Here is a 134,485-nt window from a genome sequence, read left to right as displayed (position 1 = left end):
GTTACTATGCACTCCCATTATAAAGCTTGGAAGAGCCAGGATTTTTTTAGATATAACTCCGATTATGTTTGGCTGAAAGTCATATAGCCTACCTAGGATGGCTTGAAGTTGAGTAAATTATGGGATAATTTTCATTTTTGTGTGAACTAACCCTTTAAATTATGAGAATAATCTTGATTAAATCCTTGTGGATTGACAGGTTAAATTTGAACACAAACAATGTAATTTATTTCATTCAAATGTATTTATACTGAAGACAAATGACAGGCTCGCAATACGAAAATGTTTCCTCGTGTAGCATAAATAAAGAACAAGTGTGCTTTAATGTATAGTAATCCTGTGTTTAAAAACCACTCATGTGATCTAAATGTCTATTTCTGTCACTCATAATCTCGGATTGCATGTGTTCTGGTCACAGTGTGCATGCGCCTTCGTGAAACAACAGGCCATTAGCAGGCTGAGTGGGAGGTTTACAATATATCCAGCAGGGAATCACATCTAAACTCAGCTCTCAACACTTCACAGGGGCCAGTCCCTGATCTCCCAACCCGCAGATGGTGTGGGTCATTGAAAGCTCACCTTTAGTGAGAAAAAAAACCTGACCAATGCTTGTTTAACGATTTCAATTCACACCACTGCAAGTTTGTGAACCACTGACTTCTTTACAGTGCAAAGGTCTAAAGCATATGTTGTTTGTCTTAATCTTAAGTGACCATAGACTTTAAAGTCTAGTAATTCAAGGACAAGCCCCTCGGAGCGAGTCGAGCGACCTCGGGTCAAGTGCATTACTGGTAACCATGGTGATAGACCATGATAGTGATCTCAGTAACTCTCCAGTTCCTGGCTCGTAGCAACTTGGAAATGAACCAGCAACCTTTGGGATGCCAGTGCTGAACTTTAACCATTAGGTTGCCGCTACACTTCAGTGTGTTACAGTACACACAAATTAAACTGGCTTGTAGGAAAGAGCAAGGACTTTCTTTTCAACAGCAAACTAAACCAGAATCTGATGAGATGCACTTGAATTAGAATCTTAAAGGTTAGGCCCATCCATCCATGCCAGCATCTTACGAATGTGACACCGCAGCCTATTAAACTATCAGAGCTAGCTGTTGGACCATGGACTGTAATTACTATGCATGAAAAATGCATAACTCACACTGTGATAGCTATCAAGTTCCTTAAAATGCTCCCATGAATACATCTGGCTGCTAATAAACCTAATTGCTACGTTAAGGGAATATAATGCGTGAGGATTCGCTCGTTCGCTTTTATGATTTGTACTGCATTGTTTTGCTACCGACTTTATTAGTAGTGCTCCTCACCCAATGTGGGACTTTCTGCACAAGTGGAAGACAGATGGTTAAGTAAGAATGGAGATATGCATTCCAAGTGCAAAAGCAACAAAAACCAAACACAAGACTTGCCATGAGAAACCCCAGACACTCAGAAAGAGTTAAACCCGTCATGGTCTCTGTCCTCCCTCTTTCTTTCCCTCTCTGTCTGCTTTTTTTAAAAATCCTCATTAAAAAGACACTGTTCAAACTCCACTTAATACTGGCAAAGCATAAATGAGCATATTTGTATGCTTGTAACTCAACGAAATCCTCACACTTACCCAAGCAGCGGAGTTAACATAGCAACAGCTGTACGAGTTTCTAGGGAACATGACAGAGAGGAGTAAGGTAAAAAAGAAAAGAAAAAGAAAAGTGTCTTTCATTTCAAAAATATCCATAGGGTGTTTCTTCAACTAGGCACTTCAGGTCTTGTGGAGTTTGGTAAAACTTTGCAAACTCTCACTAGTTTATTTGTCTATTAACCATGTCCAAAAGTTGATATCACGAGGTTCACCACAATGTCATTTCCCATTGTGTTTAATAGCAATAGCATTCTATGGTGTAAAAGACTAATTTAAACATTTAAACAAAACATATTATGTATCCTAAATAAAATATCTTTTTCACACTTCATTTGACAAAATTACAGCTTGCCTGGAAATTACGCAAAAAAAAAAAAATCTGTCCACAATTACCTTAGATTTACTTTGCTTTCATATTTCATCCAGGGTAATTATAGTTAAGTTATTAAAGGGTTATTAGAGGTTATTACAAATAAAATTCAGTTCAATTTAATTCACATTTATTTGTATTTTCACAATACACATCGTTTCAAAGCAGCTTTACAGAAAATGAGTCCACATTACAACTTAGAGTGATCTGTTTTCAGAGTGTAAGTTATGTATTTAAGAAATGTACATATACAATCACAGTTAGCTAAAAATGTACTAATTTAAACAATGTAATAATTTAAGGCAGAAACAATGAGCTCATTACAAGTAATGAATACTTGTTTGTTAACAAAAGATTATGACATATAGAAAAAAAAACATGAAAATTGTTAACTGAAACTAAAATAATAAAAAAAAAACTTTATTTCCAGCTAGTTGCTAGTTTAAAGGCACAATATGTAACTTTTTTTGCTTTAAAAATAGCAAAAATCACTATATCTATGTTATATATTTTTTTTTTTAGTTGTGTACTTACATTATCCCGACTGTCTCCAACAACTTTCAAACCAGGAGAAATTTGTAATTTAATTCGAGAAACGTCCCGTTTCTTTATTTCCGTTTTGTCGCCGCCAATGGCGTCATATCCGCGTTGTCCCTGGTTTCCGCTCGTGCTGCCATGGCAACCAGAGCTATGAACCAGAGCCGTCTGATAGTAACCAAAGCGACTGACGCGGACAACTTTGTAGTTCGCAATGTCTATCTGCACGCTGTTGTTGTTTCGTTCAAACATTATGGACCATGGCAAGCAGACTTTGGATAAAAAAAGGAGAACTAAAACGAGAATCAATACCAGCGCGGTGTTTTCGAGATGCCGAGAGCTCCCATGGACAGTAAACGAGAGCTCCACGTCCGAGACTTCGACTGCTCCTACATGTACTTTATTAAACAGGTGAGCACATTTACATAAAACTAATCAATGTTTTATAGTTCAACAATGATAAAATGTCAGAATATGATCTGTATATTATTCTAATGTTGATCTAGTTTACTGCTAGTCTCATACAGACAGACTAACACATACATTTAAACACATTCAAATGCAGTTTAGTGTGCTAGTGTAATGTTAGACCAAGTGAAACAGCGCTGCGTTACCTCACAAGTTTAATTTGTCTAATAAACTGACCTGTGAGTAGTAATTCTGCATGTAGTTCGGTAGAATGAAATGTCCATATTCCTTTTACAGGGTTCTTGCAGGTTTCAGTAAGTCAAATTTAAGACCATTTTAAGACATTTTAAGACCATAAAGATTGAAATTTAAGACCTACACGACGTATTACCAAATAAATATTCAAATCAAAGAATACATTTTATTTCAATGAATTCAGTAATTGAAAAAGCATTAATTTAATTTACAGATAAATCACATTAGTAACCTTCCACACCCAACAACGCGTGTCAGAGAAAAGAACAGAATCAGATATATTTTTTTATAGAAAATTGTACTTTGCATATTATACTGTAAAAAACACATAATTAGTTGATTTTAGTTGATCATAACTAGAGATGAAATGGCATGAACATTTCATTTCATGATTATAGTGACAAAAATGATCATGGTTATCACAGAATCCTGTTCAAAAAGTATTAATACTACACAATGATATCAATTCACCAAGTTTTATGTCGAAAACCAGCAAATAACAAATAAATTTAGCATTAATATGCACTTTGTTTACATAAACATTAAAATAATACCAAAGTGTCTTGCATGTTATATACTAACAAGTTAAAATAAAGGTTTGACAAAAAAGGTTTTATAAAAAGATAAACCTCACATATTTCAGACTTTAAATATTTTTTTTATAAAAAGAATGAGTCCAAAAAGATAAATTACTGACATTTACAATGCACTTTAGCTTATCTTTTACTATTAATAGTAAAATTCGGTCCGATTTTCCCGTGGCGTCTGTCGTTGCTATGCAACAAAGCACTGCGCTCTCCACAACGACAAAGAAGTTTTAGTGGCTAATAGATTTCCACCACCGAGAAACGCTTGCTGTAGCTCTGCCACAAGATTTATTCACGGAGAAGAGAAAAACACCCGTAGTGTTTGGGTGCACCCCCATCATTCCTGTTGACTGAGCTTTCAGACAGCGCCTGGAAAAAACGAGCGCGTCGCTTATATTATCGCCTACATTTGAACGAACTTGAGCGCGCAAAAGACGCGATATGTGAACGGCCTCTTGGCGAGCGACCTCCAATAAGGCCGTGAGCGACGTGTTGGAGACCCTGCACTAGAGCGCCGCTTCGTAGGCTACGACTCGATACTTTTTTGCTACTTTGTAATAACTTTCTGCGGCCAGCGTTCCTGGAAATAAACGAGGGTAAACCCTTTTTAAGACCTGACTAAATGAAATTTAAGACCGCGGATGAAAATCTGGCCGTTTTTAAGACTTTTTAAGGCCTTAAATTTAAAGTTCAGAATTTTAGACTTTTTAAGACTTTTTAAGACCCCGCGGGAACCCTGCTTTTATATCCGAGGGACTCGCGTCGCATGTGGAGCTGATAGCTGTCTCTTAGCAATCCCGAACTGCTTTATATCACAGTCATGATAAAAACATCGATGTATTCAGTCATCCATAAACATTATTAGATCGGTCGGCTTGACGTTGACGACAAGATCCATAATTCTTAGCAAATGTTGCGTCATCAATCTACGCCTTTGTTATTGTAAATAGATTAGCGACCCCTAGTGGCGAAAAATGCTATACTGTACCTTTAATTTGATGTACAAAAATTATTAAAATTAAGGTAAAACATTATAAAAACTATACAGATATTTAAAACAAAACTTAAAAAAATACCAAAACTTTAACTAAAACTAAAATGGAAAATTCTAAATATCAAAAAAACTAAATAATATCTCAATGATACTAAAATAACACTGGTTAATCATTATTTGACTTTTTATAGTTATATAAAATTATCATATTTTATGATATGAAAAGAAAATCTAGGTCTTGGATCGAGAAAAACAAAATCTATGCGGGGGGGGGGAGTAGCAAAACTAAATGAATGCCTGGTGAAAAGTTTCCAAGACACTTTTAATTGACCTTAATATAAGAAAGAAAAAAAGTGGAAATCTGTAAGTTTAAATAACAATCAACCTCTGGGACATAAGTGCCAATAGATGAAGAAACACCCCTATATTGGATGTCTTCAGAGTGTGTGTGTTCGTTGGCCTGCTGCACATGACACTGTGAACAGCAGTGAGACACCTGCAGCCTTGCTTTGATGACAGCAAATGGAACACACACACACACACATACACACACGCATGCACATACACACAGTCAGGCTTCTGCACGATAATATATTCACCCTCCTGTTTTGAGTCTGTTAGATCTGCTGTTGGAGTGATCTTCTCATGTCCTTTTCAAGTCTTCAGATCTCTTTTAAAATGGCCACTTTGATATGTGTTTGACCATAGATCCCATGGACAATCACATCACACAGTTAAAGCATGTGCTCTTATTTCAAACAAATCAACAAAAGAAAGAAAATGAAAGAGTTCATCAATGTCAGACAAAAACAAAACAAAAAAACAACAACAACAACAGCTGTCATCCATTCTATTTTATGCCATCATTGGACTGGATTGGTGTCCTATTCATAGTATTTGAGTATATATATATATATATATGTGTGTGTGTGTGTGTGTGTGTATATATATATGTATAAAGGCAGAAAGTATATTTCTTATGATAGAGATCGTGCAGGTATGTGATAAATGCGCAGGGGTGTGCCTGTGTTACTGTAAGGCACTTCACTGGATTCACAGCATTACACATAAACACGACTCATCGCAAAATTTAATCTGCACCTTCCATGTAGATAATCGCAGATAGAAATATTTTCAAAGTAAAACACCAGCTGTGGATGCCAGCTGGCCACGCGGTGTCTGATGAGTGAAGCTGATTAAAGCACAATGGCTTTTAATACATTTTACCTCTACAACTACAACCTTCACATCCACTATTCAGTTTAGACCATAAACCAAACTGTAATGTAAATGGTAGTCAAATGAACAAAAATTTTAAACAACCTCCACAGCAAGAATGGGCATATTTGGAAAAAAAATTGAAAGCATCAAAACTATTTGTTTGGACAGAAAAGTATAAATAATAACAGTTACAGTTTCCTCACCACAAAACATCTGAATAAAAAATCATCTGAAAATATTCAAATGACTGACAAAAACTGCACTCATCTGGTAAAGTACAAAAAATATAGGTTTATGTCCCATCCGGCACAACTTCAAATGGTTGTAGAGTGGGCATCACTCCAACTACAAACTAGACATTTTGCTGAACTAATCGCATTTGTGGTTAAACTGACATCTGCAACCGTCAAAAATCACAATCAAAGAGCCATAAAACACACACAGACTGTCATATACACAGCAGCCAGATGGTGTGTTATATTAGCACCGAATTAACATCTTGTGTGTTCTGTCGACGTATGTGTCTCCGAGGTAAAATTCCACCACAAACAAGAGTGTTAGTAAGTTTAAAGCTGAATTACATTTGGAGTTACACTATTGCTGCTATTTCTAGCAACAATCCCAAACACATTCTCACTTGAGTGATGTTAACTCACACAAAGCTAATTCCTAGTCTCAACGTGGCTTTCGATAAGCCTGCTTTCTGTAATGTGGGACACAAGCTACCTGCTATTGTATTGGTCTTCAATTACACAGGAGAAGAGTGGGATCATGGTAAGTTTCCCTTTTAAGCTGCGACCACAAAGGTTACGACAGAATCCTGTCCAGATGTTACCGTCTGCTTCCGCTAAGAGACAAACTCAATGGACCGCAGACGCACACACACAAACATTATGAGGTAAGTATTTAAGAAGCAGCTAAGTTACATATCTTGCCTACACAAACCTCATATTTGTCACAAATAAAACTCATTATAAACTACACAGGTACACCATTACTTGTTTGCAGTGAAGCGTACAGCAACTCTTTTAAAAACAGATCACATGCTTATTTAGTATTCCACACATATCCACCCCATGCTGTATACATTTTTAACAGTGATCCAAGGTGAGAGAGCTCAAAATGTCACGGTCGGAGCAGACATTAGTGTTTCCCGAATCTGCATGTATCGCATATCAGCTGACTTTTCCAAACCTCTGTGATCTCACCTGTTCAGCCATAATCATACAGGTTTCAGTGAGTCAGATTCTGACATTGAAATACAGATGGTAGTATAGCCATTGCCAGCATTTGTAACCTGTGTGGCGGCGCAGACAGAATCGGATGTTAATAGTGATGTATTAGTCACACTCCAAACACTTGTGATTGGACACTAACGGATGTGCTTTTCGGCAACAATCACTGGTTCAATCATATGAATGCTAAGAGGGGCCGAAGTGTCTGTAATAAATAAATCACAATAAGATGTCAGACCTTTCGAGAAGGCTCTCGTTTTCTCTTGAGACAAAACCACACACACCAACAGATGATACTTGAGTGATAAATGACTCATGATACTTTGACTCTATCTTTCACTTTCTATCACTTCTAATCTATTTTGCATTATGACGACAAATTGAAATATATGAATAAATAAATACACACATATACTGTACATATGTCAACGGTAAGCCTCATTTTCTCACCGTCATACACACACTTTACAGGACGTCACATTCCATTTGTGAGGAAAATAAATCATAAGAAAAACATCAAGACAGCCAGAAAATCAATTTCCCTCCTTTGACCTTGGCCAATCTCCTGTCTCCAATATGTATATTTGGTAACACGTTAGAATACTGTTTCATTATTAATGAATAACTATACAGGAACAACTGAGTAACGCAATATTAACATTCTAGAAACCACTATTAACTAACAAGAAACTCTGATTAATGAAATAGTAAGTAATAGCGCTCAGTTGAATGAGGTAGTTCACTATTATCTAATCAATAACTACTATTTTTTTTCATACCTCCCAGAAGACTACTAAGAACTACTATATACAGCTTCATAATTAACATGAATAATGCATAATATATAAATAACTCTAAAGTAAAGATCATGGTAACCCACTAACAATGATTGATGTCATTGTAAGCTTTTGTAAAGTATTGGATAGTAATTTATTCTGATAGATTTGGTAACACTTTACATTACTAGTGGGTTACCATGATCTTCACTTTAGAATCTTATCCAAATAATTAGTCATTCCAGTAGAAGGATGTAACAACATTTGAGTCATTACTAGAGGGTTACCATGATCTTCATGTATGATGGAACATAGTTACTGTATGTTTATATCTATAATATGTAAACATGATTACTGAGTTTTAAAAAAGCCTTCGACTCACCTTTGCTATAATTTTACTACAGATGTAAAGAGTTTAAGATTAAAAACCCATTTTGCAATGAATGACCCAGTTTCTCCCATGTTAACTGTGTGTAAATAAGTCCAACGTCACTGACACAGACTGCAAGCTGATATATGCACGCCTCTGACATTCCCAATTGCCAGTGCAGGTATGGGTGTCAGAAAGCATCCAGTTCTCCAGAGCCTCATTCACTCTCCCGGTTACGCTTTCGAGGACTGTTTCTGCACTCCGCGAGCGAGCAGCCACAAGAAAGAGCGGCGCTCCACCTGTTAACTATGGCAGATTTAGCCCCGCAGGCATTCCCCCTGCTACGCACACAAGACCCAGAGACGGAAAGCCGCTCTTCATGCACAAAGGTCGAGCGAAGCCGTACACTAGCTGTCAACAGTGGACTGAATAAAAGGGAGTTTCCTTACCTGTGCCGTCCGGATGCATCCGAGCCCGACCCCAAGCTGTACATTCTTCAGCTGTGCGTCTCCGCCTCCTCTTGTTTCCTCTTCTCGCCTTTGCTTCCTCTCACCTCCTTTTGGCCTTTTCTATCTTTCGCACTGTCTCTCTCTCCTTCTCTCAACACTTGTGTGAGTCTACTTGTGTGGCAGCTGAAGACCCTGCTGTGGTGATGGCATTTCTCTCCCTCTCCCTCGCTTTTCCTGGCAAAGAGGGTCAAACTGAAGATGGTGTCAGTGACACGGTGAGGAAAGAGATGGAGAGAATTAGCGAGAAATAGAGAGACAAGTGTCCAAAAAAAGAGTAGAAACAGCTGTTGGCAGCTTCGCCGGCTCGTGACGCAGATGAGAGACAGCTGGAGAGTTGCAGTTGTGATCTCTGACTGAGGAAAGGTGTGAGAGCAGGTGGGGAGCCGCGTGGCGGTGACTCCCTGTGCTCACGGATTGGCGTGCGAACGCGAGAGGTGGTGTCTTACTATATAAATCTTGAATAAATCTCACGTGGATCTTGTTTACCTATGCCTAAAGTTGTGATGTGCCTGTAGCACGCGAACTGGAAGCTGAAAAGTACATTTAAAAGTGCGTCAGTCAAAAAAAATGAGAGTTTTTGGCATGGACTAACCCTTCATCCTCAATCAAACCGCTCATCCATAGCTTCAGTCCGCTCCATTGCGACCAACCTAGTTCTCCAACCTTGGGGAATAATCATGATGAAATGAGAAGGATGCTGGGAAGAGAGCACAGCTGATTAAAATAGATCGAAACGAGAGATTGGAGCTGTGTATGTGACCTTTTCCGTCTCTGGAGTTGTAGTCTGCTGATTTTGAGAAGGAAGTCCATGAAGATGCTTCTTAATTAGTCGAAATGTGTCGCTTATCTTCAGAATCTTTTACATCCGCAGGTGCCGCTTTTGGTTTTAGTCCGGTTTCCAGAAAGTTTGCAGCTCTTGTAGTGCTAGCTGAGAAAAGCACGAAAGCATTCCAGAATAAATACGAGAATAAATACGAATTCACAAATGATGTTTGTCCAGTTTGTAGAGCAGATGTGCTGAGCGTCTCATCTGTTTGATGTGATCTGCCTTCTGCTCTCCAGACCACAGAACAAGCTTCTGATACCTAATCATGATGCTGTACAGATTTATCCTGCCTCCCCCCTCCTCATTCTCTCATGCTTTTATTCTCTCTCTCTCTCTCTCTCTCCATCCTGAGTCCCTTTTCGCCATGTCTGTTCTTTACTTCCCTGTCCTGTTTGTTCCCTCTACCTCTATTACTCCTGCTTTTGTCTGTCTTTGCCACTATCCTCCTGCCGCAATCTAAATGCTCTTTCATTTCAAGCTTTCCTGCTTTTCTGTCGCTCAGAGATGGAGCAGGTCCAACAGGCAAGTTTCCTGTTGATTCTCGCTCTCTGTCTCTGTCTCTGACACTTACAGTTGTCCCTCCACATCCTTCAACCTTGCCTGTCCTTCAGATCTGGATTACTGTGAATGCAGTTTTATTGTCAGACAGCTATTGCCAAATCTATCCACGTTCTCCACACAAATGTTTGTTTTACCATATCATTTGTTTTAATACTAAGCAAATTACATTTTCTATCCCCTAATCCTAAACCTAAACCTTTCTAGATTTTTATAAAGACATTATTTATTTGTTTATCAAGCTGTTTTTCTCATGATGACAATGTGGATTTTATATTAACTATTTCCCCGCCAGCATTTTTTTTTTTTTTTTTTTAAGTTGCCAGCCAGCGCCAGCATTTTTGATCATTTTCACATAAATTTCATGGCCCCCAGAATATTTAGTTGTAGGAATACCTGTGAACATAAAATATATCAAAAGAAAGAATAGCACCCCTGCTTTAAAAAAAAGATGTCTATTGCTTTATAGCTTCATGCATTTTTTTTCTCAACACTTGAATGTGGGTGCGTTTCATAAAAAAGCTACATTTTTGAGCAAAAAGCTGAGAAAATCTAATTTTTGTTAAAGACTACGCCTGGATCAGATTCAGAACGATGATCAAAACATAGATGGAGCAGATCGAGTCCATAAACACCTGGGTCGACATTTCATTCTGTAATGTTAGGCGGTATTGATTTACATGCCGTTTAACGTTGATAATTGTGTTATTTTACATATGCATCTGCTTACATATGCTATTGCTCATTTCTGCTTCTTTTTTGCCTGTGTTTTGAGATTCTGTACTCTTTTAAAAGATGTGTAATAGCGCCCCTACCGTATAAGGGTGAAAACACGGATAGCCGGAAAATTCCGTCAATGGCAGGGAAAGAGTTAAAATATAAGTTTATTCATAAACACACTACCATTCAAAAGTTTGCCGTCAATACGATTTTTTTGTTATTTATTTAATTAATACTTTTATTCAGCAAGGATGCATTGAATTTATCAAGTGACAGTAAAAATATTACATTGTTATAAAAATGTCTATTTTAAATACATGCTGTTATTTCGAACTTTTTATTAATCAAAGAATCCCCCAAAATTGTATCACCATTTCCATGAAAATATTAAGCAGCACAGCTGTTTCTAAACATTGCAAATAATAAGAAATGTTTCTTGAGCAGCAAATCAGAATATTAGAATGATTTCTGAAGGATCATGTGACACTAAACACTTGCGTAATAGCTGTTTTTTCCTTTACTTATGTTTAGAGAGAGATGCGTGTGTGAATTACCTGTGTCTGTGCAGTGTTTCACTCTCTTTACTAACAATGAAGCTGTGAGTTTAATTACTTCAAAAACAGTGCTGCTATACCGCCTTGTTGCTGATAAATATAATGTATTGATTCAGTAGCGGTTAATGCACACCTTCCAGCCAATCAGAATCAAGTATTCAGACAGACCATGGTATAAAAAGAAATGTTTCTTGAGCACCAAATCTGCATATTAGAATGGTTTCTGTAGAATCACGTGACACTGAAGACTGGAGTAATGATGCTGAAATTTTCAACTTTGCCTTCACAGTAAATTACATTTTATAATATATAAAAATAGAAAACAGTTATTTTAAACTGCAATAATATTTAACAATTTTTTTAAATCAAATAAAATGCAGCTTTAGTGAGCATAAGAAACTTTTTAAAAAATGTTTAAAAACGTACCGGTGTCACGATACACACACAGGGAAAAGGTAAGATCCAAAAGCAGTGTTTTATTAAAGGGTGATCCGTACTCACAACCAGTCCAGGCAAAGGTCATAATCCAAAAGGCAATCCAAAAACATAAAAGATAAACACAAGAAACAGGCTCGAACTAACAACAGAAGTGTGGGGACAATATACAAGGACTCCGTGACAAACACTGAAACAGACAGGGTATATATACACAAGTGCTAACAAGGTGACGAGAAACAGCTGTAAGGCAATGAACAATCAGTGACAGACAGGATCATGGGAATTGTAGTGAGAATGCATAGACACCGTGAAAACTGAGGACCTCTAGTGTTTAACCCAGGGAACCACCAGACACTGTGACATAACCCCCCCCCCTCTACGGAGCGGCTACCAGACGCTCCATGACAGAAAACAAAACTCGACAAAAGTCCAGGAGGGAGGTGGAACTGTGGGGGATTAGGGGGAGGGACGGAGGGCCAGGACCATGGGAGGGAATGGACACAGGGGATGACAGTTCATCGGGCGGTCTGGGCGGAGACGACCCTTCAGGTGGCCAGGGTGGAGCAGGTAGTCCATTGGGCGGCCAGGGCGGAGACTTCCCCTCGAGCGACCACGGCGAAGACGACCCATCGGGCGGCCAGGGCGGAGACTCTCCCTCGGGCGGCCAGGGCGGAGACTCTCCCTCGGGCGGCCAGGGCGGAGACTCTCCCTCGGGCGGCCAGGGCGGAGACTCTCCCTCGGGCGGCCAGGGCACAGGAACAGACACCGGCTCAGGAACTGGAACAGACACCACCGGCTCAGGAACAGACACCGGCTCAGGAACAGGAACAGACACCGGTTCAGGGACAGGAACCACCGGCTCAGGAACTGGAACAGACACCACCGGCTCAGGAACAGACACCGGTTCAGGGACAGGAACCACCGGCTCAGGAACTGGAACAGACACCACCGGCTCAGGAACAGACTCCGGTTCAGGGACAGGAACCACCGGCTCAGGAACTGGAACAGACACCACCGGCTCAGGAACTGGCACAGACACCACCGGCTCAGGAACTGGCACAGACACCACCGGCTCAGGAACAGACACCACCGGCTCGGAGGCGGCCATCTTGTCTGAAGACACAGGTTCGGCGTCGGTCATCTTCTCCAAAGACACAGGCTCGGCAGACGTGACGTAAACAGGCTCTGCTGCGGCCATCTTGTCCGAAGACACAGGCTCGGCAGGCGTGACGTGAACAGGCTCGGTGGCGGCCATCTTGTCCGAAGACGCAGGCATGACATGAACAGGCTCGGCGGCGGCCATCTTGTCGGAAGACACAGGCTCGGCAGACGTGACGTGAACACTCTCGGCGGCGGCCATCTTGTCCGAAGACCCAGGCTCGGCAGGCGTGATGTGAACAGGCTCGGCGGCGGCCATCTTGTCCGAAGACACAGGCTCGGCAGGCGTGATGTGAACAGGCTCGGCGGCGGCCATCTTGTCCGAAGACACAGGCTCGGCAGACGTTTCCTCCACGCATGCAGTACCGCCACTGCATAAAAGAGGAAGACCGCTCTCTTGGCCGTGGCAGGACTGATGGTGGGCGGCTCCGAGACGATCTCAGGGATGACAGCGGGCTGCTCGGAGGGGACGGCCTCCGGGACGACAGCGGGCCGTTCGGGGACGACCTCCAGGGAGACAGCGGACCGTTCGGGGACGTCAGGAGTGCAGGAAGCTCTCCCTCTCCTTCTCCTCTGCCGCCTCTGATAGCGACAGGCAGGCTCTGGACTGGATGGGATCGGTGGCGGATGGAAGTCTGGGCTGGATCTCACCACCTCAGGTTCCATGAAGGATCGAGATGGAGAGTGATACCTGGACTCCCCTCTAGTACCTCCTCTCCTATGACCTCCGCGGGTCCCAGAAAATTTTGCCAGCCGGGTTCCCTCGAACGACTCTCTGGGATGATCTGAAGGGGGTGTGGAAGCTTTCTTCAAATCAGCTTCCTCAGTCAATTGGCCCCACAGTGCAAAACACTCGAAGATGTTCATACGAGGAGGAATCTCTTTAGGTTGAGAATTCCCCCTCTGCTGTTTCCTCCCCTTCTCAGTGGCTGGAGATTTTGGAGACCACATACCGCTGGATCTCTGCATGACGGAGTCCTTCTGTCACGATACACACACAGGGAAAAGGTAAGATCCAAAAGCAGTGTTTTATTAAAGGGTAATCCGTACTCACAACCAGTCCAGGCAAAGGTCATAATCCAAAAGGCAATCCAAAAACATAAACGATAAACACAAGAAACAGGCTCAAACTAACAACGGAAGTGTGGGGACAATATACAAGGACTCCGTGACAAACACTGAAACAGACAGGGTATATATACACAAGTGCTAACAAGGTGACGAGAAACAGCTGTAAGGCAATGAACAATCAGTGACAGACAGGATCATGGGAATTGTAGTGAGAATGCATAGACACTGTGAAAACTGAGGACCTCTAGTGTTTAACCCAGGGAACCACCAGACACTGTGACAACCGGCCCCTAATGTGTGTGTGTGTCTGTGTGTGTGTGTGTGTGTCTGTGTGTGTGTGTGGTCCTGGTAAACCCTCCGTTGTGGTGAAAGATGGTAATACCAGTCATTTTTGACCCTGTGGGGACATTTTTGTAGCCTAGAAATCTAGATGCACCCTAGCGGCAGCAAAATGTATTTTGCAGCCAGGGTAGTCTAGCAACTCTCCATTGACTTTCGGAGCTGCAAAAACCTAAATTGGGTCAGGCCAATCACATCGTGTATAGAGTAGGCGGGGCGGGCTTAACATAATGACGACAGAGTTGCGACGGTTTGTTGAAAACAAAGAATGGCGGCTGCTGGTGAACAGTCTTTCAAATCGGCTTTGGCCGCGACTCTGGAGGACTTGGAGTTACGTTTTTCTTTGAGAAAAGAGCATAGAACAGCACTTAAGTCATTCTTTAAAAAAAGGAAGATGTGTTCGTAGTTTTGCCGGCCAGATATGGCAAAAGTTGAATCTATCAACTAGCTCTGCTGTTGGGAAAACGCTTTGGTTGGTTGAATCGCTGTCCTATTGCGTGCAGAGGGATTTTGAAAGACAGCCGTTTATCCCGCCCCTCGGATTGAGCCGTGTCTATGGTGAGTTGCCAGACCCAACATCTTGATGAAGGTCTGGCTTGCCAGGCTAACATTTTTGGTCCCAATGAGGAAAACAGCTTATAAATCATACAGAATGATGTTTTTTGAAAATATTAAAAAGCAGAAAGTTTTCTGTGATGGCTAGATTTATGGGTATATGGTTAGGATGAGGTGATAAAATATACAGTTTGTACAGTATAAAAATATTTATGTATATGTGGAAATTTTGTATAGTATAAAAATCATTATGTCTATGAATGTCCCCATAAAACATGGACATGTTTTCCATGTGTGTGTGTGTGTGTGTGTGTGGATACATGTATGTGGATATTTACAGTGTTTCTTTAGCAGACACTTTTACAAAAGACTTATAGATGATGAATAAAACATAAGCGATTCACCCTGAGGAGAAAAGAACAGAGATGAAAATGAGAAATAGTTAAATAAACTTTTTCTTTCTTTCTTAAGAGTTAGTATATTAAAAGATTCAATCTATTGGTCACGGAAGAGATATATCTTTAGAAATTTAACTGCAAGGGACTTGCTGCTTGGGTAGGTATCAAGGAAAGATCACATATTATGTGTGAACATAATGTCTAAACGGAAATGGATCATTTTAAACTTTAAATTAGTTGAAAGATGAAAGCGGAAAGTTAATTTTAAGATTTGTTTTGGTTTCATTTCATTAGTTAAAAAATAGTTTTGCTCACCTGACACTGCAAATTAAACTTTCCACCCATCAGGATACAGAACGATTCCACATATCTCATCTCTACTGTAATTAATAATCCAGGATAAAACCATACTGGTTTTCCCTTTTATGAGAGCCTTAAATGGCAGAACCCTGGTGTTTCAGTTGAAGTAGACTACTAATAATATATATTATAAAACAGTGCTATAAACTACTCTCGTTCTTTGATTGCTGACATATTTTAAACATGAAACTAAAAATATACTACTCTGTTTATAAAAGATCACCAGGGATGCTGTCATGTAACACAAATGTGTTTTTTTTTCACCACTAGAATGTGTTTTTTCCCGCTCCCTTTTTGTCCCAGCTTTAAAGATCTCCTGTCTCCTCTCATTTTCCATCTGCTCAAAAGGAACTCTCTAAATTTTCTAAATCACTTTGTGCACATGGCAGCTTTTAAGAAACTATAAATACCGTGGTGCTATTTTAGACCAGGCCAGGTGTTGAGATATACTGACAGGAGGAGAAACCAGTGTGACTCTTTAGATATTCTCCAGCTGAACTGTGCAAACTTTTTGTGCATTTGACACATTGGAATTTGGAAGTCACTTACAATGCATGATGAACTGTCTTTAAGGTGAGCAAATGGGTTTAAAAAAAGAGAGAACTTTTTAGTTAAAAATAGTTCCTGATGCATAATGTTTTCTGACAATGAATGACAGCAGTAGATCTTTTGGAAGCCGTTCTTTTGGATGCCTGAGAATAAAAAGGAATAAAATAGAAATTGTTAGATAGTTTAAGAAATAAAGTTACATTGTGACAAAGTTACTCTGTAAGATTTACAGTAAAGTCACAATCTGAGTAATAAAATTGCAACCCCTGAGAAATAAAATTGAAATTGCAAGATATAAAGTCCCACTGCGTGATATAAAGTCGCATTGTGAGATTTAAAGTCATATTGTGAGATATAAAGCTCCAATTAAGCTGAGGGGAGGAATGCTCTCTTTTTTTCTCATCACACAGACACATAAAACAAATAAAAACGACTTTTTTACGTGCCTTTCCTCAACTAAGCTCCTGATTGTCAATTTTAAAAAGAGAATATAAATTTGCCCTAGTTTGTCAATGTGACAACAAACGAGAGAGACATAGAATGAATGAATGAATGAGGCATTTATATAGCGCTTTCATATGTACTACTGTACACCCAAAGTGCTTTACAAACATATCAGGGGTTCTCTCCTCAACCACCACCAGTGTGTAGCATCCACTTGGATGATGAAGGTAAGGTAAGGTAAGGTAAAGTAAGCTAAGCAGGTCACAATTCTAACACAAATCAACTAAAAGAGACGAATAGCATGTCATTGGCATTTAAAAAAATCTCCAAACTTTGTTTTAAAAGGGTTTGAAAAACATCTACTTTTTCTTTAATGTGAAACATAAGATCTAATTTTCTTTACATTTTAAGACAAGGTATTCAGTCCTCTTATCAATCTTAATATCTCAAATTCGTAAATTCTGTTTATCTTTGTTGTGCTCAGATATGTATTGCCTGTCGCAATACAGTAAAGAAATATATGGATTGTGTAAGTCTGTGGCATTGAGATGTAACTGGAGAAACATACTCTGTGTTGTAAAATTCATTGCGCTTGAAAGTTTTTCTTGAATGTCAATATACGTTTGATTATTCACCTACAGTATAATGCACCCTGACAGTGTCTGAGAGAAATTAAACACAGGCGAGTTATACTGCCGCGATGTACTTATCACAATAAAGGGCTTCGGTTCAAAGCAATTTAGTCAGCTATACGAGTTAATTAAAGTAAATTGCTTCAAAGTCCCTACACTTGTAGAATAACTGCCTGAACTGTAATTGTGCTGAAATGGGTTATTGAGTTGTTTTGTGAAATACAATGGATCGTGTGTGTAACAACACAAAATCTCTTGTTCAGTCACTAGAAAAAATGTGGGTTTTTCTCTGAGCTGTAAATTGAAATGCAGATGGTTTAGGTTCCTCAGGTTCAGCTGGTAGCCGTGCCAGATCCTGGGAAGAAAATGTGCGGTCAAGTGTCCCCTTAGGGCTCAGGTGGAGGCTGCCTGTCCATCAGGTGTCTTAGCATCAGCAGCTAACGTGCCAAAGGCAGAAAACTGCCAAATTTACACTGCATCAGATGGACTGAAAGTGGAAAATAGCAACATTGTGGAAATATATAAATATTGCCTTGCATATAAATAAATCCAATCTTTCGTCTTTCATCTATGAAATGTGACATTTCAGGTTTTTTTGCTGCGCTGCTGGCTATTTTTAGACAGACTTTAGTAAGAGAAGCCGGAAAATGAGAAGGAAACGTGCAGCAGGGTTAACTTTGTTGTACTACTCCCCTGAGAAGCAACTGGAAAAAAATCAAAAGAGTCTTGATTCTGACCGTAACATAAGAGTCTAACATATGACAACGTCTTATAAACAATATTAACAGACTAGACAGGTTTTAATATGGTACACATTTGGATACAATCTCCTTTCAGTGACAACCAGAAAAGTTATTTATAGTAGGCCTATGCAAATATGCAATTGTTTATCAAGTCAAAAGTGTGATTTGACAAAAATGATACACATAGGACATAAATAGAGCTGATAAACTAAACTAGTCCTGGATTGAAATTATAAAATGTGTTTTGTATGATGGTGTACAAGGTTAGAAATGAAAGGTTGTGTTCACACAAAAATGAAAATTCTATCATCATTTACTCAACCTCATATCATTCCAAAACTATGACATTCTTTATTTTGTGGCACATATATTTTAAGAAATGTCTCAGGTGTTTTTTGTCCACACAGTGGAAGTCAATGGGCTCCAATGTTGTTTGGTTCCAATCCTCAAAATATCTTCCTTTGAGTTCCATTAGAGAAAGAAATGCACATAGGTTTGGAACAACTTAAGAGTGAGTAAACGATGACAGAATTTTTGGGTGGAGTATCGCTGTAAGCTCCAAAAAAGCACCATAAAAGTAGTCCATGCAACTGCATTTCAAGTATTTGATAATTCATTCTGTTCCCGAGATGCATGAACACATGGGGAACGTATTTTGTTTTTCAATGAAAAACAGACTAAATGCATGTGCTGTTATAACTTTCATGTCTTTTCAAAACAGTGCTATCAATCATAGGCACTGTTAGACCCTACTTAGGGGGGCTTTAACCTCCCGTTTAAATTTCAGACCCCTTAAAAAAACTGCAATTAACTTATCTATGTCAGACAAAACTCTTAAATTTGTTATGTGATCTTTCTTCATGTTTGCTGAAAATGGCATCTGTAATAGCTACTGTACTCAAAATCCTCCTTTTACCAAAACAAATCGAGCAAGATTCAAGATCACACGCAAGGCAAAATATATTCTTCTGAGCCACATGAACTCATGCTCTTGGTTGAGGCTCCCTAAAACTGAAATCCTACAAATTGTAACTGCCATCAATCAAACAACACCAGCTGATCCTCAGTGCCACCTATAGGCTTTGACAAGAAAGAAAATCATAAAGGACAAAAAAGGACAAAGACCTAAATTAAGTATTCTTGATGTGAATGCATATAGCTATAGAGCTTCATCATCACTATCCAGAGTCATGATAGTCATTTACACACACCTCTTCAGACAACAGCACTACAAACCTCTATTCCCCAGTCCTATCTGATTCTCATCATTAGGAAACAGCTTACTAATAGAGGCACTTACAGACGTGTCTTGTTCTTTGCATTTTTTGAAGGACACTCAAGATTTGTAGGGAATTTATTTTTATATCCACTCTACAAACCTCTGCTTTACACTGTATGGCAGATTTATAAAAAAGAAAAGAAAAAAAGATTTACATGTCAACACAAGTGCTCTTCTGTCTTAGAGAGAGAAATTCATTTGAGTACTCAATTCAGATTCAACCAGCTTCTTTAGAGACTAAAGCACATATTTCATAATCATCCTGTCTGAACGAATTTGCACACACTGTATTGCCAATCTGAGATGACATACAAGAGAAGAAAGAGCAGTATTCACATGGGAGATAAAAGGAAAACCGGCATCTTCAAGTGGTCAGCGCAGTGAAGATCCCCAGTGGGATAAAATAACATGTAAGGTTGATCTGAACTGGAAAAAGAAGCATGAATGAATCTTTTGTCCTTATAAATATTTCATAGTCATGACTGTTCTGCACTCTGTAGGTACACACGCACTACCTGGTGGTCTAGTTTCCAAAAATAGGTCCTTAACGTGGTTTGACAAGTCCATTAAAACACAGCTGAATTAATTGCAAATGAATTATTAACAGCCAACTGTAACAGAGATGATGCTCTGACTTTAACAAAGACAGAGGTTTTCACAGGGATTGGAAGGACAGAGGGATGGACAACTGAATAAGCTAACGTTTGAAGTAGATCTGTCTGTGCTGGCCAGATGGCTGTCTGCAAGGTGGGATGAGTTTGACTCCATATGCGCAGCCACACCTGTGGACTGTCTGTTTTTTGGCTCACCGCACTCTCAGCTAGATATATAGCATCCAAACACCATGGCTTGGTGTGACATGCCTTATCTGACCGTTTGGATAATGTAGCTTGGTGTGAAGGGATATGCAAATGTGTATGAAACAATCAGCACAAGACTAGGTCTAATATTTATCAAAAGGAGGCAAATTAAGTTTTTGACACGAGCTATGCTGGAGCACTATTAAAAGTAAAGTGAGAGACGCATCATGAATATTTCATTGGGGTGCAAATATTATCTATGAAACAAAACATGTGAGAACACAGCTAATAAAATAATGGCCTGTTCCAGGTTTCATGGCAGTAACGAGATAAGGGGAAATACGTGGATGCATGGAACACTGCAGTTCATGAATAAAAAGTTAACTTAGCATTTGTGTTGTAGCCCTTGACAATATTTTGTGTAAAACTATATATTCACAAATTCAGTTGTTAGAATGAATGTCTATTTGACCAATCTTAAAGGTAAAGTATGTCATTTCTGCAGCACTATATAGTGTTTTCAAACAGGTTTCCCAATCACTCCTCCTCATCTTCCATTGGTCGGTCAAATATATAGTCCCGCCCCAAACTCATACCATTGGTTGAGCCAATTACGTAAAAAAAAAAAAAAATTACAATGTTTTTATAGCACCAGTGCTTACACTTACAAATAAACCTACGAATGGTCTCTGAATATTAAACATGAAATATTAAGTAAAGTATATTTGTAAACAATATATTTTATACTCATTCTTGTGTTAGGGCTGGGTAAAAATTTAGATTTTCTCAATAATTTCATAAAATCCCAAAAGTGACTAAAATACATAAAAATCACACACACACACACACACACACACACACACACACACACACACACACACACACACACACACACAAGCTTATATGTTTAAGCTTATAACTATGAGGCAGGACACAACTGAAGGCCAAATGACCAGTCCAGAGGGGACTTATTGTTCATGCATCAAATAAATAAATAAATACTATAACTCCTAACATAACTCCTGTCTGACAGGTCCACTAATCCAATGTGTCACTATGAGAGCATATGCATGTGCACATGCTTGTTCTCAACCTTCTATTAGCTGTACGGGTCAGCCATTTGTCTTTCAGTGACAGGGTCATTCACCCTGTGCCTTGAAGAAAGACATGTCCTTATCATTCCATATCAGAATGATGTTATATCGCCAATACATGTGCAAGCCTGACAGTGTCACCCGAAGATACCATATCCATCCCCCTCGATACTACATCTCATTTCATATGACAACATTTTGACAAATGGGTAAGAAAAATTGAAGAATATTACATTGCATCTATGTGACAATGTTCTTTAAGTTAATAAATCATTTGAAATAGGCAACACTAAATGTAAGATAACCGCAAGGCAAGACTGGAACTGGACAGACTATCCACATTTTTACAGAATTGTCGAATATTGCTGGAAGCAGACTACATTTATATTTACATTTAATTATTTAGCAGACGCTTTTAACCAAAGCGACTTACAAATGTGGAGAACAGAAGCAATCAAACCAACAATAGGGCAACAATATGTAAGTCACAGTTCTTCAACCCCTTTTGGAACCTTTACTTTTAAAAGTGTGAAAAGATAAGATCGGTCTAATTTGAAGTAATATAAAAAGACTGGCCTTATTTGAATACGAAACACACGAATAATTACCTCTTGGTTAACTGCTAGTTGGTCAAACTAATTCTAGAGACAGTCTTAACAACATAGTGGCTATGTATGTAACTGGCTCCAGGTATTCAGCAGGTTTGAAAAGCTGGTCTTTTATATTGTTCAAGCACATAGATGTGTGAAGTATGCCCTCTGCAGTACATGTTCAGATGCATTCTTTGGAAACTAAATTGAAATACATTTAGTGTTCTCTTCCAACACAATAATTTTACATAATAAGCCAAGATTATTCATAACATTAAAGTAAAAGATGTACCAATAAAGAATGAATATTTTTTAAACATATACAGTGTATACATGATGACTAGGCTATAACTTAGCTTTTTATCCTAAATATTTAAATGTTTATATATGTTGTTAGTGAGGTTTTTTTTTTTTTTACTAATTTAAACATAAAAATTTAATGTAAACATTTTAATTGATCTTTTTCTATTTTTTTATCTGATGATGGCAGGCTCAAAATACTGAGTGCACCATCAAAGTTTGGCTTTTTTTCCAAAACAAGTATACAGGTCCCAGTTGTTCAAAATAAATTTGATCAATTTCAGCAATTGGATTGGATCAAATCTTAAAATTATTTGTTAAAAAAAATTACACAAAGGATTCTAAAATCAAATTAGACCACGTAATCCAGTCTTGGTTTTGATCTGGATCAAACCTTCAGTATGTGTTGTTCAAAACTTTTTAGTAGGCTATGATTGGGATTCCTTTGATCTAAAAAAAAAAATCTGGATCATCCTTTCCTCCTGATCCCAGCAAAAGGGTGGATTCAGGTGGATTTCAGGAACAAAATGTAACAACACTTTTAAAATTCATCAAATAATATAACATTAGTATATCATGTAGTATACATTTATATTTTTGCACTTGATTTGTTTACCATTAAAATGATAGATAAATTAAAAATAGGCTTTTATTAAGCCTTACAGTATAATTAAAAAATGACCCAATAATCCCCCAAACAGCTATCAATATCAAAGAAAAATAATCTATTTTAGTTATTAATAATAACTATATATGTATTACAAGAGACAATCATCAGAGATGAACCAGTCAAAAGTAGTTTTCCAACAACTGTATCTCTAACTGTATCTTTGTTTTTATTAGTTGTGGTCAGATGAGGGGTCTGACTGTTAAAAATGGAAGATGTTTATATTGTTTTATTTAAACAACACAAAGTGACCCAAATCTGGCAGATTTGTGACCCTTATCAGTGGTAACCCAGATTTGGAAATCTGGAAAAATTTGTCTGGATCTGGACAAAGACGATAGATCAAGGTGATCTAATCCAATGTTGTTTTGAAAAACCAGAACAAAAAACAAAAAACAATTAACTAATCTTGGATAGCAAAAGATTTCCATTTCATTCTGATCCACATTAACCCTTTTTTCATACATTCAACCATTCATACACTCTTCGCTATCGAATATGCCAGGTATTAGGCCTATTTTAAGGGGGGAAAAGTGAAAAAAAGTTTCGAAAGTATTGCCACAAAACCTAAAACGTATACACGTTAACATGAGACAAGTGTCATAAAAAATGTCTTACAAACCTTCGTACAAAGTTACATCCAATTTTTCCTCCTGTTTTGCGTAATACGCGGAGGGATAACGAAGAGGGACTATTTTTCAGCCTGAAAAAACAGAAAAGTTCTACCTCCTAAAATAGTAATCCCACACTAAAATTACGATTTAGACAACTATCGCTAAAAATATTACCAAATATTTCTATGGAAGAATTTAAATAGAAGAAAAATAATTATTTAAAAAAATAAGAGCTTCGATCAAGTTCTTTCACATCTTCCGCTAACGTTACCGCTAGCCTTGCCCCTGGCACTTAAACTGTATTGCATTACACTATTTTGCTGATATATGTCACAAACATGATTTTTTTTTTTCTTCCCCAATTTAACCTCAGTAATTAAAAGCTTCATTTATTTTGGAAAAATCATTAATTTTCTTTTCACCAATTCCACTCCCGTCCACAAGTATAAATCATAGCACTAGCAAACCCAGTTGGAGACAAGACCACCTAAAAGAAAACAAACATTGCCCTCTAGTGGACATATGGTTGATAAAAGACAACATGACCTCTTGATTTTATCACTGATCTTTATTTAAAACCCGATGTAACAGCATGTTAGAAATTTCTGTTTGCTTGCAGTTTAAATCTGAAATATTAGCATTGTTTTCAACGTGACAAATGAAGCCACATATGAATCTCCCACGTCTTTGGTGTGTTTCCCATATAAACGTATTGTTTAATAACAATATTGGTAACAGATCAAGTGTATCACAATAATTAAGAATTCTAACAATGTAGTATCAAACTAAAGAAATTATATACACAATACAAAGAGCTGTGTCTCAACCTTGACTTTTCTATAGCCCCTGAAAAGTGTCTGAATAAAGTATTAAAGAAAAAATAAGCTGGTATTACATATCAGTAAAGTCCATTTAGAAAGTGATCACAAAACAGGAAAGCTGTCTGTTTCTCCTGCTGGCTTGGTCCAAGTTCAGTAGCAAAAAGAGTCCTCCACAGGAAAATGCAGTACCATCAATACATTTACAAGACAGAAGAACTTGTACATTTATTTAAACAATGCAGAGCATTATAAAGGCTTGGCAACACTTGGAAACAGATCTTCTCTTGTACTTCTCTCTGGCAATCCCAGTTAGATATAGCCAGGAGGATGTGTTGTGTTTCAAACAAACCAACATTGTGAACAAGTTTGGTCAAACACCTAATAAATCAAAGACTTCACGAGCCACAGTTCTCTATCTCGTTCTTATTTATTGTAAGACTGTGGTGGCTTTGAACACTAGCTCCTTGTTTAAATTGCATTGTGGGTGTGTATTGTAAGTACAGCAACTGCATTGATCTATGAAATCTTGCAGCTCGTCCGTGCGCAGTTCTGGGATGGGCTCAGTGGCGGATAGATGATTTTGGATTTTTTGGTTCCGTTCCTTTTTTTAGCGCTGCTGGCTATGACCGAGTAAGAACGTCCATGCATCATCCTGGCGTTGAGGCCGTTGGCCATAGAGAAGGACTTCAGGTGGCTCTTTAAGGCAACAGGAAGTGGAAGTTTGTCCACAAGGTGCACTGGAGTGCAGGAAACGATAGAACGACAGCACAGGTCCTGCAGACTCAACACTGGACAAAAGAAAACAACAGGTTTTGGTTAAAGCAAAGGACCATAAAAACATCCTCAGTTTACAGGCATGTAAAAATGCAAGGCTGAAGGATAAATGTTTGATTTTTTCTAACAAAATACTGCTCAAATTCAAAATTCATATGTAGATTAGCAAGCTATCTATCATCATATGATTTAAAACAGTTTGTTTGTCTTACAAGGATGAAGTCATGCAATGGAAACAAGAAGCTGTTTTATCATATTCCTTGGCCTTTAAATAATCTCCAGTCAAAATAAACATATGATGCTTTTATTCAGTAAATGTTTTCATATTGCTTGATCTTGTTCCTACAAGCTTTTTTTTAGCATAAAGCAAAGCTATGATTATTAAGAGAAATGTGCTGTGGGGGCGGCATGCCGTTACATTGATATTTGAACACTGGGTGTCTCTGCTGTGAGGGGTATGAAGTCTCAAAGCTTTACATACTTCAGGTTTCTTAAGCGTTCATTTGGCCTATACATAATTGCAGCATTGGTCTAAGAAAAAAAACAAAACATGTATGGCTGTTTATGTGGTCATTCTCAGAAAAGGCAGGACTAAAAGGTCTGACAGCGTTCCTTAATGCATCATCTCATGTCAAAAGCATTTATGGTGAAGCTTGTTTAATTCCCTGAGAGAACATTTCCAACCTCAGCGACATAATGAGTCATAGGGAGATGTTGATGGAAGAGGAGTGAAACAACAGAGATGGTACTGTACCATTGACTATTGTAGAGATGTATCTGTCTTTTGTCTATTTTATATGAATTAATTACTTACGTTTATGCAATTGTAAATGTAACTGACATTTATCTAAGTGACATTTTTACTACAATAATTATTACAAATGAATTTTCACTTTTTTTGGCAATAGAAATATAACATTTTAATTGAATTTTAATAATATAATATAATATAATATAATATAATATAATATAATATAATATAATATAATATAATATAATATAATATAATATTTCCTGTATCAGACATCAGAACTCCTAAGAAGACAAGACACTAGCAGGCATAAAACTGTTTTTCATTCACAAATCATCAGTATTTAAATTTGTGTTGTTGTATTTCTGTACTAAACTTCCACTAAACTATTAAATTATTTTTACTTCCTGGTTTATTACACAATATGTGCAAACATGCAAACAATGGTACTCCAATCTTATACTGTACAGTGTTTTGGGGCTAACTTGTAATGTAAAAACACTGTAATAATGAGAACAATATTGAGAACGCTAACAGTTGCATAGAAATATACTGTATTTCATAGGAATTTTGTCTTTTTAACCAATACACCTGTAGAGACTCCCCAAAATATAAAAAGTCCTGATGCCTCCTACAGAGGACATAAAAAATAATGTCTTTCTTGTAAAGGAAAATAATACTCTGTGTTGTAAACTCACTGAAATTTCTATTTACCCAAGAAACAGTTTGAAAACTATTAAATACATCTGATAATTACAAAATATTGTTACATATTTTGTAAGTGTGATATCAACAAAAGACAGGAAGGTGACAGGTCAAACATCAATATGTAAAAAAAAAATATATATATATATATATATATATATTACCCAGAATGCACCAGGTGTTATATATATACATATACATATAAATATACATATACATATACATATACCAGGACTCAACGGTGAGAAATTCACATAAAACAAATGTCATATAGTGACAAAAGTGAATTTCTGAGACACAGCTGAATAATGACCATATCATACATGACTGAATGTAAATGAAAGCCCTATAATAAACACATGACCCATTTTGTTTGTGTGAATCCTGACAATAGAGGCTTGTTACCTTTATTGGGTCTCCAAAGTCGCTCCATACCATGCCTCATAAGCACAATTCGGGCCAGCTCAGTGAAGGACTCGGTAATGTTAAAGTTACAGAGAGGGCTGACTTCGAAGAATGTGACGCCTAGTCGCTCTGCAAAGGCCTGGGCGTGCTCAGTCGTCACCTGCCGCTTATAGGCCAGGTGAAGCCTGTTTCCCACCAGGATCTTGGGAACACCTGGTGCATGCTGGGTAAAAATAAAACAGTACATCAACTGTTATAAACTATCTCTTCAAGACATTACTGGTTTCCTGATGTGTTTTATATTTATGTCAAGACAATCGCTTTATTAATAAAGCAATTTTGAAACAACTCGCACAGCCAGTGTACGCAGTGCGCATCATCAGACCCCTGCAGATTAGTTACAAAGCCTCTTATTATCATTTATAATTGCAACAATTATAATCATAAACGAGTTGCATAAAACAGCACATTTCCTGATTTATGGAGATACACATCTATCTTAGCACCTTCTCAAGATGATTAGCTTATGTTTTATTCAGATCTTCAATGTAATTCCAAAACCACTGGTATGACCTCATGTCTGTTTATACCCATATTGCACATCAGGTTTAACATGCTTATTACTCTAAATACTATAGTAGATTTCGGATCTGATAGATCTGATTTTACCTCATCAATCTCTTTAATCCATCTGTCGATGCCATCAAAAGACCACCGGTTTGTGATGTCATATACAAGGATAACACCCTGTGAGAAACAAATTGTGTTATGTTATAGATAACATACAGTTTATTAAACTTAAATGCATTCTCAATTCAAAATGTAAGAATTTTTTTTAATTTTTGCTAAGTTTTTGAGTTTGAATTAAATAACACATTCATCCTCATCTCAGATAAGGAAACGAATGTGGTACTGGAGGTGGTACTATTTATCATCTCATATTGTATGTGACTAAAATTGTTGGCAAAGAAGTTTATGATGTAATGTCAATAAAGATTGTGGCATTGCTCCAAGAGTTGCTGTTATTAGGATATCTGTGTTTGCCAGAACAAGGAAATGTCATGTCAACAATACCAGTCCACTCGGATTTATAGCATACCACACTTTCAACAGGAACTGCTGATCTTTGGGTGTGGTGTTTAACAACTGTCTGGGAACACTGGGATTTCAGAGATATTCAACAGCCCATTTCCTAAAGTCTATTTGTCTATATAATTGTACATTTATTTTAAATCATTACATTTTTAAATGAATAATTATTAATAAAATAATTTAAAAGTTTAAATTTAAAACAGACACTCACAAACTCAAAAAATGGTGACTGATGAAATGATTTCCCACTATTTTACATTTAAAAAATAATAATTATGAATAGAATATTTTTTCAATTATATATAAATTATTTCAAATATTATTTTTATTATTATTATTTACATTTTAATTATGAATAATTGAAAGTTTTTATTGTAAATAATTGTTAATTTTGTATTTACAAAGTGTTTTTATCATTTTTTTTGCTGTTATACCTGTGCTCCTCTGGAATATGAGCGGAATATGGTGCAGAATCTGCCTTGTCCTGAGGTGTCCCTGCAAAAACAACACAACACAGAGGGTCCGCATCACAAAGAACACATTCATCTTACTTCTGTTCTTCAATACGTCTGTAGCTATTGTCTTTCCCTCTGCCTGGTGACACGAGGAGCTTTCTGTGGTTGGTGCCAGGGCAGCAGACTTTGAGTAGGAGCAGTGAAATGAATCATTCACCATCCAGGGCTGAGCGCAGCACCAAGATGTGCCAGTCATGTTCCAGTGAGTAGGACTGGAGTATCACAAACACTTCGCTCTAAAATGCTTCGTCTATCAAGGCCAGATTATCAATAATTCATTCCTGATTCTTGCAAAAAGCTCAGTTCTCTTGAAATGTGCCAGAATATAACTTCTAGGCATGGCTAGCGGGATTGACTTGGCTGAATTTTTCACTGGAAGTTTATTGAGAAGCGCTGTAATTAACATAGCCAGACGTTTGGCATGTTCACTTCATATTTTGGAAACCAAAAGGACCTCATTGAGTGTACACAGGCGTGATGGAAACTTGAATCTCTCTTTATGCTCGGTTTGAGTTCAAGAAGATAACAGGAAGAAATCAAGCTGAAACTTAAAAGTGTAACGTGTATTTCAAGGAGCTGTCAGGTGCTGCAGTCATGTACTGTAAAGCTACTCACCAAAGCTGGAGCTTGACTCTGCGTCCATCGAGGAGTATGGTAGTTGTCTTGTAGTCAATGCCTACAAGTGAAAAAGAAATAACTAAATTACTTAAAGGTGAAGTGTGTAATTTATGCAGCACTTGCGTCACCATGTGTAATCGCAAAAGTGACAGTTTTCGAACAGGTTTCCTACACAAACAAAGAAAAGCAAACAAACCCCTTCAGACCCTGAGTCCATTGGAATGGACGCCACATGGTATTTGGTTTAAACCAATCTTTTTTTTTAATAATAAAAGTAATTTCTGCTCACTGATTGGGCCCTGATCAACCAATCACAATGAAGATATGACCCCTAACTTAATCTGATTGAGCTTCAGGCATCACAAAAGACAGGCATGGCTAACTGATTAGACAGGTGGAGAAGTAAAGCCTTGTTTATATACTTTCGCCTGGCTCTGTACTGCGAGCCTCCGCTGACTGCGCTCGCACCTCTCCAAACAGAGGAGGCGTTTATACTTGACGCGCTCACTGTTGTACTATTCTTTGAAATGACAGGGGGCGACTCGGAGGAATTGTCCTCTAAACCATCAGGAAGCAGCGGTGAGAAGGTACACAAGTGACAATGTTTGTTTTTATTACGCTTCACCAAACCCAGAACCAAAGAATCGTTTAAAACCCAGCAAACCTTGAGATTATTACTTGTGACATTAGGACAAAATGTATGGATATGAGAACATATGTATAAAACAACAACAGTCAAAAACAACAGTCTCTTAAATATTTTCTAATTTAATTTAATTTTATGAACATTTTTATTAAAGGTCCCGTATTATGCCCCTTTTCACAAGATGTAAAATAAGTCTCTGATGTCCCCAGAGTGTGTATGTGAAGTTTCAGCTCAAAATACCCAACAGATCATTTTTTACAGCATGTTTAAATTGTCATTTTTTGGGGCACAGAAAAACGCGCTGTTTTAGTGTGTGCCCTTTAAATGCAAATAAGCTGCTGCTGGACGACCCAGGGGGCGGAGCTTCATGAGCTCGCGCTCAGTCTCTCAGGACAATTTCATCTCACGGAATGATGATAATATCAGAAACTCTCAGTAACGGTGTTCACTTCGAGTCGGACAATAATGCCTACAGAGTCAGAGTGCTGTATAGAGATGAAACAGGTATAGTTTAGTAGTTTAATTACGGTTATTATAACGTATTTGTCATCTGCTTGTATGTATCCATTATTTATTAATAGCCTACAAGTCTGCTGTTTCGGACCAGGTCCGAATGATGATCAAACATATACTGATGAGTTTAAGTAAGGAATAATTGACGACAGGCCGTTGAATTATTAGAAAAATAATGCACACCCGAGGTGGTAATGCGGTCACGACGCGAAGCGGAGTGGCCGTTACACCTCGGTGTGCATTATTTTTCTAATAATTCAACGGCCTGAAGTCAATTATTCCGCTTATACTACAGTTGCCACACATCGAAACATTGTTCAGATTATGTATTTCAAGACGTTTGTAAAGTTGTTGTCATTAAAACGCTCTTGTATGTAGGACTAATTTCTTACGCATCTAATCCAGTGTCTCCGTTGCTAAGTCCAAAACGTCATTTTAGAGTTAGTAACGGAGGTTTGAGCCTCTGATAGCAGACTAATGCTGGAGACACACGACTAGCTGACACATTCTCTTACTGTTTTCATCGCTGCAGCAGATTTTAAACACCGACTTTGAACACAGACTGAACGCGCTGAACACGCGTTTGGTCATGATCAGTCATAAGTATCAAATTACATTCATAACCGGCCTTAAAGTGTGTCCCCGGCTTTATGCAGTTATTAATGCAGTAATTAGAGAGATATGTTGCAATAATGAGACAAGCATGTGCGTCAATATTATTATTTATTTATTAATTCAATTCGTTATAATTAATTTGTTCATTCTTTTTTCTATTATTGACAGATGTTATAAAACACATAAATAAATTAATTAATTAAACCAAATAAATTAAACACAAAGCCATTTTAACAAGTAGGCCTATCAATAACTATTTATTTGTTATATATTATCTGCAATAAAAATCCGTGCTGCAGGACTATCCATTTATTTATTTATTTAGCCTATATTCAGTTTAATTTTCTACTGATTATAGATAGCCTAGGCCTATATACTTTATTAAAATTAAACTGCATGTTTCCATTGATTGTGAAGCTAGACGTTGAAAATTGCAGATCAAGCGCATGAGGCTGCATGTTTTTTCTTGTTATGAATTGTATCCTATTTTCCGTTATTACAGTTGACTACGCGAAGTGATATGGAACTGTAATGCGGTCAAGACCTGCCTGGAACTACTTTAGCTGTGCGTTTCCCTGAAAATAATGCACACCTTAGAACGTTCTTCAACCAATCAGATTCAAGCATTCAACAGCCCTGTAGTATAATAAAGTTTATTGTACATCAAACAAAAGATGAAGCATCAGTTTTACTTCAGAAAATCACCGTAAGAGCTGAGTAGACACAGTAAGTTATAAGAAGTGCGCAAGTACATAAACGAATTTCGGTAGAGTTGAGGGAGCATTCCTGTGGGCGGAGGTTAGTCAAAAAACGGTTCTAGTGACGTCATTAAAGAAGGAAGTAGAGGGATGTAGTCCAAACGGGCCGTTCGCTGTAGGCGACTTCTGTTAAATAAAATATCTCGCTCGGCATTTAACTTTGAGCTTTATAATTTTACAGATATTATTTATGCTCTAACAACAACATTACACACTAACTAAAGTTTGAAACATGGGATCACGAAGAACAGGACCTTTAAACATTTTGGGTTTTAGCGGCAGTTAAAGGGTTCTGGGCAGTTTAGTTGTCCAAGTTAAAAGATCCCATTAAGATCCCATCTAATTGATATTCTGGTCCTTACATATTGTCCCTGCCAAACTTTATAAGCCTGAATGCGTAGTAAAGTAAAAGCATCTCTCTTAAACAAGCTGCGCAATTTGAGGTATCATTCAGGTTGATAACATTAACAGTGCAGGACGGGTTATAAAACAAAGCAGGGGTTTGTTCAAATTCCTAGTATGAGCAAAAGTATGAGTGATAGTAATGCCCTGGCAAACACTAATAATAATCTAATAACTGCAAATGGGAAAAGCAAGTGGTGAGAACAGCTGTAGAGTGGTCCACTGAGAGTTGGAATATTATGTTCTAATAAAGATTGCATTTTTAGTCTTCATCGATTTCAGTTACAATGTCCCTCTTTTGATCATGAATTTGGATGACAGCAACTATGATTAAGTGATGTCTGTTGTTATGAACATAACACTTGAGGATGCCTGGGCTGAGATTGGAAAGCTTTTAGTGTCACCTCCATGGGGGTTCCAGGTTCCACACACATACACACTGGCATTCTGAACACTCTTTCTCCTATAGGGAATTTCAGAGCTTATCACACATTCCACTGCGATGAGAAAGAAATCCAACACTGTGAAAATATACATGGAACAACTGGGAGATTCCATTAAGGTGACAGAAAGAAGATTTAAAAACACCATGGCTGTCACTAAAGAATGGAATCAAGTGAACCAAACACAATCCCAAGTCACCCTGTGAACTGTGAGGTCACTCTTAGGGAATTGCAGCATATCAAAATGGTGAGGTGTAACCCTCATGTTCTGTACATTAAAAATAAAGTATCAGGTATCAAGTCCTTCATGAAAAATGATGCATTAGTTCTGTCTGGAGTCACAAGGATTACATCTATAATACTTAATAAATGCAAAGATTTATTTATTTGTGATACAACAGGCTATTATTAATACGCTTCCATAATATCTGTCAATGGGTTTTGATTAGGTCATAGAAACATTCACTATATCATTTAAAATATGGGGTTGGTGAGATTTTTTAAATATTTAAAAAAAACGTCTCGTATGCAAACGAAGGTTGCATTTATGTGATGAAAAATACAGTAAAAATAATATTGTGAAATATGATCAAAATGTAATTTATCCCTGTGATGGCAAAGCTGAATTTCTAATAATAATTACTCCAGTCTTCAGTGTCACATGATCCTTCAGAAATCAATCTTATATGCTGATGCTCAAGAAACATTTATTATTATTATCAATGTTGAATAGAATAGAAAGTTAAAAATAACAGCATTTATTTAAAATATAATGTGTTTATGTTAAAATGTAAGTCTTCACAGTCACTTTTGATCAACTTAATGTGTCCTTACTGAATAAAAGCATTTATTTCTTTAAAAGTTGAGCAATAAATTCTTAAGATAATTAGATGATTCTTCATACTAAAGTAAAAAAAAAATCATCAAATAAACATGATCAGCGCTTGCATCATATTTTCCACCACTAAATAAATCTTTTATCAAGCTTTTGATAAAAGGCTTATTGTTAATTATTTAATTCAACGTGATGCAGTTAGACAAATATTGTATAACACCAGCTTGTACTATTTTTTTTTCTTTATAAAAATGTGTGCCTGTAGGATGCAGTCTTCCTGTTTGTGTGGGCAAGCTCTGATTCATCCTGACAGATTTTTTTCACACTAACTCTTTCTGTCTCCCCGCGCAATTACCCTGCTCTGCACCTCTCCTCACAACAACCAGCAGCGAGCCATAGACCTTTTCTGACGGGATGACACATACGCCGGATCAACGGGATGTCAGTGGATGAGGATGAAGCCTCTGTGGATAATGGTGTTCAAAATCTAGAGCTTAGAGAGAAACAGTTATGCTAACACTTACTGATCCATTCCCATGAAATTTAAAGTCATGAAATTATACACAAACCAAATATACTGCAAGCTGCTTTGTGGCCTGTGGAGATGTGGTTGACCTGAAAATAACATCAAACAGATGAGCCAGAATTTAAAACAGCTTAATTAAACTCCTATAGACCTTAGTCAGGGTAGACACCATATTTAAAGGTGCACTCAGTAAAAAAACAGTACATTTGATGTCAAAAACTGACAAATTTCACATATGTTAACAAAAAATGACATAGAGATAAATGAGATAAACACTTGAGTCATATGAGTAACATATAGGCCTAAGTGCTATCAAATCGATTAATCGCGATTAATCGCATCTAACCTAAGTTTGTGTTTACATAATATGTGTGTGTGTATATGTTACCGGCAAAGTGTGAAATCCCGGTATTGTATAGAATGCCTAGGCAATGTATAGAATTCCTGATGTTTTTTGCAAAAAATACATTACCTAATTCTATACATTACCTAGGCATCACATTATGAAATAAATGTTTTTCTCCAAAACATGTTGGCCACAATTATTCATACCCCTAGAATGTTTTATGAATAAAATATCTCTGAAGTATATTACCATTAATATTTACATTTTTTTAGCACACCAGGGAGACTAGGAACATGAAATTGTCCAGCCATGACTTCTTGTTTCACAGGATTTTAAATATGAGGAAACGCAAAGGCCAAATTCCATTAATCATCCATTACAATGTGTAAAACCAAATAATACAGTTCTGATTTGCAGCAAAAGATTGTTGAGCGTCACAAAATATAAAGTGGCTGTAAGAAAATAGCTAAATAATTGAAAATACCCATTTTGACCATCAGGGCAATAATTAAGAAGTTATAATCAAGTAAAAATGTTACAAATCTGCCAGGAAGAGGACGTGTGTCTATATTATCTTAATGCACGGTAAGGAGGATGGTTTGAGTGGCCAAAGACTCTCCAAGGATCAAAGATGGAGAATTGGAGAGATTAGTTGAGTCTTGGGGTCAGAAAGCCTATAAAAAAAAAAAATCAAACAACCCCTACAATCACCACATGTTGTTTCGGAGGGTTTCAAGAAAAATGCTCCTCGCTCCTCCAAAAACAAACTCCAGCATATTCAGTGGTCAGACACGACTGGAACTTCAAACAACACAGGGTTCTGTGGTCAGATGAAACTAAAAAAAGAGCTTTTTGGCAGCAAACACGCTAGATGGGTTTGGTGCACACAAGGATAAAAAGTACCCCATGTGTACAATTTAATATACCACTGGATCTTTAATGTTGTGGGCATATTTTTCTGCTGGAGGTCCTGGACTTCTTATTCAGATACATGGCATCGTGGATTCTATCAAATATCAATGGATAAAAAAATCCAAACCTGACGGCCTCTGCTAGAAATCTTATAATGGGCCATGGTTGGATCTTCCATCAGGACAACGATCCAAAACAAACATCAAAATCAACACAAAAATGTGTTTCGGAGCACAAAATGAAGCTTCTGCCATGACCGTCCCAGTTCCCTGACCTGATGAGTGGAGTGAACTGAAGAGAAGAAGCACCAACATGGATCTGGGAATCTGAAGGATCTGGAGAGATTCTGTGTGGAGGAATGATCTCCGATCTCTTGTCAGGTGTTCTCCAAACTCATCAGGCATTATAGGAGAAGACTCAGAGCAGTTATCTTGGCAAAAGGAGATTGCAAAAAGGTATTTACTAAAAGGGTATGAATAATTGTGGCCAACGTGTTTTGGAGAAAAACATTTATTTCATAATGTAATTTCCCCCCCAATTTGAATTCTTTTACTTCAATGAAAGGTTAGAATTTTGCCAATTTTTTGAACGAAAGATCACATTTTTTGAATGAAAGATTTATTTTTTACAGCCATTTTTTTTATCACATTTACCGGGGGTATGAATACTTTCCGTACCCACTGTATATATGTGTCTGTGTATGTACATAGACACACACACACACACACACAGAGAGAGAGCTGATGATATATATATAACATTAATAATATATACACACACATATTTTATGTCAACACATACTTTTATGTTAGATGTGATTAATCACGATTAATCAATTTGACAGCACTAGTTGTTATTTAAAATTCTATACTATTTTTTATCAATGAAAAATAAAATACTAAAAACTCATTATGAATGCTATAAATTAATTTATGCATCACAGTCGTATAATATACAGTATGAAAAATCTATGTACCTTTTCAGATTTGCTAAAGATTATAACAGTGTTATTAGTGTTTTGAAATATGAAAGTAAGTGAGTGTTGGATGACGGCAAAGGTAATCTAAATGAGCATGCAAAAATAAACATTCATTACCAAAATATTGACCAATACCAATAAATTACAAAAACCTAATGCTGGCCAATAAACAATATGGCACCCATAATTGCAAGAGTCGCTTTTGTGTGATGCTGCAAGGTGTCAGTATAAATCCAAGAAGGTAATGCAACATAAACTAAAAACATATTTGGTGATCATTTAAAATTAGATGTGATCTAAGACAATACAACATACAGAATAGACTGTTCTTCTCCCCCTCACAGCCTCATTTTCATTTGTGCAAAATCAAATATGCCGTCTACCCTGATTAAGCTCCACAGACATTACATAACCAAAAACACATTGAGCAAGACATCAGCCTGTTCGTTATTTATAAGACGGTGGGATAAATGTTTCAGTGGCGCAGAACTGATTTCTCTCTTGGTGAAGAACAGCTGCAAAGCTTCAACTGTCATTGTTTCTTTAAAACCAAGAAGTCAATGCTCCATTTTCATAGTTCAAACAAACAAATGGCTTGAGAGGTTCATGCAAGTGTTTAGATAAACATCAGAATGTTCCACTCCATTATCGCCACATTCGCCAGCAAAGCCTGGCTGCATCCTTATTCCCCTCAGCCGCATTTCGCTCAGCAGTCACAGAGCACAGTGTTGGCCAGTGGTAATAATCTCTATAAACAGAAACTCCAACAGAGACTTCTGCTGGCAAGAGTATTAGGCAAGAGCTTTCCCTGTCGAATCATAATGCAGTTTATCGACCATGTACATGTATGCACTTATAAGGAATTTTGTGAGTTGCTCTCAAGGTTATGATGCAAAATAAATACAAAAGTTATAGAATATGGAAGAATAGGATGTAGAAAATGTTCTGAATCTGGTAAGCAACCTAAACAGCAAAAAGCTCCAGTAGTAGTCTATTAATTGCTTGCATACCCAATGTCTTGGGATCTGTTTTCTAAGTATTAGCATCCTGGCAGGGCTGTTTACTGGCCCAACGGGGGCAATATTTTTTCAAGAGAGTATGTAAATGAATGTAGTATGAAGTCAATTTCACAAGCCTGCGGTGAGGTATTAAATTTTCATCACTGTTGAGCTAGAAATGAGCAACCAGAGAAGAGTTTAAAGTCAACATGAAAACTCAACCCTATTTACTTTCTTAATGCACATTCCTGATCTTATTATGATTTAGTAATCAATGCACCTTATTTTTGTAATGATTAATCAAAATGCTTATTTGTTGACATCAAATAAGATGTTCATTTTGGTTTAGAAAGTCAGCTTTTCACAATCCACAAAAAGTCCTGCATGCTCAGAAAGTCACATTACAGAGGTAAAATGGGTTGCGAATGGCAATTCATGTCGACATTAGGAATATGTAGTAATAGTCCTGTCCAGCGATTCAAAGACTATTTAAGGGCTCTTGTTCTTAAAGATTTATTTATTTTTTGTTCCTTCTATAACCTGTTGCCCCTCTTCTAAAAGTGGCTGGCACTGCATCCTCAGCTGCTTGGATAAATGAGTACACAACTGTGCAAGCCACCCAGATCTCAGTCAGCCTCTGACCCTAGAATGAACAGGTTGGCCAGTGTTGCCAAGTCCACAGTTTTCCTGCGGTACTGGGCTAGTTTAACACTGTTGCCACGGGTTGTTTTTGTAGTCCCCACTGAAGCGCGATTTTTAACCCCTGGAACACGGTTTATACCGGGAAACCGGTACCCTCGCACATCCTGATTTTGCTGAGTTAGACGTTTTCCTGGGTCAACATATTTTGTTGATCCTGGAACAACATTCCTGTCCGAAAATGTAATCCTAACCATAAGTTATATGGTTATGGTATCCTTAAAAACAGAGGGAAATGATAGGTGAATAACACTAATGTAGAAGCACCTAACCCTGGTTGTAAGCCTAATCTTGACATAAACTGTAAACTTGTCTCTCAATTCGGATTGCTTGATTGGAATGTTGTTACAGGATCAACAAAGATGTTGATCCAAGAACATGTTGCACTTGGTGAAATCAGGTTCTGCTATATCAGCAATTGGGCTGGTTTAGTTGTTCAGACCTGGTCAGTTTACTCACTAAATCACTCCAGTGTAATCTAAGCTGTTAAAATGAGACTCAAAATGTTCATCAGACCTATAACTTTGACCAAATGCTTTGACAATGAAAATCGTGCGCATGGAGCATATTGTTCCTCCTGTTCAAGCATGCATGGTGAAATAACAATAAAACCTGTGATAGCATTCTGAAGAAATAGAAATTACTAAGAATCAACAGACCTTAAGGAGTCACACTGAGAGCTGATTGGTACTTAGTTAATAAGTGATATACAAGTCATTACATAATGATGTTGTGATTTGTTAGTTATGTGATACCAGCCACTTGCTTCTGTCACATAAAGAATGTTGACGGTCTTTTAGACAAGATGCATGAAAATATGTTATTTAGCTGTGAAAGCCCAAAGGGGCGGGGAGTTCACTACAGTTGATTTTGTCCCCTGGGAAGAGTTTTCCAAAACAGGGAGAAACTCATTACAAACTACTGAGCTGCAAATAAGAGCTGAGCAAGCCAGGGCTAGAAGAGAAATGTGATCTATATGTTTCAAATATGTGGCATATATACTGTAATAATAAATGAAACATTTTAAATAAATGTACTTCAGTGGACAATCTTTTTTTTTTTTCAAATAGTTCATTATAAATTGTCTGTATCAAGATTGATCGTGACAAAACACAGTTTACAACTGTATTGATGTAGCTAGTCATGATGCTTGGCATGCTTTTTTGTAACATTTTTGCAAGTAGTCTGAACATCATGATACATGATAAAAATGTTGAAAAACCTACAATCCAATGAATCCATGATAATAGATTCACTTGAAAATGCATAGACTGTCCAACTTTAGTCTCATTTGTACAATACAAGGATCATAACTTACCCATATTGTATCCATAGGGTGATTCACTGGATCCATCCTGCAGACTGGCCAGTATTTCCCCTTTCCCCACATCACTGTCTCCAACCAGCAGGAATTTCAGGAGGAAATCATAAGCTTTTGCTGGGCTGCTCCTGTGGTTCATCTTCACATCAGCCCGATGACCCATTCTGGTGCATCATGTAACTGTCCCTTGATGGACTTGTGTTCAATTTCTCAAGCCACCAGAACTGAACAATATAGCCGTTTTTAAAAATACAAACCTGCGTTTTCTTCACTAGTCTTTTCTGTGTTTAAAATGTCATATCCAGTGCATCACTAAAGCTGTCCTATTGTTCAGAGATTCTGGTTGTAGATCCACTGATGCTGTTGCGTCACATTTGTAGGTAAATAAAGACCCTGATATGTTTACAGTATAGTAACATAAGGCAAGTGACTCTTCTTAAATTAGATGTTTATACTTGTAAAATAAATGTTAATCTTAATAAATCACACCTAATGTTTTTTTATCTTTGTATTTCGAGCAAACCTAGTCCATTGAGCTCTCTGGCACGATCCATCTCTTCCATCAGCCTCCCTTAACAGAAAAATGTAAGTTCATCCTTAGATTTTCCTTGATTGGTTCCTGTGTGGAGTTGCTAGGGCAGCTCTCCTCGTTTATTGGACATTACGCGCGTCCATTAAATCCCGTAAACGCCCATTTTGTGTTGGAGAGGGTGTGGCCAATCTGCTGTTTTGATCCTGTAAGCGCTGATGGCAGATCAGCCCCCGTAAGTTCATCCATTTAGGTTTTGTCGCGCGGACGGTGGCTCAGCTGATTCTGCGTCAGCGCTCCAGCGCGCTTCAAGCGCGTGCTCGGGTTTGTTGTTTTCCGGGGCACGAAGAATTACGTAGTGCTTTAATGACGTAATATTATTGTAGTTTCTAGACAGGTTATTGTACAGGTTATCACTTCTTCTAAAATCGCAGTACTTTATAACTATATTGAAGTGTGAGAATAAAAGGCTATCAAATCCATTAATGCGTGTTAGTTCTTTTATATATATTTTTACCATGATAGTATTTTGCATCAGGTTTTCAGCCTTTACAAACACTCCAGCCAATACTATTAACATATTTCACTATATCTAATACTATTATAATACATCCACTATCATGACTACATTTACAGATCAATATTTAGAAAAACAGAAATGAAACTATATCTTTTTTTATGTTTCATATATCCTCTCTATGAACCCCCTGCATCAACTATGATCTCATTTTGTGACTTACTTGCTTATGTAAAACATGTTTCAGCAGTGTTTTTGCTCAATATTGTTCACTGGGGCTACATTGAGAGCACATGCATTACATAACACGTATCTGTTACAGCTGTATGATATCCAAAAAATCTATAAAAATCTAGCACAGATTAATGTTTTTATGCTGCAACGTTACATGCCCTGTAATATTAATTATTCCAACATCCACTCCAATGCAATTAAGTTTCGCAAAATAAAATAAACATGCACAAACTAAAATAAACATGCACAATTGCTGCCCTCTAGCGTCCTAAATACTATATTGACACAAATTCACAAATGTTGCATATAGTTTGGTGGTTTGATATCAACGGGTTGTAGCCTGTGCAAAAATAAGAGCTTAGATTTTATTGTCTAAATCAAAACATTCACAGAAAAATGATCAGCTTTGATCACTCTTAAATTTTTGATATAACCATTTGATTCAGGCTATTCAGTCATCAGACATTATCACGTGTAGTAATCATTATCAAAATGATTAAAGAACTCAATCTCTTGAAGATAATTATGATTAAAAGTCTCTGAATAATGCATAATTAGCCATAACCAGGGATTGGTAAATGCTGTCCTTCCTTGGCTTCAAAAAAGGTGTATGAGAGTATAATATTGTCTACTCGTGCCATCCTGGGGTCTTCATCAAACTCTGGATCAATGTAGAAGAATACAGGCATGTCTACCTCCTCATGTGGGTTTAACCTCTGTTCCTCGAAACAGAAACACTGACAGAAAAACAAAGCAGTGTATTAGAATTTAGCACACTATTCAGTGAGCTAAGAGGGTAATACATGATGGATAGCCATGCATTTCTGCATACAGATGTCAACTTTAACAAATAAATTGTAACATAAATGGACAGATTATAATAGTAATGTTAGTATGGATTCATTTAAATGCATCACGTTTACCTGTATCTTATTAAAATATTGTCCAGCATCAAAAGGTACAACATTGTATGTTGAAATGCCTATCACTGGTTTGTCTGTGGGATTCCGTGCCTTATAAAAAGCCAGCGCAGTTTCCCCTGGTACGACCTGAGAAAATGATCAAACATAGAATAATCAACTTTAATAGTCTCCATCTTCAGAGAGATCATATGAAAAACATGTTGTTTATGGAATTCCCACATGAAAGTGCATTCCTGAAATATTCATTCCTATATTTCCAAATATTTAGTACTGGGAGGCAGATCGATCTATCCATCTATCTATACAGTGCCTTGCAAAAGTATTCAAACCCCTTTATTTTTTTTTGCATTTTGTTATGTTGCTGTCTTAAACTACTTTAAATTACTTTTATCACATCAATCTACACTCCATACACTATGATGACCAAGCAAAAAACATCTGTGTCAACTTTGCAAATTTATTAAGAAGGAAAAACTAAAAGTATTCAAATCCTTAACTCAGTACTTAGCTAAAGCACCTTTACAGCCACAAGTCTTTTTGGGTATGATATGATAAGCTTTGCACATCTGCATTTGTCGACTTTCTGCCATTCTTCTCCTCAGGATCTCTCAAGCTCTGTCAGGTTGGATGGGGACTGTCGGTGGACAGGCATGGTGAGGTTTCTCCCTTCGATTGGGTTCAAGCCCAGGAAATGAACCCAATCGAAGGGAGGACATTCACAGAGTTGTCCTCTAAAGGAGGACAACTAAAGTGACAACTCTGTGAATGTCCTCTAAAGGACATTCACAGAGTTGTCACTCTTGTATTGTCTTAGCTGTGTGCTTAGGGTCATTGTCCTGTTGGAAGGTGGAGGCGTTGAGCTTTACTTCTACCCTGACGAGTCCCCCAGTCCCCGCTGGTGAAAAACAACCCTACAGCATGATGCTGCTCCCACCACTCTTTACAGTTAGGAAGGTATTGTGCAGGTGATGAGCAGTGCCTGGTTTCCTCCATTGTTTTTCACAGTCCGAGAAAGTCCTTTGTCTGGCCACTCTGCCATAAAGCCCAGATAGGTGGAGTGTTGCAGTGATGTTTGTCCTTCTGTAAATTTCTTCCATCTCCATATATGATCATGGAGCTCAACCAGAGTGACCATCAGCTTCTTGGTCACGACTCTAACCAAGGCTCTTCTCCCCTGATTGCTCAGTTTGGCCAGGAGGCCAGGTCTAGGAAGAGCCCTGGTTGTTGCAAACTTCTTCCATATAGGATTATTATGGAGGCTACATGCTTCTGTGAACTTTCAATACAGCAGAATTTCTTGCAGTCTTCCACAGATCTGTGTCTTGATACAATCCTGTCTCTGAGGTCTACAGGCAGTTCTTTTGACCTCATGGCTTGGTTTTTGCTCTGATTTGCATTTTCAGCTGTTAGTCAGTTTATTTAGAGGCATGTGCCTTTCCAAATCATACCCATTCAATTGAATTTGCCACAGGTAAACTCCACTAGAAGTGTAGTAACATTTACAAGCGAAATTGGAATGCTCCTGAGCTAAATTGTCCCAGTGTCCCAGAGAAGGGTTTGAATACTTACGCAATTACTTAAATTTTTATTTCTTTTTATTTCTTAAATTTTTTATCACAAATCAGTTTTTTGCTTTGTCATTATATATATATTTGTTGTTTTTTGTATTATACACATAAATGTTTGTTGCATATAACAAAATTAAGGTGTACATTTTAAAACTGAATAAAAAGATTGTCACAAAAAATGTATAATCTTACGTAAATCTCTGATTGCTGTGGACGGAAGTTCCATTGCATGCTGGCGTGTGTGTCCGCATTAAAGGACACTTTAATAATACGCTCCCTAACTGGCTTCATAGTCTCCACTTGCTCTGCGTCATGTCCAGCTACTGCTGTGCCTCCCAGTCCTGTTGCCTGAAGTAAGAGAGGAACATGTTATTGAAATACTATAAATCCACCAAAAATGGCTTTGAGATTATCAATCTAATACTGACCTGACAGTACAGTCTGTAGAGAGGAACAGCAGCATATGACATGCCAATCATTCCCACTCCGGCGGCCGCAATGTATGTCAGGATGGTCTTGTTCCTTTTCTTCCAGTCATCTTCCTGGCTCTGATGTTTCCTCTTGTGAGTTTTAGCTCCTCGTGACTGGTTGAGGAATCGCTGTGGGGTTCTCCTGAGGAAGAGCTGGACGCTGGATGTGGCTAGTCCTCTGATGTTGCAGCAATTAACACATAACCGAGTGCTAGAAAGTGCTTGCTGTATATAGTGCTTTGCAGTGCACCCACGAAGAAGTAACGGTAATAGCATAATCCTAGAATTACTAGTGGAATCCCCTCAAGACAGGTTTGGTTCACCTAAAACATAAGACAAGGAGAGATATGATTACTAAATGATGGATTACATAACACAGACTGTGTGTCAGTCCATAACTCAAATAAAGGCATATTGCACCTAGACGTGAATAAATGGTTTATTAATGAAAATGATAACACACATTAAAAATGTAACTTATATATTTTTACAAGTACGGAAGTCCATCTATTGTTCAAAGTTTGGAATCATTAAGAAAATAATACTTTAATTCAGCAAGAATCCATTTAATTTAACAAAAGTGACAGAGGACTTGTATATTGGTTTTTCATATGAATCCTGTTTTTTGTTTTTCTATTCATTAAAGTATCCTGAAAAACATATTATGATTTAGCACAACTGTTTTCAACATTGATAATCATAATAAAAGTTTCTTGAACACCAAATCAGCATAGGAATCATAGAATGATTTCTGAAGGATCATGTGACACTGAAGACTGGAGTAATGATGCTGAAAATTCAGCCATTTCAAAATACATTAAAATATATTTTATATTAAAATATCATTTTAAATTGTAATATTTAACAATACTAAAATGCAGCCTTGGTGAGAAATCAAGAAACCAAACTTTTGAACGATAGTGTATATGAAAACAAACTGGCAGCATAATGAAATTATGAAACAATTTACAGTATAACTTAAGCTGTATTTGCTACTACGTTAATTTACAATCATTAAGCTGTACAGTCAATCTGAACAACAATTAAGTATTTTTCTTAAATTATAAGACCCTTTAAACCGATCAACAAACAATAACAGAATATAAAGACCTGTTACAGTACAACTTTAAATCATGAAGAATGTAGCATGCTAAGATCCATTCTGTTAAGCCGGTTATCAAGCCTTTCCCATTTCTGTGCATGTATGTAATGATCGCGTGAATAAACATGTAGTTAAAACGGCTTTTAACAAGTATTTTAAACAGAAGATGCTGAAGCATTACCTGATTGAAATGATGAAGGTATGTGCATATTTCTCACCCTTCAAAAACATGTTACAAAACGCCAACCTATTGGTGCAACAGATTACAGTTCCCCGGGTACAGGCCGCTACCGCTACAGTTCCGGTGGGTTCTAGATTGAGGTAGGCCTACTGTACTTGCTTGTTGCTTAGTGAAAATGTGATTATCACATTAAACATGTTATAATGACAGTTTTAAGTGCCCAGGGCGGGTGCGGTAAAGTAGGTTTTATGTTGGACATTCGTTAGACATTCGATCTTTTCTGCAGCATTAATTGATATGTAATGGCTTAATAGTCGTGGATGATGCTGTATCTCGTCTAGGTCACATTGTAAAGCATAATGTCAAAGGTGAATTTTAATATTATTCGATTATGTAATTGTTTTAAGAATTGGAAGTGAAAAAGTCCTCATAACGATCCCCACTTGGGCACTTCAAGTTAGGGAGTGTCTCAAAAGTGCCAAATCGACAAAGTTGGTTAAGTATGTGCATTATTCCACAAAAACACTAAAAACGTGATCCTTTTACATATGTAGTTGATGTTAGTAAATAGATTAAAATAGATTAAGCCAATTTTTAACTTGTATATGGTTTATATCTGTTATACTTGTAATTAAACTGAATGTTTTAAATGAAATACATCTATTTAACTTTGTGGTTGTTTTATGTAAATACCTCAAATGACCTACAATGTATTTATACACACATGCAGCATATAATACACAACTTAGATTGGTGAAAAAATGTTTTATTACATTTCTTAAGATTAAAAAAAAAAAATCTATATAACTTCGTGGTCATGTGACCTGATGATGTCACACCACATGTATTCACCAACCCATGGAGCACACCATACACGACTTGGATTTAGAAAATGTCATTTCGTCTATTTTTATTGAATTTTTGAAAAACGCAAATCTATATAACTTCCTGGTCATGTGACCTGATTATGTCACACCACCTGGGATTTATTCACCAACCCTTGGAACACACCATACATGACTTTGATTTGGAAAATGTCATTTTGTCTATTTTTAATGAATTTTTGAAATACACAAATCGTCTATTTTTAATGAATTTTTGAAATGCGCAAATCTATATAACTTCCTGGTCATGTGACCTGATGATGTCACACCACCTGGGATTTATTCACCAACCCTTGGAACACACCATACATGACTTTGATTTGGAAAATGTCATTTTGTCTATTTTTAATGAATTTTTGAAATACACGAATCGTCTATTTTTAATGCATTTTTGAAATATGCAAATCGATATAACTTCCTGGTCATGTGACCTGATGATGTCACACCACCTGGGATTTATTCACCAACCCTTGGAACACACCATACACATCTTTGATTTAGAAAATGTTATTTTGTCTATTTTTAATGAATTTTTGAAATACACAAATCGTCTAGGCCTATTTTTAATGAATTTTTGAAATACGCAAATCTATATAACTTCCTGGTCATGTGACCTGATGATGTCACACCACCTGGGATTTATTCACCAACCCTTGGAACACACCATACACGACTTTGATTTAGAAAATGTCATTTTGTCTATTTTTAATGAATTTCTGAAATACACGAATCTTCTATTTTTAATGAATTTTTGAAATACGCAAATCTATATAACTTCCTGGTCATGTGACCTGATGATGTCACACCACCTGGGATTTATTCACCAACCCTTGGAACACACCATACACGACTTTGATTTAGAAAATGTCATTTCGTCTATTTTTAATGAATTTTTGAAATACACAAATCGTCTATTTTTAATGAATTTTTGAAATGCGCAAATCTATATAACTTCCTGGTCATGTGACCTGATGATGTCACACCACCTGGGATTTATTCACCAACCCTTGGAACACACCATACATGACTTGGATTTGGAAAATGTAATTTTGTCTATTTTTAATGAATTTTTGAAATACACAAATCGTCTATTTTTAATGAATTTTTTAAATATGCAAATCTATATAACTTCCTGGTCATGTGACCTGATGATGTCACACCACTTGGAATGTATTCACCAACCTTTGGAACACACCATACACGTCTTTGATTTAGAAAATGTCATTTTGTCTATTTTTAATGAATTTTTGAAATATGCAAATCTATATAACTTCCTGGTCATGTGACCTGATGATGTCACACCACCTGGGATTTATTCACCAACCCTTGGAACATTTTTACAGGTTTTCTAAAGTTTTCTATTTTTTATTTTTCTAATTGATATTAAAAGAGGAATTTGACAAAGCTGTGAAATTAGATTGATTTCACAAGTAATGACCATTCACATTAAGAAATACATGTTTTGTCATATTTTCATAGAGGAAAAAGAAATTAAGTGCATACAGTTAGCTCATGACATCCCTTTATTGAAGAAAACATACAGAAGTTAAACAATCAAGAGTTTGATTTAATTTTCGTCTGTTTCTTTAAATATTAACAAATGTGAACTTATGGTCTTGGGATTTTGTAATATCACCGTTATCTAGGCTAGTATAACAGTGAAATTAGTAGTTACATGTCTTATAACTGTAAAACCAAATGCTATATTTCAAAAGGCACCAGAGTTTTTACTAAAATGCAGTTTTGATGTTAATAACATACCAATTACACTTATACACTCATAAATAGGTTTTACTTTGTACAGTAATAATTTCTTCCTCCACAAAGGATTAATGCACAATTTGGAATAGTAAATAAATCAAGGTTAGAAACAAAAACTTTTTTTAATGACAATTGGTTTGGGAATTTTGGTTGTGGAAATTGATTAAAGATGATGGTATCTTTAGTTTTATAGAACTTACAAATATTTAGCTAATATTTAATTGTATGCAATTCCCAGAGAACTTTTGAGGCTTATTGGATTAGAGACACTTGAAGTACTTCCCAGTTTAGGCTGAATAATAAACATTTTTTAAGTTATGGATGTAATAATTGCCTATGCTCCATTGTCTAAACAAAATATATTCTTGATGTTACAAATACATTGAACTTTCTGTTCAAGAAACATGTTTTAGATTGGAGTAAATTATAGATGACACCTCATAGATATTCTATAACAAACAAAGTTAATGAGTTTTCATATAAGATAAATAACACTGAGTAGGCCTACACTCATTAGACACTTGTGCTTTAAAGTTAATGTGGAAGACAATTGTATATTTTATGCCCATGAGCCACTCATATTGAAGCTGATATTGTTTTGAAGAAAGTGATATTAAAATGTTTTACAATTGATATAGATAAATATTTATATGTGATTTCATAACTATTATGGCTTATTACTAGGCCTATAACCAAAGTGGATTGAAAAATAAATATTTTTAAACACTTTAAAATCAATACGAACCATGCAACTGTTTAGTATAATTATGTATTTAATCAAAATAAAAAAAATTTAAAAAAAATCCATTGCCACTATACATTGTTTTGATGTTTTCTAAAAGAGAGAAAAAAAAGTCTTTGATACATCAAACAAACAAATAAAATAAATTAATATATAAATACACACACAAAAAAAAATTATGTCTAAACATACAATTTATGTATTTGAATTGCATATAAAATTTCCATCCATTTGGATTACATAGTTTTAACATAAACCAATTAATAATCTGAATGTGATTCATATTTTTAAGTCATATATAAATGAAACAGATACGATTTATGTAATTGTATTAATAAACTGAATGTGATTCATATATGTCAGTCATATGTAAATGAAACGGGTAAGATTTATGTAATTTAGTACACAGAAAAACGCCCATGTTAAATTAACACTTCTCAGTGTTCATATGTGTGCACACTACAGAGTTAAAGTACCATTGAAGCAGTGTTGAAGTTAATGAGATAATTAAGTGGTGATTGATTAATTAATTATGAACACCTGCTGTTAACAAGCAGAATCACTGAAGAACAGAGAAACGCAAGAACTACAACTGACTTCAGCCACAGCCTTAGATGAAATCAACTGAAGATAAAAGAAGACATTAAATCTGTGAAGATCTCAGCAGAGGAGGATTAAACAACTCCACAAACAGCATTACCAGACTGACTTTATTTAATTTCCGGTTTAATGAAATCAATAGTTGTATTTTAAAGTCACCATGATGGTGGTTAGCGTTTGCTTTAGTTGGACTCTTGACCCTTAACTCTTTAGTGTTAAATTTTCTCTGATGTGTTCCAAGGGTTGGTGAACAAATTCCAGGTGGTGTGACATCATCAGGTCACATGACCAGAAAGTTATATAGATTTGCGTATTTCAAAATTTCATTAAAAATTGACGAAATGACATTTTCCAAATTCAAGTCATGTATGGTGTGTTCCATGGGTTGGTGAATACATTACATGTGGTGTGACATCATCAGGTCACATGACCAGAAAGTTATATAGATTTGCGTATTTCAAAAATTCATTAAAAATTGATGAAATGACATTTTCCAAATCCAAGTCGTGTATGGTGTGTTCCAAGGGTTAGTGAACAAATTCCAGGTGGTGTGACATCATCAGGTCACATGACCAGGAAGTTATATAGATTTGCGTATTTCAAAAATTCATTAAAAATAGACAATTACATTTTCCAAATTCAAGTCGTGTATGGTGTGTTCCAAGGGTTGGTGAATAAATCCCAGGTGGTGTGACATCATCAGGTCACATGACCAGGAAGTTATACAGATTTGCGTATTTCAAAAATTCATTAAAAATAGACAAAATTACATTTTCCAAATTCAAGTCGTGTATGGTGTGTTCCAAGGGTTGGTGAATAAATCCCAGGTGGTGTGACATCATCAGGTCACATGACCAGGAAGTTATATAGATTTGTGTATTTCAAAAATTCATTAAAAATAGACAAAATTACATTTTCCAAATTCAAGTCGTGTATGGTGTGTTCCAAGGGTTGGTGAACAAATTCCAGGTGGTGTGACATCATCAGGTCACATGACCAGGAAGTTATATAGATTTGCGTATTTCAAAAATTCATTAAAAATTTACGAAATGACATTTTCCAAATTCAAGTCGTGTATGGTGTGTTCCAAGGGTTGGTGAACAAATTCCAGGTGGTGTGACATCATCAGGTCACATGACCAGGAAGTTATATAGATTTGCGCATTTCAAAAATTCATTAAAAATTGACGAAATGACATTTTCCAAATTCAAGTCGTGTATGGTGTGTTCCAAGGGTTGGTGAACAAATTCCAGGTGGTGTGACATCATCAGGTCACATGACCAGGAAGTTATATAGATTTGCGTATTTCAAAAATTCATTAAAAATTGACGAAATGACATTTTCCAAGTCCAAGTCGTGTATGGTGTGTTCCATGGGTTGGTGAATACATTACATGTGGTGTGACATCATCAGGTCACATGACCAGGAAGTTATATAGATTTGCGTATTTCAAAAATTCATAAAAAATTTACGAAATGACATTTTCCAAGTCCAAGTCGTGTATGGTGTGTTCCATGGGTTGGTGAATACATTACATGTGGTGTGACATCATCAGGTCACATGACCAGGAAGTTATATAGATTTGCGTATTTCAAAAATTCATAAAAAATTTACGAAATGACATTTTCCAAGTCCAAGTCGTGTATGGTGTGTTCCATGGGTTGGTGAATACATTACATGTGGTGTGACATCATCAGGTCACATGACCAGGAAGTTATATAGATTTGTGTATTTCAAAAATTCATTAAAAATTGACGAAATGACATTTTCCAAGTCCAAGTCGTGTATGGTGTGTTCCATGGGTTGGTGAACAAATTCCAGGTGGTGTGACATCATCAGGTCACATGACCAGGAAGTTATATAGATTTGCGTATTTCAAAAATTCATTAAAAATAGACTAAATGACATTTTCCAAATTCAAGTCATGTATGGTGTGTTCCAAGGGTTGGTGAACAAATTCCAGGTGGTGATATCACCTGTTTCTATAAGGTAAAATGAAATTTTGGGAGTACAATATAATAACCATGCACCCATTCATAATGAATATCCCATTCACAGCTTAAAACTATCTACGCCTATTTGACAAAAAATAGGTTGTCCACTTAATTCACATCTTTACATTTTATTAGTATGCTTTGCGTGGGTTCGCACCTTGGAATGCTTATTTGTGTGTGTGTGTGTGTGTGTGTGTGTGTGTGTGTGTGCAGTTTTGAGACAGTCCCTTAATTTGCTTGGCGAATGTCTAACGAATGTCCAACATAAAACCTACTTTACCGCACCCCCAGGGCAACTGTGGTAAAAGCTCAAAAATCGTCGTAATCTCTTATCAAAAAGTGTATTGTTTGCGGTCTGAATAGGTGCAATCATATCATCACAATGGGCAGTCTACTAACCACTTTTTTAAGTAAAAAAAACGTATCTCTTAATTTTTAATGAGCACAAACGATAGAGAAATTATGTTTCTAAAATTATGTAATTCTCTAGTTAGTCCCTTCGGGCAATAATAACAAACAGCAGTACATTTAAAAGTGTAAATAATTATCCTACCTGCCAAAGTTAAATTATTCCTGTTTTTGTTTGTTCGTTTGGGGTGGGGTTGTTAGTTTGGTCTTGCTTTAATATTACACAAATCCTGAACGTGGATTGAAAACTGTGTTTAGATCGTGATGCAATAATAATTTTTTTTTTTTAAATAGTTGAATAAAAAAATCCATCTGTTTTAAAATACACTTTCAATATTTTGTCTTACTTTGTGTTTACAGCCTGTGCTTCATAACCTGAGGATCTGCTGGTGTTTGAGGATGTTGTGTAATTGACTAACACTGGTATGTATAGAAAACATTGATGATCATTTATGAATGTAATGCTGGAATTTGTGAACTTCTAATTCGATTGAATCTGATTCATTTGTGTTATAAGTTAATTGACACAAGGTAAAAAAAAAAAATTCTGGGGGAAAAAATGGTCTAGTTGCAATCTACTGTACATCTTCACTGCCAGCCATAGATATAAACAGTGTTTATATCTATGACTGCCAGCAAGGTCTCTCTCAATACTGTGGCTGTGACAAAACGCCTTCTCCTGGTCACTGGCTGAATGGCAATGTTTAACCTCACTTCACCTATGATGACATTCAAGGAACCCGAGTCCCCCTGGGCCTGCGGTCAATAATTGTATCCCTTAAAACTATCTTTGATAAGCACAATAATATATTTAAAGGGGTGGTATAATGCCCTTTTCACAATATGTAGGCTAAAATAAGTCTTTGATGTCCCCAGAGTGTGTTTGTGAAGTCTTTTTGGGTATGAGTCTATTAGCATGGCACATCTTGACGTGGCAATATTTGCCCACTCTTCTTTGCAAAAGCGCTCCAACTCAGTGCACAGCCCTCTTCAGATCACCCCACAGATGTTCAATTGGTTTCAGGTCTGGGCTTTGGCTGGGCCATTCCAAAACATTAATCTTCTTCTGGTGAAGCCATGCTTTTGTGGATTTGGATGTGTGCTTTGGGTTGTTGTCGTGCTGAAAGGTGAACTTCCTCTTCATCTTCATCTTTCTAATGGTTATTCTGAAGGTTTTGTGCCAAAATTGCCTGGTATTTGGAACCGTTCATAATTCCCTCCACCCTGACTAATGCCCCGGTTCCAGCTGAAGAAAACAGCCCCATGATGCTGCCACCACCATGCTTCACGTGGGTATGGTGTTCTTTGGGTGATGTGCAGTGTTGTTTTTGCGCCAAACATACCTTTTGGAATTGTGGCCAGGAAACCAAACCTTGGTTTCATCAGACCGTAATACATTTTCCCATGTGCTTTTGGGGGACTTGATGTTTGTTTTTGCAAACTTCAGTCGGGCTTGGATGTTTTTCTTTGTAAGAAAAGGCTTCCGTCTTGCCACCCTACCCCATAGCCCATTCATATGAAGAATACGGGAGATTGTTGTCACATGTAGCACACAGCCAGTACTTGCCAGAAATTCCTGCAGTTCCTTTAATGTTGCTGTAGGCCTCTTGGAAGCCTCCCTGACCAGTTTTCTTCTCGTCTTTTCATCAATTTTGGAGGGATGTCCAGTTCTTGGTAATGTCTCTGTTGTGCCATATTTTCTCCACTTGATGATGATGGTCTTCACTGTGTTCCATGGTATATCTAATGCTTTGGAAGTTCTTTCTCCTGACTGATATCTTTCAACAATGAGATCCCTCTGATGCTTTGGAAGCTCTCTGCGGACAACTAAGAAAATGTCAGAAAAATCCTACTAGAACTGCTGAACTTTATTTGTGATTAATCATAGTCACTTTAAATGATGGCAGGTGTGTAATGACTTCTGTTTAACATGAGTTTGAATGTGATTGGTTAATTCGGAACACAGCCACATCCCCAGTTATAAGAGGGTGTGCACACTTATGCAACCAGGTCATTGTAAGGTTTTTATTTTTAATCCCCCCCCCCTCAAAGATTTCAGTTTGTTTTCCAATTGAATTGTTCACATTAGGTCAAAAAAAAAAAAGTTCTGATATGATTTATCTTTGTCTCATTCTTTTACATCACAAAAACCTGGCATTTTAACAGGGGTGTGTAGACTTTTTATATCCACTGTATATCGTTTTAAAATTTTATTTGGACAAATCTAATTTGTTTCTTATTTTTCTTTTCAGTTTTACATAGACTCTACAGTGCTTGTCATTCAGTGTCCCCGCGTCAGAAATCACGCAGTCAGACTCCCGTCCCCTCGTTCCACATCACAGTCCGGCGTCAAGTTTTGAGCCTTCCTGCCTCGGGAGAGACAGAATCATCATCAGCTGTGACAGCGCAGAGAGAGGTGAGGCAAACCATGTGACTGTGGAGTATCAGGACAGATTAGTGGATAGGTAGGAGTTTGTCTGTTACTGTCTGGGTAGATTGCTGTCTCTCGGTCATCGAGACTGACCTGATTTGAACCACCGTTCTCCCCAACCCGGTGATATCGTAGCTTTTTACAACACATCATCAGTTGCTCGTGGACCTGCAATGGCACTGCTTCCAGTGGAGGCAGAACGCTTTGACGGGCTATCACTTCTCTACTGGTAGGAAATGCCATTATCTGCTTATTTCTGTGACTTGAGATTAAGCAAATACTAATGCTTTTAAAGCTTGTTTGTTTTCTGTTGTAGCCTCATTTGCTGTGCTTGTGTAGTTACCCTCATGTTTCTGCTTGTTCGTCTGTTTAAAACATAGGCATGGATATTACATTTGCATTGGAACATTTCAGCATATCCTAATATTCTGTTTACTAATTTGTGCTGCTCTAATAATGCATATGAAATTGCTTTCAATGCTGACAGCAATTACTGCACATACAGTAAGAACATTTAAAGCTCATCATTATGGTGATGAACCAGCGGGAAGTGGAATGTTAGAGCAAGACGGATAGGATGCACTCTGTCTGCGTGCTTTCTCTGTAGTCACTTGAGTGCATATCCTTACATGGCTTGAGCAGGGTAAAACAGATTAGATAGAATTAAGTGATCAGTTTAATGCTAGATCTTTTGTAACACAGTCGCACGCACTACATCTGAGCTCTGTTTGTTCAGGGTGACTCGTTAAAGACAAATCCTTTTATTTCCCATTATGCTTTAAAATTGTTTATTTGAAGTTTGTGTAGGACAAAAACATGCATAACCATTTTGATACGGATTTGATGGAAGTAAGCACGCCGTATCCACGACCTGCCTGTTGCAGTAAAGGACAGAGCATCATTACACTGAACTTAATTCTAATTCTCTTTGTTGCTCTTAATGTGATCAAGATTAAAGTGCACTGTTTACAGAGCAGCAACGGAGATAACAAAGAAAACTAATTGCGGGGATAGGAATCAGGTTAAATACATCACTAGTAGGAAGCACAAGAGTTTGTCCTTGTCATCCTGCTCAGTCCTGGCTGACCGGCACATGAACTCAACAAAACAAAAACAGCATTTTAGTCTGAGATTACAAATCCTGGAGTTGAACCATCATCTTAGTCTTTAGGTAATACATATGTTTGTTGCCATTTAGTACTGTATAAAAAAAGGAGTGCTGAAAAATGACTTTTTTTTACACCAATACAGAATATATATATTTATTTTAAAATCATAACTTGTATATTATGCTGCCATATATAATGCAAAACTAATATTAAGTTAGCCTACTTTTTAATATCTCAAAAACATACTTTTCCTGATCTGATTGATTATACTTGTCAACTCGATAATACGCCTCTTCACATTACATTTGTGCTCTCAGTGACCCCAGGTATTAATAAACGCAATGCATTTTCACATGCTTAGATTTTGTATTGTACACAATGTACGAGTACACTCCTTCCAGATGTTTCCTTCGATTTGTTTTATTTTTCTGTAGTGTGTTTGTGCAGGGGTTTTATTGACCTCAAACAAACCCAACATTAATACTGAACACCAATCGCATTTTCAAAAGAATGCATTTCTTAGTCAAACAGAAGGATAAAGCTTCAGCAATATCTGTCATATTCACATAACAAATCTGAAGTGCAAATTATAGGTCAGTTTTGAAAGTACTATTCATATATTGTACACATGCAGCATTGCAAAGTATGTACGGAAAATAAATATTACAAGTAAATTTTAACAACATGAGGGTTAAAAAGAAAATATGTAATGATATTTGTTTTATAAAAAGAAACACATTGTTCCGAGCTTTATTAAGTATTTATTATGTCCTAGTTAAAGTCAAAATAGTGTATTCTGTTGCTGGGATTAAATGCAATAGAGATCAGACTGCAGTTTACCGGATTGGATACATACCCTCTTTCTATAAGGATTTATCATTTGGCGCTTTTATTGTTTATCTACAGTACATGCTTTAGTGATTTTAATATAAGCCCAAGCACAATAACCTATTTCCTGTATAAGCATTTATTTTTTTATTTTGGATTTATTTAATTTATTCTGGCTGATAATGTTATTACTTCAACCACTGTTCTATTTACTGTAATCAAAAACATTATATTATATACATTATATATTCTTAGAAAAATATATAGAACCCTAGGCTTTTGACTAAATTTATGCCAAAAGGGTACTATGTAAGGAGTGACTGCATAATACTTTCATGTTTAAAGGGTTATTTCATTTATTCCTTAGTGATAAAGTATGTTTACGAGATGTTTCATTCCTAAAATTTTACTATAGTTAAAAGTGAATTAAAACTAAATTAATTAATTAAAACTAAATTCATTAAATTATACCATGATGGGAACTGCTAAACGGTTCTACATATGAAGCGTCTGAAAGAACCCTTTAAGGTTCTATATAGAACCTTTTCTTCTAAGAGTGTAACCCCACTTTGAAATCATACACTCCGAAATGTCTATATTATGAGTGATATAACCCTCTAAAGCATGTGTCCATTCCAGTACAGATGTTTAAAAATCCATTTTAACCATTCAGGTGTTTGTTACATCCACATTGGTATTTCCTTTATTCTTTCTTTATTCCTTTATACTGTATGAATGTCCTTTTTTTTCTGAAATATTTACCATGATCTTCTGCTGTAATGGGCAGATTTGTAACACTCTCAATATGCAACATTTTGGGGGGAAAAGATTGAGAATGATTATATTCTTTTCTTTGGGGTTTAATAATTCATGCATCTGAGGGTCAACCGCATTATAACCATCCATTCGATAATCTGTATTTTTAAAAACAGTCTGATGATAAAAATCATTTTTTTCAGGACAATAATGGGGCCCCAGGGCATCAACCGTGCTGTGGAGAGACTAGACTTCACAGATTGTAAAAAAGGACTTGGTGAGAACCACAGCACAATTACACTGCTTCATTTTTCAAGGCATTTGATGCACAATTTAATTTCACCTCCATGTAAAGAATTAATCCAAAAAATCTTGTTCTCAATTTGATAGGCGTGAAGATTATTGGGGGCTACAGGGAACAGAGCGGTGAAGAGTTTGGCATTTTCATTAAACGGGTTTTGCCAGGTGGTGTGGCGGCACAGGACGGTATGTTCTTTCTCCCAAAATCTCCAATGAATGTATTTACTTGGATTCTGGGAATGATGGATGATGTTCCTTTCTGTCTTTCAGGCCGTCTTAAAGCAGGGGACCTCATTTTAGATGTTAACAACATGAATTTAGGAGGTGTTACAAATGAAAAGTAATGTATTGGTTATTGATCTGCAATAAATTATAAGATGACTTAAGTGTATTAAAACGACTAAACTGATGTTTTATTAGGGCAGTGGAGGTTCTTCGCATGGCATCATCTACAAATCACATGTCTTTACTGATAGTACGTGATGACCCTTCCAGGTAAGATGACTTTTAAAGGGGAAATGAACTGCATTTTTAAAATTTTCATAATTTTTTCTGAGGTCAACTTATGTTATCAATATTTTTTACATAAAAAACAGACTCATTTAGAAGAAAAAGCTATCCTGTTTTTGACCCTCTAAATGAATCCTATAAATGGATGAGTACAGTGGAGTGTCTTGATAAAAAAAAAAAACTAAAAATAGTCTTAATACACTTAAGTGCATTAAAGTCTTTAGCACTTTATTGAGAATTTTGGCACTTGTTGTAGTGTGATGCCATTCTTCCAGCACAAATGTTTTGTCTTTTTTTATGAACTCCAAACATGAGTCTAGCTGTTTTAAAATCTTCTAATCAGGGTTATTATCGTTAATTACAACTAAAACCAAAACGGTAACGCTTTTCAATAAGGTTTCATTTGTTAACATTAGTTAAACACTGAGAACTAACATGAACATGAACATTTTTAACTAACATTAACAAAGGCTAATAAATGGTGACCTTGTCAAATGAGACCTTTTTGTGTTACCACTTAAACTTGGCAACAAACTAAAATAAATTTAAGCTAAAGCACTAAATTATTTACTGAAAATAAATAAATGGAAATAAATATAAAAATAGCAATGTTAAAAAAAACTCTGAATAAACTGATAAACAAAGCACATAACAAAATTACTAATAATTAAATAAAAATTAACATGAAAATGTACTAAATTTTAGACTAAAATTGACATGAAAACAAAAAAAAATTAAAAGGTAATTCAAAATAGGATAACCCTAACCCTAACCCTAACCCTAATATTAATAAAACTAAAATAAAATCTAAAATAACACTGCTTCTAGACTTGATCTATAGAGTAATTATGTTCTTGCAACACAAATTTGTTGTTGTTTCGGCACTGTCTGCTTAGCCAGAGGTCTCGGATTTGGGCAGTTGTCAAGTTCTTTCTGTCTGAATTAGTTTAACTCGAGCTGGCATTTTGCTGGTCTCAGTGACTTCCTGATGAGCACTTTTGTTCTCCCGACAGAACAGCTGTTGACGTATTTGGGCCGCAAGTCTGTCGTATGTGTCCTGAGTTAAACCAGCTGGGGTCAGGTTTAAAGCTGGAATGGTGTTAAAGGATTACCCTCATAAATAATGGACAATCAATCACCTTAAAAAAACTGTACACAGATTTTGGGAACATAATGTCAAGAATTTAAAGATTACTGCTTAGATCACATTTCAGGTTTGGAAACAGTCCAGCTTTTAAATTTGATACCAATTTATCTCTGATTACTTCCATAATCTAATTAAGTGCTTCTAACCTTCTTTGTGGACTAATGAGGAAGTTTCATTTAATGGGAGTTGTCAGATAACTAGGGACTGTCTTGCAAAATGTAGTTTGACGGTTTAATAGGGGTGTGTTCATTATTTTTTTGTGTATTTTAAAAACTGAGAAGAATAATATCATTCAGCATTCTCCTTTAGAACAGAACAAGTACATTCATAATTATGTAATGCATGATTTTACAGAAAGGAAACATAATGTTTACTCTCTGAACACCACAGAGACAGAAACAATTAAGTAAGAGTGTTAGTCTGTACAAAAGCCCTCCTATTATGAACCACTGGAAGATTATGGCTCCAGGAAAGGTGAATGTATATATGATCTTGCATGTTCCTTTATATGTTTATCATTAGGAGGGAATTTGCTGAACTAATGGAAAAATATGGCTCGAGCTATAGTACCAGTTCTGGATCAGACATCTCTGTTTCCACAGGTATTTTCCATTACGTCTATCACTATGCTGCATTTCAGGAGTGAATGACTAATGTCTGATTTTGAGAGAATATTGAAATGATGGACAAAAACAGCCTACAGTGTTGCCAACTTAAAAGCTTTAGTTTAGTTCTTCCATAACATCATTTTTCTACATAAAGAGCCAAGCATGCATCAGAATATACTTGAACCAAAATGTATCAGGATCAGTAAGATTTTTTTAAAGAAATTAATACTTTTATTCAGCAATTATGCATTCAATTAATCACATGTGACAGTAAGGAAATGTACAAAATGTTTTGACTTTCATCTCGAAATGCTAGAGTTGTTTGTTTTTTTTACAGATTTTAGTTTTTTTTGTTTTTATGTTGCGGTTCAGGGCTTTCATAAAATACAAATCAGTTAAATTAATACACTGTAAAACCCAACAAGTTAACTCAACTCAAACCGATTGAGGAAACTGATTGCGGCAAACCATTTAAGTTTAAAAATAAATACATATGAGTATTGTGAACTTATAAATATTGAGTCATCAATATATATAAGTTCACAATACTCATATGTATTTATTATTAAACTTAAATGGTTTGCCGCAATCAGTTTCCTCAATCGGTTTGAGTTGAGTTAACTTGTTGGGTTTTACAGTGTAATAATACAGTTTTTTTTCTGTATTTTTGATCAAATAAATGCAGCATTGGTGAGCGTTGGATACTTCTTTTTAAAACATTTAAAAAATCTTTCCGACCCCAACCTTTTGAGCATTAGTGTAAAAATAAATGGGTAAAAAAAAAAAAAAAGGTGTAGGTTGTTCTTATTCTAAGTGTACTGTGGTATTTCTATTGTAGCATTCATTTGTGTTTTTTTTAAGTGAAAGAGTAGCAGAAGTTTAGATTGAGAGTATTAAAAATCAAATCTCTTGTCTTCAGGAAAGATGACCGACACTGCCTCCTCCTCCTCATCTTCCAGGTCAACCAGTCCTCTGCTTCTGAGCCCTAAAGACCCAAACCCAGTATACACCACTGCCTGCATTACCTCCCCACCTCCACAAGTCTGCACGTAAGAACCAAAAGACACACTGTAGATCTAATTCAGATTTTATCCGGTGCTTTAGTATGGTCCTTTCGCATATACTTAAAAAAATTCTACTATCAAAATGAATGACAGAACCCAGCAGGTTTCTCACACTAATGCAATTAATAGTGTCCTGATTGAAGAGTTTAAGCCTGAAAACCTAGCCCGAGTGAGAGTGAAATCCCACAACAGATTAATTTATTGTTATTGAAAAAAAAAACTAATCACCTCAGGATTCATTGTTTCTGCTGTTGATCCTAGCCCTTATGTTAACCTCTCTTTCCCCAGAAACTGCATGATTCAGTTGATATGTGTTGCCAAAGGGACAGGATTAGGCTTGGTCATCAGGGGCGGAGCTAACCGTGCAGAGGGGCCAATGGTGTTCGTTCAGGAAATAATGCAAGGGGGCGACTGCCAAAAAGTATGTTTATGTATTATTATTGTTAATTTGTAAAATTGCAACAACAAAAAAAAACATGTAGGGTCCTATTTTTGTTTAGTTTGAGAAGACAAACTGGTTAATTAATTTTTACATAATTTGCTTGTGAAACACTGTAGTAGTTTGTGAATGAAGTGAAGTAAATTGAGGTGAAGTGAGATAAATTAAGGTGAAGTTAAGTGAGTAAATTGCACGACTGTTCAAAAGTTTGGGGTCAGTATGTTTTTTAAAAATACATGAATACTTTATTTAGCAAAGATGCATTAAATTAATCAAAAGTAACAGTAAAAATGTTACAAACAATTCTATTAAAAAACAATTGTTCTATTTAACTTTCTATTTATCAAAGAATGCTGAAAAAAACACAGTTTCCACAAAAATATTGAGCAGCACAACTGTTTTCTACTTCGATGATATTAAGAAATGTTTCTTGAGCACAAATCAGCATATTAGAATGATTTCTGAAGGATCATGTGACACTGAAAACTGGAGTAATGATGCTGAAACTTCAGAGTTGCCATCACAGCAATAAATGATATTTTAAAATTCATTAAAATAGACAACAGTTATTTCAAATTGTAATAATATTTTACAATATTACTGTTTTTCTGTATTTTACGGTATCACACATATGCAGCTTTAGTGAGCATCTAGACTAAACTTTTGAATAGTAATGTAAGGTGAAGTAAATTAAGCTGAAGAAAATTTTAAATTAAATTCTTTGTGACTCTAGGATGGGAGACTAAAGGCCGGGGACCAGCTCATATCCATCAATAAGGAGTCTCTCGTTGGAGTAACACATGAAGAAGCCAAAATCCTACTCACTCGAACAAAACTCAGGTTAAAACTCAGACATATGTCTGTATAAACACAACCTTTCAAGACAACTTTCCCTGCATGACAACATAGGGAAAATATGCATAGAGAGTTTTTCTTCTGTCCAAGACAAATGCAGCTGTATGATGAGAGACTGTAAGGTCATATGTTTGCACATGTCACTGTTTGACCCTACAGACCAGACCCTACAGTAGAGATAGCGTTTATCAGACGAAGGTCTTCTTCTGGCTCCAGCAGTGGACCCCACAGCCCCATCTCCATTCAACCTCCCTCCAGTACAACTCCCCAACTCAGGCCCACTGGAGTTCTCATTCCCAAGATAGCCAACACCCCCAACTCTGGAAGTGAGACGTTGCCTTCTGTAGAACTTACTAAGGTAAGACATAAGACTGTGGCTGATTCCAGTCTGGTAAGAGAGATTCAGTAATGCAGTAAATGTTCTTTGGCACTGCTTGAGATAATGCTTTCTTAAAGGCTTCAATTTGTGTCTTTCCTTACAGGTACGACCAGCAATAGGAAAGCCTAATCTCACCCCTGTGTCCTCACTTGAGAGTGCCTGCACCACAGTGGCCAACTCTGGTACTGGTACCCTGTATTCCCCCTATAAGAATCCCCTAAGTTTAATACTGAGTTTGTGTCATAAAGTAGGTTATTACAGAATATTATCCAAAGGAACACAAATAGTACAGTAAGGATCATACAATGAAAATACATGGAGGCAAAGAAGCATTAAAATACATTAGTTTTGAAACTATATACAGTATACATATGCTGTTCTATATGCAGTCTCATAAAACGCATTTCACTCCAAAATCAAAAGAAAAAAGTTTACAAAAAAACAGCATAAATTAAAATGCTACAATGATATATAAATACTTGGTACCGTTTTAGTTTAGGGTCCAATTCTCATTATTAGGCAAAAGTCGTAGTTAATAGTTAGTTGATAGGGAGAATTGGACCCTTAACTATGTAAGTGAAATACTTACATTTGTCAATTGTACAACGTATATATGCGTCAATAAAAAACAAACTTTAAACAAATACAAGATGGTAAGTGCTTTACTATAACTAAATTTTGAAGAAAGAAAAAATTCGAAGATCTTTTCTGTGGTAACAGTATGCCACAGATGTTGCTATCTTAATTTGTATTGCACCCAGAACTAACCATAGGCACTTCTATTGTTATTCACAGATGGTGTAGGACTATCTGTGCAGCCTTTCACATTCTGATGCATTGTGAATGGAATTTTACTTGTGAACAATCTGAAACTCATAGATAAGGAACATTCTGTCATAACCTGGATTAGACTGCCTGTTCAGCAGACGTTTAGACAGCCATGTGCCGATGAGATGCTGTGTTTGTAACTCAAAATAATCCAGCTGGCATGGTTCTGAAAATGGATATTAGCGTCAACATGACATAACTCCAGGTGAAATCGAGGATACAGAGGTCTGTTCAGGACAGGGTTTCATTTCATTGACGAGAACCTTCGATAAAGCTCCTCTCAGCTGTGATTTAAAGCAGATTTAACCAGCTGTACTGAACAACAAACATGAAATATGAAATGAAGAACATTACTGTGACTTTTTTTAAGAGTATATAATATCTAATTGGGAATACCTTGTAAGGATCATAGTAAGAACAGCATGTACATATTCTATGGAGCCCCTAAAAGGACATGGTAAAGAAAAACAATATGAGATGGGAGGAATAATTATTTGGCGTTCTCTTTCAAATGTTTTGCGTTCTCTCGCAAAGAACACAAAAGTTTTGTGAGCGAACGAATACGTTTTTGTGAGGGAACACAAAGGTTTTGGGAGTGAATGCAAAGTTTCTCAGGGGAACGCAAAACATTTGCCAGAGAACGCAAAACCATTGATTTAATATTTTTCCTCCCATCTCATATATTTTTTTTCCACCACCATGTCCCCTCTTCATAATATTCAAGTCTCAGATAATGAAAATGAGTCACTTCACATTGCATAAAAACTTAATTAAGACCCCCTTTTATGCCACATTTGTGAAGGCAACTGTCTAATATTATTCTAAAAGGGCTTTGTCAGGAAATCATTGTCAGGAAATAAATCCCCCTCCAAAAAAGATAAATAAATAAGCGGATAATGAATGAGTGAACAATAAATTATGAGATAGTGAGTTCACGGTCAGAGCACACACCTGTGAGTTCAGTTACACTTTGCAGTTATTCATCGTAAGAGGATTTGACAAGGTTGGCACTATTTTGAGCAAAGCATTGTGCTTTCTCTCCAGTCCACAGGTCTGGTCGGGGTTGGGTTTATGGAGGGAAAAAAAACAGCCTGTTCAAACAATATTAATTCCTGTTGTACACAAAGCCATCATAAGGGATCAAATATAATGGTGTAATATTCGAATGAGATTTTAAATTGTGGACCCGAGGTGCCTCAGATGTTTTTGGAGTAACAAAAAAAATGTCTTTACTGTCTTTACTCTTTAATGCATACTTGCTGAATAGAAGTATTAATTTAAAAAAAAAAAAAAAAAAAAAAATCCTCACTGACCTCAAACTTTTGAATGGTAGCGTAAGAGTGTATAAATGTTGTTGCATTAGATCCAAAATATCATAGCAAATGCCTTCTGCAAACAAATTATTAATTATGAACATGTTGCACTAATGTCTGACAGCTAGAAAGTGAATATATTTTGAACAATACATATTTTTGTAAAATGTTTTACTTGAAAAGTGTGAACTATTTTTGTTATATTTAAAATAAATACCACTTGGTTTGATATTTTGTTATATAATGCAGAGACACTTTTTTGCACAAATAATTTATTGGGCCCCCACTGTGAGCAATCTACTCGGATAGATTATACTCCCATTGAGTTATGTAAGAGTCTTACTAAAATATGTGATGTGCTTCACAAAAATTACAAACAGCTGTTTTGCAAAAGAGCTTTTTTTTGTGCAGTTTAACTTATTTGGATTCTCTTTCTATTTGCCCAGATGCAACCGCTGCCTGTAATTCCAGCAATACCTGCAGACCCTCAAAACCTCCATCCTCAATTCCCAGCTTCGAACTCAAGCCCGAGAAAATAGAGCAGGTCTGCATAAGCATATCCTTTCAATTAGAGAATGACGGTCTCTGTCAAAGTACCGAATTACAGACACATCTCATGTTTACGGCAAGGTCAAATGCTGGTCATCCCCCCCGGCGCGCTTTAATGATTAGTTACCCATCAGTCTCAGCACTGTATTGATCTTTTTTGGTTTTACTATCATGTGTGGAGGGAGTTAATCCCACTGTTGAACAATATGTGCAGTTAGCGTGCGATCCCATATCCACTTCTACTGTGGTATGATGGGAAAATAACTGTGTAAAAATATTCATTTTTCTTTATAATATTTATTTAGTGGATGAATTTATCAAAATAAAATGTAATTTAAATGGCAATTCATTATATATATATATATATATATATATATATATATATATATTATTAATATTTATTTATATTATATTTTATACAAAGACAATGAGGCGTGTGTGTGTGTGTGTGAGAGAGAGAGAGAGAGAGAGAGAGAGAGAGAGAGAGAGAGAGAGAGAGAGAGAGAGAGAGAGAGAGAGAGAGAGAGAGAGAGAGAGAGAGAGAGAGAGAGAGAGAGAGAGAGAGAGAGAGAGAGAGAGAGAAAACCAGTGAGCACATTATGCTGGTGTAACTAAAAGGGCAGTTGTTCTGTCCACAGACACTGGAGGCACTGGGATTGAAGCCTAATGACTCTCAGGTCCTGACTCTGAGAGAAAGACTGCGTTTGAACCCAGGAGGGACAGTGGCTTATGGCGGTGAGAATCATTTCTGTCAGTCCTCATTATGTTGTAGTGGTTTATGTGCTGGTGGCTTTTTACCTCTCCTTACATGTGTGCAGTGCATTATTCCAGGTTTGTTTAAAAAATAAACCTTTTTTTACATTTTGTGTGACTGAACATATTTTCATAAGAAATTTTTCTCCTGTAAGATTTTGAGGGAGTGGCAAAGGAACTCTTTAAACTACCGTCCAAGTCTGACTTGGAACAGGAAGTAGTGAGATTGACATCAGATGATCTCAGTGAGTCTCCATCAAACCCTACAGTAAGTGCAAATGATTTTAATTATTGCAGCAGAAACACACATACTAAATGTGCATTGATAAATTATAATTTTATATGTATAATTTTATAATATATATAAAATTATAAATTATATTTTTTATTATTTGTCAATGTTATTAAAATTATAATTTATATATTATTTATATAGAATATTACCTTTATATATGTTTTTTTTTTTTTTTTTTTTTTTTTTTTAATGGAGCCCTGCATATGACATGCGGACAAAAAAATTATACTATATATATATATATATATATATATATATATATATATATATATATATATATATATATATCATGGTCAAATTATTACATGTGGCCACGATTTAGTAAAACGAGTGAACAATTTACTATATCGTGCTGATGTATTAGTATTAGTATTGTATTAGTGAGTCATGGGAACGAATTTGTTAATTCATGGCCACGATATACATATTTTTCCCGCATGTCTTGCGGGGCTCTGTATTTTTCAGCGTTTATAATATAATATTTATATATATATATATATATATATTATTATTTATTATTTTAAAAGCCATCGTTATCAGACTCTGATGATCTGGATGAGATGGAGAGAATAAGAAAAGACCACATTGAGGCCTTGAGAGAGCTCAAGAGAATACAGGTACCACTATGAAAACAGTTTTAAACACTGTCACATGCTGGAACGTGTGACATCCATTCATGTGTTATCAAGCAAGGCTCTCATTAATCCTATTTGCGAGAATGTGTGAGCTAACTCTAATGCTGACTCATGTGAAGATCTCTTTTCTAACAGGATAAGCTTGCAGAATCCGAGAGCCTTAATCATAAGATGCAGCAAGAACTGACAAAAGTTAAACAGGTACGCAACTCATTCTTAGGCCTGTTTCGCACTGTAGGCAATGTAAATGGCACACATTCATTTTGGTGCTCATATTAGCAGGTTACAGTATTCACACTGCATGTGAGCACATCACAAAAAAGAAAGAGTTTGCAACCTATTTATCAGGACTTTATTAGGCAACAAAATAATTGAGCAAATCAATTTTTTAAACGTTGTTGAAGCAAGTTCTACATGCAACGACAGGCTCAAACAGCACTTTATAATATAACTAAATCTAGACAAATTATGCAGTTTATAACTACAATAATGGGTTTGACTTCCATGATGAAAGCTCAGAAATAGCATGATTTTGCTGTTAAACAAGTGTGAAGCAGGCCTTTTACTTTAAGTTACCATCTTATTTTGTTTGTTTTTTTGACATTGTCGCCGTACAGTGTTAGATATTCCACAGGGGGGAGCTCTGGGCACATGTACCATTAGACCCTTAAAGGTGAGATTCAGGTGCTCTGTACATGAATGGTAAATGCTGAAAATGCATTATTTTCTTAGAAGCCCTGTACAAAAAAAAAAAAAAAAAAGAAATCTATGAGCAATATCCAAAAATCTATTTTCGGTGCATTGTGCTCACTATGGAAGCTTGAAACACCCACATTAGAACATCATGTGGGAGATGAAGTATGTAGGGCATTGAGGGATGGCAATCGGTGTTTGGAAATAGTTATTTTCTATGAGTTATAAAGAACAGGCTCCCACTAGCCCTTTGGGCTCTATCTCAGAGCCTCAGAAGTGTCTGTTACATAAACCCAAATCCAAAGAGCTTCAGGATTCTATGCAAGATTAATTTGACTTGGTTTTATTAGACCGTTAATAAGATAGCAGTACGTTCTGATCCTTCTCCTGCGTGTCAATTAAACAAATTTGTGTTGGCACAATTACATTAGATTATGCTTAATGTTAGGGGTTTGTTTAAATTAATAAACTTAAGTTTTGCTTGTACTGTATGTGCTACAGACGTGAATGATACATCGAATCATGTGACTTGTTGAGAAGAGGTGTGCTATAAACGTTCTGAGCAATCGATTTTCATCTTGAATACATTACTGTTCAAAAGTTTGGAGTCAGTAAGACTTTTTTTTAAAAGAAATTAATTCTTTTATTCAGCAAAGATACATTAATTTAATCAAAAGTGACAGTAAAGATATGAATGTTACAAAAGATTTCTATTTCAAATAAATGCTGTTCTTTTCAATCCTGCTTTCAACATTCAGTCCTGTTTTCAACATTGATAATAATAAGAAATGATTCTTGAGCACCAAATCAGCATATTAGAATTATTTCTGAAGGATCATGTGACACTGAAGACTGGAGAAATGGCTGCTAAAAATAAATTACATTTTAAAATATATTAAAATGAAAAATAATTATTTGAAATTGTAATGATATCACATTTTTACTGTATTTTTGATTATACAGCCTTGGTGTGGATAAGAAACTTAAAACTTACTGACCCCCAACTTTTGATTCGTAGTGTACAATAAAATGGGCAACAAATATCCCACAGACTTGCATTTAAAGAGACTCTGGAGTCATATCTATAGACCAGAATATCATAGAGACTTGTTGGTGGGCTCTTTTTGACTTTGCCATTAAAGGTACAGTCTGTAATTTTTTCGCCGCCAGAGGTCGCATTTTCAAAACAATAACAAAGACGAAGCTTGATGACGCTATGAAGGAGAGTGGAACGATGGGAGATGTCGTTTTCACCATGCAGAGATGTGTGGATAATAATTATATATCAGCTAATAAATTAGTTTTTGTATTACCTGAAAGTTTGATCACACTATTTTATGTAAGGGATAATGTAGAGAGAGTGGAGGGGTCTTGAATCAGCCTGAAGGGGTTGTATTCGCTATAACAACCGCCTCGCTCTACATTATCCCGCTTATTACATGGCTACCTACCAAATAAACAATAATTTGACACAAAATATTGATTTAAAAAGGAGTTTATTTAAAAAAAAAATTATTGTATTGCTTCCGCTAAAGAAAATAGTCCGTTTCGTCTCTACGGTTAGAATCCTGCGTCCATAGCAACGCTCTGTTTTTCATGGCAACGGTGTGTTATACTTAGCAGCGGTATATATTGATCCTTGTTTTAATTTTCTTACGCCTCAGTTGATTACGGTTTTAATTTTTTATTTTCTGTACTCGCAATCAATAATCGTGAACCATGATTGCGACATAAGAGGTGTGCGAGATACTATATCATAGATATATAAATACATAGATCCTCATTGGTGGCCTACGTTAGCGGCCCATTGAAATGGCCACTAATGAGAGATCTATGTATTTATATCTATGGTTTCTATATTTTTTGTACATATTGTACCTTAAAGCAACCACATAGCAACATGTTAAAACACCTAGAACACGTTAGAACACCTTCACATTGTGTCGGCAAGTTTTGGGCTGGAGGCACTCCTCACATTTTCATAGAAAATGTAAAAACTAGTTTATATGTATGGTATATAGTGTTTGTTAAACTATTAATGCCCTCGTATCGACCCGGCTGCTGGCGGTATCGTTTCTCTCGCAAAACCATTCAACCGCAATTTCACTTGCGGTTGACCTTAAGAGATGATCTAAATAAAGAGGAAAATGCAGTTATATCTTTATCAAAGAGACGCACTGAATGTTTGGTCAGCTGTTCGAGGCCCTGTGGCGTTTCAATTGGCGTCAGGGTCAATGCAACTTCTGTCTCCCCTTCCCAGAGTGCTTTGCTCCAGTCTGCGGAGTCGCAGCTGCACCCTCTTGGAGCACTACAGAGGGCTCAGTTCGTATCCAGTTCATCATGTTGGAGCGCTAATAGATGTAGTACGTTCCCCGTGGTGTGAAACCAAAGCTTTTTAAAGCCCTGCATGTTTCTGTGAAACTTCGTTCTGTAGTGCTGAATCCTTTCTGCTCTCTTCACCTCCACCCACACTTTACCTTCTATATCTGCCATTAGAGCAACAGGTAGGCTGATAGGCTTTTCAGCATTGAAGCTGTGGGCTTTTAAGCCTCCTCTCTTGCAAGAAATGTGCTGGCAACATCACCATCCACGCAGTGCACACCCGGCTACATTACAGTAAAACGTGTGCGGGGGCAGCAGTGACCGGTGTGAGGTGTGACTTGTGACTGGTCCATGTGACCCTTAAGATGAGAAATCTCCATTTAAATCTTATCTTTGCATTGTGCTCTGGGGTTACGGGTACGATAGAGAGTTTGTTTTGGTCTTTGAAGAGCCCTGCACTGCAAAAAAAAAAAAAAAAAACTATGATCAGGGAGTCTGCTATTTTAAGGGTCTCAATTGCAAAATCCTACCAGTGCACTGACTTATTCGCTCCATTAAAAGTCCCACAATGCACCATGAAAACCAGGGAGCATTGATGCTCACCATGTTCCCTTATGGAAGGTCTGAAGCGCAAAACATAAATCACGTGAGCCAACTCACTACACATAATGACACGCAATAGATGTTTATAAAAAGGGCTGATTCACGACCTTGGAAGCTAGGGAGCGAATCGAGAAGCACCCTATATTTTGTTTTGTTTTCTCATTTTAAGAAAATCTTAACTTTCTTAAAAAAAATAATAATAATTTTTGCTTTTGAATCAAAATTGCGTACATTATTAACACTTTTGTTCAGAGAATATATATTAAATAAAATCGTAATTTTACTACACAAATGGTTTTATTCTTGATTTAAGCAAAAATGTAATAAAATGCAGTGATATTATGTTTAAAACGAGAAATATATATAAACACACAAACAAAAACTGTTCTTTTGAATGTTCTGTGCACTTTCTATTAACTTTTATTTTGAACTTTCAAAGCAGCACAACTGTTTTCAACATTGATAATAATAAGAAATGTTTCTTGAGCTCCAAATCAGCATATCAGAATGATTTTTGAATGATCACCTGACTGCAATGATTGATCATGTGCTGAAAATACAGCTTGCCATCACAGGAATAAATCACATTTTAAGTATTGGAGTTTGTACTTTATTTTTGATCAAATAAATGCAGCCTTGATGAGAATAAGAGAGACTTCTTTCAAAAACATCTTACCGACTAAATATATACAGTATGTGAATATAATAATTTTGCACTAATGCAACCACTTCCTCTTGAGACTCTAAGGCTTAACACTAGCTTCCGAAGTTCATTGAATTCTTATTATTTTTTCCCCCAGCCACCTCTGTTTTTCACGATTTCCGGGACAGATTTATATGTCCCTTTGAATTCAACATTCTTTGAAAATTACATTAACTGTAACCAATGCACAATCCTTATAATAAACTTCAGATATTCTCCATAATGCATGGACGTTAAATGGACATAAGTGCTCATTTATATGTCTCTCTGCTAGAAAAGAGTCAATGTAAGATCCATCATGTCTATTTAATAAGTCAAGTTTTTCTTTCAGTGAGCAATTATCTGTACCCTTTTCATAAGTTATTCCTGGTGTTTTAAATAAGTTAATAGTGCTCATAATGAGTAAAATGTGTTTTTGAGTCTTACTCTAATAGGTCTGCAATATGAAAGTCACGCATAATTGTGAACCACCACACACTGCGCTCATATGTAGATCCTCACCATGTGATTTTCACATTTTTTCTTGTCACCTGTTCATTAAGAGTGCTATCATATCCCGCAGCTGACCTTTCCTTTGTCTGATGACTATTGACTGATGCCGTGCTGACAAGTATCCGATGTTGTTGTGGTTTTCATTAATGCCAAAACACTTTTCGATACCTGTATTATGTAACAGCTTGTTTTACTGGTTCTAGTCTTCCCTACAGAAACTTGTTTGCGCATGTCTTGTTTTTAAGGCTCTTTAAACAAATCCAAATGTTTAAGTTAAAAGAAGCAGAGCTGTGCTTTGTCATGCTGTGGGGAGTCATGGGGGAAGGAGGGGGGGGATGAGACTGTACAGGCATTTCTCTTCAAGTGCAATGAGTTTGCAATGTTAGGGGGGAAGAGCCCCTGAGCAATGTAGCGTCCTACTGTACGTGCATTCTCAGCAAACCCCACTGTTGCAGGAAGCAAAATCTGCAATGGAGGAGAGCCGATCCCTGCGGACCCGGATCCATCTGGCAGATGCAGCTCAGAAACAGGCCCGAGGAATGGAGATGGACTACGAGGAGGTCATCCACCTCCTGGAGGCTGAGATAGCTGAAATGAAGTCTCAGAAATCTGAGCAACCCGGCCAGGGCAAGGTATTCCACTTTGAGAGTTTTACACTTCTCATTCACAATCCACATCCCCTGCACAGTCCCACTCCGGGTTTTTCCTCTCTCGTGTACTGCAAAAAGTAGGTCACTGTTTGATTTGTATTATTCAGTAACAGGGCTGATGTGCTGCGACGGCTTTAACATGATCTTGCAGGGTGACGTGGGCTGATGAGGCTATTTTTGAAATATCTGGCTAGCAACTTTGCATGTCGCCAGGATAAACTTATATTTGATCACAGCATTTATGCTTTTATTTTATTCATAACATGAATGATTATGTAGGATAACGTTTTTGTTGCAATTGCTTTGCGGAAAATTTGTAATTGCACTCTGTGTTATTCTTATTTTAGCACACCCTCCTTCAGGAGTTAAGCTAAAATATAAGTACTGTATAAAACACTGGACTGACAAGGCAGTTTACCATGTCCAGTGGCACATCTGCTGTTTTAATTGCACATTTATATTAGACAGTTTCTGAATCCGTGCCATTTTAATGTATAGAAAAAAGTACATTTTGCTGTTAAATTTGACAACTCTAATATTCACACAGGATGATCTACAAGATCTGAAAAAAAGGATTTATGTACTTGAATGCCAGCTACGAAAGAGTGAAACTGTAAAGAAGGATTTTGAAACCTCTACGGGTAAACTTCTGCAGTTTGTGGAGGTGATGTATATTCATTTTCAATTAAGTTTAACCAACTGCACAATGAATTCACATCCTCTTTTCCTAACATAAGGTTTTACCATGCAAATTGCTCATGTTTAATGGCTTAGGATGTTAAATGAATTATATTAGGATTTGCACTTCATATGTTGATTTTGTCAAAGAGCAGCCTCACTCTTGTCCATATTTAGTTTTCTCATTAAACTTGAAAATCTTAGCCAAAAATGAGTGTCTGGAATGCTCTTCTTATGACAACCATCAACACAGGCATATACAGTGCTATGCATAAGTTTAGACACCCATGCTAAAGTTGACTAAAAAGAGGAATAAAAAATCATCTTTTGGAAATTGAACTTAATGCCTTAATTAAATTTTTTTGGAAAAATCCAACCTTTAAGGACACCAATTTTCTTTGTGAATGAATAATGTATCGTAAATAAATTAATGTTCTTCCTTAAAATACAGGGTGCATAAGTCTGGACACCCCTATGTTAAATTCCCATAGAGACAGGCAGATTTTTATTTTTAAAGGCCAGTTACTTCATGGATCCAGGATACTATGCATCCTGATAAAGTTCCCTTGGCCTTTGGAATTAAAATAGCCCCACATCATCACATAGCCTTCACCATACCTAGAGATTGGCATGGAGTACTTTCCATAAGATCATCTCTCAATGCAAATCAAACCAGCTATTAGGCTAACTGAAATAAAACCATGCCAATCTCTAGGTATGGTGAAGGCTATGTGATGATGTGGGGCTATTTTAATTCCAAAGGCCAAGGGAACTTTATCAGGATGCATAGTATCCTGGATCCATGAAGTAACTGGCCTTTAAAAATAAAAATCTGCCTGTCTCTATGGGAATTTAACATAGGGGTGTCCAGACTTATGCACCCTGTATTTTAAGGAAGAACATTTATTTATTTACGATACATTATTCATTCACAAAGAAAATTGGTGCCCTTAAAGGTTGGATTTTTCCAAATTTTTTTAATTAAGGCATTAAGTTCAATTTCCAAAAGATGATTTTTTTATTCCTCTTTTTAGTCAACTTTAGCATGGGTGTCTAAACTTATGCATAGCACTGTATGAAGTGGGCGAATCTAGTCACACAGGCATAGTGCATTTACTTCATCTTTTCAACTGCTCTTACAAACAACACAGGCATTTTTTGAACTAATAATTCATATTGTTAGCAGAGAATCTGCAGTAACCCTTTTATTAGGCACCTATGGAAAAAAATAAAAATGTCAGAACATAAAAAGAACATGACATCAGTGTGCAGTTCCAGATTCCCATAGCACTCTGTTGGACTGCATAAATCATACGTTTGTCACAGAACACAGAATATAATAGTATATATTCCAGAAGTACATAATGCATAAGCACACTGAGTCAACCACACTGAATTTATGTTGTCATAAGACAAACATAATGACATTTAAAGACGGTAATATGTAATTATGGTTTGAATGTAGCATTGCACTCTTTATGGTTAATGGCACCATAAAGCCATTAACTTGTAACTTCTGATTACTGTACACTGGACACCATGCATCAGATGCAATTTTACTATTATGTTAATGTGCTTGTATACCTAAAGTATTTACTGTATGTCACCTGTAAAGTACTGTTTAATAACAATAATAATTATTATTATTGTAACGTATTAAGTCCAAGGAAGACGAAGATATATTATAATCAAAGTTCAGTTTATTCACCAAAGAAAATTAGTTAAAAATATTTAACTTTGTGCTAGTAGTAATAATATATATAGTAATAATATTATAAACTATATAGTAATAATAATAATCATATAAAAGTAGTTTATTATTATTATTATTATTAAAAATAAAAATTGCACTGTTAAATCTTTATGCATCATTAAATCATTCAACTATGGACTAATCACCTGCATTTTAAAACCCCTCAGGCTGTCCAAGGCTTCCTGTCTGAAAACCAAAGCGGTCCAAGAGGCTATAGGTAAGATCATTATTCTTGTACTCACGTCAGTCTTTTGTAAGGGCAGACCCAATGATGACAGCAATACACTTCGCTAGCAACAGGTGTGTAGAAAAGAATGATTTAATAACAAAGACACTTTTCCTTTAGGGACTTTTACACAGTCATTAAAGTTTGCCTTTGATATTCTAGGAGGCAGTGTATTCACGAGTGTGTAAATGGTAACTTGTGGAGTCTTCTGCCTTCTTTTCTATTATAAGAGAGACTTTGGTGGCACAGACAGACAGGGCTAGTTAATGACTAGAGGTCAGTACAACACCTTCCTGTGGCAGTGATGTTGATTTGGTCCAATCAACATGGCCCCCTGCATTTTCTGCCCTTTTCCCCCTAATGATCATCCCCACCAACCGAAGAGGCTGCTGTGCCTACGTCTATTAGGGCTAGAAAATATTACACATGTCCTCATAAATCAAAATGAAGGCTGTCAGCAATTTGCAGCCCAGAGTGTGTATATGGTTTTTTTTTTTGAGAGAGGGTGCATGATGTTAAATGACCATCAGTTGAGCTTATATGCATCAAGCGAATGAGGGATAATTATTTACATGCTAAATATGTATACATTTGCATGTGTTTTCTCAGGCCCATTTCACACTAGATGCGCAAGCATTTTTTTTGGCACCCATGTTAACAGATCAGAGTCTGTCTTTGCTCTGCTGCTCACGCTGAATTAAAGCCACAGTGCATTTTTCTTGGTCAAAATACACCTGAGTTAACATGAAAAATAACAAATGTCACCATAAAATCTGATAAGCGACGTGTTCTGTGTTTCAATCACCATATGACTTTCAGCACTGTGAAAGAAAAAACAAACACAAAAACACATTATTGCCTGGAGTTTTTTGCCCTAACCTCAAAAGCCTGTTTAAATGATTAAAACTAGAGGTATATCTTAAAGGGATTGTTCGGAGTAATTTCAAACAAGGGTCCTTTGCACCATGACCTCGAGCCAAACACAAATATCTCGTAAATTACCCCACTAATAATGCCCAGAAGGGAACTGTCACGGGTGGTTGCGGGAAGGCAGATGGAGACGAGGATATATTTCCAAGAACGAAGGTTTAATGTAATTAAATTACAGGACAGTAGAACAGGTAGCAACACACACTAAATATAACGGAGATCGGACAAAAACTGACTGACCAAACGGAACTTAAATACAAACACAGATGACACTGATTAATGGAATACAGGTGGTACAGCTGAAGTAAATGACAGTAACCACAGAAACGAAGGAGTGGCGGGAAAAGAACAAAGGAAAACAGGAACCAATCAAAACACAAACTTAAACAAGCCAATCCAAACAAGCACTGACACGTGACACGTGGCTCGAGGTCATGGTGCAAAGGACCCTAGGTTGAAATTACTCCGAATCATCCCTTTAACTTTAGCATGAAAACTACATGTATACAGCATGAAAAAAATATATCATGGTTCCTACAAAAATATAAAGCAGAACAAAACATTTTCAACATTTAGAATAATAATAGGAAATGTTTCTTATTGAAGAAAGTATCATGAGACACTGAAGACTGGGGTAATGGCTGCTGAAAACAGTTTCATAATAATATGGTTATTACTTTCATTTTGATTTTATAAATGCAGCCTTGGTGAGCATAGGCAACTTCTTTCAAAAACATATAAAAAAATCTTTACGACCCCAACAATTTTAATGGTAGTGTAAATAAAATAAAATATATCTGTCATAGAAAATCAGGATTATTGGGCTACATTAACAAACAGCCGATACATTACAATATATCTAACAAAATATAGCATATTGCTCTGAAAATGGCATTCTACATTAATTAATCACACATTCATATTATAATTAATAATTTTCTGTTTCTTGTAATATATTCCAATCAGTTGCTATGTTTTCCAAGTAATTCATTAAGTTTCAAATCAGACTGTGTAGCAAATCTTTAAATATGTTTCACACACATGCAATAATTCAATCAGTCTAGTCCAATTCATTGCAGTTTTGACCTGAAAGTCTGGTAGTTTCATAATATGTTTTCATAACACTGGTCCATCCATGTCAGTGGGTCTCAATCCCCTTCCCCAAAAATCCACCCATTATTAGAGTCATGCTGGGCTCTTCTTTTATGCCAGTCTGTCCAGCATGCTGCGTTCATTTCAGGTTGAAGGGAGTGAACTTTTCTACTGCTTTTATAACAAGTCAGCTGAAAATCAAACAAGACTGACACAGTTTTCAACCTGAAAGAGTTGTTTTTCATGAGAACAGTACACCATAAAATAAAATAAAATAAAAAAGCATTTATATTTTTATTAAAAATTAAGCTACACTTTATTTTGATGGTCCTCTTTAGACATTCTGTTGACTATAAGTAACATTGCACCTACATGTCAACTAACTCTCATTAAAGTATTAGATGAGTATTAGTAAACTGTGAGGGTAAGTAGATTAAGTTGACATGTACTTGCAAAGTTACTTATAGTCAGGAGAATGTCTGCTGGAGGACCATCAAAATAAAGTGTTAGCAGATATTAAGCATAGTCTATTAATACTCTAATGAGAGTTAGTTGACATGTAGGTGCATTGTTACTTATAGTCAACAGCATGTCTAAAGGGGACCATCAAAATAAAGTGTTATCTACCAAAAGGATTTGCTTACAGCATCTTTAAAAATTGCTTACAGCATCTTTAATAAAGCATTGTGGTCTTTGTCTCTCAGTTCTCCCAGCGATCCGAAGTTGGCCACACAGTCTCAGACCTTGGCATCTCGAGGTGGGAAGAAACCACCCTGGACTGCATCTGCTCTTGCTGTGGAAGCTAAAGAACTAACTCATGCTGTCAGAAGCCTTCTAGAGCTGGACTGTAAGTATGCAGGTATGTTTTCTGCTTTAACATGAAAAACAAACATCACACCATCTACCTGTCATGTAAAAAATGTATCTTACAGCACCAGCAACTTGAGCTGTGCTAGATGAGATGTTATCATTCCTTATTAAAAGGTGGATGCATAATATTATCTGTTAACAAAACTTTATTGCAACAAGAAACCGACTCTGGAAACAGCTTTGGGTTATGATCTCATTTTTAAAATGACTTTTTGACTTTGGTTTACCCTAAGAGCCACACTCAGTCTGATTATTTAGCTATTGCATGAACCCCTGATCCCATTCAGCTTTGTAATTCTCAGGAAAATATGTAGCTTTCCTTCAAGCAATGTTTGACCTTGCACAAATGCATCTAATGACCTGTAGAGGTCAAAACATTGGCAGTCTTTCCATAATTCCATCTCATTATGAGTTTATTAAACCAGACATCATTATGACCAAGATACTGCTTATTGTTCACATTTATTGAACCTATTAAACATTTGTTATGGAACATCTTTCTCCTTTTACAGCAGACAGCCTAGTGATCTACATTTAAGTACATTTAATTACATTTAAGTACATCTTAATCGTGAAATCTAAGCCATTTAGATGTATATCGTGAAAAAATAGGTCAGTCCCATAAGAAAACAATACAAGGTGTATTTGCTGCTAATACAAACCTTGTAGATCTGGTTCACCTCACTGCTTAAAACGTTGCCTGGATACGAAGCTGCTGGAAAGCAATCATCTTTGTTTTTTGTCGCAATTGTATATCATTTCAAAGCTACACAAAGATATACACTTTTAGAAATGTGTCATTGGTGGGGTAACATGTAAACTAAAATGCATTTTTTTTTTTTTTTTAAGTTGAATACTTTTTTATACACAACAATGATTGTTCATGTCATCTTGATTTGACTGACGGTGTTTACTAAAAGAAAGAATATGATCTTGTTGGCCTAGTTAAATCGATCCAGCTTGTCAAAACATTACTGATAGCAGTCCATCCAAAGCGCGGTTCCTGAAAACAACAAAAACAATAAGAAGCTGCCTTTTCTTTCTAAAGGTTTTTTCCTAATTAACACTGGGCGTCCAATTCAGCCTCATAAAACTGAGTCATGAAGTAGAATGTCAGGTATTAAAAAGAGACCTTATATAGTGAGATTTAATAATAATATAGTCGGATAGTAATATTAACCGAAGTATCCTGTTCTTTGTATCTCAAGAAAGCATGTTGATTGTATTCCTGCATACAGAGCGGCATGATTTTCTTGTATGTTAAAGGAAACAGACAGTTTACGGACTCGCTGCAACTCAGACAAAACAGCATCTCTGGCCTCCTCTTATTCACTGAATACATGGTCTAAACAATGAGGTTATTCAATGATGGCCTTGGTTTTCATCCATTTTCTCTTTTTGTCAAATCGCTTTTGAATGAACATGCTCTGCAGGGAAAATTTTTGTGAATTTGAATAGTGAAGTTGATTAAATTATACACCTGAGTGTCCCTTCAGGATTGAAAGCTCCAAATGTAATCATAAAAAAATAATTCATTGGTCAACCATCAGTCTGAATTTTAGGGTGTTTACACGACAACGATGTACTAAAAACAGACGACAACGTTGTCAAAACGATCCCCATCCAAACGGATCTGCGAAAATTACTAAAAAGGCTGTATTGTGCGTGCCCGGCCAGTAGTTGGCGATGTCACTTTAAGAAACACCCTGCGAACACGTAATACGCATGCACATGACGTCTCGTTTTCACAAATTCACGTTTTTGTTTTTACATGGATAAGGCATAGTTTTCAAAACCTTGCACTTTGAAACCCGTTTTCAAAAGCTTGCGTTTTCAGGCCCCCAAAACACAGTTGTCGTGAAAATGAACGACCAAAACGCATAAAAAGTTTTCGGTTTTCAGTTGACTGCGCTCCCTTAGTGCAGGACACATCCTCCTTAAAGTGATAGTTTACCCAAAAATGAAAATTCTGTCACCATTTAATCCCCCTCATCTTGTTCCAAACCTGTATGACTTGATTTCATCTGTGGAACTCAAAGGAAAATATTTTGAAGAATAATTTTATTTTATTTTTTCACACATTGAAAGTAAATGGGGTCCAAAACAACATTGGATCCCATTGACTTTCATTGTATTAATAAAAAAAAGAGAGAGAGAGAGAGAGACAATTTCAGAATATCTTCTTTTGTGTTCGACTGATGATTTTCCTGTGAACTATCCCTTTAAAATCAGACAGATTTAAGATTTGATAGTCTGTGAAACTTTTTTCCCTGGTAAAATAAAAGTAAAATAAAAATCATCAGAGAAGTAATGAGATGTAGCTAAGGGAGGGAAAGTTATTTTGATTAAAAATCCGTGGGCACATAAATTATAAAATACTGCAATATTTCATAAAATAATGAGAATTGTCAATTTTGATTTTAAAGTCTGTCTATAAAATATGATTTGACAAATGGGACGATTTAACAATTGTTTGTTTCTACTATTTCTTGGTAACTTAAATTTCCAAGGTACCAAATGATGCACAAAAAACGGAGAGAGATGGACAGATGGATGGATTAAGGGAAGATAGAAGACTCCTGGGTTCAAAGGATCAGCTGAGGGAGGGAAGAAAGATCTAAAGTGATTGCTTAGGGGACTGAAAACGTGTTCCACACACCTGGCAGCATGTGACCTCTCAGCGAGTGATGCTCACGTTTTGTTTGAATGCTGCCGTACGGGGGGAGGACGAGGCAGGCTTTGAGTTGCACATGGAGGGTCACCCTCATCACACTGATTGAAAGCAAAGAGAGCAACCTCAGCTCAGCACAGAGACAAGCAATGGTTTCCACGTGATGGATATTCTTTCAGCCTTGTGACAGGCTGCGTACCACTCTGTGTCTCATCAGTGAGACAGAGGGGAGAGACATGCTTTGGAATAAGGATTTATGATAGAAAAATGGGCTAAAATAAGGTTGCACACACCTTATTTCATAATTTAAAGGGACAGTTCACCCAAAAATGGAAATTGTCATAATTTACTCATTTGTTTCAAACCTGTATTGATTCTATTTCTTCTGCAGAACACAAAAGAAGGTATTTTGCAGAACGTTCAGCCATTTTTCAACGTATATTATTTTGTTTTCCGCAGAAGAAGAAAAAAAGTCGTACAGGTTTGGAATGGCACGAGGATGAGTAAATGATGACAGAATTTTCGTACTGTCCCTTTAAGAGAGAATCAATTTTGGGAAAGCTTCTGCTGCTCATCCCAATCATATCTGATTTACTGAGGCGTAATTTGAGGCAGATGAAATTGCCTTTTCAGTATCAAAGTGTTGATCTAGTGAAATCATTCACTCTTGGTTACTAGAGCAAGGCCTTTAGATAACAAAGAGTTGATTGAATTAAAGAGGCATGTGATGAGCTATACTCTATACTGTGTCCTAAGGGTTTGTGATCACTGTGGATGCGTCAGAACACTCAATACAAAAAAATTAAATCTCACTAAGCTGTAGAATTTAAAGACTCAATTGAGTTGACGACCACTAGAAATACAGATGAATGCAAGTTTTAGAAAACATCATTCTGTTTAAATTCTGGGAAATGACCATTGAAATATCCCTTTTGTTCTCAAGGCTGATAAAGACAACAGCCAGCAATTAGGTAAGATAAACCAACATTTAGGTACGTTTCATTATGAAAGCCCAGTTTCACTTATGGTTTGTAAAGGTTATGTTAGAACCAAACGTTCTTATAAAATGATATACATTCTCGTAATGTTGAGGGAAAGCGTTCAAAATGCGTTATATGATCAATAAATATTAACAACAAATGTTTTTAAATTGCTTTAACTCATCAAAATAAGTTGAGCAACTTTTTTTAGTTATACAAGATTCAACTAATTTTTCAGTCAGTTTAATGTAAATTAAGTTGAAATGACTTAAACATCCAAGTTGATTGTACTTTAAGGCAGCAAATTTTTTATAAAGGTGTAGAACAACGTTCTTGGAACGAATATTTTTACTTGATGAACTTTTTCATAACGTTGAGAGAAAACGTTCTTAGAACAACATTCTCAGAAAGTCTTTGTGATGTTATTAATATTTGCTGAATGTTTTCAGAATGTTTGTATAAAACTGTGAGAACAATTTTAATGAAACATCCTTACAGTGTTATTTGTCAAAGTCACATTTTTTGTATAGAGCATTTTTTTTACAATACACGTTTCAAAGCTTTACAGAAAATCATAATTTTATAATATCTTAATATCTTCATGCCATGTAGTTGCATTTAGCATATTCCCAGCTAAGAGGAAAGCGTTCTCATAACTTTGGCTAACATTCTGGCAAGGTTCTCTCAAAGTTATGAACAAACTTTCTTCAAAATGAATAGAACGTTTGTTCAAAGTTATCTGGTCTTTAAAAACATTCTCAAAACGTTTTATACCACACTGTAAACCAGGGATAGGCAACTCCAGTCCTGGAGGGCCACTGTCCTGCAGAGTTTAGCTTCAGCCCTGATAAACACTCACCTGTCTGTATCTATCTAGTAATCCTGAAAACACTGATTGCCTTGTTCAGGTGTGTTTAATTAGGGTTGAAGCTAAACTCTGCAGGACAGTGGCCCTCCAGGACCGGAGTTGCCTATCCTTGCTGTAAACCCTAACGCTCAAAATAATTAATTGGTTTGAGTAGTACAAACTTAAATTAAACTAATTAGTTCAGTCAAATTAACTTTTATGAGTATTTAGCACTTTCTTTTTCTTTCAAGTTCACAGAACTGATATATTTTAAGTAAACTGAACTGTTTCATTGTTTTGAGTTTAATGATTTATTTTAATTTAAACAAACTTAAGTTTAACTGAAACGGCTGGGATGTCTATTTCCCAGCATGCTTTGCTGATGGCACTTGAATGGGAGAGTAAATGCTAAAATTAAGTGTAATATAATGGGGTTTTTTTGTGCAAGATTAATGTTAAGTGGGAGATTGAGTATTGATTAATGTTTTGTTATGCTAATTTAGAAGAATTTCTGTTAATGTTGGTTTTAGGATAGTTACCATCATGGTGACAAGTGGTGCATGCAGCTTGATTTGAGAGCAAATAAAATCTTTATATTGTTGCACTCATGCAGCAAGTGCTGTATAACATACTATTGTTAGCATGATAACATAATAGTATGTTAGCAAACTTAAAACTGTATTAAGTTAATAAGTTAATACTAATGAAAGTGTTCACATTGAGATTACATGAAGGTTTTAAGTTAAATGTATGAAATAGCGTACTCTGATTTTAATTGTTCTTAACTTGAAATGTTTAAGTACAAACTTAAAATCTGCCAGTTCTGCTTACTTAAACTTTGAATTTCAAAACTTAAAAAAATTGAGGCAATCGATTGCCTTAAATTTTTTGAGTTCTGCTAACTTATTCGGGTTTATGCAACGTCATTTTTGCAATGTTTTAGTTGGACGTTCATCTAACACTTTTTAAACATTACTACATGTTTGACCATTAAAGAGAATTGAAGAGAAGAGAACATGAAGTCACAAGACACATGCATAAGGAACAAACAATGAATGCAAGTAGTATATATGAAATAATACACTGACTTCACTAAACCTATAATGCATTATAAGCAATCAGGACAATTAAGCATTAGTAACAGCATTTCATCTGATTCTGAACTAAATTCTCTCATTGTCATTCTAATACTCATTCCATTTTTAAACCAAACATCCAGAGTCCAGACAACATTCAGATAGCCGTTACACTCATGGTCTCTCTTCAGCCTGAAGCATCACAAAGCATTTAGTTTGAAACTCCATATGAAACAGTTCATACAGGAACACAATTTTGTGGTGTTTTCTTTTTCTGTTGTGTGATTTTGCTAGATTTGACTTGTGTTCTGTCTAGGTGTATGTCTGAGTGTTATTTTTTCCCTTGTTTAACTTGGTGTTTTTTTTTTTTTTTTATGTTTAGAAAATGTAAGCTTTACTCGTTATGATAAGATGTTTTGGACTGTGTACTTCACAGAGACTCTTACACAGTTTAGTTTACCACTATACAGTAAGATGTGAATCTTTAAGTAAAGTCTTATCTGTTATTTTTGTAATTCAAATATTTAATACACTTAGAGACTTGTATACCCTGGAAAAATGTAAACATACGTATAAAATTATAAATGATGAAAAATGTTTGCTTTGTGTTAGAAATAACGTTTTGATATAAAAAAATTTTTAGAATGATAGAATGGAATGTTCCTGAAAAGTTAACATAAGCCAAGAAAAAACGTTCTAATTGCATTAAAAAACTGAACGTTTAAAAAACATTCAGAAATAAAGTTTTCGTAACTTAGTGGAAATGTTAGCAAAACATACAAATGGAATAGAAAACAAGGCCGGAACGTCATAGACATTAAGGATCCCCAATAATTAGAAATGGCCAGATTGTCTCTGTTTGTTTACTATGGTAACACTTTAGTTTAGGGTCTAATTTTTACTATTAACTTGTTGCTTATTAGCATGCATATTACTAGGATATTGGCTGTTTATAAAGCACATATTAATGCCTTATTCTGCTTGGCCATATTCTACATCCTTTAATCCTTCCCAATACTTAAACTTAATGACTACCTTACTAACTTTTGATAAGCAGTAATTACTGTAGGAGTTTACTGAGGCAAAAGTCATAGTTAATAGTTCATCTTGAGAACTGGAACCTAAACTAAAGTGTGACCGAAATGTTAAATGACCAACAGCGATGACCAGTGATGCAAACTACTTTTTTTTGTCAAACTTTTGTTTTGGCTGAATCATTTCACAGTGTGATTCATGTAATTCATAACTCAATGTGGTGTGACAAGCATTTTTCTTTTTTCGTGTTTCGACAGTCATACTGATAAGAGTGAATAGTGCATATTTTAAAATAAAAATATTATTCTCATATAGTTCAAATGGATTATTTTATAGAAATTCTTATTCTTGTACTTTTACTCTTTTTCTTTTTTATTTTTTGTTTATATGCCTATGTAGTGTTTTTTAATATGCGTTAAGACAAACCATGTGCAAATTCATAAGTCAACACCATTGCTGAGTATTTTCTCCTTAAAACTGCAGTGAACAAAAGACAGTCTCAAAAACGTGGTTTGAAAGCGCTGGTGTTTCTCACATCACAAACTACCTTGTAACCAATCATGTCAACGTGTGATCGTCAACGAGTGGATCTCTGAGCTGGTGTGAGTGAGTGGAGGCGGGGCTAATTAGCATATTCATAGAACTGAGTATACTAAATGAGGCACGGGTGTAAAGTTACATTCAAGCTATTTTAAGACATGAAGAATTTTTTGTTTTCAGGGAATTTTTTTTTAAAATATGTAATTTTGGTGATCAAAGATGAGTTTTAAGGGATAAAATTATTGATATTGGGGACTTTAATTATTTAATTCCTTTAAAATGACTATGTAAAAAGGCATACGCCCCTCCCCAAAAATAAATAAATAAAATAAAATTGGTCCCACCCCCAATATTCAAGAAATGGCCAGTGACATAATAATAAATGGACAAATTGGTTGTAAGCCAAAATTTCTTATACATTTCCATTCATTTGTTAGTGGAAACGTTAGACAACTCAAAATTTATTGCAAATTCCCATGGGCACTACAGAATATGTAGCCAGGGATATTTGTTTGTAGAAAATTGAGACCGCATAAATTATTCTTTGGCCTTTCCTGTCAAAATGTAGATTGTGTGTGAAATCTAGACAGTGGGATACCGTGTGTGTTCTTTTCATCATCATTTTTTTCATAATAAGATCATGTTTCCAATGAGAAAGCCATTATAAAGTCATGTCAAGGTATTGTGTATGTCAGCAGACTTACTGTCAATAGCACTTCCTGCATGTACAAAGGGAGTGTCAAGATCAAATTCTGCCAAGGATTTGTTAACTTTTTTTTTTTTTGGCATGTACTAATGAGATTCTGACCCGTCTCATATTCAGCCTTCAATAGAGTCTGCTTACATTTTTTTGACGGAGGTCCATTAATTAAAGCCTGGCACACATCCATCCTCTATCAGAAGTGTTTTAATTTCCAAAGCTGTGCATCAAAGATAAAAAGTGCATTTGGAGAAACATGTTTGTGTGTGAATGGAGTTTTTATACCAAAATCCAAATCCATTGGAAGCTAATTCTATTTGTTCCCATTTGATTCTTTTACTTTAATGAAAATAGCTTTTCGGAATATGCAGAAACTGTATGCTGGGACATATAGCATATTCATATCTGACCCCATAGTTGCCAGGAAATTCTCACGGTCACTGGCCTTTCAAGATCAAGAGGATCAGCGAGAAATGTTGCAATGGCGTTTTTTTATTTTGGCTTCAGACTTCTCCAGTGTCTTGTTTATTGTCCTCACATAGAGTCAATTAATCTGATTTCTCTGACACTTTTTTTTTTTCTTTTCGTTCACAGTTTTACCGTATGGCTGGGATGAGGCGTACACTGCAGATGGAGTGAAGTACTACATAAAGTAAGTCATGAGTCCACTTCAATTATACAATTGCACACTTGCATACATTCTGAAGTTCATCTCCTTTGTTTCTGCCCCCTTGTTTTGAAGGGTACTTCATAAGAGATAAACAGTTTGACCTACAGTAAACATTCTCAATATACACATTAAAAAGAACCAAACTACAACCAACTATTCTGAACAAATTTGACGCAAAATTGCAGATATTGCTGTTGTGCTTTGAAAGCAGCAGACTCTTTGTATTGTTACTGACAAATGTAACCTTATCTCTAGACACAAGAAACACATCTCCCCTTCCCATGAGTACTTTTATTTGCATACCTTTCAAAACAGACTAGTTCAATATTGCAGACATCCATCACTCTTTTGAGAGTCGCACGCAACGCAACACCACACCCATGAGTCCAGCGTTCTCCATGACACCCACACAGCACAAGAGCATTCACCTCCATGCACAAAATGCCATATGCATGATTGTAGGTGTACTGAATGAACCATTCAGAAGTTTGGGGTCAGTAAGAAATTCATACTTTTATTCAGCGAGGATGCATTAAATTGATTGAAAGTGACAGTAAAGACTTTTACATTGTAAATTATATTTCAAATGCTGTTCTTTTGAACTTTCTATTCATCAAAGAATCCTTTAAAAAAATACACAAAAGAATTAACCAGTACGACTAATTTCAACATAATAAGAAATGTTTCCTTACTCTTTCCCCACCAGTGTTTTTTTTTTTTTTTTTTTGCCACTTGGTTGTGGGTAAGTTTCATAAAAATACGCAACATTTGGAACAAAAAGTTGAGAAAATCGAATTCGCATGCTCTCTTGAGTAGGCGCTTATTTTAAACAAATAATTATTTCACGACCGCTAAAAACCTTTGTACTATATACAGTAGTATGAGTGTGTGTAGTATGAATGTAGAAAAAATTCATTCATGAATGTAATCCATTGTATGCACACTTTTGTCGGAAGTCATCCGGGTACTTTTCGCCCACTCTTTTATGAGTACTGTGAATTCGGACGTACTTCTTTTGTCACATACTGTTTTTCGCCTACTAGCCTATAGTAGGGAAGTATGCGATTTCGGATGCAGCCGCTGTCTCATAAATGACGGAAAATTCCGTCCATGGCGGGGATAGAGTTAAAGGGTTAGTTCACCCAAAAATGAAAATTCTGTCAGTAATTACTCACCCTCATGTTGTTCCAAGCCCGTAAGACCTTCGTTCATCTTCGGAACACAAATTAAGATATTTTTGATTAAATCTGAGAGCTGGCTCACTTCTCCATAGGCTTCTAAGACACTATAACTTGCTGGCCCAGAAAATGTATTAAAGACATCGTTAATATAGTCCAAGTGACTCCAGTGGCTCAATCTTAAGTTTATAAAGCTACGAGAATATTTTTTGTGCGCAAAAACAAACAAAAATAACGACTTTATTCCACTTTTCATTTCCTTCTCTCTGGGCCTCGAGTCTTTTCACGTTGTTTTTGCGCACAAAAAGTATTCTCGTCACTTTATAAACTTAAGATTGAGCCACTGGAGTCACTTGGACTATATTAACGATGTCTTTAATACATTTTCTGGGACAGCAAGTTATAACGTCTTTAGAAGCCTATGGAGGAGTGAGCCAGCTCTCAGATTTATTCAAAAATATCTTAATTTGTGTTCCGAAGATGAACGAAGGTCTTACGGGGTTGAAACAACATGAGGGTGAGTAATTACTGACAGAATTGTCATTTTTGGGTGAACTAACCCTTTAAGCACAAATCAGTATCTTATATTGATTTCTGAAGGATCGTGTGACACTAAAGACTTGAGTATATTCTGCTGAAAATTCAGCTTTGCCAACAGAAGAATAAATTACGTATTCAAATATTTTGAAATAGATTATTACGACTTTAAATTGAAAAAGCATTTCACAATTTTACTGTTTTAACTCAATTTTTGATTAAATAAATGCAGCCTTGGTGAGCATAAGAGACTTCTTTCAATAACTTTAAAAAATCTTAACAACCCCAAACATTTGAATAGCAGTGTCTCTCTTTTAATCAAGATGTCATTTATTAATCGGATGTTTATTTTTCCCTCCAGTCACGAGACTCAGACAACATCATGGACGCACCCTGTGATGAGATCTTTGGGTCTGTCAGAACCAAGAACGAATGAACAAACCCTGAACTCTCCAGAAGCCTAGACTGATTCTGAAGTCTGTGTGCACAATTCTGCTTCTTTCTGCTGAAAAACATAAAAACAACCCAGAGCATAAAACCAAGTGATATGTGCATTATAAAAAATGACAATCATAAAAAAATCTCCACATGAATCTACAGGGCCCCACTCATGACATGCAGACTAAGAAATAAGTATATCGTGGCCATGAATTAAGAATTCGTTTCATGATGTGTACATTTGTCCGCATGTCATGTGCAGGGCTCCGTATGAACCTGACTTTCAACATTAGTTGATTTCTAACTGATTTTGAAATATGCAGCAAATACTCCAAAGCTCTTTGATGGTTTGAGAATTCACATTTGAGTTTGAGTTTTCCTTGTTTTTCTGTCTGTCCACTGTTTTTCTGACATTTTAGGAATTTCCCCTCATGTTATTCACTGACCTCTTTCTATTCTGCACCTTGACAAAAACAATGGAGAGACCCAATCTGTTTTTCGAAAAAGTCGAACATAATTGCACTTGTTTGAAGTCAAAGGACGTGGCCTCTTCGGTGAAGCAGGAACTTTGGAAGAACACTGTGAGTTAATCAGGATGGACTGTTTCTGTGATGTTCATTCAGTTTGGCTTGTGTTTTCTGCTACTTTGATCCACTATTTGTGAAAGCATTTGTTCATTCAGTAGATTTGTGGAAACAGGAATTTGTTTTCTTGTTCAAACTTCCTTGAACCAGCTCTGCGACAGTTCTTCAGGAATCATTTGCATGGGTTCACTATTACTGTTCTTCACATAAAGATGCATTTTTAATTCTGCTGTTATCCTTCGTGGACTTTCTAGCCATTATACATATAACTGTGAAAGTGTCTTCTCTTGCATGTGCAATTAGTTCTGCGCTTCCATTAGAAATGTGATTTTAACGTACCCTAAGCCTTATGTGTACAATTTCTTGGAAAATGACACAACATGGCACATTTGCTTTGTTGTGAATTCACTCTGCCTAACAGCATTAATTTAGCCTCAGAGATCTCTTTATGGTAGATCATGAAGAGTTATGTTTTTCCTTTAATGTGAATACTTTTGTGGTTGTATTAAAGATCGACTGATAAAAACAAAATCCACATTTTTTGCCTTTTAAAAGAATATTAGCTGGATCTGACTATTTCAGGTTGAGAGTACACTTCACAAGCACTTTACACCCTAGGCAAGAAATATAGATTTTTTTTCTTCCCTCCATGCCACGGCAGGTACTTTTATGCAGTATAGATGATTTTAGGAAATGTTAAATCACATAAATGCTCTTTCATCTCATATAAAAACAGACCTCTAAAGAAAAAAAGGCACAAAAAGACACAAAACCTCTAAAGAAAAAAGCCTTTAATTATGAATTATTAACTATTACAGTAGCCTAAACACTGAACACTGAACTAATAGTAATATACTCTGTTAAAATTTGTTAAATAAAAACACTGAGCAAAAAGTCTTTCAGCAATGTACTTTGATAGAACTTGCTGCAAATATCTTGCATTTAAATTATAATGCATGGTTGCACTCATTCTAGAGCTGTCAAATCGATTAATCACGATTAATCGATTCTAAAATAAAAGTTTGTGTGTGTGTGTGTATATATATATATATATATATATATATATATATATATATATATATATATACACACACACATATTATGCAGACCATATATGACTTTCTTTCACAAGTGAAACTCTTATCTTTGTGCTTAAGATTTCGTTATTTGATGATGTCAGATTGCTAAAAAACAATAACATATTTCAGGAAGTAAAAGCCTAGACATTAGCGAGTTTTGGTGTGATGTGTCCCCCTTAAAAGATTTCAAAGATGACAGTAATGATAATGAATTAATCATTCCAGAGTATTATAGGTTTCTCTATAGGTCTGCTTGCCTCCTAAGTAGCAATCTGTTTCCAATTTGTCAGACACATGTTACAACATGTGGTTTAGTTGTTCCAATTTAGAGGAGGAGCGGCCAGTCATGGCCTACTTTTCTGCAAAGCAACGTCACGTCTGATTGCTTTAGCAACCAGTTACCAAGGTAACAAAAAGAAGAAAGACAAGTTCTATAGGACCCTGATAGAAAAAACCCATTTACCTTTTAAACTCAGTTTGCTGTATTTAGAAAATTACTTGTATTTACTGTCCATTTGTATACATCTTGTGACTTTAACTTTATTGGGTGCAACAATGTATATGGGTCAGATCTGAATTGTAAAGTTTGTCACTAGGCTACACATGAATGTAGGCTTTGAAAAGATAATATGCAAGTCATTTGTTGGAAGACGGGAGGAGGCGTCTCCTGAAAAAGTGTATTAGCAGCACAGATAACAGGAACAGTCGAGTGCATGTTTAAATCACAAGTGGGAGCTTTTCATTTTTCCCATTTTCCCAGGGCGTTTAGGCTTAGTTTATGTGATCTTGCTTGGAAACAGTGTCACACTGGTCTGTTCAGTTGATCATTCTAGTAATGAGGATTATCATGTAGCCTATTATGGAATTATATGCTAAATGTATAATAATAGCCAACTTTTGGGAAAAAAAACTTACTATATAAGCCTCCCTCCCTTACATATTGATTTTTGGCCTCCAAATGCTGACTGACTCACTACCTACCTTTTCAAAATAACTTGATATGCAATCATCCTCTCCAAATCTCTCAAAGGAAATGATGCTAGTAGTTTTGATAAGTAGCCTACAAGTTAATCTGATAACCACAATAAATTCACAAAATAGTGGGGTAGGTTGTAACAAGATCACTCTTTTTATTTAAAACTAATTGAGATAAGTATACAACTACTTATACTATAGATCTGTTCAGGCTAAACTAACTACGCCCCTTTATTGGGCTGTAAGCTTTCGATTTTTCCACCGCTTGTAGGCAGCCTATGTGTGATGGGAACTTCACTTTCAATGGCAGTTTCAAGCCTTCAGTCTTCAGATTTCTTTACGCTGGTAAATTGAAGTTAGCATATCTTCGATAAATATTTAGCTGAAATGAATATATTGCAGACTGCAGAGTCGATTTGCAGGTAGACTCCACTCACAAGCGAGCAAAACGTCCCCTCTGTTGCCAGATCTCTATAGAAACATAAGCAACTTAGCCATGAAACACGGTTTGAAAACTTTCGCTTGTGCAAAATAAATTAATGATGACAAATTAGTTAACATGAATAAATACATATTATTTAGGCTAGTTAATTATTTAAATAGTATTTAAAGGGATAGCTAGTTCACCCAAAAAAAAAAAAAAAAAAAATTCATCAGGCCTAAATATCCACCTCATAAAGTATCCCATTACTATTCGGAGTGAGAAACGGCTGCTAACGATTCAGTCGTGAAATGTGAATTGAACAATTTCAGACCATTTGACTTATAAGGTTATTCATTGGTGAATCTGGCATCACTAGCTTTGAAACTGCTGATAAATATTGCTGAAATATTACCAAGGGAAAATTATTCTCAGATGGGTATATGGCCTCTTTATCAGACATGTTTTACTGTGATTTTGCCAAGTAAGACATGTTCATGGATCTTCATATTTTGGTGAACCTGGAACAACATCCCTGTCCGAAAATGTTGTCCTCATCCATACCCACAACTTATCCCTAAAATCCTAGGGAAATGATAGTTTAATTACACTGATGTAGAAGCAGCTAACCCTGGTTGTAAGCTTAGATTGACAAACTGTAAAAGTTAACCTGTCCCTCAAATCTGATTGGTTGATTGGAATATTTTCTAGGATCAAAAAAGATGTTGATCCAGGAACATGTTGTAGCCTACTTGGTGAAATCAAGTTCAACGGTAGTTGACTAGGGCACCTGTTTCACTGAGGCTTGTGCCCCGATAAAAAGGGTGACACCTCTGCAACTTTGACCCTAAAACACTAAAGAACTCAAATTGTATTTTCTTTTTAAAACGAGCCTTAATTATCAAATTTACATTTATTTATTATTTATTTAGCAGACATTTTAACATAAGATAAATTATAAAAAATTATGACAAGAGGATATGGCAACACAGTCTCTAAACTGCCAGCTAGCAAGTGGAGCGAAAGGGTGGCCCCGCCTCTTATTGTTTGACGTCACTCGCCTCACTCTTGACACATGGTGATGATCATCACATTTCTTACACACACACACATACACTCACGCACTTAAAGCCACCTATGCTGGTGCTGTAGAGCTGGTTCTTTCACTTGTCGTTCTCAGACGAATGAAAGCTTATTTACCTGTTACATAGAGCCCTTAATTTCAGTTCAATTTTTCACCAATACTTTTCGCACGGAATAACAGTGATTATGTCCAGACCACTGCATTCAGCGTTCCTACCTCCGCAAACTCACGGCGTTTTGAAGGCGCTCCTGGAAAAACCTCTGAAACTACCTGGGCAAGATGAAGGTGATCGAAGCTTTCGCTTTGTTACACTGAAGAATAATCATTTTATTGACCTTACTGTTAGGAGCTGTCGTCCGATTCCTGCTGTGATATACAGAATAAATAGCTATTGGTTTTTGCTCTTTTGAAGATTTATTTAACTCTTTTTCTTGTGTTATCCGTCGTTAAAGTGTCTCTCGCATTAATGAATAAACTTCACTAACAGAGACATCACATATCTTGTTCTGAATAATAATTTTTAAAAATACATGATGGAAAATTGAATGGCATTAAAGACAGTGCTTTAAAATCTAATTACTTTTTTTGAACAATGTGGTCACTTTCTAAAGGTGATGCAGTTACACGTTAATGCATGCAGCCTACTTACTTTAGTAATAAATTACGCATAATTGCAAGTAACTAATCCTAAACCAAACCTTAACCCTAATTATAACTCTATAGCAACTTGTAGTTAATTAATATTACTCGGTTAAAAATTCAGTTTAACCAACAATTTGAATATTAACAATGAAGAAATTTGAGTTGAAACTCTGAAAACTTGTGAAACCAAGTAAAACGGGAATAAAATTTTCAATGTTAATGAGTGGATTTCTTTTTACTTTGCATTGCTGAGGTTGCAGCTAAGAACAGTCACTTAAAATTGTATTAATTAAAAATTAAAAAAAGCACTTACAAATCCTTTTTTAGCTATTCTATACATTTTTATTTTAAAAAAGCTCTTTGAATTTGGATGTATCAAACGTTGATGTGTTACTGTAACTAATGGTAATATCCTTACAGGCTATGGGAAGGAGAGAGAGAAGGTGAAAAAGCTAGAAGAAGAGAGAAACGCTCCACAGTCGGCTTTCTTAGGGCCAACGCTTTGGGATAAAACATTGTCTTATGATGGAGACAGCTTTCAGTTGGAGTATATGGACCTTGAGGAGTTCCTCTCTGAAAATGGCATCCCCTCCAGTCCCGCACAGCATGACCAGAGCCTCCACCAGCAGCATCAGCAGGCTTCAATGCCACAGACCCCCATCTCAGTCATGGACCTCAGCAGCCGGGCCATCACCTCCATCCACGCGGGCATGGTTCCTCAGAACTGCCTCCACAGCCCGGGCAGGACAGGTACTGTGTCCCTTTAGACCCAGCAGATCCACTCTATAGATTAAAAACAACCCTTCAAAATGATGTTAAGCTGGGTCAGATGTCACTATATAAATATGACAGTGTGTGGGTGCAAATGGGAAGCACATGCAGTTTAGTGTGTCAGCCTCCGTATTGCTCTGTTTCTATTCTTACCCATATTATTCTGAATTTCTGTTCTACTTTAATATTCAAAGAACAAGGTTACTTATAAGCTTATAGATGATAATATACAGATAAGATCATAAATAGTATCCAGCGTGGTGACAGGCAAGACTGTGTGAAGTCGTATTTTGGAAAAGAAAGCCCAATGAAAAAATGAGAGGCTTTTGTGGAGAAGAGAAAATTAGGATTTTTGAGCGAAGTGTTTTTATACGTGGGTTGTGGGCTTTTTCTTATGAAAAATAAGTTGTCAAATGTAAAAACTTTCCCACCCATTGCAAGCTTTTGAATGGAATTCATATGTGAATGGAAATCTCTGACTAGCCTATAATGTCATTTTCCACTGACTAGAATTTGCAAACCGATGACTCTTTTAGTCTGAGCATTTGGTGTGCAACATTTAAACATAGTTTTATATAAAACTTTATGTAAACTGTATGTCGTTTTGGAATTGTGGATTTAGTATCAGGTAAATCACTGATCTCGTTCAGTTCGGTCTTTAAAATCCATTTAAAAAATAATCTGATCAATTTATTGAATATCAAAAATATCAAATTGATTAGAAATTAGATTTTTTGACTAATTTGAATGTTAACTGAAGAAATTTGTGTTGAAACTCTGAAAACTTACAAGTAAACTGACCACTGACTAATGTTTGGAGACAGATGCATAGTTTCCTAGTCTGAGCATTTGCTGCGCGACATCCAAACATAGTTTTGTGGAAAACCTTATGTCAACTAAAATTATTATTTAAAAAAATCTGCTAAAATGGACACAGGATGAAAATATGAAATGCTTTCCAGAAAAAGGTTTTATCCTGGCAAAAAAGATTGTACTGCCAGCTTTTGATTTGTACTTCATTTATGAATGTCTGGTGCACCACCTAGTGGACTGAAATGCTCATGACAGCCTTTTCACCATTAGTTACAATACATTACCACTAAATTACACTTCTGCCACCGCGTCTACAATACATCTTTTTTTTCTTCTCTCTCTTTCAGTTTTGCCTCCATCACGTAACACGCCAAGTCCTATAGACCCGGAGGCCCTTCAGATACCAGTGAACTACGAGCCCGATCCGGCAGACCTCGCTCTGTCCAGCGTCCCGGGCCAGGAGGTTTTCGACCCACGGAAATGCAAGTTCTCGGAAGAGGAGCTGAAACCTCAGCCTATGATCAAGAAAGCACGCAAAATCTTCATTTCTGATGATATGAAGGTAACTTGGGTCAAGTTATTCAGCCCCTAAAAGTGTATGTTTGGTGACTCTTTTCACCCATTGACCAGCTGGGCAACAGGCTCTTGCTAAGAAGCTTATCTCTGTTCATTCATCCTTCTGCGGCCTGGCACCACGTGATCCTCCATTTTCTTCCTGGGATCACTCCAGTTCTGTCGCATTTGGGATTAAAGGATTTGCCTTTTTTAATTTGTTCAAATAAAAGTGGATCCCTCCCCAGCTTTGCAGAGTAGTAAATTGCTCAAAGCTGATTGCACGGCAGCAAATGCGAGAGAAAACTTGCTGTCACAATGACGGACGGTTTTCTCTCGTGCTCGCCCTGTTAAACATAAGTATGGTTTGTCATAATTATCTGTTCATATCAATTTGAATTTACAGTTACTATTAGCCCTGTAAAGCCTGACATATGCAGTAATAGTCAAAAATATATTTTTTGTTAAATGGAACTATTTATTGAACCTTTAGATAAAAAAATTTGAAAAGTTTAAATGAGGTTTTTGCCGAGGATCATATTTGATACATCAGGCTTTTATGGCTTATGTAATATGATATAGCAGAATATTTGAGTTAGGGAAAAAAAATTCACTGGCCAAAATTCAGCAAAAATATGCAATTTGGTGCAGTTAAGTAACTTGTAATGTAAATCAATACTTAAAGCAGATGTATGTAATGTAAAGCAGATACTTACATAAAACGTATATAAATATGAGCCGTCACTCTATATTTCGCAATAATATGTCTTAGTAAGATGATATTTAAATAGTACTTAGTTTTATGACCAAAGCTTTATAGTTTTTACTGTTGGAGCGAAACATAATGAAATGCAATACAGTGATTGAGAGATAATAAAAATAATAAATAATAACATTTTCATATTTAATACTCTCATTTCTACATGATGTATGGATAATCAAGTAAACCCAAACCTACAGGGATTCTTGAAATATTTCTAACAATATAACATTTATTCTCACGTTAACTTTATAAAAAAACATACATACTCCAACCTGAAGGTGAAATTGTGATCATGTTTATATCTTAGAGGCCTTAGAAATGTGCATGTCAGTTATACAGTAGGCTTTGTCAGGTTAACATGTAACCATTAAATAATCTTGACATAATGTAACTAGGCGCTCCTGTCTCTTCCCCACCCTTTTTTTTCTGCATAATTTGAGCAGGACGACAAATACTGGGCACGGCGCAGAAAGAACAACGTGGCCGCCAAGAGGTCACGGGACGCTCGGCGCCTAAAAGAAAATCAGATTGCCATCCGGGCTGGTTTCCTGGAGAAAGAGAACGCTGCTCTCCGACAGGAAGTTGCCGACATACGGAAAGAGCTCGGGCGGTGCAAAAACATCTTAACCAAGTATGAAGCTCGGCATGGCACCCTGTGAGACTCCACGGGTCCTGAAGTTCCAATTCGAAGGACAATATTCATGGATAAGGTCCGCTGGGCCTGTTTTCCAGCCGGCCCTCACCTCAGTTTGTTCTCGGCACCTTAGAAGGCCTAAACGTTTCATTGTGTGAGATCTTGTAGAGATCTCTCATTCTCTTTCTCTATTTGTCATCGCAAACAAAGCCATCATTGTTTGCCAACCGTGTTACTCATTATTTTAGTGTGCTGTAGCATTTGTCCACTGACGTTTGCCTGGATTAGTCATGATTTAGCAGTCAGATCTGCTCCTACAGACTCGCATGTATGCTGTGTATGAGAGAGGAGGTACATGTGCAAAGCTGCTTTAGGCATTTTGTGTCCAAGACATTATTCTCACAGACAGAACAGAATGTAGCAAGATTTGAGAGTTTGAAACAAATTCATAATTACTAAATATATGTATAGCCTATCCTTATTAGAAAACAGACAATCAAGTTGCTTACTGTACATCCAAAGCGTAATGAAATAACGGTTCTGGAAATCTGTGCCACATAGAGTGTGATTAAAATTGGCTGTTATTTTATTATGAACCAGTAGGTGTTTGTTCAGTGAATGTGGTAAATGGACTTTCAGTTCAGTGAATATGAAAGATAAACTGGTTTGTCTTAGTTGATAACGGACCCTTTTCACGGACCGTGATGATGATCCGCAGTTATCAACACTGCAAATAGTAACGTTTAATTTTTTATTTTTTTTTCTTATAACGCTATACTATACTATAAAAAAACTGCTGCAAGGGGGAGTGATGGCAAATTTGACATCTTTCTCTCTTCTGACTGCTGCAATCAATCTCTTTTTTTTCTTTTCTTTTTGGAAAGTCGAGGAAACGCTATTGTGGATTTTTTTTTTCTTTTGCTATTAGAGCAAATGCAAATACAATAGAAGTTTACACAACTATGACGACTTCCGCTTCTGAGAACCCCGGAAGTGTGAAAAGGGTTCTTTCAGTTAAAAAGTCCACACTATATTGATTAGCTTTTTTAAATCCAAAAGTGTGGGAAGGGTGGAACAGGGCCTATTCAGGGCTTATAGGCCTATATAAAGTGTATTGAAACAGATATCTTGCCTTTTGTTGGGGAGTTGTGAAATGAATGTCGATGTACGGTGTTATTTTATGTCTATTACTCTTTACTACAGACCAAATTATATGAAATTACAATAATATTGTCATATTCAATGTTTTTACAAAGTTATTCTTGTTTTTGCACAGTATTTTCATATGAATTGATTTTTATGTAATTTGATGTATACTGTATATTTATATATGCATCAAACTATATGAAAAAGTTCAAAATTCTACAGGTAACTGTATATGGGCATTAATATAAAATATTTAGAACTATGAACTTTACCTTTTTTGTCTATTCTTACACATGCATTTTAAGTGCATCAATAACGAAACTTTTTTCATGTTTCTTTTGTTGTTAAATTATATTGTTAATACTGTATGGTTGTGATGTACAACCATGAAATATGATATTAATGTGTGTTTGCCAAACTTGGTAAAATAATTTTATTCTTGGCCTCATACAATGTTGTTAATTGTGTATTTCAACAAACAAAATGTTTTTTATATTAAATATATTAAATTACAGCATGTTTAATTTTAACAGTCTTTCTTCAGATGATTATTTGACTCCAATATTTTAAATATGTTGTCTGTTGTGGTCCTTTTTGGTTCCTTTTTCCTGTTAATGAAAATAAAAAGCTTTTGAAAAGCTGATATTTGATGATGTTGCGTTTAATGAGTGAATTATAAATGTGTTATACTATAAATATTTGAAGTCTTTCTTTAAAGATTTGCATTAGGCGTCAAATAATTGCAAAAAACACTGTGGGATGCTGAAGGATCGAAGAATTGTAGTTGTTATTCTCAATCGTACCACTAGAGCGCAATGCCTATCCAAAAAGGCATGTTTGTCTCTAGTCTAAGGTCTAAACAGATGTTGTCAATGCTCCGTCATTAGTGTTACAAAATATTCGTTTTCCTCTTTTATACACATCATCATCACTGTCATCACCAACAACAGATGTATCAGTATTGTAGATAATATATATTTGAAAAGTATGCATATATATATATATATGCGTGTGTGTGTGTGTGTGTGTGTGTGTGTGTGTAATTTAAAGATTTAAAGATTCAAATTGTTAAATATATATTTAAGTATAATTCTTTAATAATAATATTTAAATGTTTAAAGTATATATATATATATATATATATATATATATATATATATATGTTAAAGACATAGAACATTTTAATTAAATTAATTTTAAAATAAAAATCTAATTAAAAATGTAAAAAATATACTAAATGTATATAAACATTTCATATTTTTTATTTACATTTTTTATGAAAAAAATTATATATATATATACTTTAAACATTTCAATATTATTACTAAAGAATTATACTTATATTTAAATATATATTTGAATATTTAAATCTTTACATTATATATATACAGTACCAGTCAAAAGTTTGGAAACACTACTATTTTTAATGTTTTTGAAAGAAGTCTCTTATGCTCATCAAGCCTGCAGTTAAAAAACAATTACAATTTAAAATAATGGTTCTCTTTTTTAATATACTTTAAAATGCAATTTATTTTTGTGATGCAAAGCTGAATTTTCATCAGCAAGTACTCCAGTCTTTGGTGTCTTATGATCCTTCAGAAATCATTCTAATATGCTGATTTATGATCAATGTTGGAAACAGTTGTGCTGCTTAATATTTTTTTTATAACCTGAGATACTTTTTTCAGGATTATTTGATGAATAAAAAGTTAAAAAGAACTGTATTTATTTAGAATAGAAATCTTTTGTAACAATATACACTACCGTTCAAAAGTTTGGGAACAATAGTTTTTTTTTTTTTTAAAAATTAGTACTTTAATTCAACAAGGATGCGTTAAATTGATAAAAGGTGATGGTAACGATTTATATTGTTAGAAATGTTTTTATTTTGAATAAATGCTGTTTTTCAAAAAGTATTCCAAAAAAATATATTAAACAGCACAACTGTTTCCATCATTGATAATAACTGAGTATCAAATCATCATATTAGAATGATTTCTGAAGGATAAGACACCAAAGACTGGAGTACTTGCTGATGAAAATTCAGCTTTGCATCACAAAAATAAATTACATTTTAAAGTATATTGAAAAAGAGAACCATTATTTTAAATTGTAATAATATTTCATAATATTACTGTTTTTTTTAGTTTTTAGTTTTTTTAACTGCAGGCTTGATGAGCATAAGAGACTTCTTTCAAAAACATTAAAAATAGTACTGTTTCCAAACTTTTGACTGGTATATATATATATATATATATATATATATATATATATATATAGCCTATATATATATATATATATATATATGTATGTTTTTAATGAAAATATTTAAATATTCAAATTGTTAATACAGTGTATGTATATATATATATATATATATATATATATATATATATATAATTATGATAATATACACAGTAGGCCTATATGAGATTTATTAGTAAAACACAAAGTAGGCCATACAGAAATATAGACAATAATTCCGTTCCAGAAAATATGGAGCTATGCAGTACATCCCTTTGACATGCACGCAATAAGACAAGCTCTCTCTCTGTCTAAACCTTTTGCATGTTGTAAAATGAGCTTCCTGTCAACAGCATGATGGTCACTACACACACTCCTGCAATGACATGTGTTCAGATCTGATCAGTACGTGCTGCTTCTGGGTGTGGCCTAAACGAGACACACAGATGACTTCCTCTGGGATTATGTGGCATTTATCAAATAGACTAGGAGTTATATAAAGCCATTTGTAAATGCAGAGGGAGCAGATTGGGATCTAACATTAATCCCAGCCTGCATTCAGCCTGGCTGTAATCCATCTGAAAGGAAGGGCAGGCAACAAGAATTACAAGCCTTGCACTGTCCTCCACCACTGTCCCTCTCCAACTCATGGCGAACACAGGATAACTGACCCTGATCGACTGAGGGCCAGTGTTCCTTTTTATGCCATACCTGCTTTCTCTGTAAATTCCAATTCAGTTAGGAATTATTAAAATTATTCAAGATTTGCTCAGTTGTTTTTTTATCACAGCTCTTACCACGCTGATACATGAAACAAAAACATGCACAAGTAAAAAATAAAATAATAATTTGCTTTATTCACCAATAGAGAATACATGAGTTTTATGTATGTTATATTAGTGAAAATAGGAATTAATCACCACTTTTACCACTTGATTGACAAACAATTTGGTAAAACAAAAATCTATATATTTTTAAAATGAACACAAAAAAGATTATATATTAATTTGTAACTTTTTCCCCCCAGAAAATAACAATTATTATTATCATCATCTTTAGACTTTTCAATAAGGTTTCATTTGTTAACATTACTTAACTAGTTTACAAGAACAAACAATGAACAATACTTTTACAGCATTTATTAATCTTGGTTAATGTTAAGCCAACATTTACTAATATATTTTTAAGATCAAAAGTTCATACATTAGCACTGTCAACTAACATGAACATTAAAAGATAAATGTTTTATTAACTTACATTAACAAAGGTTAATTAATGCTTGTAAAAAATATATTGCTCATTGTTTGTTCATGATAGCATCATTATTATTACTTTTATTATTATTATTATTATTATTATTATACTTCATGAATATATTGCATTTGCAATATATTGCTCAGCAGCATTTGATTCCTGGGGAATACATACAGTACATGGCAAAATGAATATACTGAATGCAAAATAAGTTGCTTTGAAAAAAGAAATGCAATGCATAGATTATGATTTATGCCTGATGATATGCATTCAGCCAAGTGGATTCATCAGTGTGGAATGAATTTGTTTTTACTGTGAAACAATTATTGTAAATGTATCCTTTATAATATACCTATAAGTTTACAAACACACACACATTCAAACTTCACAACAGACACATTCGAAATCTATAAGTTATATACTTAGTGTTGTACACTACATGGGCAACATTTATGCTTTTAACAAAGCTGCATAATCACGTCATTTTTACTACAGACAACATTGTGACTGTACACGTGTCCAGACATTAGCTCTGTTTAGGCATGCACATGTGTCTTCTACCGGCCTCCATCCAGTGTCCAGAGGATAAAATAACTCCATTTCCATGATGAAATTGTCCACAATAAACTAATGAATGCAGATGGATGCTCTGAAACAGAGAAGAGAAGCTATTAAAGATGGTGTTTTATTGACCTCGCCTTCAGTAGCAAACTGCTGTTTGATGTGTTGTCAGTTTAAAGTCAGAGGGTCACGTTACGTAATTCTAATGATGAACGCTGTCTCTTTAAACGGGTACAGTATATGGAGATCAAGAGAAAAACAATATGTTCATATTAGCAATTCTTGCACTGTTGACCACAGCAAACGTGTTATTTCACATATAGTTTGTTCTTTGCAGTGTATTTTACAGTAACTAGTTCTAGACAAAGATATCAGTTAGAAATGAGGAAATCAACAGGTTATGAGCAGGAAAATTCATATTACGTTACTGTGATGTCAGCAGAAATGCACATGAACAGCCCAGATTGACATTACCAATGACAATTTTAAATGTAACTTTAATTGAAAAATGTTAATGGTTTGTTTGGTTGTCTTTAATGGGTTAATCATAAAACTATTATCTGAGAAATAAAAACTTGCACTGGTCCTTATTCAAATTTAGCAACTTTTTTTGATTACCATTCAAATGAGATCATAGATGATATTAAGGCTAATTACTATAATCGAATATTGCAGACATGATACACCTGTAGATGTGCTGTAGTTTATTAGTCTGTCAAAATCATATTCTCTGGCTATTGGCTATATAAAATAATGGCTGCTGCTTTTATATAGCCTAAGTTCAAATCAACAAAAGATTATTTGAAGCATCTATCTATCTATCTATCTATCTATCTATCTATCTATCTATCTATCTATCTATCTATCTATCTATCTATCTATCTATCTATCTATCTATCTATCTATCTATCCATCCATCCATCCATCCATCCATCCATCCATCCATCCATCCATCCATGCATCCGCACACAAAAAAGCAGATAATGTGTATTGAATGGTTTAGTGTGTGTCGGTAGTCATTCTCTTAGTATTAAATCAAAATCACAACATAAGCTAAAGTTGTAATGTAAAATGACCATAACAATAATAATGTTATGTTTATTGTAACATTATTACAATAATGATATTGTATTGTACTATCCCCCCCCCCCCTCCCCCCCCCCCCCCCTCGCATTTCGCCATTCAATTAAATTGTACACAATATCATATTTACATAACCATCTTATCTGGATAAAGTAAAGACCATAGTGCGTAAAACACTGCCGTCACTACGACCATTTTGGTTTGTATGTTTACTCGGATGATGATGCAATAGCACAGACACTTGATGTTGCTGAAGTTAATCCCTGTGCAACCAGATGCCTTCTTCCTGTTAATGGTTATAAATTCTAAACAATTCATCTAGTCATGCACTTTGACAATCCTGGAAATGGAATATGTCTGTGAGTTTTGTTTGCATACTGAATAATGTATAGACTGAATAATGTCAGTATGTAAAACATGTCTTGATTTTAGTATCCTTATTAAAAAAACAAACAAAGAAACAAAAAAAAATTCATATTATAAATCATATGCAGAAATAGTATAAATGACATCACCTTGGACAAAAATTGAAATGTGCATTAAATGGGTCATGTATTCAGGTCAGTGAGAAGGAATAGTTTCTTACCTGTTTCAGTTTTTAGCATTCATTAACTTCTAGAGGTTTGAATGTCCGAGAGATTCACTCTGGATGCTCAGACCAGCGTGCTCCTCTTCTCGCGCATGATGTCAGGGGTCAGATGTGCGAAGTTAGAGGAAGCTGTGTTGTTCTGCTCATTATAACGCGATGAGGCCGGGGAGTTCTGCATCACAACGAGCCGGATGGGAGACTGTTGCTGTGGGGCGGGGGGCTCGGAGACGTACTCCTTGGTAGGGTCTTTCCCCCGGCAGTCGTACAGGATGCAAGAGATGAGAAAGACCAGAAGCAAGATCACGTAGCTGGCGATGAGGATGATGAGGTTTAGAGTGACTGGATCAATCTCCAGGTAAAACTCCATGAAACCCATGGCGACGCTGCATCCCTGACTCCGCGCTCTGAGGGAAACGTGGGCACCATGGACTCGGGCTCTTCAGGCTAAGCGCGCAGTAGCAGGGATACCCCCGACGAGCACCAGCAGGGCCCTGTGCCGAGATCAGAGTGGAGATGTCGCTCTGCCGCTCAGAGACTTTAATCCCTCCCCTTCTAGTCCACCAACCTTAAATTCCTGCAGCCAATGATTAAAAGCTGCTCACTTTAATAGCTTAAGCTGCCATTTTAATTTTGCCAACTGCACATTGCAAGATGGATTTGGACAAATTATGTAGAAGCGGTGAAAGGGTGGAGTAGAATTTTTAGCATGTCCCACCTCGTGTCCTTTCAGAAGCACGTCAATGTGGGATTTCACTGAGTATTGTGTAATGAACGACTTTTAGTTATGTCATTATAATGGACCGTGACATAACACTCAAGCCAAAAAGCAGATTTAATGTGTGTGGAGGTATTTTCGGAAAATGGAATAGCCTATGCATCCACCTCCCACACACACTTTGCATTTATTTTTCTGGATTTTTTGTTTTGTTTAATCAAGATATTTTTTACATAATAATAATTTATATTTTGTATTTAAAGCATAATAAGAATTTGAGACAGTGTTAATTAAAAGTGGCTACTGGTTATGGTATGTCTTTATAAATGGACATGACATAATACCGAAGCCAAAAAGCATACTAATGTTGTTTTTGAAGGTAATTTGGGAAAATATAACTTAATTAAGTATATTTAATAACTTAATTAAGTATAAATAATTTTGGCATTCATCATTTTTATGGATTTTTCCTTATTTGTGTCATTCAGTAGAGTTTCATTAAAAAAACACAATAATGTGCATACAAAATCATATATAATTATTTAATGTAAGGCATACTTCAAGTGTTTGGGACAGAGTTGGCTGAAAGAGTCTAAGAAATAGACTGTTTTATGTCATCATAAATGGACTGTGGTGTAAAACAGATGCCAAAAAGCAGATTTAATACTGCTTTTGGAGGTATTTTAAATTTTGTGGCATTTTGCACTCTAGTTTTCTAGTTTTATGGGTTTTTAATTTTCAATTTTTATTTAATTATAATAAAATACTTTTGTATTAATAATTATATATGATGATTAAATAAAACATAAAGCACTTTGAGAGTTTTTGGGTGAGTGGCTAACAGTTATGACATGTTAATAGATGGTGACATAACACTGGAGCCAAAAAGCAGATTTAAGGTTATGTGTGGAGGTATTTTGGGAAAATGTAACATTTAGCATATGTCATAAATGTTAATATATATATATATATATATATATATATATATATATATATATATTGTTGGGGTAATGCATTACAAGTAATGTGAATTATGTAATCAGATTACTTTTTTCAAGTAACTAGTAAAGTAATGCGCTACTTTTAAATTTACAAAAAAAATATCTAAGTAACTTGTCTCCATGTTGAGAGGAATCAGAAGTAAGTACAGACGCATTGTGTGTGCTGAGACGCTGAGTAAACATGATGGTTATTGTAGTTATAGACTAAATGTGAGCATTTACTCATCTCACTTGCACAAAAACTGATTCAGTATTCCTCAAAATGATTAAAAACAACCAAATGCAAACTCAGAAAACCACACAAACCTGCAATAATTAAATGTTACAGTTTTTCTCAGTCGCTTTGGTGCATTTCTCACATCACTATTTACATTTGCACAACAGTTATTGCAGTTCTCAAAACAATTAGTACAAACTGCAAAACCTAGTTGATAACCTGAAAAAGCGTGTCACTTGCTCAAAATGGATAGCTCATTCCTCAAAAGCAAGTATTCATGTCAATGGAAGTGTCAGTGTCATCAAGTGAAAAGTCCTGACACCATTGTTTATGAACAAGATAGTCAAATGGCTTTGTCATGTTTTCATTATGACAGTTTACTCTGTAAATGTTTTCCAATGCAAAAAAGTATGATCTTGGTGACACTACCTGAAAATGCTCAAGACAGCACTATATACTATTTGCACAGCCATTTGAAAAATACAGTAAAGTTACACATTACTGTATATAGTGAGGTAACTGAGTACAAGACACTGAATATGTATGTTTCACAATTTTACTGCATATGCTCTTTGCAATTCTAATTTGTTCACAGCATTGTGCAAAAGAAAAAATACACCCTTATTTACAACAAACATAAACTCCCTTTAGGTAGAGCTGTGCACAACTGTAAACAATACTGCAGTACATATTGGAACTGAACATACAACATACATAGTACTGTAATCATTCATGCACATCCAGACGTTCCTCATCAGTGAAAGCTGAGATTCACCTGAGAGAAATTGTTCAATTTAGGAGACATTTTCAGGAGAAAAAAATATATATTTAAAAAAATGTGTAAAATTTGCTTGACAGATTTTGACAACTAGTTCAACATTTTTGTATGTAATGACTCAAGCAATGAAATGAGGACTATTAGTTGTATATGGAATGACTATTCAGCATTCACAAGTATAGTTCATTTTGACTGACATGACATAAGCAAATGATAATGTTATAAAAGAGCAGAGAGTTGTATGAAAGCAATTGATGCATGTCCAAAAGCATTTGCAATTTGTTGGAAGGAATGAGAAACTGCTACTATGATGTGCACAAATGACTAAATGTTGTGGAGGTTGAACTAACTGTTGTGCAAATGTAAATAGTGATGTGAGAAATGCACCAAAGCGACTGAGAAAAACTGTAAATAGCACACATATACTTTATGCATTTAATCTCACTTTATTAACCAATGTATTTGCTGCTGACCTTCGATTATTCAATTCAACCATACTAATAAGCAAAAATGACATTGAATAAACATCACATTTGTGTTTAATTTTTGTTAATTTTTTTAAAGGGGTCCTATTATGCCCTTTTAAGAAGTCTTGATTTTTTTTTTGGGGGGGGGGGGGGGGGGGGGGATGTACTAGAATATGTTTTCATGCTTGATTGTAAAAAAAAACCCTGAGATTTTTCGATTCGATGAAGCCCCTCCTTCCTAAATACGAAATGTGCTGTGATTGGTTAGCTGGCCCAGTGTGTTGTGATTGGCAGGCAGAGCATGTGTTAGGGAAATATCAGGCCACTTCATAACTGCTAGCTCTACTCAAATATAAATATCAACAATGGTGTCAATCCAGATTTCAAGTACGGACTTTGCAAGTACGGTTATCCACCATTTAATCATATTCGTTGGAAAACTATGGCAATAAACAGTAATCAATCACAAAATCATGGATAATTTTCCTAAGGGGTGGTGAACAGCCATGCAAAAGCTTCAAAGCTGAAGTAAACACTAGCCTATACTGTAATGTTAGTTAGTAGGCTAGCGGAGGCAAAGCTTTGCCATTCGTTTACAGCATAGCTTAGCAACTACAAAAAACTTATAATTGGAACTTTTAATAAAAAACACAAACAAATAATAAGACATACTTACAAGTTGTGATCCATAAACAAAAGATTGTCCCGACAAAATGGGAAAAATTATTTCTTTCAGGAGAAGCTTTTGTGCGTAGCCTGCATACTCTCTTCTGGAAGCTGTTCTCCATAAAATGTGCAGTGCACAGACAAACGTTGAGGTTGTAATGTTAAGGAATAGTGTTAAAATACATTTTAACTTCTCTAAGTTCGTCAGCCTTTAGGACAAACTTTTTTCCGGTGTGTAAAAAAAAAAAAACAGTGAAAACCTCTTCTTTAAAGCAGCCCAACATGACCTCACCCCCTCACGCTCCCTTTGTTCCCAGGCGCAAGGTTTATGTAAATTTTTCTGTTCATGATGTCATCAACGCGGGAAGAAGCTCGTTGTAGTTCCAGCCGTTTGTTGTAAAAAAAGAAAGAAAGAAAAAAGAAAAAGCGATTGCATCGAAGCTTTGAGCATCGTAAATTTGTAGATGTTGTTTATGCTCCAACAACATATATATATATATATATAGGCCTATGTATAAACACAACTGTTAACTGAATACACATGCATATACACATATAGTAATATTGCAAAATATGGACCATATAAAGACACTACAGAAGTGACAAAAAAGATTAAAAAGAAGTCTAAACAATATAAATAAAACTAAATATATATATTTTTTGGGCATATTTCATAAATGTTTTGTGTGATATATTGTTGAGGCATATTTAGTATATGTATAGCCCATATAGCCTAATATACACTACAAAAGTGACATAAAAGATGAAATGATATTTGAAATAAGCCATTCTATCACGTCTCAACAATAAAAAAGTTTTAAAATGAAACTTTTATATTTGGTGGTATACGCCAAGGTTATCCAAGGGTACAGTATTGTTTGACATTCCTGTTAATGGACGAGAAAGTAGAGTGCTGTTCTTCTTTTAATCTGGGTTTGCAACATCTATTTATGTCTTGATCTGTCCATAAGCATCTATTACAGCTTACGGCAGTGAACATTAGCACATACCACCTGCCCAAAGTTTTATAGTTTGACAAGGATTATACTGTAATGTACCAGATGGACAAAAAAAAAACAAAAAAAAAGAATAACTGAGGTCACAAGTGGGGCCATGCAAACCATACATGACACAGGGCATAATCTGTCTAATCTCAATGAATGTGCTGCTTTGGTTTTAAAGTCACCAATATTTCCATTCAAAGTTTAGGTCTTTTTAAACCCAAAAGTATGTCATGCGAATCGTACAGTTTAATGCAAATCTGGGTATTTATTGCGTGTATGAATATGTATCTGATTCTGTTAAAACTCGAAAGTCTGCATTTAACTCTGTAACAGAAATGATCCAACATTTAACAAACTCATTCATTGTGCCTGCTGCAAATCTTTACTTTTTAAAAATAAATGTAATCAGAAATTTGATTTGATTTTACAACATTGAATTTTAATGACAAATGGATTCAAATGAACACATTTTCAGTCAATCCGAGGCATATTTTAATCAAAGCTATTCCTCCGACTCTCTACCAGGTCAGTCTGACTCTCCCACGATCTGTCCATTTTTCTTCTCTTTCTGCATCTCATGCACACTGCACTGAAGCCCAGAAGCAACAGTCCACCGATGAGGAGCAGAAGTCCCAGAATGGAGATGGTGGATCCGTGGGTGCTGAAACTGTAGGCTACCGCTGTGACTGCAACGCCAATGATCAGGAGAACCACACCGAAAGGAAGAGTACAGCGAGAGCAGGACCCCTCCGCTCCTCCAGTGGCTGTCGTCAGCTCTACTCCATTAACCAGGGCTGAACCCTTCAGCGCAGAATGATCAGAGCTCATGGTCCAGTGAAAGCTGCTAGGATGCTTCACTTTTGTCTGGTTCCTCTTGCTCTTTACTGACGATTCAGTTCGTAGCAGCATTTCTAAGGTCAAAAATTACCATAATAAGATAGAAGTCTTTAGATTAAGTGAACTATCATATTCATTCATTTGTCCATCCATGTACATATCTTTTTTCATTATTGATCATTTCTATCTATTCACGTGTTCAGTCATACAGTATGTAAATTTCTTCTGCAACAAGCATTTTTCATGTTGCACTACATTTAGCAAATAAAGAGTTCAATAATATTTTGGATTTGCATTGGACAAAAGTATCTATTAAATGAATAAATGTAGATTCAGAGTATATTTATTTCTATATCTTTTTTATTCTCTCTATTTTTGTAGTTTATGTAATTATTTTTATTGTATTGTATGATACTGTACTGTATTGCAATTTCAGGATTTATATTTATTGTTTTAATGCCTCGGTTTTCCCCAGGAGTCATATCCTATAATTATGAAAAATTATACCATATAGTCAGTTTGTTTTGTATTATGATCTTTTTAAATTTCTATTTTGTTTTGAAAAATAAGAACTTTATACAGAACTGTTCAAATGTTTGTGGTCAGTAATTAAAATAACAATAATAATACTTTTATTCAGCAATGATGCATTCAATTATGTCAGTAAAGACATTAATAATGTTTCCAAAAAAAAAATACTTTTCTTTTTACCTTTTTCTCTTCATCAATGAATCCGGAACCAAAACATATCATAGTTATTCACAAAAATAGGCCTATTAAGCAGCAAATGTAATAATAATAAAATTGTTACTTGGCACCAAATCAGCATATTAGAATGATTTCTGAAGGATCATGTGACACTGAAGCTGCACACTTCACAATGAATCTTTTCCATCACAAGAATACATTACTTTTTTAAATATATTAAAATATAAACAGTTATTTTAAATTAAAATAATATTTCACAATATTACTGTTTTTACTGTATTTTTGATCAATGCAGCTTTGGTGAGCCACAAAACCTATGAACGATAGTGTACATGGACAGATTTAAGTAGCTATTTTTAAAATAACATAGTAAAATTATTTACCAGTTCATATAGTCATGCAGAAAGTTTAATGCATAAATAAAAAAGCTTTCCAAACTGAGAAGCTGAAGAAGAAACTCACCATGACATGAAGCATATGTGCCCTGGAGTGGAAATGAATTATTTCTTCAATATGTTTCTCTTCCTTTAAATACAACCTTGATATTTAACCCTCTACACACTGACTGCACGCATCCTTTGGAATCGTCCCTGTGGTGGGTCAGTTTCTGGGCCTCCAGGGTGCCACAGTATCCAAGGAACAAAAACAAATCCCTGCACCACAGCTGCAAGGCCACACACTCCCCTAGATTCCCTGGCCATGCCGTCAATTACAGACAGATGTTCAATGTTCTCTGCCTTTCATCTTTTTCCCACTCCCATAACTGGGTGCTGTGCTTGGACTCTTGCTCATATGCATTGTGATCTGTGTAGAACTGTGAGTTTCTCAGAAAATAATTTATCATCATGTCTGCTGAAAAGTCTTCAACTGGTTTCATAAGGCGGGTTTCAGTCTCTGAAGAAATGTGTGGGTTAAAGCTCCCTCATGTGGTCTTTTTAGTGACTAACAGAGGAAAGAAATATTCACAGGGAGTGAGTGGGTTTGATTTATGGGGGGAAATATTTAAATGTGACATACACAAGTGTCTTGGTGAAAGCATCAAATCACCATCTTTATCTAAAAGCAACAAGGTCACTGACTTTGAGGGTAATGTTCCTGTGAGATACAAGACTTTTGTTCATCTTCGGAACACAAATTAAGATATTTTTGATGAAATCTGAGAGCTGTCTCACTCCTTCATAAAAGAAAAGTCCAGAAAAGTTAGTAAAGACATCATTAAAATAGTCCAAGTGACTACAGTGGCTCAACCAAAGTTTATCAAGCGACGAAAATACTTTTTTTGCACAAAAAAACCCCTAAAATACAGATTCAACTATACTTTAGACTTAATACTTAAACTCTACTTCTCATGCATGCGTCGTGGTGCTCTCGTGAACTCACGTCAGAGGCCCACACAGAATAAAATGAATAGTTGAATAAAGTCATTATTTTTGTTTAAATATATTCTCGTCGCTTGATAAACTTAAGGTTGAGCCACTGTCACTTGGACTATTTTAACGATGTCTAACTTTTCTGGATTTCATCAAAAATATCTTAATTTATGTTCTGAAGATGAACGAAAGTCTTACGGGGTTGGAACAACATGAGGGTGAGTAATTGATAGTATTTTCAGTTTTGGGTGAACTAACCCTTTAAAGACAGGATGAAATTACATTATTTGAGCAATATGTTTAATATTCAGAGGTATTTTATGTCCCTCCCCTATGCAACCTTTTAAATGCCACCAGATAAGGCTTAAATGTGCAGAAAAGCGATTTCTGAGAAACACTGTTGACACCCAAACAAACACACCCCTCCCTTCATTGCTCCGCCCCCCAAAATGCACGAATATACAATGCAAGAGATGACACTTTATCATGGCTGAGGTGAAGGAAAATAATGCTTCTCAAAAAAAATAGAAAATAGAAAAAATAAAGTGAAGATGACGATCGAACAACAAGGGAGGAACAAAAAATTAACATCCATGAGTGTATACTTGCAAGAAATGTTTTAGTCGCCAGCAGCACACCAGCTTCAGACAAACAATGACACTATAAACTGTCCAATTACTATAGCTAACATTACAAGAACAGCATCTCTTGGTTGTGTGAAACAGCAAAATCAATAGATCAGAAACAACGCAATTTTGTCGTCTTTCTACAGGCCTCCCACTTGGGTCATTGCCTGATCATAGGCTAACCCTTTTTCCAGTGATATTCCTCTGATCTTTTTTGTTGTTGTTGTAATGTCTCTCAGCCATCTCTCTTTCTACAATCTTTCTTCAAATCTCCCACTTGACTCTCTCTCCTCCCCCATCATGAATGGACACGCCCCCTACTGCTGATTGGCTACTAGGGAGTCGTGCTGCTCCCAATCCACTTTCAACAGCGTTTCTCAGAAATCTCTTACTGCACCTTTAAATCATATTTGAATATTTATTTGATTATTTCCAATAAATGAGGTTTTATTTAACAAAGTTCGGGAGGAGCAGATTCAGATAATTAACCAAATTATGCACAGCTGTTGATTAATCAGTAATCAACTCAATGACAGAGTATAAATTCACAGCAGACCTATCTCTGTTCATTGAAAGATTGTCAGCATCCCTCCTCCACCCCATCTCCTCACTTCCAGTTCCAGCTACACTTCCATTTCTATCTACACTTACCAACTGGGGGGAGTACTTTGGGTTCGGGCCTAACTCCGAGCTCGGAGCCCTCCCCCCGGACAGCACGCCAAATACGCATAAACTTATTGTATTAATTATATGTAGATGTGAACTCGTGAATCATGGTTTATTAAACTTAGAAAAATCATTTTTTACACTGATTCAGTGAATCATAATATTTCTATAATATTTAATAATAATAATATTTAATAATATAATTTACAATACAATTAGCCTATAGTTTTAATATAATAATTTTGACTTAAATTGACTTTAATAAAACCATTCAGTTTAAGTTACCACAAGCACGTTTTAGTTTACTCAACTTTTTTTTCTTTTCTTTTTTTTTTTTTTTTTTTTTACAGTGGATTTATAGATTAACAGTGTTAAGTTACATATTCTTCATAAATAGGCAACAAAAACGGCACGGTTTATATAATTGAGGCTATAGTCATCATGTTCTCTGGTGAAAATAGCTGAGATGTTCTTTGGTTACATCAACATGAAGATGAAGAATTGTTTATGTGAGATAATTGCAGTCCCTCATTTTCCTGGATAACTACATAAATATTTCCTGTCTTATCTTACACAGACAAGTACAAGAAATCTGAACAGGACGGGTTTCAAAGAAAATCGACATTTTTACGTCCATACATGTATGAAGTGTATACACTCGTTAGCAAAACATAGGCTATCAAAACATTACTCCGTGGAACAGTTTATAGTTATTGAACAGAGATGAAAGAGTATCTTCGAAGCAGATGACAGGGTTTCTTCACTTCCTGATGGCGAACAGAGATCATATTTGGTGAGTTTTGCAAAAAATCTTTTGCTTTTCTTCCTACATGCAGTCGCAGAAGTTCGACTTTTCAGTACGCCTGAGTGGAAGACACGTAACGGGAAGTTTTGAGTCTAGTTTCAGGTTTTTACGGGAAGAGGATGCAGATGTTCTGAGGATCCGCCGCGGTTCCTTGAGTCCAGAACCGGAGAACAAAGAGGTACATTCCCTCCTTTTCCAAACGAGTATTCGTATTCAATGAAGCTGTCTGCCCTGGAGGTGAAACTGTGTAAACTTTACACTGTACATCGCAACTGAAGTGTTTGCAAAGTGTAGGTGGAGTGTTGGGAAGAGGAGTAATTAAAGATGGATGCATGTGGGATATGAACTGTGTTGTGATGGTAAAAATGTGAGAAGATCTTAAAGTTATTTCGGAGCCACACCTATATGCTAAAGCTAATTTGTTTAAAGTAATTTCTGTAACGTTAGTGATTAAGGGAGTGAATTTTTATCATGATTGTTTATTTTTGGAAGTCGACTTTATGTTTAGTCACTCATTAAAGTCTAGGCTACAAAAATCCATTGAACATTTCCACCGTTACTGCCATGGATAAAAAGTTTCTGATCATTTATTAATATTTTCATGTGACAACATGCCCCAATAGCAGGAAATGCTGTCACACTAGTTGCCACAATGAAACCTGCCATTAAACCACCCATAAAGGTTTCCTTTTAATGTAAACAGTAAAACAGGAAACAGCCAAATGTAAAAGTTAACATTAAAATATCTTTTATCATTTGGTTTTGGTAGAAAATGTAAACAGTAGCATAGTCGGCTCTGATGCTGCTTTTGTTGTGGAGGCTAAATGAAATTATGCATTAAACTTTGTTCATATCATAGATTTATATTCTTTTGTTTTTCTTGTTATAATGTAATATTTTAATTCATATTTACATTTAAAATATTAATTTCATATTAGGATAGGGCAGAATTCACATTTAGCCTTAAACCATAGTTACTGGGATATAACCTGTTTGACAGCTCCACCATGTGACAACTAGACCTGCTCTCATAAGGCTACTAAAACATGTCAGTCAGATACTGTATATGCTGAATGGGCATTAGTAATGTGTGCGGGCTTGATTATTTATCCAGCCTCTGTTTGGCACCACCAGCAGGGACCTGTGCTGAGAAGTGACCTCAGGTCCAAAACATTAGCTTTGTGGATTTTGGCTTCTGTGTAATTTGGCTTCATTAGTGGTTGTAGAAGAAAACCTGCCATGATAAGCATATAGTACACTAACAGGTTGTACTATTTTCTTTGTGTGCTCAGAAATGGCTCAAGATGTCTTATGAGACCGAGAAAAGTTGCCTGCTGTCTCCACAGGAATCACAAACACCATATGGTTGCCTCACAGCTAATGAGAAATATGAAATCCCTGGAATGGGAGAGGACAGGTACTGTAAGCACTATTAAAAAAAAACACACACAAAAAAACCAAATATATATATATATATATATATATATATATATATATATATATATATATATATATATATATATATATATAATGATATGATTATATATTTATGTTATGAAAACAATATATATACAATAAAGAACTAAAAATATTGTATTATTAGTTCTGATTTATAGGTTTAATTAAGCAAAACTGAATGATTATTGTATTCCTGTATTTCAGTGTTTTAGAGATGCTGAGCTACTCAAAATTCTCTGATCTGGAGACGTGGCTGTGTATGCCCTCCACTTTGTTACCCAGGAGCCGGGATTCAGTTTGCTCCATGCTGACACCCTCCCACGAGAACGACAATCCCTCCCATGAGAATGACAATGGAGACACATACAAAGAATCCAGGTAAAGTGTTTGTGAGCGAATTTTAAGACATGCTAGTTCCTGTTTCTTTGTTACAGACCAGTTTGATGGCATTTTAGAGTAGGCGTTTCAGTTAAAGACAATTTTCATATCCAACCAGAAATCTTATGTCTGTGTGCTTAGACTGTTAGCTTGGTTAGCAGTGTCTTGCTTTATTATCTTATGGACATGCAAATACATAATCGCTTATTTTATTATTACACAGCTCTTTGGAATACCCAATTCTATTTTTGTGTGTGTGTGTAATGACCACTAAACTGTAAAATTGAGTACTGACAGCCAGTTACCTACACATTATGCACAATCCAAGCCTCTCGTATCATTCTTTGGTATCTTTCTTTTTACCTATTCAAATAATTCCAGCTCAAATATCCCTTTTGCTTATTTATTTGGTAAGTAGCATGCAATAACTGAGATAATGTACAGTCAGCTGGAAATTATCAAGGAAAAAAAGCCTTACTGAACATTAAAATCATAAATATATTTACAATTTGAATTACCAAATGAATGTAAAATCAATATATACATAAAAATACTATATATATATATATATATATAAAAAAATATATATATATATAGTAAAACATTTTGTTTTCAACTATTCAAGAAAAAATGTCTTTATGTTTGATTGACTGCAGTTGGTAGACTGTAATTCGTGTATTGACCACATGATGTCATTGTTTATTCATTGTTTACACAAGTCAGTGTTTGGACCTTCTTGTTAGCAGAACACACTGACATAGCCAGACATCTGCAAACCATTTATTTCAAAAAAGATATGTGAGTATGTACTAATTTGTACAGATTGTGACTGACATTTAAATGACTCTTAGTTCTCTTAGTTCTCAATAAACATTTCACTCCATATTTAACAACATCTGATTACTTTTGAGAGTCCTATTAAACATGCTTGTTTTCTTTATACACGCTTTTGAATGCATATCGAAACTAAGAGCCGTGCAGAGAAGAGAGAATTACACTGACAGTACCAGCCAACCTACTACATGTTGAATCACTGTGGCTCTTGTGGTTTCAATAGCCAATCAAAACCAATCATGTCTTCTCAGCTACCTTTTATGCAGCACTAGTCTCGACAAAAACTGAATCATCAGAACACCCAAAACCATACGCTACAAACTAGGCACAAAAATGCAGTGCATACAATGACTAAGACCAGTTAATATTGCTTTTATCCTGCCTGGGGTAGAAGAAACACCCTGCCATCCAACTTTATGTAATCAGGCTACATTCATAAGCCTAAGCAGAGCCATTTATTAAAAACAAAAAGCCGGGCTCCATACTGCGATGGTGTTATTACATCTCTCAGTGGAAACAAAGCATTCACTGGAAACCTCTCTTAACTTGCTACAGTTAATCAAGCCTCACAAAAGCAACTCTACCATCAGATATGCGCTACACTTGACTCTTGACAGACTGATATGGCTTTTGTGTGTGTGCGGCTGGCACACTTTAGCTGAAGGTGCAATTTAATATTAATGCTGTGCGATGAACGCTGGTTGGGCTGCTTCTTTTTTTTTTTTTTTTTTTTTTTAACCAGGGGCCTTCTTTTTACCCTAGAGCAATTACGTTGTTGATTTGACTATAAAAAGGCTTTAGCAATGGGAAGTCCTGGGCAAAAACGGTGGCGTTAGATCTTGCAGGTGCATTCAAATTGAATATGCTGCTCATGGCTCATACGGAATCAAATGGAAAATCTTTAATAACTTGTTTTACATGAAGAGAAGAAGTGCACGAGGGCATCATGCTTGCAATGGAACGGATTGTTGAGTTTTTGTTTAGAAGAAAAAAATCAGGATCTCACACGAGAGGATCAAGAAAAAGCCAAAGCTATACCCTTCCAGATTCCAGGTACTATATTCCTAAACCGAAAAAAAGGGTGTTTTCAATCAAATTGGTGTTTGATTGAACTATTTATTATTTTATTGAGGCTTCTACTAAATGTATTATTGCATTGATATATATTTTATCTTCCAAATTTAGTTCTATTTTTTAGAATAGATTGTTCTCAAACTAAGAATTAAATTGTGCACATAATATTGCCAATACTGCTTGATGTCTATAATATAATCCTTCCAACATTTTGTTCTCAACACATGTTTAATTCCCTGCTTTTTCTGACATCCAGCTAAAGCTGTAATTTTCTCAGCGTTGATTGTTATGGAAAAACCTGCGTTTTTCACCGCCGGTATGACACGCTGTGCGGTACGGGGGAGCTCAATTGTGATCATGAAAACATCACGCTATGACAGCTAATTATAGCGGAGTGACAGCAGAAATGAAATCTCTTTCGTTCCACAGGCCCCCGGAGAACGAGTCTAGTCATCTGAGCCAGTGCCAGGAGAGGAAAACCCATCTATTGCCACCCTCTCCTCTCCTGCCAGTTTCAGCCTCCCCTCACTCCTCATCGCCCCTGCGGACCACCTCAACTCCCCTGCCCAAGCCCACCAGAGACTCCTGTCATGGCGGTGTGAGCGTGAGGAAACGGCGGCGCCTGGCAGCCAGCCCCGGAGGACTGCACTGGGACGCATCAGGTATGCCAATCACAAACTGCATCCATTCATCATAGTTTCAGATACCACCTCTTCTCCAAAACTCTTTTGGCTCTCTGTATGTATGATTGTGCCAGTGCTGTGGTTCGAAACTTCTTTGAGCGAGTCAAATATATATACGTGTAGTGTTTCGGTGTTTGAACTTCTATATTTGAGTTGGAAGCACATTTGGAAGTCTTGAATGGATTGATTTCTAGTCTCGTTTTCTACGTTTCGCCAAGCATTGCTTGCGGTGCTGTTTGTTTTTATTTGCTTGATTGCCTGTTACATCCAATTTCATCAAGCAATTTGCACAGTTTGACACACATATTTGTGAAATTCGAGGGCAAAGGTTCTCTGCAAAATTAATGACTTGGGTAATCTAGCTAATTGCTTCTGCCGGGAATGATACTCTCACTGTGTTTTGTTGCAATTACCAATAGTAAATGATGATGCTGTGAAAACTAGGTAAATAAAATGCAAATGTATTCCCAACTAACAAAAAAATATTCTAAGAGCGTTTTGCTAACGTTCACATGGAGAACTTTATTTCTGAATGTTCCCCGAGCATCCAGTTTTTTAAAAATGTTTTATAAATGTTTTTATTTTTTTGGAACATTCAATTTTATAATTTTTTGCAAACATGGGAATGATACTTCCTCAATGTTTCATGAACACGTTTTTTGGTCCCAGTTAATATTAAGTGGCTTTGTAAGTACTATGTACTTTATAATTTGATATAATGGACTTTACATTGTACTTATATTTTGAAAATACCTGTATGTAATTACAGCTGTAATTAATTTATGTAATTACATTTGTAATTACACTGTTGACCCTTCCCTTACACCTTAACCCACCCTTAAACCTACCCATACCACCACACCTATCCCTAACCTTACCCATATCACACCTCAATAGCAGCAAAAGTGTTGTACAATACAACATGAACACAATAAGTACATTGTATTTATTTTTCGATGTAAATACATAGTACTTAAAGCCACTTAATATAAATCGGGACCCGTTTTTTAATAATGTTATTAAATACCAGATAACTTTGAACAAACAATTTTATTAACAATTTTATTTAATTTTAAGGTGACGTAGTTACATTGTACTTGCATTGTACTTACTCAATATTAATATTAATTGACTACATGTACTTACTATAGAGTTACGGCTAGGGTTAGGGTTTAGTTTAGGGTTAGTTACTTGTAATTATGCATAATTTATTTGACTGTTATTACTATAGTAAGTACATGTAGTAACGTGTAACTACGTCACCTTAAAATAAAGTGTTTCCCATTTCTTCATAACTTTGAGAAAACCTTGCCAGAGTGTTAGACTAAAACATTTCATATTGAAACAAAAAGAGATGAGACACAGCAATTAAGTTGCACATTTGTAAATAATGAGGATATCCTACAGAACACTGTATGTTTTAATATTAGTGTTTTAACCAAGCTCATCTTTGAGTTCATGCTGTTATGCTGCCGATCGCCAGAGGTGACTCTGTCATTAGCGTTCTTGTTGTATGTGGAAATGACTCCTAATTGCAGGTTTATTTGTGGCACTTCCCTGCAGGCGATGTTCATTAATGCTTTCGCAATAGTAGTGGTGAACCTTACGGATGGCATAATGAGCAATTTATTTTACAAGGACTTGTCAGGGAAACCAACATTTTCTGGTACCTAGAGATGAAGAAGTCACCCTCCAACCCCACCTACCCTTCAAAAGAGTATTATCACTATCTTTAGGGGTGGCACAGAATGGCAGGAAACAGCTCTGCCTATCTCTGGAAGAGCGTATGACTGGTATGTAAACAGTGGAGGGTGCTCTTGGAAGATTGTTAAAGAGTTTGTTCGCCATGTTAATTCTGTCATCATTTACTCACCCTCATGTTGTTCCAATCCTGACTTTATTTCTGTATGTATGGATATAGCACCATAAAAGTATCATAAAAGAAGTCCACACAACTCATGTGCTATATTCCATGGAATGAGATGAGGGTGAGTTAATAATGCCAAAATTAAACTATCACTTTAAGAGTGCATGAGGCTGTGTTCAGAATGCTAGCATACTACTCTTACTATTTTCGCAGTAAATAGTATGAATGTGCAGTATATATACACATATACTAATGTTATGTATGTATGTATGGAATACCCAGATAATCTTCATAATCTACTGTACAATAATTTAAGAACACTGGGGAACACTGTATATCCCACGATACAATGCACTCACTCTATTTCTAGTATGAAAAGTTTCATAATATGTTACAGTCCGGAGGGTTCGGACTGTAACAATACGTTACATATTTACAATAAATGTAATGAAATGGAAAATAAATGTATTTTATATCCATGGTGGATTTAAAATATTGCATATAAGGTGGATAAACATTTTAAATTAGAGTTTTTTTTGGTAAATGGAAACATGTTGTGCATAGTGTGACAATATTATGGCAACAGCATAGTGTATACTGTTTACAACATTTATCATTGCATACTGTGTACACTACTAAAAGTTTGGTGTCAGTTAAAGTCCGTTCAAGCCAAGAACGATAACTATATAAGCGTCCACACCAGCAGATGATATCGCTCTGTTTATTCTAAGCGCGTGCTTGTCTGCCGCTATAAAAGCTTGAGCTCATTACAGCAGGATGGATTCTGATTGGCTGTCAATGTTTTTATCGTTCATCAGTTGGATAAAATCATTCTGAAAGTGATTTCAACGATATTGTTTCACTGTGCCGTTATCGTTATAGCTGTGGTGGGAACTCTGTTATTATTTAATATTTTTAAAACTATATATCTTTATCATTATCTTTATAGTTCGTCCTTGGAATGAACTGGCCCTAAGATTTTTTTAGTGAAAGGAATTCATATTTTAATTTGGCAAGGATGCAGTAAATTGATCAAAAGTGACAGTAAAGACATTTATAGTGTTACAAAAGTTTTCTATTTCAAATAAATGCTGTTTTTATTTTTTACTTTGTGTTCATCAATGAATCCTGAAACAAATATGTCATGGTTTCCACAAAAAGATTAAATAGCACATCTGTTTTCAACATTAATTACAGTAAAAAATTGTTTCTTTAGCAGCAAATCAGCATAATAGAATGATTTCTGAAGGATCATGTGACACTGAAGACTGGAGTAATGATGCTGAGCATTCAGCTTTGCATCGCAGGAATAAATGACATTTTAAAATCTATTAAAAATAGAAAGTAGTTATTTTAAATTGTATTAATATTTCACAATATTACTATTTTTACTGTATTTTGAGCTTTGGTGAGCAATAGAGATTTCTTTCAAAAACATTAAGGTTAAAAAATCTTACTGAACCCAAACTTTTGAAGAGTAGTGTACTCTTTTACATACTATTCATTCTGAACATACAGCATATGTGATCAAATGTCAGTTTGACGCAGTGTACTTTAGCACAGGAAACATGCTTTAATGAAAGTTTTTTTTTAGTTGAATCTTTATCAGATTCAAAGATTTGCAAAACATCAGCCTATATGCCATTGTAAGCATGATGGTAAACAACGAGAGTGTTTTCCACACCTTTGTTTGGTTTGTTAAAGTCACTGTGTTTTCCATACCTAGATTCACCTTTGGGCTAAAAGTGAAAGGAATGAAAAGGAAAGTGTTGTTGATGTGATCCCCCTCTAGGGATTCTGGAATTGTTTCCACAGAAGTGTTCAGTGCACATATTGATGTCAGCTGTGGCGTCAGAATCAAAATTTTATCCAAAGAGCTCCTATGGGTGCTGGGTGTTATCTTCTGTTTAATGACACCATCCCGTGTAATAGAATGAGTGCTGTTGGAGGATTGTTTTCAGCCTCCGAGTTCTCTGTTTTTTACCTGGGGACGTGAGCCTTAATGTACTAAATGATACAATCAGGGTTAGGTAACCCCTATGTACAGGGAACTGGTAAATGGCACAAGCCGGAAATTATAGGCTAAAAGGGTTGTCTGGGTAAAAGCAGTTAAAGGATTAGTTCACTTCAAAAATGAAAATTCTGTCATGATTTACTCACCCTCGAGTTGTTTCAAACCTGTGTGAATTTCTTTCTTCTGTTGAACACAAAGGAAGATATTTTGAAGAATGTCGGTAACCAGACAGTTGATGGACCCCATTGACTTCCATAGTATTTTTGTTTCCTACCATGGAAGTCAATGGGGTCCATCAACTGTTTGGTTGAGAACTGTTCACTCATTTGTCTTTTTATTCATTGTTTTGTTGGTGTAACTCTGATTATGTAATAAAAATTTAAATTTCTGTAAAATTTACATTTTGCTATTTAAATAAAAAAAATTATTTACACAAAAACACTCAAACACTCATTCTCTAAGTTAAATCAGATTATGTACACTACTGTTCAAAAGTTTGGGGGTCACTAAGTTTTTTATTTATTTATATTAATTTATATAAATGAATGCTTTTATTCAGGGATGCATTATTTTCTATTCATCAAAGTATCCTGAAAAATAAAGATCACGGTTTCCACAAAAACATTAATCAGACCTGTTTCCAGCATTGATAATAATAAGTAATGTTACTATTAGTCTGATTTCCGAAGGATCACGTGACACTGATCACGTGTAATGATGCTGAAAATTCAGACCCCAATCTTTTCATTTTTAATTAAAATCAAATTACATTAATGGTACATTTTACACTTTAAATCAAATGACATATAATACAGATTTATATTATGTAATTTAAATTATTTTCTTACAAATAAGTTATCTGTAATTTAATTTAAACTTGGAAAAACTTATTAAAACAATTTATTCTTGTCACTAATAAATAAGTCGTTTATAATCATTTTAATGTATTCTTTGCATTTTTAATCTTTATCTTTATGTTGCTTTTAAATAGCAAGACATAATGAATTTAATCTCTGATATAATTTTTTAGATTAATTGATGCACTTTGATAATATTGAGCTGTGCATTTTCTAATTCATCCACTACTCCAGTCGTCCAGTAGAGGTCACTATTGCATTTGAGCTTGTACACAGAAATGAACAGAAGAGAGGATTGAGGTGTAAAGGATTTACTTATTTCTGTTTCTCAACCCTATTGAATTTAATTCCGTAATAACAGGACGTGCTGTAGGGCAGTAAAAGCTTGGTCATTCTGTTCCCAAGCCTTTGTTCCTTTTCCCTTAAAATGTCAGTTGTCCTTCAAACTGTTGGTGATTAACCACACAGCCATGTTTCAGCATTAAACAGGATTGGAGCCACTTTGTATTTAATGTCTGATGATTTGCACTGGTGTTGCGGATGAACATCACAATTACAGAAGATCACGCTGTTCACTTTGTTCCTGATGTGGTTATTTTTGCTAATGGATTTATTTATCTATACCACATATTTTAAAGCTGCAGTGTGTAATTCTTAAGCAATTAATATCACCATACAGATTACAAAAATAATGACCACACACTCCCCCATCTGTCATTGGTCTGTCATACATATAATCCAGCCCCCAAACTCATGTTATTGGTTGAGCAAATGTTGTTGTGTCTTTGCAAATTTCTTCTTTGCATAATTTTCATTTTAAATGTTAGTTCACCCAATAATGAAAATTCTGTCATCATTTACTTACCCTCATGTCGTTCCAAACCCTTAAGATTTTTGTTAATCTTAGAAACACAAATTAAGATCTTTTTAATGAAATCTGAGTGATTTCTGTCCCTCCATTGACAGCCTACGCAACTACCACTTTCAAGGCCCAGAAAGGTAGCAAAGGCATCATAAAAGTAATACGTGACCTCAATTTTATGAAGTGAAACGAGTGCAAAAAAACATAATTTACCACTTTATTTACAAAATATTAATCTCCAACGCGTGTTCACGCAACAACATCTGCTCTTGCGTCATCACAACATGCATGCGTTGTGGTGGTCTCATGAACGCGTGTTGGAGATTAATATTTTGTATATAAAGTGGTAAATTATGTTATTTTTTTGCGCAAACAAAGCACTCGCGCCGTGTCATATACAGTAATTGAGGTCACATGGATTTTTTTTATGATGCCTTTACTACTTTTCTGGGCCTTAAAAGTGGTAATTGCGTAGACGGTCAATGGAGGGACAGAAAGCTCTCAGATTTCATTAAAAAATATCTTCATTTGTGTTTCGAAGATGAACGTCTTACAGGTTTGGAACAACATGAGGGTAAGTAAATGATGACAGAATTTTCATTTTAGGGTGAACTAACCCTTTAAGCTGCAAATGCTATTTATTAAACAATTAATTGAAACTAATTGATACATTATTCATTTAAACATTTTTTTTTTATTATGATTAAAATTATTATTATATTATTATTTTTATGAAGTAAAATAAGAAAAAATAATAATTAATTGCAAATAAATGTTATTTATTTTTTCATGATTACTACTTAATGTCCCACTGTAGTCAATAATTGTATCCCTTATAACTCATCTTTGATCACCAAAATGGCATATTTAAAAGTTTTTTCCTGTGAGTTTTTTTTATTCATGCCTTAAAATAGCTTGAATGTAACTCTGCACCCTTGCTTCATTTAGTATACGCGGATTCATGAATATGTAAATGAGCCCCGCCTCCACTCACTCATACAATGGCATGTATCGCTCTCTACAACGCTGGACGCATAACGGTAAATAATATGATTAGCATTCGGCTTCACTGTAAAAAATTATCGTAATTTTAACGGTAAAAGATTTTATGCAAAACGTAGTGGATTAGCTAAAACACCAAATTCATAAAAAAGTTAAAAACTATATACGGTAAATAACTGTGATAGATCTAATGGTACATTTAATGTAATTTTACTGTAAAATACCGTTATATTTACAGTTTTTTAAAGTGAAAAAGAACAGTGAAAAACTGTAAATTGACATTCCCACAATTCCCTGTGTGACACTTCACATTTGATGTATTTTTGTTGAAATAACTATGTTTCTTCATAGTTTTTTTCGTTTTTTCTAATCAGTTATGTACATTAGGGTTTTATGTTACATTTAATGTTGTTAAATTAATGTTTATTGCATTTTTAAAATTTCATGTGTGTTACCGTGATGGTGTGAATGACACTGTGCAGCTTCTATAGTATTAACTTTCTTGTGGAAGAGCTGCTTGTGATGAGCTTTGATTGATCATGTGACTATCATCACTGCTGTGATTGGTGGTTATCAGTGTATTACAATGGTACAAAACAGATATTAATACTTCAATAGGACGGTAAATTCACATTATATCAGATAATAAAATACGGTTTATTACTGTAAATTTAAATTTAAGTCTGTAAAACCAATAACGGGTTGCTACTGTATTTTTGACGGTAAAGGTCTGGCAACCACAGCTGCCGTTTTTTTACCGTAAAAATCACGGTTAAATTTTTTACAGTGTTGACTACGTTATCAAAAAGCTAATAATGTGTTGCTAACGTTACGCAAACCTTTTCTTGTTCGCCGTCTCAGAATCAGTCAGCTGCCTTCTAAAAATCAGACCTTAGAAAATAAAAACCTTAGAAACGCTTTGAACATCATAGAAACTCAGTGAAGAATATATCATAACATAATATACACTTGATTTTCACCACAGGGGGTCTTTAATCCTGTACAGTAGCAATGTAATTAAATCTCCCTACTAGCCTGTAGATTATCAGCAAATATGTTGCTAATCTTTCCTTAAATAGTTAATATAGACGGGTCGTCCTCCTCTAATGACACCCGATGACATGCTGTGTGTCTTTTGGCAAGAAGTATGGCCTTCCCGATGAATGAACAAACCAGTGACCCTGGAGCCAGCACCTCTTTACCCTTTGCTTTTGAGGATGACGAAGATGGATCCCAAACCGTTGTCATGGAAACTGGGATCATTAGCACCAGCTGTGTTTGTTTTAAGGTCTTAAGATTCTTCTCACGTCTTTAATTTAGTTGGACTTGGTGTTAAATTACACTTATCGAATGCTTTACTCTCGACCTCGCTTGATAGACAGCCGCGGGGCTTCATCAACACGCCGACGTCCTTGTGTCCATCCGTAGATGATTTTCAAACAAAAAGGGTAATTGGACAAATTGGATCACTCCTATAATTTGTGTTTTAATCACTTATTTGACTTTAAAGTGGGGTCATTTGTAAAACCATTTTTCTCAGGCTCATTCGATTTTTAAGCGCGCTCAGCCCTGGAATCTCACTCAAGCTGTAGGAGGGTTTACGGATAGTGTCACTGCAGGTGATGTGATATAACAGCTTCACACAACACAGAGATGCTCGGTTATAAATCAATGCTGACATCAGACTGTTGGGATTAAATCTCAAACCTCTTTTCTGTGTTGGTGACTCATCAGTGTGACCTAGAAAGCTTAATATTGAGTAAACGTATAAAGATTCAACTACTAACAGAGGTATGAATATCTGGGTGCAACAAACAGGATCAGTTGGCAATATAATATATTGTTTTAATAATGTAGTTTGCATGTCAGATATCAATATGGTGTGTGGACCAATGCTCAAAATGCTGGGAACGCATCAAAGCAGATGGTATGAGTAGATGCAAGCTCATGATGTGAAAATAATGTCTAGCTGCGGTAGCCAGAACACCACATGGAATCTGTCATCAGGGACCAGTTGAAGGAACTTGATATGGTTCAGTTGGATACGTGACACACACACAGACACCCATCAGTTCAGGTTTCATTTTGCTACTGTCACCATGCATCGTTTCCATAGCGATGAGCTAACAAAGTTAAAGTCTGTGTATTTGACAAGTGAGATAACATAAGAGTTTAAGGCTGTAGCGTGCAATCCACACTTGGGCTGACACCTGGGTAACTCACGAGAATCCTCAAATGGCATAATTTGCTGAGGTTTTCATTGGATTTTAGTTTTTGTGAATTTCTCAATGGAACACAGAAAATTGGTCTGGGAATTGACTGTGATTATTTTCTGCTGTGGCTCATTCATCTTGGCTGTTCAGCATTAAAATGCCATTATACTAGTGCTACCATGGTTTTCTGGAACATGGTAATACTAGGGTATTGTTTGAAGAACCTTGGAGTGCCATGTAAATACAGCGGTACATGAATATGGTAATCATGTAATACCATTATTGAATGTTTTATTTCCCTTCAAATACCGGCACGTCGTTGCTCTGTGATCTTTCAAAAAACCCAAAAAAAGCATGCATCTACACATAGATATTTTGACCAAATCTCACATTACAGTATGTTGAATTTAATACCATTATGTGGAGAAAATGACATTTTAAACATTTAGGGAATGTTTAATGGACTCATTTGTCTTGCTAGCATTTTATATATCTAAAGTAATTACATGTAATTTCACAAACTTACAATGGCTGGCAGTGGGGGGTGCAGATGAGAATACTGTATTAGGCTGCTGCCACTTTAAGACCTAATGCTTCGAATCCGATTTCTTTCTCAACTGTTTACGTTCACTTAAGACATAACCGACTGTGTTTACATGAATACTCGCCAACACAGGCATTTTGACATAACTGTATGTATTTGACCATTCAAATGCAATAAGCCGTGAAAGAGAACTGAATTCGGGATCGCACGCTGTCTGAGAGGCGTATTTCTGTGCGCGCGCTTTGGGTGCGCTTAAAGCTACACTGTGTAATTTTTTAAGTTGATTCTTAGCAAAAAACACTTTGTTCTTTCAAAATTATATGTGCTCATTAATTTGTAATTACTTCTACCAACTAATCAAGTATTCTCGTAAGCGTAGAATCTGAATACATACGAGCGAGTCGCTTGAATGACGGCAGCCATGTTGCGCCTCCATCTTGAAAGTACATTAGCCAAAGAGGGACATACCTGGAAATTCAAGCTTCGCCTTTCGCGTTTTGACACTCAGTGGCACCGTGACGAATGCGAGGGGAAGATTACTCGCGACTGCCGGCAGATTTGAAATAATACGGCCACCGTAGGAGTTAAAACGCCCTCGGAATGGGAGGGGATAGAAAGTAATATTCAGTTGGTAGTCATAAACAATTTCACCGCTAGATGGGAGAAAATCCTACAGAGTGTAGCTTTAATAATTATTTTTAACGTCAAACAAGTCACACGTAAGTAACAGTCGTTTCTCTGCTATATGTGTTGACCTAAAACTTTGTTTTGAAGTAGCCTTAAATCGTTTATATATCGCAATCCATTGTAAATATGTAAATGTGTGATATTTTGATACATTGTGCACCTTTAAGATTAAAAATAATAGTTCTAATAAAAAAGATTACAAATTTACACATCAATACATCAAAATAAATGATGATGGCATGTTAAAATGTTTTTAATCCTTTATATAACAAACAATTATCATAATAAATTTGTCAACCCCTGGGGCATAAAAGTGCCTGTCATTGAAATAACACTCGCATATCAAAGTGTTACTATCTATCTCAGTGTATTTTTTGTTGTTCAGTTTGGCTTGTGTATTTTCCTTTGGGAGTTACCTCTCCGTACATCTTTATCTTGTCATTAAACAAGTGCTGCAGAAATAACTCACCACTGATATAATCTGTGTGCAGCGCATTCATGCAAATTGATGATTGTTTTCACAAATTAGCATATATCTGAGCTTGGTTATCAAAATGGTTAGGGTTTTGTCAGGACACCATTACAATTCTATGCAAAACGTAGTGGATTAGCTAAAACACCAAATTCATAAATGTTTATTTGACCTCTGCTTCAGAGGAGGTTCTCTTCACAACAGTCTCTGAGGCGAAGACGATAACAGCGAATCAGCGATGTCTTCATGCAGTTTTAATTGTAAGTGGAGTAGGCAGAATCATGCAGTAGCTCAGCGGATAAAGAGCCAGAACTGCTGCCCACCAGCTGATGGTACAGAGAAACCAAACACCCCGCTTACAATCCTAGTGGCATACGGTGCACGTGTGTGTGTTTACATTATAAACCTCCAGTTTACATGAGCAGCTCTTTTAGATCTTCAAGATACTTTTATACTTTACAGTTTAATGTTACCTGAGGTGAATTTTCACCCATTTAACTGACAACTTTTATTCTTCTATGTGGTACAATAGTTGGTCTTTTTTATGCTTTGTTCATTACGGTGAAATTGTTATAAACATGACTCACCAGAGAAGCAGTGGGAAGTTTAATTAGAGCAGGTCAAATGAGAATTGAGAGGAAGTGAAAGGATGGGCCATTTAAAATATGCTATTGCAAAGTGGTTAGAATTGACTAGTCATAATATGTATTCCTTTTTATTATTCATACTGTACCAAATGTGTACTTCCCTTGTTTTCTACACTACATTTTTTGTTTAAATTACATTTTAAATTAAAATTTTACATTTATGATTATGCATGTGAACTGCATAGCAATTTTCCATCCTTTTGGATTATAGAGTTTTAACATAAACTAATAAACGTATGCATATTTGTCATACATACTGTAAATGATGCAGGCAAGATTTCTGGACTTGAAAATCACGGCATAGTTTATTATTAGCTATTTGCATCTATTTGATTTTATTTAAAAATTTAAATTTTCAAAATTCATTTATTAAAAATAGCTTAGAATCAGCATAAATGCACTGAAAAAAATTATTCGTTGAATTTAATAAATTTTGTATGGTAATTGGTTGCACAAAATTGATTTTAGCTACATTTAAACAAATGCATTAAGTTGAACTTAATCAATTTTAGTTCAACTTAATGCATTTGTTTAAATGTAGCTAAAATCAATTGTGTGCAACCACTTACCATAATTTTTTTTATTAAATTCAACGAATCATTTTTCTCAGTGTGTGTTCATTGCGAAAACAATAACATTTATTCAGTTAAAAAGTATAAAGATATGGCTAGCTGTGGAACAAGCAATATTCAATTAGTTCAAATGTATTAGATTGAAAGAAATTGGATTTATTGATGATAAATATATAAACCTGGTTATTGTAAAACACATTCAGTTTATTATTAGTGGTATTACAGAAATCCTGTTTCTTTCATGTTTCATCTACCGTATGTATGACTGACAAAATGTGCATCGTATTCAATTTATTAGTTTGTTTATACGTGTAATCCAAACTGATTGAAATGTTATATGCAATCAAAATACATAAATCTTAAATTTAGGCCTAAATATTTTTTTGGAGTGTATGAATCCTTTATTTAAAAAACAACAATCTCTTGAAGATGTGTGTTTTTGTGAGGAGAGGTTTTGGTCCTGTTCTCATTCTCTAGTGTTTTCTTTCTCTCTGGGTGTCAGTTATCACCTGAGGTGTCTGTTTCTCTCTTTCAGGGTCAGTGTTGCGTGACCGTGACCGAGGGGAGACGTCGCCACTGTCGGAAGTGAAGCGCTTCCCTCGGAATTCAGAGAGCCGTGTTCCAGAGCTTTGGGGGGATAGAGTGGCTCTTAGGAAGACCATATCCGTCGATGACCGCCTTCTCCAGCAAACTCCTAGTGAACATCACAGACTCCTCAGTCGACTAGAGAGGGGCAAGAAGAAACTCAGGAACATCAATGTGAGTGGTGTGTCTCATATCGCTGTCAAATAGAGGTTAGATACAGACTCTATAGGGAATTCCACATTGGTCAAAGTTACAAATGTGCCCTTCGTTGCTTGTTTATTGCAGTGTCTTGTTTGTTTACTTGCGCATATTCTTGTGTTTAAGGACAGCTCTTAGTTTTGTCCACATTTGTAGGTGGATATTGATGTTGCACATACAGTGTTTTGACAGTTTCACAGCTGCTGTGTTATTTTTATGAGGTTCTTCATAGACGTTCAGTTGTGTAACCGTTCAAAAATGAGGCATGCTTGCCCAGAATTCATCCTGGAGTTTGATCATGGCTTTCTATTCAGCGAACACTCATCTGTCATCCTACACCAGTGAGTCAGTGCTTTGAGGACGCATTGCCTTGTAACCTTACATTAGGGACTTTTGCAGAACATGAATTCGATCTGCATACATTTGCCTTTGTTAAAAAGCTGATTCTGTGCAACTCTGTGAAAACTTTTATGTATACTATATAAATGTATATGTTAAGAGGGGGTAGATAAAGAAGCGTTCGTAATGTACGTATGCTTTTATGTGCCGGCCTCAAATGATCATGGCCATGAATAACTATGAGATCTGTGCATTTCGAACTTCTCAGAATGAATGGTTTAAACTAAACTTTATCTTATGTAAACCTAATTAACATGTTGAAAATGCAGCATCAAGGATTTCAAGTTTGAGTCGTTTACTGATAACGTACCATCTATAAAATGGAGAAAAAGTCATTTTGATCAGGATGCATCTATTAAAAGTAGGATCCCTCAGGGGTTATGTGACGTATTAAAATATAAAAACCAACAAGATATCACCAAACAGATAAATGTATCTAATAAAATTAGATGCATCATAATCAAGGTGAACACAACAATAAATCACAGGAGTACTTTCAATATTTTGCTTTACAAATAAAACGTAAAATGAGTCACATGAAAAGGTGAATCTTTTTTTAACTGATTTTTGTAAACATTTTAACGTTTTTATTTAACTGAACTTTTTTTTTATCCAATTTTTTTTCTTTTTTTTCCTGTTTATCATTATGTACCATATTTGTAATCCTTTAAATATAAAAATATTTATTATAAATACAGTATATACCCAATTTGTTTGAACAAACTGATTCACTAAAAAGAAAATGACTTATCAACGCTGCTTTAGATGCCATAGAGTTCAACATGCTTTTTTCAACTATGATGGGTGTAATTTTCTGTACAGCATCATGGGTAATGTAGTTTTTCAGCTGTTAAACATAATTATTTTAAAAATAAGCTGAAATAATGCAGGCTGATGGAATACCATACCTGAGTACCATGGATTAACAACCTCGTAGTAGCACACAGTAGGTCTGTCTTTAAAGGTTTATAAATTATCGTTCAGATAATTTTCCATCGCTCTATGGAGAAAATTAATGGACTTTTTACTTCCAGAACCCATCTGTTGCACTCTATATTTAAACATATAACATTTTACATCAAAAAAAAAAAAAAGTTTATATTTCCCATTTTGGATTTTATAACTTGCAATTGTGAGTTTATATAAATTCTGAGAAAAAAAAGTTTTATCTCGAAATTCAAATTTTTCTCTTCTCAAAATTGGCATATATAAACTTAGAATTGCAAGGAAAAAAGTCAGAATTGTGAGAAACAAACGTGAAATTACCATTTTAATATTTCTTTCCATGGCTTCCATAGATTTCCACTGGAGAATTATCATTTTCAGCCACCAGGTAGGCTCCGCCCACAAAACACGTCGTGACGGAATATAAAAACCAACGATGCAGCGCTTTGTCGTAAATAATCACTACTTTTTGTAAAAAGTAGCTGCTCTGTTCCTAATCTACTGCCGCTCTAGTAAATAAGGTTCGTTTGTAGCGACTTGTTCAACATTGTTCAGTCAAATATAAACACAAATTATCTAGAAATTAGTATGCTGATGTCAGGAAGGAAATATCAGGGGGAAATAATTCAATAGATTTCAAAATGCAATTGAGCAGTAAGTAACACTGTGTATAAATATTGTGAGGTATCAGATCCCTTTTCATGTAAACTGTGTTGAATATCAGAATGGTTTGTGGAAATGCTGTGAATGCATCAAAGCAGATGGTATGAGTAGATGCGAGCTCATAATGTGAAAATAATGTGTAGATGTGGTAGCCAGAACACCACAGGAATCTGTTGTTAGGGAACAGTAAAGGAACTTGATATGGTTCAGTTGGATATGTGACACACACAGACACCCATCAGTTCAGGTTTCATTCTGTCACCAATGTTTCCATAGCAATGAATGAATGAAGTTGGATTCTTCTTGTTTCAAAGTCAGATTACGTAACGTTATAAAAGTGTAGTAAGGCACAATTGTGTAGACACCTTGGTAACTTAGAGATTTTTTGATTTGCATAACATGCAGATATTTTCCTTGTTTTTTTGTGTCGTTCAGTGAAAAACAGACATCCAGTACTTGATCGTAATTGATTGTAATTGTTTTCTAGCGTGGTTAGTTTGGCTTGCATTTCTTTAACGAGTTCATTTAGATCTCAGGAGACGTAATTAAACAAATGTTGGCGAAAGAATAATGGCCTACCCCTGATATCATCTTGTGCGTACTGCAGTTTATATAATTGGTTTCAAGATGGCCTTTATATATTTGAGCTTGGTATTCACAATGGTCTTTGTGAGGGAACACATTAAAAATTAAAAGTATTTGGGAAAAAGTGCTAGAGACAGTGGGACCTGTGTTTGATAAATAGTGTATTGTACAGTATATTGGTTGAATTTTACATAAATGTAGTGTATTTCTCGGGAGATCAGGTCTGTAGACAATATTACAATATAAAATATGAAGAGTTTGGGGTTGTAATCCGTAATCTAACATAAGATTTTGTTTTAATAAACCAAAAGTGATTCATACGTTAGTGGATTTATATCAGTGTTTTCAATATTTTGTAATTTCATTGGGATAGATATAGCAATGGAAAAGCAATAGAGAAGTACAGTGTGTGTGTCTGAGCGCTGTGTGTGGTAGAGAACATTGCCGCTGTTGCTGTTCGTCACTGATGACAACCACCGCGAGCCCCTCAAAAAAACATTCAGAATCTCAAATTCCAGCTCCAGATCTTTTTTTGTATATTTATGGTAGTAAATCTGTGTTGAGAAGATTCCAGAATTACTCATTAATGCAGTGACCAACATCACTGTAATGAGACAGTCTATGATACTGCTTCATTTTGATCAAAATGAGGCACTTTATACCTGTGATTTCCAGAGCCGGACAGTAACGGAGTACATTTACTTGAGTACAGTACTTAAGTACAATTTTGAGGGATCTGTACTTTACTCGAGTATCATTTTTGGGGAGTACTCATGACTTTACTCAAGTACATTTGAGAGGCAAATATTGTACTCTTTACTCCACTACATTTCTGTCCATAACTGTGAGTACCCATTACTTCTTCTTCTAAAAAAAAAAAAAAAAAAAAAAAAGGAAAAAAGAAACATCTTGGAAACCCTCAATTTGTTGTTTCCCTCTCAAATGTGATTGGATTGTGCAGGCGCCACTGATTGGGACAGCCTATCAGAAATCACCTTCAGCTTTCCGCCAAAGTCAACTCCATGGTCAGATTTAGATAAGAGACGAAACCATGGACGAAACAATGGATGAAGACGCAGCAGGTCCATCCCGGGAGCGATATTTTTTTTCCCAGGATGGTAGGGGAAGACTCATGAATATTCATTAGGGAAGTCATCCCTGATTGGTCTTCATGAGTCTTCCCCTACCATCCTGGGAAAAAAAATATCGCATCCCGGGAATGTGCCAACCCGTGGCCCCACCTCGCCAGACTATTTAAATTTTCTGAACAAGTTAATGATAGTTTTCGCTTCAAGTGTTTGCTGTGTTTACCAATGTAAGCACTGTGGCAGCAGTAATGCAATATTTAAAAAATGCACTCTTGTACTCTTGATACTCAAGTACTTTTAAAAACAAGTACTTTAGTACTTTTACTTAAGTAGACATCTGACTGTAGTACTTTTACTTGTACTTGAGTAAAATTTAGCAAGGTGTATCTGTACTTTTACTCAAGTAATGTAGCTGTGTACTCTGTCCGCCTCTGGTGATTTCCCTGCTGACCAGGTAGGGGTTTACTACCTGGTCAGCAGGGAAATCACAGGTATAAAGTGCCTCATTTTGTGCCTCATTGACTTCCATAGTAGGAAAAAATACTATGTCCATATATAATAACAGTCCATAGACTGTTTGGTTACAGACATTCTTCAAAATATCTTCTTTTGTGTTCAGCAGAATAAAGAAATTCATACAGGTTTGAAACAACTCAAGGGTGAGTAAATGATGACAGAATTTTCATTTTAAGTGAACTATTTATTTAAAAGAACCAATTTTTTTTCTTAGTGTGAAGAACTTTTTTTTAAAAAAAAATCTAAAGAATCTTTTTCCATTATAAAGAACCTTTTGTGGAATGGAAAAGTTTGATGGATGTTAAAGGTTCTTCATGAAGCTAGATGCCAATCAAGCACCTTTATTTATTTTTAAGAGTGTACAATAATGGTCCTTTTTTGATTTTTTGAAGGCAAAAGTCCCTAGGATCCTTAGGGCAAGAGTTATGTAGTTTTGTTTTACAAAAATGTCTGATTTTGTCTTTGTGGGTTTGGAACGACATGAGGCTGAGTAAATAATAACAGCATTTTCAGTTTTGTGTGCACTCTTCCCTCCACCCTGGCTAACAAAATAATAGGGCTCAAGGCCCATTGATAATCTGCATATGTTATGAAGATTGAGTGGGAATTTACAGTCCAGCTGGAGAT

The 134,485-nt window shown here is 35.7% G+C and overlaps 6 protein-coding genes across 15 annotated transcripts in view; 3 read left to right on the top strand and 3 right to left on the bottom strand.

Annotated features, from left to right (window-relative positions):
• Positions 1-24,143: 24,143 nt before the first annotated feature.
• rab40b (RAB40B, member RAS oncogene family) lies at positions 24,144-39,843 on the bottom strand. Its single transcript, XM_084134194.1, has 6 exons — positions 39,262-39,843; positions 29,269-29,329; positions 28,573-28,633; positions 27,716-27,793; positions 27,047-27,269; positions 24,144-25,199 (listed from the first exon to the last, which is right to left on the bottom strand). Exons 1-6 carry the CDS (start codon positions 39,425-39,427, stop codon positions 24,928-24,930), a joined length of 861 nt encoding a protein of 286 aa, XP_083990320.1. The 5' UTR covers positions 39,428-39,843; the 3' UTR covers positions 24,144-24,927.
• A 436-nt stretch (positions 39,844-40,279) lies between these two features.
• Positions 40,280-44,911, bottom strand: cox11 (cytochrome c oxidase assembly homolog 11 (yeast)). Its single transcript, XM_084135892.1, has 5 exons — positions 44,789-44,911; positions 43,464-43,828; positions 43,228-43,383; positions 41,468-41,593; positions 40,280-41,281 (listed from the first exon to the last, which is right to left on the bottom strand). The coding sequence occupies exons 2-5, from the start codon at positions 43,779-43,781 to the stop codon at positions 41,099-41,101; spliced, it is 783 nt and encodes a 260-aa protein (XP_083992018.1). The 5' UTR covers positions 43,782-43,828; positions 44,789-44,911; the 3' UTR covers positions 40,280-41,098.
• Positions 44,903-88,775, top strand: stxbp4 (syntaxin binding protein 4). 8 transcript variants are annotated; one of them, XM_084135884.1, is made up of 24 exons: positions 44,903-44,928; positions 51,538-51,600; positions 53,430-53,593; positions 56,505-56,578; positions 56,692-56,787; positions 56,872-56,941; positions 57,022-57,096; positions 58,781-58,860; positions 59,786-59,915; positions 60,219-60,351; positions 61,103-61,209; positions 61,384-61,582; positions 61,707-61,785; positions 64,191-64,288; positions 64,932-65,028; positions 65,202-65,314; positions 65,869-65,958; positions 66,112-66,177; positions 71,245-71,421; positions 71,987-72,103; positions 74,038-74,087; positions 76,823-76,965; positions 85,432-85,489; positions 87,584-88,775. In XM_084135884.1, the coding sequence occupies exons 4-24, from the start codon at positions 56,512-56,514 to the stop codon at positions 87,684-87,686; spliced, it is 2,148 nt and encodes a 715-aa protein (XP_083992010.1). In that variant the 5' UTR covers positions 44,903-44,928; positions 51,538-51,600; positions 53,430-53,593; positions 56,505-56,511; the 3' UTR covers positions 87,687-88,775. The 8 variants fall into 8 exon arrangements, with proteins under 8 accessions (XP_083992010.1, XP_083992009.1, XP_083992008.1 ...); XM_084135883.1 differs by lacking the exons at positions 44,903-44,928; positions 51,538-51,600 and having other exon boundaries at positions 53,570-53,593; positions 76,823-76,977; XM_084135882.1 differs by lacking the exons at positions 44,903-44,928; positions 51,538-51,600; positions 53,430-53,593 and adding an exon at positions 53,637-53,837.
• A 3,043-nt stretch (positions 88,776-91,818) lies between these two features.
• Positions 91,819-97,654, top strand: hlfb (HLF transcription factor, PAR bZIP family member b). 2 transcript variants are annotated; one of them, XM_084135130.1, is made up of 4 exons: positions 91,819-92,088; positions 92,866-93,195; positions 94,377-94,591; positions 95,788-97,654. In XM_084135130.1, the coding sequence occupies exons 1-4, from the start codon at positions 91,989-91,991 to the stop codon at positions 96,001-96,003; spliced, it is 861 nt and encodes a 286-aa protein (XP_083991256.1). In that variant the 5' UTR covers positions 91,819-91,988; the 3' UTR covers positions 96,004-97,654. The 2 variants fall into 2 exon arrangements, with proteins under 2 accessions (XP_083991256.1, XP_083991255.1); XM_084135129.1 differs by having other exon boundaries at positions 91,821-92,088; positions 95,785-97,654.
• Positions 97,655-100,205: 2,551 nt separating this feature from the next.
• smim36 (small integral membrane protein 36) lies at positions 100,206-103,369 on the bottom strand. The gene is made up of 2 exons (XM_084135854.1): positions 102,853-103,369; positions 100,206-101,271 (listed from the first exon to the last, which is right to left on the bottom strand). Exon 1 carries the CDS (start codon positions 103,229-103,231, stop codon positions 102,920-102,922), a length of 312 nt encoding a protein of 103 aa, XP_083991980.1. The 5' UTR covers positions 103,232-103,369; the 3' UTR covers positions 100,206-101,271; positions 102,853-102,919.
• Positions 103,370-112,471: 9,102 nt separating this feature from the next.
• Positions 112,472-134,485, top strand: part of ankfn1a (ankyrin repeat and fibronectin type III domain containing 1a) — an 83,809-nt gene continuing 61,795 nt past the window's right edge. Inside the window, exons 1-6 of one of the 2 annotated variants that reach the window (XM_084135542.1) lie at positions 112,472-112,703; positions 112,812-112,893; positions 114,008-114,132; positions 114,378-114,551; positions 116,889-117,121; positions 129,415-129,638. In XM_084135542.1, coding sequence (XP_083991668.1) covers positions 112,657-112,703; positions 112,812-112,893; positions 114,008-114,132; positions 114,378-114,551; positions 116,889-117,121; positions 129,415-129,638 — 885 coding nt within the window. In that variant the 5' untranslated portion in view covers positions 112,472-112,656. Of the gene's footprint in view, positions 112,894-114,007; positions 114,133-114,377; positions 114,552-116,888; positions 117,122-129,414; positions 129,639-134,485 lie in introns of both variants that reach the window. The other variant, XM_084135541.1, reaches the window with a different exon arrangement.

The sequence above is a fragment of the Abramis brama genome (assembly GCF_963993115.1).
Source record: "Abramis brama genome assembly, chromosome: 14".
In the NCBI taxonomy this organism is placed as follows: Eukaryota; Metazoa; Chordata; class Actinopteri; order Cypriniformes; family Leuciscidae; genus Abramis; species Abramis brama.
This window is presented reverse-complemented; position numbering and strand designations above follow the sequence as displayed.

Excerpts from the sequence above, each read along its gene's own strand:
- rab40b (XM_084134194.1), bottom strand. The coding sequence starts at position 39,427 with ATGGGTCATCGGGCTGATGTGAAGATGAACCACAGGAGCAGCCCAGCA. Across the intron at positions 27,794-28,572 it reads CATATTCCAGAGGAGCACAG|GGTGTTATCCTTGTATATGA; the intron begins GTATAACAGCAA and ends TGTTTCTCACAG. Across the intron at positions 27,270-27,715 it reads GGATTAAAGAGATTGATGAG|CATGCACCAGGTGTTCCCAA; the intron begins GTAAAATCAGAT and ends ATTTTTACCCAG.
- cox11 (XM_084135892.1), bottom strand. The coding sequence starts at position 43,781 with ATGCTATTACCGTTACTTCTTCGTGGGTGCACTGCAAAGCACTATATA. Across the intron at positions 43,384-43,463 it reads TCTACAGACTGTACTGTCAG|GCAACAGGACTGGGAGGCAC; the intron begins GTCAGTATTAGA and ends CTCTTACTTCAG. Across the intron at positions 41,282-41,467 it reads AATATTTTAATAAGATACAG|TGTTTCTGTTTCGAGGAACA; the intron begins GTAAACGTGATG and ends TTTTTCTGTCAG.
- stxbp4 (XM_084135881.1), top strand. The coding sequence starts at position 53,782 with ATGGCACTGCTTCCAGTGGAGGCAGAACGCTTTGACGGGCTATCACTT. Across the intron at positions 56,942-57,021 it reads GGAGGTGTTACAAATGAAAA|GGCAGTGGAGGTTCTTCGCA; the intron begins GTAATGTATTGG and ends ATGTTTTATTAG. Across the intron at positions 71,422-71,986 it reads AGCAACCCGGCCAGGGCAAG|GATGATCTACAAGATCTGAA; the intron begins GTATTCCACTTT and ends ATATTCACACAG.
- hlfb (XM_084135129.1), top strand. The coding sequence starts at position 91,989 with ATGTCCAGACCACTGCATTCAGCGTTCCTACCTCCGCAAACTCACGGC. Across the intron at positions 92,089-92,865 it reads ACTACCTGGGCAAGATGAAG|GCTATGGGAAGGAGAGAGAG; the intron begins GTGATCGAAGCT and ends ATATCCTTACAG. Across the intron at positions 94,592-95,784 it reads TCATTTCTGATGATATGAAG|CAGGACGACAAATACTGGGC; the intron begins GTAACTTGGGTC and ends GCATAATTTGAG.
- smim36 (XM_084135854.1), bottom strand. The coding sequence starts at position 103,231 with ATGGGTTTCATGGAGTTTTACCTGGAGATTGATCCAGTCACTCTAAAC.